The sequence below is a fragment of the Pristiophorus japonicus genome, chromosome 4 (genome assembly GCF_044704955.1).
Source record: "Pristiophorus japonicus isolate sPriJap1 chromosome 4, sPriJap1.hap1, whole genome shotgun sequence".
Lineage (NCBI taxonomy): Eukaryota > Metazoa > Chordata > Chondrichthyes > Pristiophoridae > Pristiophorus > Pristiophorus japonicus.
In genome coordinates this window covers 294,719,676-294,863,854 of record NC_091980.1, presented here as the reverse complement: position 1 = coordinate 294,863,854, position 144,179 = coordinate 294,719,676, and positions in this window count along the sequence as shown.

Sequence of the window (144,179 nt, the reverse complement as noted above, 5' to 3'; positions counted from 1 at the left end):
TCTGCAACTAAGTGGCTCATCTCGTGACCTTTCAATACCTACTCTCTATAAAGCTCAAGTTAGAAGTTTGATGGCTACAGTCTCAACAACATTCAAGAAGCTTGACACCCTGCAGGATATCATTAGTGCTTCATTAGTGCTCAGTATTCACACTCTCAATCACCAGCATACTGTGGCTTCAGTATGTATGATCAACCAGATCCACTGCAGCAAGTCACCAAGTTATAGCACCTCCCTCCCTTGTGACCTCCATAACAGAGAAGAACAAGAGCAGCATTGCCGTGGGAACATCATGACTTCCAAGTTTCTCTCCAAGTCATACACCATCCTCACTTGGACAGCAGTGGGCGTTCCTTTATCTTTGCTGGGTCAATATTCTGGAATTCTCTACCGAACACCATTGTCGGAGCACCATTACCACGGGAACTGCAGTGGTTCAAGAAGGCCCAGCGCCATATCCCGAGAACAAATTTAAAAATATGTTGCCAATGGAGATTAGCCTAATGGCCATAATTCACAGGATTGGGATATTTGGTACTGAAAAGGAAAACATTTGCTTGGTGCCTTGGCTCCTACATTTTGTTCTTGTATTAAGCCACTTTGGGCTGTTCCACTGGGTCATGGCACCAAACGTCTATGCAACTCTACTTATAACAGTGAGCAATATTTGGGCAAGGTGAGTTTCCTGTGGATTTATCTGCTCACCTGTTGCTTTATAATGGCAGCATTATCTAACAATTGCAATGTAATTGCTGACTTGCCCCAGGAAGTAGGGAGACTAAATGTTTGATCACGTTCCTAACCCACCAAGCTGTCTTCCTTGAGGACTGATATGGGCACCTTACATGAGAATGCCTGGTATATATAAGATTAACCACTTTATGAATGCTTTTTACATGTACCTGGGGCAGAACATATATTTATTTAGTTACATATTCTTCAAGGACACTTTTGTTTTAAGAAGCTGTGCTTATTGAGAAATAACCCCCTGCTTTTCGACCCTGATGTCTGGGTTCCTAACTGATGCCACGGGAAGAGAGGGTAACTGAACACCATTCATCTCACACTATGTCTTGACAAGCTGTTGAGGATTGTAAGTGAATGATTCCTTGCTGTCTTGGTTCAATTCTCAGTGGAGCTCGCTGTGCAAAATTGGTGCAATTGGACAATTATTCATCAGTCACCCTCCACAATGTTCCATTATTGAGACTCAGGGGAAGAGAAGTGTCGCATAAATGGAACATGTGCCTTCTTGAAACTGCAGGCACAGGTGCATCATTGGGGTAAGAGAAGCTTAATGCGTGCAAGTGACCTGCGCCAAGGCTGCTTCGTACTGACACTGATTGTGAAGTCAAAAATCTCTGTTCGATAGTTCTACTATCCCTCACCTTGATGACCACAGAAAAGTATATATTGGGACACAAACAGAATGATCCTGCAGCATTTGAAACACTTCTGTAAAGAATTCATTAGCCAGTACAGAACTCAATTCTTTTTGGATGAGATCGCTTCCAGTAATAGAATAGACGTGACATTCTTCATATTGATTATAGAAGAAAAAGTCTTTGAGGCCTGTCGAGGAAATAATTTCAGAGGCACTTTCAATTCTACGCCAACTCAGCAATGTAATGGAATACCTGACATGGTTGAAGGCAGCCATTAATCAGAGTGGCCTTTGGGCAACCTTTTGAAGATGAATCCAATTGTGAGCGCACAAATTGGCTCCAGTTTTCAAGGAATCTTGTTATTTTGAGCTTTATGATAAAGGTCAAAGTTTATTTTGTATTTCAGCATAAGGCAATATCTGAATATTATAATAAGGATTTGTTCTAATCTGTTATCACATCATGAGGGGAGGAGTTGCAAGAGAGAGAATTGTCCCTTATCTATTTTAGAAAATCAAAGTTACTTTGACTGAAAATAGATGGGACAGATGGAACCTTAATACGTGACAAATGATGAAACAGATATTTAGCAATATGAATATTTCAGCCAGTAACATGGAATTTCTGTATTTATATTTATAAAAAGTGTAAATATATCTGGGTTCCAACATATACAATTTTCTCTTTGTAACGTTTTCTTTTGAAGATCTTGAACTATAGCTATTGAAACATGCATTGATTATTTGGTAATGCACAACTGACAAATACCAACACTGTCACAGGCAGCTAAAAGTAATAGAGATTCCAAAGGTTCATTGTAGATATTTATACAAGTTGATGATGCTTACTTCTGTGAGGAAGAAAAGCTGCAAATATTGACCAGGGCACCAGGGGGAAGTCCCCTTCTCCTCCGCAAAATAATGCCATGGGAGCTTTTATATCTGACTGAGAGAGCAGACAGTGCTTCAGTTTAACGTCTCATCCAAATAAAGGAACCTCCAATAGTGCAACACTCCCTCAATACAGGTACTGCAGTGAAGTATCAGCGTGGAATACATGCTCAAATCCCTGGAGTAAGTCGCAGAGTTCAGAAGAATGAGAGGTGATCTTATTGAAACTTATAAGATAATGAGGGGGCTTGACAAGGTGGATGCAGAGAGGATATTTCTACTCATGGGGGAAACTAAAACTAGGGAACATAGCCTCGACTTTCCACTTTTTTTGCATCGATACCGCCCACTTAACATCTATTTTAATGCTGAGATGAGGTAGAATGGCCAGATATCGCCCGTTTAGCAACAAAATGGAAACTAATGCCCATGTATCGCTCACTTATCGCCCAGCGTTACTTTCGGCATGTACTTAGCACCGAGAATGAATTATACCGCACGCCCACTTTTATTTGCCGTAAAGATCAGGTTGAGCGAAACTAATGGCCATAATATCGCCGAGCGTTACTTTCGGCACTCGCCCACATCTCGCCAAAAATATCGCTCGCCAAAAAACCCGCTGAGAAAAAGTTGCTCTCACCTGAACTAAATCCAGCGGTTTGAACGTCAGGTTGTAAATCGGAGGTCGGTTCATATAAAAGGCTGCTTCAAGTTCTGGGGAGTTTTGATGTACTGTGCAGTTCTTTTAAGGTGATTTGAACATCTGAACAAACATCTTATCATACTGTGGACGATTTGGATTTATTTGAGGTCTTTTAGTAGGTAAATTTATTGGTTGTGAACAACAGGTATAATACTGATTGTGATTGTAATGGGGCCTGTAATTTCTCAGCCTGTCTTGATGACTACGCACATGCTGCAGACTAGAGATGGCAGAAAGTATATTCAAGAGCATTATGTGCCCAGTCAAAGAGCTGGCAGACTGAGCAGGAGGACGAGAACTTACATCCCACGCACTTACAGGGAGAAGCCGTCTTATCTGAGACAATGCACAACAAGGTTATGTGAAATAAAAAACATTTAATGAGATCATTTGTATAAAATCATAATTATAACTGTAAAAAATAACCCTCCCCACCCCACCCCACAACAAATTGATGACATTTATATCATTCATAAAAGTGTTCACATTTCTACCAAAACTTCCTAATAAAAGAACACAAATGCAAAAAAACAAGGTACTCCCCCGCCTCCCCCTACCTCCCAACAAAACAGCAACCACACCATAACATAAAGATACCGTGAGCAATACAGCTTCTGCGGCCATGCACCTCACTTTCCTTCCCCCGCCCCACGCTTCTCCTCCCCACCTCTACCTCTTCCCCGTCCCCTCCTTACTCCAAGCTGCCTTGCTGAGGAGCTCATTGGGGGGGGATGGTGGCAGAACCATGGTTGGCCGGACATGGAAGAGAACGGTCCCGAGGTGGGAACATGTTCCGAGCCAGAAGCAAGATCTTCCTCCTGGCTCTCATGTATCATTGGCAATGGGGGTGCGGCAGCTTGGGGTGGCCTCTGCCACCAGTGTTCCTGGCTATCACCTCCAGGGCCTCCGCCATCCGCGGCATGTACTCGGTTATGGTGGGCATGCTGGCCAGCTGTTTGGATATGCCCCTATTGTCTGGAGGATCTGCTGACCTATTTCAACACTCCTCCGGGACAAGTTTACCATGTCCCCGCTCAGATCTGCCGCTCATGGAGCAGACCCGCTGCGTCGAACCAACCTCCGCGTGGTCGGCGCCATCATGGAGACACCTCGGGTGCCCGCTACCTCCACGGTGGAGGAGGGCATAGCTGCAGGAGCACGAGCTGTAATCTGTGTCGAATGCATTATGGAGCTTGGCGATGCAGGCTCCTCAAAGTCCGCACTGTCATCCATGGAGAAGGCACCCTGTAGCTCCACGGGCGATAATCGGGCTCCTCAGCACCAAATGGGCGATCGTCGGGCGAGTCCGGTCCCGCACCCCCAACTTCTTAGCTCGGTGGTGTTGCATGGAGCCATGCTGCTGTCTGAGCTACAAAACATAAATGTTTATTAGAGGAGAAGGGGGTGCTAGGGTCACAAGGTGATTCCAACGCTACGCACAGCATATGCACAACAAAAGCACTACCACTATCAAAATCATCACAGACATCACATTTCATAACCATGATCAAATTCTGCATTGCAATGATTCTCATGAGGCCATCATTATCTAGCAAACACTTTTATCAATCATCTATCAGATATTATTGGTCGGATATGAGTGGGTGTGACATCTATTGACTTTACCTCACGCAATGGTGTATACTTTACTCACGGGGCATCACATCAGGTTCTGCTGCTGCTTGCGTGGCCAATCGGGGGTGGCTCCCCACAAGGGCCAGCACCCGCTCCTCAATGTCGGTGAGCTCGATGATGACTGGTGGCCCGCCATCCGTTCTCCTCTGCTCGCCCCCATTCTTCGAAAGGTTCTTCTGCAAAAGAATACACCAGCCTGACATGGTGTGAGATCATTGCATGAGATCATTGCTAGGTACTGCCACAGAGACTGATACAACCCATAACCGAGAGATTTAATCATGATTATTACGAAAATTATCATTATTTACCTAAAGACGTACACCGTCAATGCAGGCTTTGAGTAAAACATTACTGGTATAAGTGCAAGATATCACATCTGATTTTAATCACTCATTACACTTACAATTCCAATTATATAAAAATATAATTGAATATAAATAAATGTAGTACTTACTCTGGCGGATCTGACAAGGTCGTTCCAGCACTTCCGACGAGACCACCTCGGCTATGTCGGCCCATATCTTCTGGTAGACCTTTGGGGTAGGCTTCCCACGCACACCCCGGGTCAATTGACCCCAACGTGACTCCACATCCTGCAGGAGGGAGGCATTTGCCTCGTCGGAGAATCTCCAAGCTTGCAGTTCCTCTCCCACCTCACTGCTTTTGCCAGCGTCCTCCGCATGCTGTGTCACCTCCTCCATCTCTTCCATTTTAACTATATTTTTTTCCCCCAAATCTCCGTGCTCACAAGCCTTTTTGCTGCTGGTAAATCTCCCTCCTAGCTCCCACAGCAGCCAAACAAGCACACAACACACCTACACACGCTTTCAGTTCCTCTGTTCCCTCTCTCTCTCTCCTCTTCTGTGCATGTGTTGATGACCCCTGACCTCCTGAAACGCGGGAAAGGACTGTTGCCATGGCGTTGCTATGGATGCCGACAGTTTATAGCAGAAGGTCAAAAAATTTAACGCAACCATCCATTTAAGATCGCTCGCGGTAACGCCCATTTTATAAAATGGAAAGTTGGGGTTTTAAAAATGGGCGATAAACCAGCGATCTCAAAACCCTTATTTACCGCCAACGCTGGAAATAACACGCATTTTTGGCTGATCTGCACAATAGTGGAAAGTCTGGCCCATAGTCTTAGAATAAGTGGCAGGCCATTTAAAATTGAGATGAGGAGGAATTTATTTTCTCAGAGGGTCGTAAATCTGTGGAATTCTCTGCCCCAGAGAGCTGTGGAGGCTGGGTCATTGAATATATTTAAGGCAGAGATGGACAGATTTTTGATCGACAAGGGAGTAAAGGGTTATGGGGAGCGGGCAGGGAAGTGGAGCTGAGTCCATGATCAGATCAGCCATGATCTTATTGAATGACGGAGCAGGCTCGAGGGGCCAAATGGCCTAATCATGCTCCTATTTCTTATGTTCTTATGAATCCACAACCTCTTGATTCAGAGGCGAGAGTGTTACCGGGGAACCAAGGTTGACACGTAGCATTGGACATACAAAAAACCTTTAGATGGGTGTAACTATTTAGCAGCTTGATTTGGTGAATGTTAAACATAGTAATAGTTTCCACGTATGTCAGACACCTGACTAACCAAAGAAAAAGCCTATCTACAAATAATAGGTACCCTGTATTTCATTTCAGCTCAATTTACGGTGGATATGGTCCGAACAAAAACAGATTTTTCTTGTTGTTGGGAGTTGCTAACCCTTCGTCTTCATCAGCTCCTCAGCACATTCAAAGGGAAGGCACAGGACAAACCGAATCAAACAGGCTCGAGGCACCAGATGGCCTTTACTTGTCCGTCATTGTGCGTAAAATCAAAGGCTTTGTTTTGAATGCACCAGGCAAGGCAATCCGCTCTTTAAGGAGCTTTTGGAGAGCTCTAGAACGAAACTGAGCTCAGCATTTGAGAAATAAGAGAAGGGCTGAGCCGACGGCTGCATCAATATATCTACTTCAGTTTGTGCTCTGTGGCTAGGTTGTCAATCAAACTCTACCAGGGTAGCCCATTACATGTGTTTATTAGCTCAAATGTAGCCTATTCTGTTTGAAGTCATCCTGGAGCTATTCATAATAGCTGTTTAACTAGCTTCTCAGTCCCACTGTTCACCACAGGACACCAAACATTTAATAACCTATTCCAGAGGTTAGGGCTGAAATAGCTCTCAGCTACTTTGAAATATTTTTTGTTTCTCATAATTTCAACTTTTTCATTCCATAATGTTTAGCAATATTTCTTCCCTTATACCATTGTACCATTTTCAATATGTCTAGGCCACTGTCCTCACCAGGCACTCATAGTCAAATGCTCTTCCAGCATTTTCTGGTGACTAGGGACTATATTTTCTTTTATTTTTGAAAGAAGGGTTAATTACTCTATTTTTCAATGATTTGAATGACAATCATTCAGAAGGTGCTTGACGAAGGGTGCTTGACGAATCTAATTCAGTAGATGTGCTGCATATGGGCTTTTAGAAAGGTACTACCCAGGGCATTACTGGAGAGGATTATGGAAATAGGGGAAGGGCAGCACATTGAATTAAAAATTGGTTCGAGGATAGGAAACAGATTAGGAGCTGAGGGGCAATGCCTCAGATTGGTTGGCAGTGTGTAATGGTATCCCACAGGGTTCTGCTCTGGTACTGCTTCTGGTCACTGTGTGCACCATGAATTGTATATAGGACCAGAGGGAATAGTGAGCAAATCTGAAGTCAATACGAAAGTGCGAGGCATAATAAATAATTCTGAGGGCCAAAGGAACCTGCAAGGGAATATTGATAAGATGATAGAATGGACAAAAGAGTAGTGGATGCAATTCAATAGCAATAAATGTGAGGTGGTACATCTTAGTATAAAAATAATAGTAATAATAACAACAATAACTTCAGTTATGTGGATAGGCTGGAGAAGCTGGGGTTGCTCTCCTTAGAGCAGAGGATGTTGAGAGGAGATTTGATAGAGGTGTTCAAAATCATGAGGGGTCTGGACAGAGTAGGGAGAGAGAAGCTGTTCCTATTGGCAGAAGGGTCGAGAACCAGAGGACACAGATTTAAGGCGATTGGCAGAAGAACCAAAAGCGACATGAGGAAACACTTTTTTACACAGCGAGTGGTGAGGATCTGGAATGCACGGCCTGAAAGGGTGGTGGAGGCAGACTCAATCGTGGCTTTCAAAAGGGAATTGGATAAGTATCTGAAAGAAAGACATTTTCAGGGTTAAGGGGAAAGGGCAGGAGGGGTGGGACTAGCCTAAGTGCTCTTACAGAGAGCTGGCACAAGCTCGACGGGCTGAATGGTTGCAGCACAGAAGGGGGCAGTGAGCTGTAAGCTGACTTAGAGTAAACATTCTGTTCAATTTACATTTACTGTGCTACTTTCAAATAAGCTACACCCAAATAAGTGACTTAAATTGTCTTTCAGTTTATCGCAGAAATTCTTTAATATGATCCAGATCAAGCTGGCTTTGTCTTTATTGTTGCTTAATTTAATTTATTCTTTTGATCTTTTCATCAAATTCGAGTTTACATCGACAAAATTCTGATGAACCTACACAACCAAGAAATATTAAGATTTATAGAGGGGTCTTTTGCTCTTATTGAAAATTTTAACTTCTGAACTCGCCCCATATCTCATAAAGACAGGAAATAGCAACTTGTATTGTCTGGGGAATTGGGCGGCGGTGGGCCGGGGAGGGGGAGGCGGGGAGATGGGGCAGGTAACTATTAATAAGGTGACTGCCTGAGAACGCCGCACTGATCCTTTAGACCCGACCTTCGGCCTCCTGCTGATGTTACCGGCGGAAGGAGCGCGTTAGACGGGAGCTTCTGCACTGCACCCATTTAAAGCAGCACCTAAATACCGGTGCTCCCTGCGCTCTTGTTGCGGGCGACCCGTTAACGTTGGCCCGCGCTGGCACCCACCCGTTTTCAGGCTGAATCGAATCTCTCGGCCAATGCTTCCAGGAGTTGAATGGTCTGGAACGACAGGGCAGAGGTAGAAGATTAAATGTAAGAAATTGAGGACAGAGAGCAGGAGAATCATTTTTTCCAGTCGTGAGGCGTAACTGAAGCAGAGACCATGGGCAGCAATTTCCTGAAAGCTGCTCCCGCTCTGCGGCAGTGATTTCACCAGGAGTGCGGTGGAAACCCCATTTGCGCCCGACTACCTTTGATGAAATTCCGAGAACTTCTCAATGCTCCTTTCAGTGGCCCACTCGACCTGCTTTTCATGCTCCACATACAAGCCCACTCTTGAAAACCAGCAAATGCTGACTGAGAGCTTCAAAGAAAGTTGGCAGCTCAAGCACAGCCTTGATATGTGAAAACCGATAGTTACACAGGCTTTATTGGTGGGCATACACCACATTGCTCCACTTGGACTTGAGGAAATAAGATAAATACATGAAAACCGGAAGGGGAAATCCAAATAAAGATGGAAAATTGATGATGCATTCTTTGAAAAATATTGCATTTTTACATTGAAAAGCATGCATTCATCTTTCAGATGAGACATCAAACCAAGGCCAAGTCTACTCTCTCAAGTGGACATAAAAGATCCCATTTCGAAGAGCAGGGGAGTAATGCTCGGTGTCCTGGCCAATATCTATCCCTCAATCAACATCACAAAAATATAGATTATCTGGTCATTATCACATTGCTGTTTGTGGGAGCTGGCTGTGCGCAAGTTGGCTGCCGCGTTTCCTACATTACAACAGTCACTACACTCCAAAAGTACTTCATTGGCTGTAAAGTGCTTTGAGCATCCGGTGGTCGTGAAAGGCGCTATATAAATCCAAGTCTTCACAAATGATAGACTTCCAATCAAAAAAAAGACTAAAGGCCCGATTTTAACTCAGGGCGCAAGTGTATCATGTGAGGGAGGACAAGCTCACATGGCCAGGCCGGCATGAGGGCAAGCCATTTTAACCCCTGGGTCTCATTACAATAACCCAGGACTGACTCCTGCCCCAAGCCCAGCGGGAATGATGAGGAGGCGGGCACGAGAGGGAAATCACGTAGCAGCAGCCCACCAATGGGAATCAAGGAACTGGTCTCCGGCAGTCGGCTATGTGCGTCTGGCGGGGTCGGCAGATGATCATATTTGGGGTGAGGGGGGGCCCCGGGCGGAGGAGGCCCAAGGTTTCCTTGCATTGCCGAGAGCAATTAAAAAAAAAATAATTGACTTACCTTCTGGGCCTGCTCCTGCGTAAGGTCTGCGAATTCCCGGTGATGTCGGCACCTGGTGCCAAACAAACAATGAAAATACTGTCGGGACCTGAATGACCCTGAGTCTTGCACTTCAATAAGGCCATTGCCTGTCTTGGCAAAGGCCTTGCACGCTGTAAAAATGGTGCATGGTGTGAAGTGGACATGAGTCCGGTGAGTGGGACACTGCCCTGATTGTAAGCTCGCCAAATGCCCAGTTCTCGTTGGGCCTGGTCAACATTGTAACGCTCGGACCAATTCGACCATCAATCACCCAACAGTTATTTCAATAATCCCTCTCCCACAACACCATCCCAGTTCAGAAAGGCAATTTTACACCCCCTCTGGATAGTTGACAGAGACACTGTACCCCAATCCCTTTCACATAGATATTTTCTCCTTTTCTATCTACCCTCAATTCAACTTCTTGCTCTTCTTCATCTTCAACTCAGTTAAGCTGGCAATGTTCTTCTGCTACCCCAGTTGAAACAGGCACTCTCCCCAGACTGCACCACCCCCGCACACTTCTGTTCATGCTAGATCTCTCTCTCCCCAATCCCTCTCAATGAATACTGGCGCTTTCCTTCGTCACCCACCCCGAGCTTCTGCCCCGTTCCCTTGCAGTTTCATAACCATCCATTCCCTCTTCCTTCTCCGACTCATTGCCATCCATTTCCCTCTTTCATTGAGGGTCGCTCCGGCAACCGAAGGGAAGAACTAGCTGCTAATTAAACAGGGGAAATGGATGGCAATGAAGGGGATGCAAATGGCATGCTCACCAGCTCTGAGTGCTTGCGGGTCTGTCTGCGTGCTAGTTCGGCCCCGCGTGCTTACGAATCTATCCACCCAGGTGTCTCGGGGCCTGCCTGCACTCGGTGCTTTCCGGCCCGTTGTTCAGCCTCACTGTTTCCTTGTCCAATGTGGTGTAAGTGTTTGTCAGCTCATCTGGTCAAGTATTCATCCTGAGTATTTCCTACCCAACCCAAGTGCTTACCATCCTGTCCACCCACAGATCTGCACACCCTGAGCGCCTCCTGTCCACCTGTCCTGAGTGTGTCGCGACTGGTTCATGTGTTTCAGTCGATGTAACAAAGGCCAAGTAAATGTAGATTTTATAGCTCAGGAATTTGGAAGTATAGCGGGACCGATCAGGGATGCATCTGGCAGGATTATTGGGCTCGCCTGGGGATGTCTCCAAACACCGTCCTCCCACTCCTCAAGCTGCTACTGGGCTATAAGTGGGGCAGATAAAGGAAGTGCTGGCCCCTCTATTTCTCCTCCCCAGTTGGGATTTCCCCCCTTCTTTGTCAATGAATCCAATGTTCGGATGCTCCACTAAAATTCTGCACTTTCCAGAGGTGGAATCACGAAGTTTATATTATAATATCTGTGACATTTTGTTTCCTATGAAAACACTTAGTTTCTCAACAATCAGCCATTTGCTATACTAGCTGGCAGGGCTGGACTGGCCTTGATGAAACCACTTTTGAACAAAAAAAAATCAAAGCACAATGCTGCAGATGCTGAAAATCTCAAACAAAGGCAGATAATGCTGGAAACGCTTTGCAGCAAAGAGGCAACTGTGAGGGTTTGGACCCTTTGTCAAAGCTGGAATATATTTCTTATGAATAGCATTTAAAAAGGAACACAGCAAAGGGAAGGGGAGGGAATACATACACACACACAGAAATAGAATGGCCTTTGAAGTGCAATGTTTTTTCTGTATGCCAGCTACTTTTAAAATAGCTATGGAAGCAACAGTACATAAACAGTACATAAATCTTAGCGGGATCATAATTGAGAGCAGAATAATCTGCATTAGTGCTGGAAGAGCCAGTATTCATTGGCCTCGCATCTCAAAGCTACTGTAATATATGGGTATAATTTTATGCTGAATTATGTTTGTCAGGCCACTGCTATTAAGATTTCCAGCCACAGGCATAAGAACACTTAAGCAGGTTTGGTATATGTATCACTTACTCATTATATTCTCTCACACTGTGGACAATACAAATGTGTGCAATTTAGGAAATCTCGACTGGCCAATTAGTACATCACACGCTGGGTCCTTCCTATTCGGTTAGGAGGGAGAAGGAGCTGCCCGCTGCTCTCATTGGAATGTGAACTGTCAGGAACCAATCATTTTGTGCATTATAATGCGGTGGGCTCTGGGTCTGAAGTCCCATAATGTAAACTGCAACACGGAAAAGTTGACTGTTTTGTGACGAGAGATAGGATTGTAACTGAGGAGCCTTCTGATGAAGATGGATGTGCTCCAGAATCTCCAGACGATTGCCCAGGGTGCCAAATAAGCAGGCTGGTTGGCAATTTGTAGGAAGCAATTCTCTGACGATGGAGAGCTCTGGGACATCCTGCGAACGTGAGAAAGCACCATTAAGATGCAAGTTCTTTCTTTAAGTTCCGCAATCCAAATCCAAATTGATGCAATATGGAAATATTTAAGAGGATTCACCAAACACTAGAGATTTGTAGATTTTTTTCCCACAGAGTTTGATGTGTGGAATATGCTTCCATCAAAGTTAGTTTGTGTTAAATCAATCAACTCCTTTGAAAAGGTGTGTGATCAACTGGCTAGAAATGAGATTCAACATTATAAGGATACATTTAGGCATTGAGGCTTAAATTGTTTATGGAGCACTGGAAGACACTGAGACATAGGAGCACAGTCTTTTGGGGGACAGAATTACAGATTTCTATTACCCTTTGTGTGAAAAAGTGCTTCTTGATTTCCCTCCTAAACGGCCTGGCTCTAATTTTAAGATTATGCCCCTCATTCTTGATTCCCCCACCAGAGAAAATAGTTTCTCTGTATCTACTATTTTAACATTTTAACATTTCAAACACCATGGTTAGATCACCCCTCAATCTTTTAAACTCGAGGGAATATAAGCCAAGTTTATAAAAGCTGGCCTTATCATTTAACCCTCTAAGCCTGAAAAATTGCTCTCCGACCCATCTAGCCGATCGGAATTAGTCCAGATCATCACTCTGGCCCTGAATTCCCTGCAGTATCTACCTTCTGTAAGAGGTGATCTCCGGCCCAGCCAGAAACAGATTGGAACTCAATGAATCATCATCTTCCACACGAGACTGATCCCAATATTGGGGCAGTCCAGAACCAGGGGTCACAGTCTAAGGATAAGGGGTAAGCCATATAGGACCGAGATGAGGAGAAACTTTTTCACCCAGAGAGTTGTGAACCTATAGAATTCTCTACCACAGAAAGTTATTGAGTCCAGTTCATTGGATATATTCAAAAGGGAGTTAGATATGGCTCTTATGGCTAAAGGGATCAGGGGATATGGAGAGAAGGCATGAGTGGGCTGCTGAAGTTGCATGATCAACCATGATCATATTGAATGGTGGTGCAGGCTCGAAGGGCCGAATGGTCTGCTCCTGCACCTATTTTCTATATTTCTATGTTTCTAAGCCCTGGTATCATTCTGGTGAATCTGCAATGCACTCACTTCAAAACTAATATATCCATATTAAGAGCCTAGTGATATTATCTGGAGGACATTGCACGTGTCTCACCTGGTAGTCTCCTGTTCCTCATGATGTAGTTTTTGAGTCCTTGGGAGTTTTACCTGTGTGTAATCACCTCCCTTGGTATGCCGGTGGTGGAGCGGGTGTCTGTTTAGTCTAGTGCAGTGGTGGGCAAAATATGACCTGCCAAGTCATTCTATCCGGCCCACTGGACGGGACAGAAATAGAATGCGAGCTGGAGCTCAAGCCGCGCATTAGTCTATCCACTTAGACTTCTCATGGGTCAGAGAAGGACCTGAACTGCTGCCAGGGAACACACAGTGATACTTAACTCAATTTATCAATTTGCAAAAGCGATTCTCCCCGGTCCGATCTTAAAAAGATCCATTCCGCGATTCTGGGCCCCAATGGCGGATGTCTAAACCCAGAATGCACTGCATACTCGAATATGCCCTATCCATTGAAGAGTCGAGTCATGGCTGCTCAAATCAATTACTCTTTTACCGAAGAAAGAAACCGGCGCTGCGTCTTTCCTCTCCCCGTACCCAAAGTACTATTACAAAAACAAAATACTGCAGATGCTGGAATCTGGAATAAAAACAGAAAATGCTAGAAATCTCAGTGGGTCAGGCAGCATCTGTGGAGAGGAAGCAGAGTTAACGTTTCGGGTCGATGGCCCTTCGTCGGAATTGGAGAGTGTTCGGAAAGATTCTTTAATTCTCCACTGCATTCCCACTCTGACCTCTCCGTCCTCGGTCTCCTACACTGTTCCAACGAAGCTCAATGCAAGCTCGAGGAACAACACCTCATCTTTCGTTTAGGCACTTTACAGCCTTCTGGACTCATCATTGAGTTCAACAATTTCAGACCGTAACCGCTGTCAATCTTTGGCTCCCTTTCTTGTCCCCCCCACCCCCCCCCCCCCCCCCCCAGAGACTGTTTCTTTCTTTTTTTCTCCTTGTCATTCACACCCTATCTTGACTAATGTTTTTCTAACTCCTGACGTTACCATTTGAATTTGGCCCATCATCCCTTTTGTCTCTCTAATCTCTCCTGCCTTCCACCCTGTCACAGACCTTCCCTTTTGTTCTTTGTGCCCCTCCCCCTTTCAGTGACAGGCGACCGGAAGCTCAGGGTCACACTTGCGGACTGAACGGAGATGCTCCAAGAAGCAGTCACCCAATCTACATTTGGTTTCCCCAATGTAGGGACCACATCATGAGCAGCGAATACAGTAAACTAAATTGAAAAAAGTACAAGTATATCCTGGAAGGAGTATTTGGAGCCCTGGATAGTGGGAAGGAAGGAGGTAAAAAGGCAGGTGTTGCATCTCCTGCATTTGCACAGGAAGGTGCCGTGGGAAGGGGAGGGGTGCTGCGGGTGACTGGTGAATGGAGCGCCTCCATTCAGTCCGCAAATGTAACTCTGAGCTTCCGGTCACCTGTCACTTTAATTCTCCACTGCATTCCCACTCTGACCTCTCTGTCCTCGGTCTCCTACACTGATCCAACGAAGTTCAATGCAAGCTCGAGGAGGGAGCGGTCCCTTCGGAATGCTGAGAGGGGAGGGGAGGGAAAAATGTGATTGGTGGTGGGATCACGCTGGAGGTGGCGGAAATGGCGGAGGATGATCCGTTGAACGTGGAGGCTGGTGGGGTGAAAGGTGAGGACAAGGGGAACTCTGTCGTGGTTGAGAGGGAGGGGAAGGGGTGAGAGCAGAGGTGTGGGAAATGGAACAGACACGGTCGAGGGCCATGTTAACCACGGCGGAGGGGAATCTCTGTTGAGGACAAAGGAAGACATGTCAGAGGCACAAGTGTGAAAGGCGGCATCATCATAGCAGATGCGATGGAGATGGAGAAACTGGGAGAATGGAATGGAGTCCTTACAGGATGTGGGGTGGGAGGAAGTGTAGTCCAGGTAGCTGTGGGTATCAGTGGGCTTATAGTGGATACTGGTCGAAAGCCTATCCCCAGAGATGGGGACGGAGAAGTCGAGGAAGGGAACGGAAGAGTCAGAGATGGAGCATGTGAAGGTGAAGGAAGGGTGGAAATTGGATGCAAAGTGAATTAAATTTTCAAGTTCAGGGCGAGAGCAGGAAATGGCACAGATACAGTCATCAATGTACTGGAAAAAGAGGTGAGGGAGGGGACCCGAGTAGGACTGGAACAAAGAATGTTCCACATATCCCACAAAAAAGCAGGCATAGCTAGGACACATGTGGGTTCCCAAAGCAACATCTTTAATTTGGAGGAAGTGAGTGGAGTTAAAGGAGAAGTTGTTCAATGTGAGAACAAGTTCAGCCAGGCAGAGGAGGGTGGTGGTGGATGGGGTCTGGTTGGGCCTCTGCTCGAGGAAGAAGCGGAGCGCCCTCAGGCCATCCTGGTGGAGGACTGAAGTGTAGAGGGGTTAGATGTTCATGGTGAAAAGGAGACGGTTGGGGCTGGGAAGCTGGAAACTGTTAAAGTGACGGAGGGCGTTGGAGGAGTTGCGGATGTGGGTGGGAAGAGAGTGGACAAGGAGAAAAAAAATAGAGTGGAGATAGGAAGAAATCAGTTCTGTGGGGCAAGAACAGGCTGAAATGATGGGTCTATCGGGGCAGTCCTGTTTGTGGATCCTGGGAAGGAGGTAGAAGCGGGCTGTGCGGGGTTGGGGAACTATGAGGTTGGGAAGGGAAGATCTCCAGAGGAGACAGGGTTAGTGACAGTCTGGGAAATGATGGTTTGATGTTCAGTAGTCGGGTCATGGTCCAGGGGGAGGTAGGAGGAGGTGTCAGAGAGTTGGCAATCAGCCTCTAAAAGGTAGAGGTTGGTTCGCCAAACAACAACAGCGACACCCTTGTCAGCAAGTTTGATGACAAGGTTAGGGTTAGTTCTGAGCGAGCGGAGTGCTACAAGTTCAGAGGGAGGTAGGTTGGAGCGAGTGAGGGGAGCAGAGCAATTGAGATGGCCAATGTCCATCGGCAGTTTGCAATGAAGTGATCTAGAGAGGGTAAGAGGCCAGAGGGAGGGGTCCAGGTAGAGCGAGAATTCTGAAAACGAGAGAAATGGTTCGCTCTGCAGGGAGAAGGCTCCTGGCCGAAGAAGTGGGCACGGAGGCGAAGGCGGCAGAAAAAGAGCTCAGCATCGTGCCGAGCTCGAAATTCATTGAGGTGGGGACGTAAGGGGTTGAATCTCAGGCCTTTGCTGAGGACTGGTCGTTCGGGGTCAGAGAGGGGCAGGGCAGAGGGGATAGTGAAAACACGGCATAGGGTGAAATTGGAAGAAGGGATGGGATCAGAGGGAAGTGTCCGGGAAGAAGGTGTTGGTGTCCAAGAGTTGTTGAAGTTTGCGATCCTTGATATCTGAAAGGAAGGGAAGAAGTTTTTGGTTAAAGCGCCGGATAAGGCAAAGGATGAAATGGACCTGTGGATCAGGACAGCTTAGAGATAGAGTGAGTCGGTGCTGCTGAAGAGAGAGGTCGAGAGTATGCATGTGGTGGTGTATAGCGTTGAGTGTGGATCCCAGGATGCGGCGAGAGCAATGATTGGAGAACCGCTGAATATCTCAGCGAGATCTGTAATCCTGGGTGGATCCAAAACATGAGGGGTGGAATTTCAGTTGGAATCCACACGGATTAAGACTGTCACTGAGGAAAGAGATGTAGCTTTGAAAGCGAGTCTTGGCAGATATTTGATCAAACACGAGAAGGAAAGCAGAAAGCAAAGAAGGTAAAAGAGACAAACGGAAATCCCATCTGAGGGAAGAGCAGAACTTCTTCAAGGTGGGCATTCCTAGAAGAGAAGCGGCAGTGAACTAAACACTAATACAAAAGCGAAATACTGCGGATGCTGGAATCTGGAATAAAAACAGAAAATGCTGGAAATCTCAACGGGTCAGGCAGCTTCTGTGGAGAGGAAGCAGAGTTAACGTTTCGGGTCGATGACCCTTCGTCAGAACTGGAGAGTGTTCGAAAAGAACAGATTCTTAACAGGCACTGAAAGGGGGAGGGGAAGAAAGAACACAAGGGAAGGTCTGTGATAGGTTAAAAGACAGGAGAGATTAGAGAGACAAAAGAGATAATGGGCCAAATTCAAATGTTAATGTCAGGAGTTAGAAAAACATAAGTCAAGATAAGGTGTGAAAGATGGGATAATGACCAACGGCCATTAGAGACAATGAAAAAAACTTCAACAACCCTTGGGGCTAGAGTTTACACTTTTGTGCAGATCGCCCAAAAATGGGCGTTATTTCCGGCATGGGCGGTAAAAATGGGTTTTCAGATCACCGGCTTCTCGCCCATTCTCAAAGCACCTAGTCTCCATTTTTGAAATTGGGCGTTACCGCGAGCGATAGGAAATGGGCGGCAGCGTTAAATCTCTCTGACCTTCTGCCGTAAAGTGTCACCGTCCTTAGCAACCGCATGGCAACGCTCGATTCCCGCGATTCAGGAAATAAAGGGTTATCATGACATGCGCAGAAGAGGAGACAGAAAGAGAGGGAGCTGAGAGGGACTGAAGGCATGTGTGGGTGTGGTGTGGCTGCTTTGGGAAGAGGAAGGGAAAGTTTAGAGCTTTAGAGTAAATAGGGAAACAAAAATTAGCTGTTACCAGCCACATATTTGCTTGCATTTGGCCCATAATGGAGGGAAAGGAGGAGGCGACACAGCACGCTGTGGAGACTGATGCTGGCGAGAGCAGTGAGCTGGGAGAGGAGCACATTGGAGGGCGCAAAAGAGTCAGGAGGTTCTCAGATGAAGCAAATGCCTCCCTCCTGCTGGAGGTCGAGTTACGCTGGGGTGATTTGACACAGGGAGGGCGTGGGAAGCCCACCCCAAAGGCCTATCAGAAGAGATGGACCGAGATAGCAGAGGTGGTCTCGTTGGTGACCAATGAGGTGCGTGAGGGCAACCAATGCCGCAAACGATGGAACGACCTTGTGGGATCCGCAAGAGTAAGTGTTACATTGATTTACATGTACTTATGTATTTATATCATTTGATTTGTAACAGTCATGAGTGACTATCATCAGATGTAAGGGAATGTTGTACCGGGAATGTTTTACTCAAAGCCTGCGGTCACGGTGCATGTCTTTAGGTAAAGAATGATAATTATCATAATAATCATGATGACATCTGTCGGTTATATATTGTATCAGTCTCTGTGACAGTACCGAACAATGATATCATGCAATGATCTCATACCATGTCGTCCTGTCACTTTTTACAGTAGAAGCTATCGACGATGAGGCCCGTGCAGAGGCGAACGGGTGGGGGGCCACCAGTCCTCAGCGACATCACTGACATGGAGGAGCGTGTGCTCACACTCATGGGGAAGCACCCCCTGGACAGCCATGGAAGCATCTGCAGACCCTGAAGTGAAGCGACGTGAGTAAAGTTGACACCATTGCGTGATGTAAAGTCAATAGATGTCACACCCACTCATATCCAAACAATCATATATGATAGATGATTTCTAAAATTGTCCTATAAATAGTGCTGGCATAATGAAAATTATTGCAATGCAGAATGTGTTGATGGTTATGAAATGTGATGTCTGTGATGATTTTGATAATGGTGGTGCTTTTGTCGTGCATACGCATAGCGCCGGACTCACCTTGTCACCCTAGCACCCACTTCTCCTCTAATAACCTCAGTTGTGTTTTGCAGCTCAGCCAGCAGTGCGGCCCCAGGCAAGACACAGAGGCCAGATGGCGGGGGCGCGAGGCAGGACTCGCCGGACGATTCTACATCTACTGCTGAAGAGTCACCCTTCAATCCGCTGGGTCTGTTCTCTACGGATGAGAGCGCGGACTTAGAGGAACCTGCATCGCCATGCTGCAGAAGCCATTCCACCCCAAGGCTATCTAGTGCTCCTCCGGTCATTTCCGCCTCCACTCTGGAGGTACTGGGCCCAAGCACCTCGCCACAGGGCACCCCATTTGTCCCCAGGATGGCGCCGACCCTGCGGAGGTTTTGTGGACACGGCAGGTCTGGTCCACGTGCGTCACATGAGAGCAGAGACATGGTACAGTTGTCCAGGAGGACTGTAGACATTGGTGATCAGCTCATCGAAGCATTGGGGGGCATATCCCGACAGCTGGCCAACATGACTGAGTACGTTCCGCGGATGGCGGAGGCCCTGGAGGCGATAGCCAGAAACACTGCTGGCACAGGCCTCCCAGTGGCCCCAGAGCCCGGCACTCCACCCCTAGGTTCCACACCACCACTGCGAGGCAGGACCAAGATCCTGCTTCTGCATCAGAGAATGTTGCCCCCTTGGCAACCACCGCTTCCGTACCCGTGCAACCACCGCATCTGCCTTCATCCCCCCCAATGAGGCACCGCCTGAGGAGCTCTTCGGCCAGGCGCCATGGAGGGAGGAGGGGAAGGGGTACAGGGGGGGAGAAGAAGAGGAGGGGGCAAGGAAAGTGAGGTGGATGTCCGCAGGTGATGGCTGTGTTATATCTCCATCTGGGTGCATGCAATTTGTTGCAATGTATGGGGGCTGGGGACCACGCTCCTGCTTTGCCTTTGTATTCTGTGTTGCTGGACATGTTGAATATGTGATTTATGTCAATGGTGGAAAAAGTGGGGTGTGGGCGGGGTTGGGTGTTTTTGCCCGTGATACTTATGATTTCAGACCAATGTTGGTATAAAAAAATTTTTATTGAACATAACCTTGTTGTCTCAGATAGCTGCACCGTTAAGCACTGGTGATTCCTTAACATGAAAGGGTTAAATAAAACTTAACTTCAATCAACGTAAACTTTAACTGGCACCAAGTTGATGGGCACCATTGATATCTGAGCTGCACACAAACAGCAGTGTGTCAGCATTGTCACTCGCATCAACGCTCTTTCAGGCAAATCGTTCAGATATCAGCTCCTCACGTAAGAGTCTTGCAACTATGTAGCCACCACATACACTTTCCTGCGGTCTGGAGGGGGTCATGGGCATGGTTGCATAGCCAGCCTGATTGTCTGGCCCTAGGTCAGCCTCCAGCCCCTCGTCCTCTCTCTTCTGAGGTGGACCATCAGTCCGTTCTGGCAATTCTTGGCCCCTCCTGATAGTCAGGTTGTGCAGCATGGAGCACACGGCCACAAATTTACCTACTTGCTCAGGGTTGTATTGTAGCTCCCCTCCTGAGTGGTCCAGACATCTAAAGTGCTGCTTAAGCACAGTTATTGTTTTCTGAACCACATTGCATGTGTCTCTGTGGCTCTGGTTGTATTGATTCTCGGCCTCGGTGTGGGTGTCACGTAGGGAGGTCATCAGCCAGGTGACTAGGCCATATCGGTTGTCACCAAGCATCCAGCATTGTCCTTGTTGCTGATTCTTAAAGGTGTCAGAGACAGCACTCTCACATAGGATGTGAGCCTCATCGAAGCTGGCTAGAAATTTAGCATTCAGTGCCATTATGATGTGGTTATGATCGACAGCAAGTTGGACCTTCAGGGAGTGAAATCCTTTTCTGTTACGAAAAAGTTCCGTGTCCTGAGAAGGTGGACGCATGGCGATGTGTGTGCACTGTATAGCTCCCTCCACCCTGGGGAAATTAGCAATGCGGTAGAATGCTCCAGCCCTGTCATTCTGAGCCTCCGTGGTCATGGGGAAGCTGATAAAGTCCATCCTTCGTGAGTACAGGGCCTCCGTGACCTGTCTAATGAAACGATGGGTGGCATGGTAAGACAGAGGGCAAATCTCGACTGCGGAGTCCAAAAAGGAACCGGACACATAGAAAGACAGAGCTATGGTGACCTTGACCTCGACCGACACTGATGTCCTGAAGGCAGACTGCATATGTGGCCTGATGAGCTCACATATTTCATTGATCACCACCTTGTGGAAGTGCAGTCTCCAAAGGTAGGTGTGCTCGGACACGTCGAGGTAAGATCTCTTTTCCCTGTACGTGCGGGTTGTATATGGTCTGGCCCTCCTCCTCATTCTTGCACATCTTAAATTGGGCACATAATGATGTGCATCACACATTGAGCCATCTGAACTCTGCAGCATCTGCATATTAATCGATGCAGGCTGAGAAATGGCTGTCCCCATTGCAATCAAAGTATAATAGCGATTGATCAGAAGGAATAATTTCCTCACTAAAATACACCGAGAGTGAACCCCCAATAGTTCAGAGTCTGAAAATATGTCTGTTGAGATGGTCACTTCACCAGAGTCAATCCAAACTCCCCCGAAGTTGAAGCAACCTTTTGAATGAAGCGACCTGCGATTTTAAAAATGGCAGCCACACCGCTGGCTTTAGTTCAGAACAGTTCCACTTTTTCCGGGTGGTTTTTTGGGCGAGCAATATTGTGGGCGATATGTGTGCGAGGTGGTGAAAGTGACGCTGGGCGATCTTCTGGGCGTTAGTTTCGGCAAATGTGATCTTTACGACAAAAAACAATGGGCGGGTGGTATTATTGAATCTCGGCGTTAATTCCGCGCGGAAGTAACGCTGGGCGATATTATGGGTGTTGATTTCGCCCATTCTGATGATTACACCCAAAATAAGTGGGCGGGCGGTATTATTTTTTCCCGGCGTTACACACACTGGGCGATAAGTTTCCGAAAAATGCCCGCCAGTTTCCATTTTGTGGCTAAATGGGCAATATATGGGCGTTATACGTCATTTCAGCAGTAAAATGGACATTAAGTGAGCGTTAAGCATGCAAGAAACGTGGAAAATCTAGCCCTTGGACACCAAAGCCCCTCCGGAACCTTCTTCCCCCATACTTCCCTCTGATCCCATCCCTTCTTCCAATCTAACCCCCTCCGTGTTTTCACATTCCCCTTTGACCTTTCCCTCTCTGACCCCGAACGATCAGTCCTCAGCAAAGGCCTGAGCTTCATCCCCTTATGCCCCCACCTCAATGAATTTCGAGCTCGGCGTGATATTGAGCTCTTTTTCCGCCGCCTTCGCCTCCGTGCCCATTTCTTCGACCAGGAGTCTTCCCCCTGCACAGCTGACCCTTTCTCCCGTTTACAGAATTCTCGCTCTACCCGCACTCCTCCCTCTGGCCTCTTACCCTCTCCAGACCTCTTCCTTGCAAACTGCCGACGGGACATCGGCCGTCTCAATTTTCTGCTCCCCTCACTCACTCCAACCCCCTCCCCTTCCCACAGCACCTTCCCATGCAAGTGCAGGAGATGCAACACCTGCCCTTTTACCTCCTTCCTTCCCACTATCCAGGGCCCCAAATACTCCTTCCAGGTGAAACTGCGATTTTATTGTACTTCTTTCAATTCAGTACTCTGTATTCGCTGCTCACGATGTGGTCCCCTCTACATTGGGGAGACCAAACGTAGATTGGGTGACCGGTTTGCGGAGCACCTCCGTTCAGTCCGTAAGCATGACCCTGAGCTTCCGGTCGCCTGTCACTTTAATTCTCCACTCCATTCCCACTCTGACCTCTCCGTCCTCGGTCTCCTACACTGTTCCAACGAAGCTCAATGCAAACTCGAGGAACAGCACCTTATCTTTCGTTTCGGCACTTTATAGCCTTCTGGACTCAACATTGAGTTCAACAATTTCAGAGCGTAACTGCTGCCAATCTTTGCCTCCCTTTTCCCACCCCACCCCCCCCCCCCCGCCACACCGCACACCCCTCCCCTCAGAGCCCATTTCTTTCTTTATTTTTTTCTCCTTATCTCTTATGGCAGATGGTCATTATCCTGCCATTCACACCCTATCTTGACTAATGTTTTTCTAATTCCTGGCATTACCATTTGAATTTGGGCCACCATCCCTTTTGTCTCTCCTATCTCTCTTGTCTTCCAACCTATCACAGACCTTCCCTTGTGTTCTTTCGAAACAGGATCGGTTACTGAAGGCTGATGACTTGCTTGTTAAGAATCTGTTTTTGTTGAACAATCTCCAGTTCTGACGAAGGGTCATCGACCCGAAACGTTAACTCTGCTTCCTCTCCACAGATGCTGCCTGACCTGCTGAGATTTCCAGCATTTTCAGTTTTTGACCCAAAGTAACATGGCAGGGGTGTTCTCATCACCGTCTTAGACACGGGAATGGATCTTGGAGCACAAGGCCTCTAGGTAATTGCATACGATTATAGTTGGCCTTGCGAAGCCTTGGGCTCCCGTACTCAGCACATTAACACCGCTCGTGTCAGAGGCCCCACACACTCAAGCCGCTCAGCGAAACAGCCACATAGGTCATAGTACAACATATAATCAATCCATCAATCATTTCATTCATTTTATGTATTTAAAATAGTATCTGACTGCTATCTGAATTTGTTTATAAATTATTGGGAGTGTAGAAGTGGGAGTGATGACCAACACAATGGGCCCAAGTTTGCACAAGAAAAAAAACGGGCGCCCCTCCGAGCTGGGCGCCCGTTTTTCGCGCCTAAAACGGTGCCTAAAAAAAATCCTCGGTATTCTCCACCTACCTGTAGGTCCTCTGGCCCTCGGCGCAGCCAGCACGAGCTGTGGGGGGGCGGAGCCAGGTCCCTGCGCTGAAAACAGTGCCGGGACCTCTGCACATGCGCGCTACAGTCGGCACGCAAGTGCAGTAGCTCCAGGCGCCGAACTGTGTGGGAGGGGCCCGAAGCACGCAGCCCCTAGCCCTGGCCCAATGGCCTCACTGGGGCTGCGTGAATGAGGCTCCTCCCACGGCCAGCTCCTGCTATCCCCCCACCCCCCCGCCGACCAGACCCGACACCCGCTCCCCCCTGCCTCCGGACCAGACCCAACACCCGCTCCCCCCCCCCGCCCTGACCCGAGACCCGACACCCGCTCCCCCCCCCCCGGCCCCGACCCGAGACCCGACACCCGCCCCCCCCCCACCCCCCGCCGACCGGACCCGACACCCGCTCCCCCCCCCCGCCCTGACCCGAGACCCGACACCCGCTCCCCCCCCCGGCCCCGACCCGAGACCCGACACCCGCTCCCCCCCCCCCCACCCCCCGCCGACCGGACCCGACACCCGCTCCCCCCCCCGGCCCCGACCCGAGACCCGACACCCGCTCCCCCCCCCGGCCCCGACCCGAGACCCGACACCCGCTCCCCCCCCCGCCCCCAACTGACCCGACCCGACCCGCGCTCCTGTTCCCGCTCCCCGCCCCCCCCCCGACTGGACCCAACCCGACCCGCGCTCCCGCCCCCCCCCCCCCCCCACTGGACCCGACTCCCGCTCCCAGACTGGATCCGATCCGACCGGACCTCCCCCTCCCTCCCTCCCCGCCCCCTCCCTCCCTCCCCGCCCCCTCTCCCTCCCTGCCCCCCTCTCTCTCTCTCCCTCCCTCCCCCTCTCTCTCTCTCTCTCCCTCCCTCCCCCTCTCTCTCTCTCTCTCCCCCTCCCGCTCAGCGGCACGAACGGCTGCAGAATTCTCCCTGGCTGAAGCACTTTCACACAGGTAGGAAGATGGTTTATTTAATCTTTTCTTGGCTTATAAATGTTTATTCAGGTTGGATTTTATTTGTATAATATTTGTAGAAGTATAAATAAGGATTTATTGTAGAATTTAATGAGTTCCCTTCCCCCCACCCCCCCCACCTCGTTCTGGAACGCCTAATTTGTAACCTACGCCTGATTTTTTAATGTGTAGAACAGGTTTTTTCAGTTCTACAAAAATCTTCACTTGCTCCATTCTAAGTTAGTTTGGAGTACATTTTCACTGTGGAAACTTTGAAATCAGGCGTCAGTGGCCGGACACGCCCCCTTTTGAAGAAAAAATTCTGTTCCAAAGTAGAACTGTTCTACCTGACTAGAACTGCAGAAAAAAAAATGTGGAGAATTGCGATTTCTAAGATAGTCCGTTCTCCACCAGTTGCTCCTAAAAATCAGGTGCAAATCATGTGGAAACTTAGGCCCAATGAGTTGGCCTGTCTCAAATTTACCAATTTAACACTTTGCTGTCACCAATGACTTTTGGTGGGGTAATTAATTCATGCACAATTATTCACTCATTTTAATATTATAATATTTTTATATTATTGCACTGAATTAGCAGAGTGAAGACATAATTAAATGGACCTGAGTATTTTGGACATGGCATTCACTGTTTTTAAGTTAAGCCTATTTTCCCCATACCACAAATAATTTAAGTGTGTTGCAATGACTGGAAGTAAGTTGTCGAGATTCATGTCGTTGGCCAGTCCCAGTAATAAATAGCACGCGGGAAGAAATGTGCTTTATAATGGTGCGTTACTAGTGCCCATTCTCAAGTGAAAGTCCGTAAACTCTCTCGGCATCTCATTTCTCAGGGGTGATAGCACATTGACAATGAACAAGCCCAATTTGATATCTGATCTGGGACGCAATTTGTGGTCTGAATCATTTCAGAGTCACTTAATTATTTCTGAGCGAGGTTTCAAAGGCATCAAAGTAACACTTTCATGTGCAATTTTTAAAGCTTGTATAAATGCTTTTATCCTTGATTGTGCCTTATACGGTGTTTATAATTGCTAGTGGAAGCAGAATCGATCTCTCATTTTCCACTATAAGAATGAATTGAGAGCATTTGGAATAAACAGACTGAGCACTTTTTGCCATGACTCGTAAACCTGTATCATGGTCGTTAGCATGTTAATAAGTGTTTTTTTTAATTAAGTGTAGAAACAATATGAAGGGTTCTTTATACAATAAATGCCATAACAAACTTTAATGGTAGCTGTTAACACTATTTATTTTATATGTGCGGCAATATTTCTTCTAATTTTATTTCCGTGCATGGTCCCTGTAAATTTGCTGTCTGTCTTCCAGCAGCAGGAGCTGGTGAGTGGCCTGCACGTGACCTTGCGATTGGTCACGCACCTTAGGGGGAATATTAGTGTGCAGTCCTCAACAGCTCACTAAAACTTGTTGAGTGGTCCTCCAGCCAAAACAATCGCCCAGCCCTGGTCTAGTGGATGAGGTGCTGATTAAGTGGACTGCTTTGTCCTGGATGGTGCTGAGCTTCTTGAGTGTTGTTACAGCTGCCCCCATCCAGGCAAGTGAAGAGTATTCCATCAACCCCAAGATGTTGATGGTGGGGGACTTGGTGACGCCATTGAATGTCAAGACGATGTGGTTAGGCTTGCTCTTGTTGGAGATGGATCATTGCCTGGCACTTGTGTGGCGTGAATGTTAATTGCCACTTATCAAGCCACGGCTGAATGCTGTCCAGGTCTTGTTGAAAGCAGGCATGGACTGCTTCATTATCTGTGCAATTGTAAATGGAGCTGGTCACTGTGCGATCATCAGCGAACGGCCCCATCTCTGACCTTATCATGGAGGGAAAATCAGAAAATGAACTGATGAAGCAGCTGAAGATAATTGGGCGTAGGACATTTCCCTGAGGAGCTCCTGCAGCGATGTCCTGGTGCTGAGATGATTGGGTGTGCAACAAACAGAACCATCTTCCTTTCTGCCAAGTATGGCTCCAGCCACTGAAGAGTTTTCCCCCCAATCCCCATTGACTTCAGTTTTACTAGGGCTCCCTCGGTGCAACACTTGGTCGAATTCTGCCTTGACATCAAGGGCAGTCACTATCGTGTCACCTCTGGAATTCAGTCTTGCGTCCTTGTTTGTACCAAGGCTGTAATGAGGCTGGAGCCAACTGGTCCTGGCAGAAATCAAACCGAGCATTGGTGAGCAGGTTGTTGGTGAGTAAGTGCTGCTTGTTAGTATTATTAACAACTCCTTCCGTCAGTTTGCTGATGATTGGGACTTGGCTGATGCCAGGTTGGATTTGTTCTGTGTTGTGTTGCCAGGACATTCCTGGCACTTTTTCACATTGCAGGCTTGATGCCAGCATTGTAGCTGTATTAGAACAGCTTAGCCACCAGCGCGGCTAGGTCTGAAGCACAGGTCTTAAGTACCACAGCTGTGATGGATTCGGGTCCGTAGCCTTTGCTGTGTCCAGTACGTTTGGATATAAAATTACATAGCTCCTGAAATTCTATAGAATTTCTCCTTTACCTTTGCCATGAGACCAGCAAAACCCTCAGGGAAATGGCATAGTTACAACAGGCCTCTGCCAATTCCCTGAGGGTCTGGTTGGTTTCCTACCAGAGTTACAACAGGAGATCAGGAGAACCCCCAGAGGGCCATAGCTTTAGCTCTGGTTTACATGATCTTCAATTTTCACAGAAGTAGTACTCGGTAAAATAATGGGATTAAAGGCAGACATGTGCCCTGGACCTGATGGTTTAGATTCTAGCGTCTTAAAAGAAGTGGCTGCAGAGATAGTGGATGCATTGGTTGTAACCTATCAAAATTTCCTGGATTCTGGGATGGTCTCAGCGGATTGGAAAACCATAAATGTAAGTCCCTTATTTAAAAAAGGAGGCAGACAAAAAGCAGGAAACTATAGACCAGTCAGCCTAACATCTGTTATTGGGAAAATGCTGGAGTCCATTATTAAGGAAGCAGTAGCAGGACATTTGGAAAAGCATAATTCAATGAAGCAGAGTCAGCATGGTTTTATGAAAGGGAAATCATGTTTGACAAATTTGTTGGAGTTCTTTGAGGATGTAACGAGCAGGGTGGATAAGGAGGAACCAGTGGATGTGGTGTATTTGGATTTACAGAAGGCATTTGATAAGGTGCCACATAGTTATTGCACAAGATAAAAGCTCACGGGATTGGGGGTAACATAGTGGCAAAGATAGAGGATTGGTTAACTAACAGAAAGCAGAGAGTCAGGATAAATGGGTAATTTTCTGGTTGGCAAGCAGTAACTAGTGGAGTGTCGCAGGGATCGGTGCTGGGTCCTCAACTATTTACAATCTATATTAATGATTTGGATGAAGGGACTGAGTGTAATGTAGCCAAGTTTGCTGATGATGCAAAGATGGGTGGGAAAGCAAATTGTGAGGACACAAAAAAATCTGCAAAAGAATATAGCCAGGCTAAGTGAGTAGGCAAAGATGTGTCAGATGGAGTATAATGTGGGAATATGTGAGGTTATCCACTTTGGCAGAAAAAATAGAAAAGCAAATTATAATTTAAATGGAGAAAAATTGCAAAGTGCTGCAGTACAGAGAGACTTGGGGTCCTTGTGCATGAAACACAAAAAGTTAGTATGCAGGTACAGCAAGTAATCATGAAGGCAAATGGAATGTGGCCTTTATTGCAAGGGGGATAGAGTATAAAAACAGAGAAGTCCTGCGACAACTAGTATTGGTGAGGCCACACCTAGACTATTGCATACAGTTTTGGTCTCCGTATTTAAAGAAGGATATATTTGCATTGGAGGCTGTTCAGAGGAGGTTCATTTAGTTAATTCCGGACATAAGAGGGTTGACTTATGAAGATCGGTTGAGTAGGTTGGGTCTACACATTGGAGTTCAGAAAAATCAGAGGTAATCTTATTGAAACAGGTAAGATAATGAGGGGGCTCGACAAGGTGGATGCAGAGAGGATATTTCCACTCATAGGGGAAACTAAAACTAGGGGGCATAGTCTCAGAATAAGGGACTGCACATTTAAAACTGAGATGAGGAGGAATTTCTTCTCTCAGAGGGTTGTAAATTTATGGAATTCTCTGCTCCAGAGAGCTGTGGAGGCTGGGTCATAGAATATAGTTAAGGCAGAGATAAACAGATTTTTGCGTGATAAGGGAGTAAAGGGTTATGGGGAGTGGGTGGGGAAGTGGAGCTGATCTTATTAAATGCTGGAGCAGGCTCGAGGGACAGGTGGCCTACTCCTGTTCCTATTTCTTATGTTCTTGTGAATGGAAATGAAGATTTCAATCTCCAGAAACACTGGTAAAAATGATGGAGTCCCATGTCCTTAGAACAGTTTGTGCTTTGTTAGGTGAGCATAAGGCAGTGACCCCAATTATGTACAATAGCCCTGTGACCAAAAAGAATTAAACAGTTTTGTCCATGATGTGTCATGGTTTTGGCGTCTTTCTTGCTTTAACTTTACATTGCACAGTTAAAAACCAAGTATGCGCAAAGCTATTTTGATACAAAGGCACTGATTTTGCTCAAGTTTGACTAATGAATGCCTATTTCCCAGGCATAAAACAGAGTCAAACAGGGCAGAAATGATAGTGTATCAGATTTCTGCTCCTTTCGTGCTTTATGATCACTTCTGGCGGTTTTCCCAAGGTGAGTGTGTAAAGTTTCCACCGAGTGCACGTAAAAACATGTAAATATATGCTAATGAGTCAGGAGTGACATAAACACATCTCCTACCAAATTTATGTTCCCGTCTTCCGAGCTAGATTGGAGGATCTGAGATGGGAGTGCCAACAACGTCCTTAAACTTCTGATCAGGTAAGTACACAAAGGTGATCAGGGCTCGGGGCCTCCAGGTGTTTTATTTGGACAGCAGTCAAAGGGCCTCAAGCTGGCGGCCATTAGCACTGCTGCAGTTTTCTCAAGCCGTGAAGTTCAGGGTCACGATAATGATCTGACCTTGTAAAGACGGTTTCAGGTCCCATGGGTGGACGCACTTCAACTACACCTGACTTGCGTCCAATTAAGGCGAAGAAAAACCAGCCCGAATTGCGGCCTGATACGATAGAGGCCTAAATTTACCCCCATGCAAGTGTTTCTGGCAGAAGTGAATCAGAGCTGGAATTCTGCCCACTGGGACCCTCCCTTATCTTCCTTCCTCAGTCTCATTATCTTATTCAGGGTGAGTTCCCAGCTCTATTAATGTTCTCTATTGGTAGGTCACACCTTGCGGGGGGGGCATTGGAAACATGCTGCTGCAGCACATAACTGGCCGCGGACGTTTAATGGGGCAGGTCACCACAGGGAGCAGGGAGTTTGAAGATGGGCCCAGGGATGCTAAGTTTTCAGACCCCTCTGTAGAGATTTTATTGGCCTAAAGTAGTCAAAGGCAGAAGCAGTTATTTGAAATCGAGTGAAGGAACAGAGGCTCAGCTAGTCAGTGCAGCCTCTACCACCCCCTGTAAAGCAACTCCATGCCCGAAGAAGTTCAATGACCTCAGCAGGCTAGCCAAGGTAAGAGGACTTTCTTCAAAACTCCAGAGAGTACAACGCAGGACAAAGCTTGATTGACACCCCATCCACCACCTTAAACATTCACTCCCTCCACCACCGGCGCACCGTGAATGCAGTATGTATCATCTACAAGATGCTCTGCAGCAACTCGCCAAGGCTTCTTCGGCAGCACTTCCCAAACCCGTGACCTGTACTAGAAGGACAAGTGCAGCAGGAGCATGGGAACACCGTCACCTTCAAGTTCCCCTCCAAGTCACAAACCAGCCTGACTTGGAAATATATTGCCGTTCCTTCCTCGTCGCTGGGTCGATGTCCTGGAACTCGCTCCCTAACAACACTGTGGGAGTACCTTCACCACATGGGCTGCAGTTGTTCAAGATGCCAGCTCACCACCACCTTCTCAAGGGCAATTAGGGATGGGCAATAAATGGCCTTGCCAGCGATGCCCCTATCCCATGAACGAATAAAACAAATTTAAAGAGGACACAGTCACACCTTGAAAGAATGCAATATAATAAGCATGTTTCATATTTGTAGTAACCTTACCTTCACTATATTGAACACCACCTATAACTTACCAGAAATGAGTATAAGGTACCATAAAAGCTTTCATAGCCTCTTCCTTTCCCTACAAGTGTTCCTTCATTCATAGCCGAAGTTATGCAGTGAAAACCTGAAAACCTCAAATAACATATAGTGGCATGCTTTCCTCTACCTCTTATCATCCTCATTAAGGAAACATAGAAACATAGACATAGAAAATAGGTGCAGGAGTAGGCCATTTGGCCCTTCGAGCCTGCACCGCCATTCAATGAGTTCATGGCTGAACATGCAACTTCAGTTCCCCATTCCTGCTTTCTCGCCATACCCCTTGATCCCCCTAGTAGTAAGGACTACATCTAACTCCTTTTTGAATATATTTAGTGAATTGGCCTCAACACTTTCTGTGGTAGAGAATTCCACAGGTTCACCACTCTCTGGGGGAAGAAGTTTCTCCTCATCTCGGTCTAAATGGCTTACCCCTTATACTTAGACTGTGACCCCTGGTTCTCGTCTAAATCATTAATGTACAATGTAAACAGCATGGGGACTCAGCACAGAACCTTGTGGTACCCCACTAGTCACTGCCTGCCATTCTGAAAAGTACCCATTTACTCCGACTCTTTGCTTCCTGTCTGCCAACCAGTTCTCAATCCACGTCAGCACACTACCCCCAATCCCATGTGCTTTAACTTTGCACATTAATCTCTTGTGTGGGACCTTGTCGAAAGCCTTCTGAAAGTCCAAATACACAACATCAACTGGTTCTCCCTTGTCCACTCTACTGGAAATAGCCTCAAAAAATTCCAGAAGATCTGTCAAGCATGAATTCCATTTCACAAATCCATACTGACTGGGACCTATCATGTCACCTCTTTCCAAATGCGCTGCTTTGACATCCTTAATAATTGATTCCATCATTTTACCCACTACCGATGTCAGGCTGACCGGTCTATAATTCCCTGTTTTCTCTCTCTCTCCTTTTTTAAAAAGTGGGGTTACATTGGCTACCCTCCACTCCATAGGAACTGATCCAGAGTCTATGGAATGTTGGAAAATGACTGTCAATGCATCCGCTATTTCCAAGGCCACCTCCTTAAGTACTCTGGGATGCAGTCCATCAGGCCCTGGGGATTTATCGGTCTTCAATCCCATCAATTTCCCCAACACAATTTCCCGACTAATAAGGATTTCACTCAGTTCCTCCGTCTTACTAGACCCTCTGACCCCTTTTATATCCGGAAGGTTGTTTGTGTCCTCCTTAGTGAATACCGAACCAAAGTACTTGTTCAATTGGTCTGCCATTTCTTTGTTCCCCGTTATGACTTCCCCTGATTCTGACTGCAGGGGACCTACGTTTGTCTTTACCAACCTTTTTCTCTTTACATATCTATAGAAGCTTTTGCGGTCCGTTTTAATGTTCCCTGCAAGCTTCCTCTCGTACTCTATTTTCCCTGCCCTAATCAAACCCTAGGAAAAGGGGAGGTGCAACGAGAGCTGGGTGTCATGGTACATCAGTCATTGAAGGTTGGCATGCAGGTACAGCAGGCGGTTAAGAAAGCAAATGGCATGTTGGCCCTCATAGCAAGGGGATTTGAGTACAGGGGCAGGGAGGTGTTACTACAGTTGTACAGGACCTTGGTGAGGCCACACCTGGAGTATTGTGTACAGTTTTGGTCTCCTAACTTGAGGAAGGACATTCTTGCTATTGAGGGAGTGCAGCGAAGGTTCACCAGACTGATTCCCGGGATGGCGGGACTGACATATCAAGAAAGACTGGATCAACTGGCCTTGTATTCACTGGAGTTCAGAAGAATCAGAGGGGATCTCATAGAAACGTTTAAAATTCTGATGGGTTTAGACAGGTTAGATGCAGGAAGAATGTTCCCAATGTTGGGGAAGTCCAGAACCAGGGGTCACAGTCTAAGGATAAGGGGAAAGCCTTTTAGGATCGAGATGAGGAGAAACTTCTTCACCCAGAGAGTGGTGAACCTGTGGAATTCTCTGCCACAGAAAGTTGTGAGGCCAATTCACTAAATATATTCAAAAAGGAGTTAGATGTAGTCCTTACTACTAGGGGGATCAAGGGGTATGGCGAGAAAGCAGGAATGGGGTACTGAAGTTGCATGTTCAGCCATGAACTCATTGAATGGCGGTGCAGGCTCGAAGGGCCGAATGGCCTACTCCTGCATCTATTTTCTATGTTTCTATGTTTCTATGTCCTCCTCTGCTGTGTTCTAAATTTCTCCCAGTCCCCAGATTCGCTGCTATTTCTGGCCAATTTGTATGCCATTTCCTTGGCTTTAATACTATCCCTGATTTCCCTTGATAGCCACGGTTGAGCCACCTTCCCTTTTTTATTTTTACGCCAGACAGGGATGTACAATTGTTGTAGTTCATCCATGCGGTCTCTAAATGTCTGCCATTGCCCATCCACTGTCAACCCCTTAAGTATCATTCGCCAATCTATCCTAGCCAATTCACACCTCATACCTTCAAAGTTACCCTTCTTTAAGTTCTGGACCATGGTCTCTGAATTAACTGTTTCAGTCTCCATCCTAATGTAGAATTCCACCATATTATGGTCACTCTTCCCCAAGGGGCCTTGCACAACGAGATTGCTAATTAATCCTCTCTCATTACACAACACCCAGTCTAAGATGACCTCCCCCTAGTTGCTTCCTCGACATATTGGTCTAGAAAACCATCCCTTATGCACTCCAGGAAATTCTCCTCCACCGTATTGTTTCCAGTTTGGTTAGCCCAATCTATATGCATATTAAAGTCACCCATGATAACTGCTGCACCTTTATTGCATGCACCCCTAATTTCCTGTTTGATGCCCTACTCAACATCACTACTACTGTTTGGAGGTCTGTGCACAACTCCCACTAGCGTTTTCTGCCCTTTGGTATTCCGCAGCTCCACTCATACCGATTCCACATCATCCAAGCTAATGTCTTTCCTTACAATTGCAACAATTTCCTCTTTAATCAGCAATGCCACCCCGCCTCCTTTTCCTTTCTGTCTATCCTTCCTAAATGTTGAATACCCTTGGATGTTGAGTTCCCAGCCTTGGTCACCCTGGAGCCATGTCTCCGTGATGCCAACCACATCGTATCCATTAACTGCTGTCTGCACAGTTCATTCGTCCACCTTATTCCGAATACTCCTCGTATTGAGGCACAGAGCCTTCAGGTTGGCTTTTTTAACACACTTTGAACCTTTAGAATTTTGCTGTAAAGTGGCCCTTTTTGTTTTTTGCCTTAGGTTTCTCTGCCGTTCACTTTTACTCTTCTCCTTTCTGTCTTTTGCTTTTGTCTCCATTTTGTTTCCCTCTGTCTCCCTGCATTGGTTCCCATCCCCCTACCATATTAGTTTAACTCCTCCCCAACAGCACTAGCAAACACTCCCCCTAGGACATTGGTTCCGGTCCTGCCCAGGTGCAGACCGTCCGGTTTGTACTGGTCCCACCTCCCCCAGAACCGGTTCCAATGCCCCAGGAATTTGAATCCCTCCCTGCCGCACCACTGCTCAAGCCACGTATTCACCTGAGCTATCCTGTGATTCCTACTCTGACTAGCACATGGCACTGGTAGCAATCCCGAGATTACTACTTTTGAGGTCCTACTTTTTAATTTAACTCCTAGCTCCCTAAATTCGTCTCGTAGGACCTCATCCCGTTTTTTACCTATGTCGTTGGTATCTATGTGCACCACGACAACTGGCTGTTCACCCTCCCTTTTCAGAATGTCCTGCACCCGCTCCGAGACATCCTTGACCCTTGCACCAGGGAGGCAACATACCATCCTGGAGTCTCGGTTGCAGCCGCAGAAATGCCTATCTATTCCCCTTACAATCGAATCCCCTATCACTATTGCTCTCCCACTCTTTTTCCTGCCCTCCTGTGCAGCAGAGCCACCCATGTTGCCATGAACTTGGCTGCTGCTGCCCTCCCCTGATGAGTCATCCCCCTCAACAGTACCCAAAGCGGTGTATCTGTTTTGCAGGGGGATGACGGCAGGGGGTCCCTGCACTACCTTCCTTGCACTGCTCTCCCTGTTGGTCTTCCATTCCCTATCTGGCTGTGTACCCTTTACCTGCGGTAAGACCAACTCATTAAATGTGCTATTCACATCATTCTCAGCATCGTGTATGCTCCAGAGTGAATCCACCCTCAGCTTCAGTTCCGCAACACGGTTCGTCAGGAGCTGGAGGTGGATACACTTCCCGCATACGTAGTCATCAGGGACACCGGAGGCGTCCCTGATTTCCCACATAGTACAGGATGAGCATAACCTGTGTCCGAGCTCTCCTACCACGACTTAACTCCTAGAGCAACTTAATTTGGCAACCACAATGCTAAAGGTTACTTACTGAAATAGAAAAGAAAAAGAAAAGCTACTTACCAATCACCAGCCAATCTCTTACCCCTTTCGCTGTGACATCACCTTTCGATTTCTTTCTACTTCTTTTTTGCCTTCTGTCCCCACTGCAGCTGCACAAGCTCACCTTTATAGGCCTCACCACGCACCCCGGACTCGCGCTGCTCGAACTGCCGCTCCTCCTCCAACGTTGGGCCTTTTATAGGCCTCTCCACACACCCCGGACTCGCGCTGCTCAAACTGCTGCTCCTCCTCCAACGTTGGGCCTTTTATAGGCCTCACCACGCACCCAGGACTCGCGCTGCTTAGACTGCCGCTCCTCCTCCAACGTTGGGCCTTTATAGGCCTCACCACGCACCCCGGACTCGCGCTGCTTGGACTGCCGCTCCTCCTCCAACGTTGGGCCTTTTATAGGCCTCTCCATGCACCCCGGACTCGCGCTGCTCGAACACTTACTGACTGACACCTGTGTTGCATTCCCCATTGTACAAGTAATGGGCCTTCACCACCCTCTTACTTCTTAAAGGACAAAATGATCCATACACAATCCCAGAAACAGCTACAGTTCATGGTATCCCCAGCTTCCAGCCTGATATCCCATTCAAGGACGGAGACCTGGAAGTCATACACAGGCATACAGATAAAGCAGCGGGTGCCGGAGAATTAGGAGTGAAAGTGCAAGGTGCAGTTTGGTCCTAACAGCCATCTTCTAATGTCTCTGCAGCTCCTGTCACAGACAAATATTGGTCCTCACTGATTGACCTATGAGGGGAGGTTGAGTAGATTGGGCCTGTACTCACTGGAGTTTAGAAAAAGAGCAGTGATCTAATTAAAACATAAGATTTTGAGGGGGATTGACAGGGTAAATGCTGAGAGGATGATTCCTCTGGAAGGAGAGACTAGAACTAGGGGGCATAGTCTCAGGATAAGGAGTCGGCCATTTAAGACTGAGATGAGGAGGAATTTCTTCACTCAGAGGGTTATGAATCTTCAGAATTCTGTACCCCAAAGGGCAGTGGATGTTGAGTCGTTGAGTATATTCAAGACTGAGATAGATAGATTTTTGGACTCTAGGAGAATCAATGGATCTGGAGATTGGGCGGGAAAGTAGAATTGAGGTCGAAGATCAGCCATGATCTTATTGAATGGTGAAGCAGGTTGGTGAGGTCGAATGACCTACTGCTGCTTCTAATTCTTATGTTATTATGGTCTCACAATACAGTAAGGTTATACCTTGTACTGAAAGTACTATAGCCATGTTGCTGCTCATTACTTATTCTTACCTATCATCTTTTTGTGCCTTTCTAAGTGGGTAGGCAGGTAAGTGTCAACTTTAGCTCAGGCGTAGAGCGCTCATCAGAGTCAGAAGCTCATGGTTTCAAGTCCCACTCCAGAAATGAACACATAATTTAAGCCCTCACTGAGGGAATGCTGCACTGTCAGAGGTGTCCTCATCTCAGATAAAACATTAAATCAAGGCTCCCTCAAGTGAACGTAAAACATCCTGTGGCACTATTCAAAGAACAGCAGAGATGTTCTCCTGGCATACTGGCTAACATTAATCACTTGAGCAAAAGCCCCCTTAAAAATAATTGTTAATAGTGGGACCTTGCTGTGAGGATGATGCATGGAGCATGAGTGGTCAGGAGGAACTGGGGATGGAAGTTGAGGCACCCAGTGTTGGTCAGTGTCATGGGATGTATGTCCTCAGCTGAGGAGCCCCAGGACTGAGGGGCATTACTTTTAAAAGAAAAACTTTTTGTTCTTCAAATATTTTGTTCATGCACGGGAGATGGAGCCCCAGGGGGTGCTGGAAATGATGGTTGAGGTGGTGGTTGTAAGATCCTGTCCCTGCAGTACAGATTCGCACAAGGCACATACTGAAGTCAAGGTCACTCAGGACCTGCACCTTTATTACACAGCTCTCAAATGCCTCACTTGCCTGAGACCTGTCCTTATATACCTGTGTCTCCTGCAAGTGCACCCCTGGTGGTAAGGTAAGCTTGTGGTTACAGGTCATCTTTTGTTATAGTCATGTATAACATGGTAAGATACAGTTATGTACAGTAGTGTGAGATACATGACAGTGGTGACCATCCTCTTTCACACTATGGTGAATGTGTGTTCAGTACTGCTGTCAACTCTGACCTCCAAAATGATCTGCACCCCACCCCCCCACCGCCCCCCCACCAATGCTAGGCACACTGGACATCTTCTGCTGTCGACACCTTGGGCAAAGGCTGGTTCCTCTGGCCCCTAAGGTGACTGAGGCTGGAATACAGTATGTATCTCTCAGGGCTTCGATGGTCTGACTGGTACCATTTGGCAGATTGCCTGATGCTCAGTTGCCATTTTGAGCCAAGCCCAGTATTGCGATGGCCTGACAGGCATCCGCTCCAAAGGTTCGGCAACTTTGGTTGGACATTTATCTGGAGGTTTCATCACACGACCTCCTTTCTCCAAATACTCCATACACCTGCCATTGGTTGCCCGACACCCCAACCTCACATCGTCCCGCCTTCCCGCGCCAACTTGAAAGCAAACAGGCTCTTAATTATCCGATCCAGATCGGATGATGCTTGACAGTCTCCAATATTTTTATAACTAATAAATGTTGGTAGCAGTTTCCCAGGGATCAATCTTTAATTCCTGGAGACTCCGGGGCAATCCTGGAGGGTTGATAAACCTATCGCTCCAAGATTGTGCAATGTCGACATCCTCTGATCAGCCCCTTCAGATACCTGCACATGGGACAGGATGTAGCCAGGGTCAGGAAATTCTTGCAGCAGCAGACAAATTTAATGGGGTGCCTGTATTGATGGAACTGGACACGGGGGCGAGTCGGGGGCGATAATGAGCCAGAGGGCATTCGACAAGCTGGGGATACTAAGGCTGTTAAGCCCAGGCTGAGTCCAGTCAATGCCAAGTTGCACACATACACCAAAGAACTCATAACGGTGATTGGCAGTGCCACAATTAAAGTATCGTATGACGGTGGGGTTCACGAGTTACCACTATGGATTGTCCCAGGCAATGACCCAACGCTGTTCGGCAGGAACTGGCTTGAAAAAATCAGATGCGATTGGAATGACATCAAGGCGTTGTCATCGGAGAAAGATACATGTGCCCAAATACTGAGCAAGTTCCCCTCGCTGTTCACGGGAGCCAAGGTGCAGATCCACGTGGACTCGGATGCAAGACCCGTCCATCATAAAGCTCGGGCAGTTCTGTATATGATGAGAGAGATGGTCAAAATCGAACTGGACAGACTCCAGCTTGAAGGGATCATTTGACCGGTTGAATTTAATGAATGGGCCAGCCTCTGTTCCTGTGCTGGCAGATTAGGAAAAGGGGCAGTGCATTGTGACCTAGGTGTCATGGTACATCAGTCATTGAAAGTTGGCATGCAGGTACAGCAGGCGGTGAAGAAGGCAAATGGTATGTTGGCCTTCATAGCTAGGGGTTTTGAGTATAGGAGCAGGGAGTCTTACTGCAGTTGGACAGGGCCTTGGTAATGCAGGGAGACAGAGGGAAACAAAATGGAGACAGAAGCAAAAGACAGAAAGGAGATGAGTAAAAGTGGAGGGCAGAGAAACCCAAGGCAAAAAACAAAAAGGGCCACTGTTCAGCAAAATTCTAAAGGGTCAAAGTGTAATAAAAAGGCAAGCATGAAAGCTCGGTGCCTCACTGCGAGGAGTATTCGGAACCCAGGAGAGGGCTCTGAGCTAGTTAGAGTGGGTGAGAGCTCAGATGAACAGGACCCCAAGAAAGAATGCAAAAGGCAGGAGGCAACAGAGCAGAGTAGCACTGGGGTAAGTGTAAACCACAAGGTGATAGGAAGGGACAATATGTATGTAGATAAAGGGGCTGCAGGAGGGGTCAAAACTAAAAATCATGGTTTAAAAACTAGTATTAAAACACTCTACCTAAACTCACGCAGCATTTGAAATAAAGTAAATGAGTTGTCGGCACAAATCATTACAAATGGGTATGATTTGGTGGCCATTACAGAAACGTGGTTGCAGGGTGGCCAAGTCTGGGAATTAAATATACAGGGGTATCTGACAATTCGGAAGGATAGACAACAAGGAAAAGGAGGTGGGGTAGCTCTGTTAATAAAGGATGATATCAGGGCAGTTGTGAGAGATGATATTGGCTCTAATGAACAAAATGTTGAATCATTGTAGGTGGAGATTAGAGATAGTAAGGGGAAAAAGTTACTGGTGGGCATAGTTTATAGGCCACCAAATAATAACTTCACGCTGGGGCGGACAATAATCAAGGGAATAATGGAGGCATGTGAAAAAGGAACGGCAGTAATCATGGGGGATTTTAACCTACATATCGATTGGTCAAATCAAATCGCACGGGGTAGCCTGGAGGAGGAATTCATAGAATGCATACGGGATTGTTTCTTAGAACAGTATGTTACAGAACCTACAAGGGAGCAAGCTATCATAGTTCTGGTCCTGTGTAATGAGTCAGGAATAATAAACGATCTCTTAGTAAAAGATCCTCTCGGAATGAGTGATCTCAGTATGGTTGAATTTGTAATACAGATTGAGGGTGAGGAAGTAGTGTCTCAAGCGAGCGTACTATGCTTAAACAAAGGGGACTACAGTGGGATGAGGGCAGAGTTGGCTAAAGTAGACTGGGAACACAGACTAAACGGTGGCACAATTGAGGAACAGTGGAGGACTTTTAAGGAGCTCTTTCATAGTGCTCAACAAAAATATATTCCAGTGAAAAAGAAGGGCGGTAAGAGAAGGGATAACCAGCCGTGGATAACCAAGGAAATAAAGCAGAGTATCAAATTAAAAACCAATGCGTATAAGGTGGCCAAGGTTAGTGGGAAACTAGAAGATTGGGAAAATTTTAAACGACAGCAAAGAATGACTAAGAAAACAATAAAGAAAGGAAAGATAGATTACGAAGTAAACTTGCGCAAAACATAAAAACAGATAGTAAAAGCTTTTACCGATATATAAAACGGAAGAGAGCGACTAAAGTAAATGTTGGTCCCTTCAAAGATGAGAAGGGGGATTTAATAATGGGAAATGTGGAAATGGCTGAGACCTTAAACAATTATTTTGCTTCGGTCTTCACAGTGGAAGGCACAAAAACCATGCCAAAAATTGCTGGTCACAGGAATGTGGGAAGGGAGGACCTTGAGATAATCACTATCACTAGGGGGGCAGTGCTGGACAAGCTAATGGAACTCAAGGTAGACAAGTCCCCTGGTCCTGATGAAATGCATCCCAGGGTATTAAAAGAGATGGCGGAAGTTATAGCAGATGCATTCGTTATAATCTACCAAAATTCTCTGGACTCTGGGGAGATACCAGCGGATTGGAAAGCAGCTAATGTAACGCCTCTGTTTAAAAAAGGGGGCAGACAAAAGGCAGGTAACTATAGGCCGGTTAGTTTAACATCTGTCGTGGGGAAAATGCTTGAAGCTATCATTAAGGAAGAAATAGCAGGACATCTAGATAGGAATAGTGCAATCAAGCAGACGCAACATGGATTCATGAAGGGAAAATCATGCTTAACTAATTTACTGGAAATCTTTGAGGATATAACGAGCATGGTGGATAGAGGTGTACCGATGGATGTGGTGTATTTAGATTTCCAAAAGGCATTCGATAAGGTGCCACACAAAAGATTACTGCAGAAGATAAAGGTACGCAGAGTCAGAGGAAATGTATTAGCATGGATCGAGAATTGGCTGGCTAACAGAAAGCAGAGAGTCGGGCTAAATGGGTCCTTTTCGGGTTGGAAATCGGTGGTTAGTGGTGTGCCACAGGGAGCGGTGCTGGGACCACAACTGTTTACAATATACATAGATGACCTGGAAGAGGGGACAGAGTGTAGTGTTACAAAATTTGCAGATGACACAAAGATTAGTGGGAAAGCGGGTTGTGTAGAGGACACAGAGAGGCTGCAAAGAGATTTAGATAGGTTAAGCGAATGGGCTAAGGTTTGGCAGATGGAATACAATGTCGGAAAATGTGAGGTCATCCACCTGGGAATAAAAAACAGTAAAAGGGAATATTATTTGAATGGGGAGAAATTACAACATGCTGAGGTGCAGAGGGACCTGGGGGTCCTTGTGCATGAAACTCTTTTAAAAGTTAGTTTGCAGGTGCAGCAGGTAATCAGGAAGGCGAATGGAACGTTAGCCTTCATTGCGAGAGGGATGGAGTACAAAAGCAGGGAGATCCTGCTGCAACTATACAGGGTATTGGTGAGGCCGCACCTGGAGTACTGCATGCAGTTTTGGTCACCTTACTTAAGGAAGGATATACTAGCCTTGGAGGGGGTACAGAGACGATTCACTAGGCTGATTCCGGAGATGAGGGGGTTACCTTATGATGATAGATTGAGTAGACTGGGTCTTTACTCGTTGGAGTTCACAAGGATGCGGGGTGAGCTTATAGAAACATTTAAAATCATGAAAGGTATCGACAAGATAGAGGCAGAGAGGTTGTTTCCACTGGTCGGGGAGACTAGAACTAGGGGGCACAGCCTCAAAATATGGGCGAGCCAATTTAAAACCGAGTTGAAAAGGAATTTCTTCTCCCAGAGAGTTGTGAATCTGTGGAATTCTCTGCCCAAGGAAGCAGTTGAGGCTAGCTCATTGAATGTATTCAAGTCACAGATAGATAGATTTTTAACCAATAAGGGAATTAAGGGTGATGGAGAGCGGGCGGGTAAGTGGAGCTGAGTCCACGGCCAGATCAGCCATGATCTTTTTGAATGGCGGAGCAGGCTTGAGGGGCTAGATGGCCTGCTCCTGTTCCAAATTCTTATGTTCTTATGTTCTTATGTTCTCACTTGGAATATTGTGTTCAGTTTTGCTCTCCTAATCTGAGAAAGGTCATACTTGCTATTGAAGGAGTGCAGCGAAGGTTCACCAGACTGATTCCCGGGATGGCTGGTCTGACATATGAGGAGAGACTGGATCGACTGGGCCTTTATTCACTGGAGTTTTGAAGGATGAGAGGGGATCTCATCGAAACATATAAAATTCTGACGGGACTGGACAGTTTAGATGCAGGAAGAATATTCCCGATGTTGGGGAAGTCCAGAACCAGGGGTCACAGTCTAAGGATAAGAGGTAAGCCATTTAGGACTGAGATGAGGAGAAACTTCTTCACTCAGAGAGTGGTTAACCTGTGGAATTCCCTACCGCAGAGAGTTGTTGATGCAAGTTCGTTGGATATATTCAAGAGGGAGTTAGATGTGGCCCTTATGGCTAAAGGGATCAAGGGTTATGGAGAAGAAAGCAGGAAAGGGGTACTGAGGTGAAAGATCAGCCATGATCATATTAAATGGTGGTGCAGGCTCAAAGGGCTGAATTGCCTACTCCGCACCTATGTTCTATGTTTCTATGTGCTGAAAAGTGATGGCACAGTTAGAATCTGTGGAGACTACAAGGCTACGATCAACAGGGTTTCGAAACAGGATCAGTACCCATTACTGAAGGCTGATGACTTGTTTGCAACGCTAGCCGAGGGGAAGTCATTCACCAAACTGGACTTGATGTTGCCTACATGACACAGGAGCTGGTCGAGACTTCGAAGAGACTTACTTGCAGTAACATGCTTAAAGGACTGTTTATTTATCACAGGTGTCCTTTTGGAATTCGCTCAGCTGCTGCAATATTTCAGAGGAACATGGAGAGTCTACTGAAGTCCGTTCTCAGAACCACCGTGTTCCAAGATGACATTCTGATCACAGGTCGTGACTCTGAGGAACATCTGAACAACCTGAAAGAGATTCTATATCATCTGGACAAAGTGGAACACAGACTGAAACGCTCGAAGTGCGTCTTCATGGCATCAGAAGTCGAATTCCTGGGGAGGAAAATTGCTGCTGACGGCATCAGGCCCTCGGATGCGAAAACCAAGGCCTTCAAGAATGCACCCAAGCCGCAGAATGTGACGGAGCTGCGTTCGTTCCTGGGTCTACTCAACTACTTCGGTAACTTCCAACCTAAATTGAGCACCTTATTAGAACCACGGCGCATGCTGCTAAGAAAAGGTGACAACTGGGTGTGGGGTACATCTCAAGACAGAGCGTTTGAGAAAGCCACTAATCTGCTTTGTTCTAACAAGCTGCTGATACATTATGACCCATGTAAATGTTTAGTATTGGCCTGTGATGCTTCGTCATATGGAATTGGTTGCGTGCTCCAACAAGCTAATGAGTCGGGTAAACTTCAACCAGTCGCTTATGCTTCAAAAGGTTTGTCTAAAGCGGAAAGAGCCTACAGCATGGTAGAGAAAGAAGCACTAGCCTGTGTGTATGGGGTTAAAAACATGCATCAGTACCTGTTTGGCCTTTGGTTTGAACTGGAGACAGATCACAAGCCGCTCATTTCACTGTTCCCTGAAAACAAAGGTATCAATACCAATGCTTCATCCTGCATCGAGGATGACATTATCCGCTTATGATTATGTTATTTACCATAGACCTGGCACCGAGAATTGTGCCGATGCTTTGAGCTGTCTGCCATTGCCCACACTAGAGGTGGAAATGCCACAACCTGCGGACCTATTGTTAGTTATGGATGCTTTTGAGAGTGAAGGAACCCCTGTCACGGCTCAACAAGTTAAGACTTGGACCAGCCAGGACCCGATTTTATCGGTGGTGAAGAGTTGCATCCTCAAAGGTCATTGGTCTGACATACCCAAGCGAACGTGCGAGGAGACCAAACCTTACATTTGTCGCAAAGGCGAACTGACTATTCAGTTGGATTGTATACTGTGGGGCAATCGTGTTGTTATGCCCAAGAAAGGGAGAGAGAAATTTGTACGTGAGCTACATAGCACACATCTCGGCATTGTAATGATGGAAGCCATCGGCAGGTCTCATGTATGGTGACAGGGAATTGACTCTGAGCTGGAATCATGTGTGCATCAGTGCAACACTTGCAAGCAGCTCAGCAAAGCACCAGCGGAATCGCCACTGAGTCTGTGGTCATGGCCGTCCAAACCATGGTCCAGGATCCACATCGACTTTGCAGGTCGCTTCCTGGGGAAGATGTTTTTATTTGTGGTGGATGCATATTCGAAGTGGATAGAGTGTATAATCATGTTATCCAGTACATCCACAGCTACCATTAAGAATCTCAGTGTCATGTTCGCGACACATGGTCTGCCTGACATTGTTGTTAGCGACAACGGATCGTGCTTCACCAGTCAGGAGTTTCAAGAGTTCATGAAACTCAATGGTATCAAACATGTAAGGTCAGCACCATTCAAACCTGCATCCAATGGGCAAGCAGAACATGTTGTCCAAATCATAAAGCAGAGTATGAAGCGAGTAACCCAAGGGTCACTACAGACCCGACTGTCATGCATACTGCTGAGTTACAGGACAAGACCATACATGCTTACCGGGGTCTCGCCTGCTGAACTAATGATGAAGAGAGGTCTTAAGACCAAGCTATCTCTTGTACACCCTGACTTGAATAATCATGTTGAATATAAAAGACAAAGTCAGCAATGGTATCACGATCGCGCAGCTGTGTCATGCGATATTTCTGTAAATGATCCTGTATATGTTCTGAATTATGGTCAGGGTCCCAAGTGGATCACTGGTACTGTCATGGCCAAGGAGGGCAAGAGAGTATTTATTGTCAAGCTCAAAAATGGGCAAACATGCAGGAAACATATGGATCAGACAAAGTTGCGGCACACAGATGAACCGGAACACTTGGAGGAAGAGACAATCGACGACCAACCAACCTACCCCCAGTCATCAGAGGACTCAGTGGTCATCAGTGAATCGGGACTTTCAATCACTGACATGTTCAATGAAAATGGACTTTCAATCCCTGACATGGCCATTGCCACTCCCACCAGGTCATTCACCCAGCCATCAGTCACAACAGACCCTGAACACTCGCCCAAGGCTGGAGTTGAACTGAGATGGTCAACCCGGGAGCGTAAAACACCGGACCGTCTCAATTTGTAAAAGACTGTGTTACTATCTCAGAGGGGGGTATTGTCATTTTTGTACTTTGGAATCACTAGCCACTAGATGGCGTCACTGTTGGAGGCCATTGGGCTGCATGCAAGTGTGTGCAGCCCAAGTATAAAAGGTCAGCCATTTTTATATTAGTCACTTTGGGCCTTAGTAAAGCAGAGCCAAGATCATACCTTGGAGTTGAACAGTACTCAGTCTAACAGTTATTGCATACACAACACTGGGCTTTTGTGCTCAAGTCTGGGGCTCAGAGGCGAGAGTGCTGCTCACTGAGCCACGGCTGACACTGGATGTACCCAGCAGGTACATCTGGGTTGCCATGAGATGAGAACCACCTCATCTGGAAAATATTTCCGATCTTTCTCTGCTTCTGAATGAAGAAAGAGTTGTCGAACACTTTCTCATGAAGACACTTCTCCTTTAACAATCCAGGACTTTGTGGCGGACTCTGTGGTTTTCACTTTTTACTTTTAAACTCGTTTACTGTTTGTTCATTGCATTGTTCCTCTGAGAGAAAGAAAGAGCTGAATTCAATCTACCAGGCTCACTCATTATTCATCAGCGGTGAGAGAATATTAGCTTCCTATTTACTTTCATTCCTTTGTCCCTTATCTTTCTGTTTGTGTTCAGCGCAAAGTTTCCAGGCTGCAATTGATTAATCAGGCCTGTACAGATGCAGGCAGAGATAATCACTGAAGAGAATGAAGGAGGACAGAGTGATCAATTGGAGTGGTGCTGAAGGAAGGAAGCAACGTACATCTTAATATTGTAGACAACTGGAAGGTTCCCCAACTGCAGTCCAGCACATTGTATTCCACTTTGTTTTTAAACCTTGCATTCTTACAAGGTGTGACTGTCTCCTTTTAAAAAATCGTTCCTGGGATGTGGGCATCGCTGGCAAGACCACCATTTATTGCCCATCCCTAATTGCCCTTGAGAAGGTCATGGTGAGCTGCCTTCTTGAACCACCCGTGTGGTGAAGGTGCCGTTAGGGAGGGAGTTCCAGGGGTTTTGGCCCAGCGACGATGAAGGAACTGCGATATATTTCCAACTCAGGTTGGTGTGTGACTTGGAGGGGAGCTTGGAGGTGATGGTGTTCCCATGTGTCTGCTGTCCTTGTCTTTCTAGGTGGTAGAGGTCGCGGGTTTGGGAAGTGCTGCCGAAGAAGCCTTGGCGAGTTGCTGCAGTGCTTCTTGTAGATGGTACACACTGCAGCCACGGTACGCCGGTGATGGAGGGAAGAAACGTTTAAGGTGGTGGATGGGGTGCCAATCAAGAGGCTGCTTTATCCTGGATGGTGTTGAGCTGAAGTTGAAGCATGGAGCTTTATTTTAAAGCCCTTGTTAGTTTTGTGCCAGTCCAATCATGAGGGTTGTGGGAAAACTACACACAACTGTCTCATCATCACCATAGTTCTCAGGTGACTGGTGAGTCCAATGCGGGACCTACAGTCTCTGTCACAGGTGGGGCAGACGGTTGTTGAAGGAACGGGTGGTAGGGGTACCTGGGTTGCCGCGCGCTCCTTCGCTGTCTACGCTTGGCTTCAGCTTGCTCTCGGCAAAGAGACTCGAGATGTTCAGCGCCTGCCCGGATGCTTTTCCTCCACTTTGAGTGGTCTTGGGCTAGGGATTCCGAGGTGTCGGTGGGGATGTTACATTTTTTCAAGGAGGCTTTGAGGATGTCCTTGAAACGTTTCCCCTGGGTCTCACTTGCTGTGTTGGAGCTCCGAGTAGAGTGCTTGTTTTGGGAGTCTCGTGGCAGGCATGCGGGCAATGTGGCCCATCCAGCAGAGCTGATCGAGCATGGTCAGTGCTTTGATGCTGGGGATATTGGCCTGAGCGAGGACACTGATGTTGGTATGCCTATCCTGCCAATATATTTGCAAGATCTTGATGAGGCACCATTGGTGGTACTTCTCCAGTGTATTGAGGTGCCTGCTATGCATAGTCCATGTCTCTGAGCCATATAGGAGGATGGGTATCACCTCTACTCTGTAGACCATGAGCTTGGTTCCGGGTTTGAGGTCCTGGTCTTCAAACACTCTCTTCCTCAGGTGAATGAAGGCTGCACTGGCACACTGAAGGCAGTGTTGGACCTCGTCGTCGATGTCTGCCCTTGTTGACAGTTGGCTCCCGAGGTATGGAAAATGGTCCACGTTGTCCAAGGCCTCCTCGTGGATTTTGATAACCAGGGGGCAGTGCTGTGTGGTGGGGGCAGGTTGGTAGAGGACCTTTGACTTACGGATGTTTAGTGTACGACCCATGCTCTCATACGCCTCGGTGAAGGTGGTGATGATGGCTTGGAGGTGGGCCTCCGAGTGTGCGCAGACGCAGGCGTCATCTGCATACTGTAGTTCGATGACGGAGGATGGGACAACCTTGGATCTGGCCGGAGGCGGCCAAATTGGCATCAGACTTTTGGCACTCACTATGGGATGTTGGGATCAGTGCCAACGCAGTACCTGAGGGATTTTACCTCCCTCCTGTGGGAAAATTCCTTAGAACTTGGAACTTACCAGCTGCATCTCAGTTAGTGAGATCTATAACAGCCCATGGAGGATCGCAGGCATGAATCCTCACACCCACAGAACTTGATGCACTGGACAAGTATGTTATTCAGGTAAAGGAGTGGCAGATTTTGACACCTGATACAATTGTTTAAATATGATGATTGTGAACTTGGAACACTGGGTTTCCGGAAAGAAACCCATTATTTCACAATACACTCAATGAACTACAAACCTGGCACTGTTTCTCCATATGCCACCAATACTGATTTATGTATTTGAGTTCCACCACACATTGCGCACCTGCTGTGGGTGATCACTCAGTTCCCAGGCACAATTAAAGAGCGATGGGAGAAGAAACTCATTGTGACAAATCTTCAACACATTGGTCCAGGTTCTGGCAGCCAAGAACGTAGCTGCAGCCTGTAAGAACGCTGGAGTGAGAAGCTCGACAAAGGAACTCGATAAATCCTAACCCCTTGACTTTAACTCCTCGCGATGCAACCACCTGGGGTTTTCCGCCCAGCTTAAGTCTAAGAGTGAATGATGCCAATCTTTGGCTCAGCGAACCGTCCAATTGAATTCTAGTTTACCTTAACCAGCTTCCACTTCGGAATCCCACAGGCTACTGAGCGAATGAATTCATCCTGTCTTGCCAAATCATAAAAGGAGTCAAACAACGAGTCATGCATTAACAATTGTTCATTTACTCTTACACTTAAAGACAGAGGGGGTGAAATTGCTCTTATTTATAGCTCCATTAGTACCTCCGGGGGTGGGGGGGGGAACACACTAATGGGGCGCAACGAGGTTATCGTCAGAGGGGAGGGGTCGATAGCGCCTCCGGGGAAATTTTCCAGAGGTTTGAGGGGGCATTGAGTCGTTAACGTTGCGCCCCGCAATTTGAGCCCCGGGTTGGCGCGCGCACGGCGATAAAGTCATCACCATGCGCGGCGACCCCTCACCAGCCCATGCCGATCTCTTTGCACTCCGCGGGGGAAGTTAAGTCACAGACGGCAAGAATAGCGCCGGCCGATGTCACTGCTAGCTTCGCAGGTCATCCTTAACAGGGAGGCCATTTGTGCCGTGGGCCTAGCCTTATTTTTCTGTTGGCCGCCTCTTCTGTCGGCCCGACAATGGCAGCCTGCACCTCTACCAGGCCGCCATCCTGTAGCCCGGCACTCCATTATGAGTGGCCTGGTCAAGGGCATCCCTGGAGGCCCAGTGGCAGCTGCCAAAGGCACTGCAGAGCGCACAGCAGCCCTCCCCTTTAATTGAAGGGGAGGGGGTTCTGCCGCGCCAGCGCTACGCGGAGCACGTTGCCGGCGGGGCACTGGGCTCCAGAGCACGGCCCTGGGAGCACCCATCCATGGACACGGAGCATCCCCGATCGCGCTCCACCTCCGTTGAGAAACGGAAGGGCTGAATTCCCGGCCAGGCGATAAATGTCCTGGCTCCGGAAGGTTACTGCCTCCAAACGGGGCGCGGGGCAATTTCGTCTCCTCAAGAATGCAAATAATTAATTGGCAAAATAAATAAAAGATTGTGAAAGCAGTACAGTGTATCACAGTAATTCAGCAATAACTGGATCGATAATTATCAAATTATAGTTGAGGTCAGTGTCTGAGATTGATATGAATTGGTGAGATTATTGAGGATTAATCTCCTTAGATAGTTGACAGGTAAATAGCATAGCTAGCCAGTCTATCTCTCAATCAACATCTCCAAAAACAGATTACTTGAGCATTATCATATTGCTGTTTGTGGGAGCTTGCTGTGCACAAAATTGGCTGCTGCATTTCCTACATTGTGACAGTGACTGCACTTCAAAATGTACTTCATTGGCTGTGAAAAGCTTTGGGTCATCCTGAGGTTGTGAAAGGCGCTATAGAATTGCAAATCTTTTTTTTTGACAGCTGGATCCAGCATTCCTTCCTTGCCAACAGCTCGGAATCGGACATCCCCTGACCCTTCCGATCTCCGCATGACCTCACCCCGAACTCCGATTCCCCCTCTGGTCTTCTGACCTTGCCCTGCCCCCAACCCCACCTCCGGCCTTCCAATCCTTGACCTCTGATCTCCTCTCCGGCCTTCGATCTCCAAGCCCCCAGCCCTCTCACTGGCCTCTGACACCCAGGCTCTGCCCCTTCTCTGGTCTTCGATCCCCAGGCCCCGTCCCCTCTCCAGCCTCTGATCCCCAGCCCCCGGCCCTCTTTCTGGCCTCTGACCCCCCAGGCCCCGTCCCCTCTCCAGCCTCTGATCCCCAACCCCCGGCCCCCTCTCCGGTCTCTGACCCCCAGGCCCCACCCCCTCTCTGGCCTCTGATCCCAGGCCCCGCCCCCTCTCCGGCCTCTGACCCCCAGGCCCCGCCCCTCTCCTGCCTCTGACCCCGAGTCCCGCTCCCTCTCTGGCCTTCGATCCCCAGCCCCGCCCTCCGGCCTCTGACCCCCAGGCCCCGCCCCTCTCCGACCTCTGACCCAAGCACCCACCCCCTCTCCGGTCTCTGATTCCCAGACCCCTCCCCCTGTCTGGCCTTCAATCCCCAGCCCCACCCCCTCTCTGGCTTCTGACCCCCCCCCCAGCCCTGCTCCCTCTCCAGTCTCTGATCCCCAGCCCCGCCCCTCTCCAGCCTTCCAGCCACGGCCCCCTGTGCAGTCTCTGACCCCCTGCCCCCGGCTCCGCTCTGGTCTCTGATCCCCAGCCCCCTCTCCCTGGCCTCTGATCCCCAGCCCCCGGCCCCCTCTCTGGCCTCTGATCTCCGGTTCCCTCTAATCCCATCCTTCCTACCCATCCACCCTCCGGCCTCTGATCCCTCCCTCCCTTCTCCCTGCTACCCGCCCGACAGCCAGCCACACTCCCAATCTGGCTGCAGGCGGGAAACAGAGAAACAAAATATTAATCAGGCCCTGCAGTTAAATGTGGCAGGGCCTGAGGGAAACCTATTCTCTTGGTATCCCGAACACATTCCAGCTCCCAACTCCCTACCTGCCTCCAAATTAAAATTCCCACTCTATCCTTGTGGTTATCAATGGTTTCAGAACTTGTCCGACCTTGACCTTGTGCTAACTTAAGCCGATTGCTCAGCTTCTGTCATGGTGGAGTTGGCCCCTGGGACATCGAGATGATGAGCCTCCTGCTGTAGAGGTGCTCTCTATTCCTCCAAGATTTTGGCTCTCTGGTAGCAGTATCTGGGCTAGCTGGCTGAAGGCTCACCTTCCTTGATCTCAGGAAAACTTGCACGATTAAGTGACACCCCTGGACCTGTCTATCACTAGCTGGTTTAGCTGTATAACTTGACTCTCACTCTCTCTTTCAGTTTTCAATTATTAAAGCAACAATAACATCAAAGAAAAACCTAAACTAAACTCGAAAGCCCGAAACCTCAGAAAGGTGTATCAAAGCAACCTTTTGATTTCCCCTTCAATTCTATTTGCCACTCTGAATGACATGTGACAGAACAGTTCACCTTGCCCGGTATCAATCATCTCAAATAGTCAAACAGCCTCAGGACCAGACATGTCAGGTGGTAATTCACTCCCTTAACTTCTCCGTCTCCAGCAGAGCAAAAGATTGGTGTTCATTTGTCAGTTGAGGAGTTGCACATTTATCTCCTTATTCTGAGCTATCGCTGTTATGTGGCCCTGATGTTATGCTTCTCAATGTTCTACGAAAATGCTTTGGTCTCACAGGCACTCGCATAGTTCTGCCTGACTGCAGACTCCATTTTGAGATCATTGTCAGGGCATTGTGCCAACAAGGTCTCTCCTGTTTTAGCCTCTGTTATCCCAATGTAATACCCTGCCAGAGGCTGGGCCAACTCCAGGATTTGGCGGGAGATCGAGGAGCAACGTCGGAGAGGCGGGAGATTGAGGAGCAACATCGGGAGGCCTATAAAGGCCAGCGGGGAGTTGGTGAGGCAGTCGGTGTCATGTAACCCATGTATAAACTGACCTAAGTTGTACACCGTGAGAACACTGACCACTAGGTGGTGAACTTGTGGGAGACACTCCTAACCTGGACTTTCAGGTATAAAAAGGGAAGCTCCATCCATCTTCTCCACTTCAGTGCTGGCTAATAAAGGTTACTGGTCACAGAGTGACCTTCTCTCAAGTATGGGCCTCGTGTGTATTTATACTGTAAAGTAAGGACATATTATTGGCGACAAGAAACTGAGATTTATACCACGCGAGCATGGCCACTAGCAGCACAGACGAGAGGTACTGTGTTGATGATGATTGGGATGATTTTATCGAGAGACTACAGCAAAGTTTCGTCACTAAGGAATGGCCGACAAACGCAAGGCTCATCTCCTGACGGATTGTGGATCCAGGACATACTCCCTGATGAAGGACCTTCTATTGCCAGAGAAGCCGGCGGACAAGACGTTTGAAGAGCTCAGTAAGTTGATCGGCGAACACTTTAAACCGGCGAGCAGCATGCACATGGCGAGACACCGGTTTTACACGCACCGGCGGCGAGAAGGGCAAAGCGTTCCAGACTTCGTGGCAGACCTCCGGCGACTGGCGAGCCTATGTAAGTTCCCAGATGCATGCAGAGCGGAGATGCTGCGAGACTTTTTTATTGAGGGCATCGGGCACGCTGGGGTTTTCAGGAAACTGATTGAGACCAAAGACTTGACCCTGGAAACGGTGGCTCTGATAGCCCAGACATTTATCTCAGGGGAGGAAGAGACCAGAATGATGTTTGACAAAAACTTTGGTTTAAATGCAGCAAATGGACAGGGAGTCAACATTGTTAACGCAGGACACAGTTCTCCAGGCAGGCAGGGGCAATCGGACATGCCCCAGCATGCAGTCGAACCCAAAGGGGGAATTCAACAGAGATAATGGCTAGCTGAGCAGCGATTCATGCCATCGCAAGGGACAATGCGGCCAGTAATGGGGCCATCAATACCTGTCAATGGTGCGTTTAAGGACAGTTACAGAGACAGTCAGAGATGATCGACTGGTAATGGACCTTTTGTTTTCAACAACGGCTCATGTTGGAGGTGTGGAGGCAAACACACAGCCAGAGCTTGCAGGTATCAGCAATATACCTGCAGAAACTACAATGTCAGCGATCACTTGGCGCTTATGTGCAGGAAGCCTGCAGCCAGGTTGATGTACGAGGAGGACAGGCCCGATGTAAGCCCTACGAGGACAAATGGACACTGGGGGAAATCGCTGGAAGCTGAAGTTCAGTGAGTTCATGTGGAGCACATATACAGTTCATATACCAGGAAGCCACCGATAATGATGAAAGTGCTCCTCAATGGCATCCCAGTATCAATGGAGCTAGACACGGGTGTCAGCCAGTCCCTGATGAGTATCAAATAGTTCGACAAGTTGTGGGCATCCAAGGCCTGGAGGCCAAAATTATTGCCGATTGACGCACAGCTATGGCCATACACAAATGAGATCATTCTGGTGCGAGGCAGCGCCACGGTAGTCGTGACCCACAAAGATTCGGAGAACAGGTTGCCACTCTGGATTGTCCCGGGGGCGGTCCCGCACTACTGGGGAGGAGTTGGCTTGCTGTCATGAACTGGAAATGGGGCGATGTCAATGCAATTTCTTCTGTGGAGCGAGTATCGTGCTCACAGGTCCTGGACAAATTTGACTCACTATTTCAACCCGGCATCGGCACTTTCATGGTGGCCAAGGTAGTGATTCACATAAACCCGGAAGCCAGGCCAGTACACCACAAGGCCAGAGCGGTGCCGTACATGATGCGGGAAAAGATAGAAGGCGAATTGGACCGCTTGCTGAGGGAAGGCATCATCTCGACCATCGAATTCAGTGATTGGGCGAGCCCGATTGTGCCGGTGCTCAAGGCGGATGGGTCGGTCAGGGTATGTGATGATTACAAGACCACCATCAATCGGGTGTCACTCCAAGACCAGTACCCGCTACTGAGAGTGGAGGACCTCTTTGCAACACTATCCGGTGGCAAACTTTTTTCAAAATTGAACCGGACCTCAGCTTACATGACCCAGGAGCTGGCGAGTGAGTCGAAGAAGCTGACCACCATCACGACACACAAGGGGTTGTTTGAGTACAACAGATGTCCGCTCGGGATTCGCTCGTCCGCCGCGATCTTTCAACGAAACATGGAAAGTCTCCTCAAGTCGATTCCAAGGATGGTGGTTTTTCAAGACGACATCCTCATCACGGGTTGCGATACTGAAGAACACCTCCACAACCTGGAGGAGGTGCTACGCAGACTGGACCGGGTAGGTCTGCGACTGAAAAAGGCGAAGTGCGTCTTCCTAGCTCCAGAGGTAGAATTCCTCGGGGGGAGGGTAGCAGCAGACGGGATCAGACCTACTGCGTCCAAAACAGAAGCGATCCAGAGAGCATCCAGACCCCGCAACACGACGGAGCTGAGTTCGTTCCTGGGGCTCCTGAACTATTTTGGTAACTTTCTTCCAAAATTGTTAGAACCGCTACACGTGCTCCTTTGTAAAGGCCGCGAATGGGTCTGGGGGTTCAACCAGGAAAGGGCTTTTGATAGAACACGCAATTTGTTATGCTCCAACAATCTGTTAACTTTATATGATCCAGATAAGAAACTTGTTTTAACGTGCGATGCGTTGTCCTATGGGATCGGGTTTGAGTTGCAGCATGTTAATGCCAAGGGTCAGTTACAACCGGTAGCCTCTGCCTCCAGAAGTCTGTACCAGGCAGAAAGGGGCTACGGGATGGTAGAAAAGGAAGCGCTTGCATGTGTCTATGCAGTAAAAAAAAATGCACCAGTACCTGTTTGGCAGGAAATTTGAGCTGGAGACAGATCACAAACCCCTAACGTCCCTTTTGGCCGACAACAAGGCCATAAATGCAAATGCGTCGGCCCGCATATAGAGGTGGGCACTCACGTTAGCCGCCTATGACTATACAATTCGGCACAGAACGGGCACTGAAATCTGCGCCGATGCACTCAGCAGGCTCCCACTAGCCACCACCGAGGGGGCAACCGAGCATGCTGCTGAGATGGTCATAGCTGTTGAAGCGTTCGAAAGCAAAGGCTCACCTGTGACAGCCCGTCAGATCAAAGACTGGACTAATAGAGAGCCACTACTGTCTTTAGTCAAGAAATGTGTCCTGAATGGGGACTGGGCAGCCACGTAAGGGGCATACCCTGAGGAATTTAAACCATTTCACAGGCGCAAGGATGAACTCTCGATTCAGGCCAATTGCCTACTATGGGGGAACCGAGTAGTCATGCCCCAGATGGGCAGAGAGGCGTTCATCCAAGTACTCCACAATGAGCACCCGGGCATTGTCACGATGAAGGTAAATGCCAGGTCACATGTTTGGTGGCCAGGGATAGATGCAGATCTGGAACTTTGTGTTTGTAGGTGCAACACGTGCGCCCAGTTGGGCAATGCGCCCAAGGAAGCCCCCCTTAGCCCCTGGTTCTGGCCCGCCATGCCATGGTCACGCATCCATGTGGACGATGCAGGTCCTTTCATGGGAAAAATGTTTTTGATTGTAGTAGACGCCTACTCCAAATGGATCGAGTGTGACATTCTCAATTCAAGCACATCCTCTGCCACGATAGAAAGTCTACGGGCAATGTTCGCCGTCCATGGTCTACCGGATGTGTTGGTCAGCAACAATGGCCCATGCTTTACAAGCATTGAGTTCCAGGACTTCATGGCAGGAAATGGTATCAACCATGTCAGAACGGCACCGTTCAAGCCGGCCTCAAACGGCCAGGCGGAACGAGCAATGCAGATAATCAAAGAGGGGATGCTCAGAATCCAAGGGGGTTCCCTACAAAGCCGCTTATCACGCCTCCTGTTGGCCTACAGATCCCGACCACACTCGCTTACAGGTTCCACCCACTCAGCTGCTAATGAAAAGGATGCTCAAAACCAGGTTATCCCTCATACACCCCACCATGAAAGAAATTGTTGAGAGCAGGCGCCGGTCACAATATGACAACCATGACGGGAATGCGAGGGCGCGATGTATTGATATCAATGACCCTGTCTTTGTCCTCAACTATGCTGCAGGGCCCAAATGGCTCGCAGGCACTGTGATTGCCAAAGAGGGGAATAGGATTCTGGTAGTCAAACTTACCAATGAACAAATCTGCCGGAAACACGTGGATCAAACTAAAAGGAGGTTCAGCAACCCCATAGAAGAAGCAGAGGAAGAACACGATGTAGCGATTACTCCACCACAGGTGACTGAACACCGGAACCAAAGGGAGGAAAGCCCAGTCACTGTGGGTAGTCCGGACAGGCCTGAGGCACCGCAAACAGCAGACACTCAGGCCAGCGCCCAACAACCGGAGCCCCACTCAGGCGCTCTACAAGGGAGCGTAAACCACCAGAGAGACTTAACTGTGATCCCAATAAGACTTTGGGGGGGAGGTGATGTCATGTATTCAACTGCCATTGTAATCCATGTAAAAACTGACCTAAGTTGTACACAGTGAGAACACTGACCACTAGGTGGTGAACTTGTGGGAGACACTCCTAACCTGGACTTTCAGGTATAAAAGGGGAAGCTCCACCCACCTTCATCACTTCAGTGCTGGCTAATAAAGGTTACTGGTCACAGAGTGACCTTCTCTCAAGTATGGGCCTCGTGTGCATTTATACTGTATATAAGGATATATTAGTCGGAGAAGCAGGAGATCGAGGAGCAACGTCGGGAGGCCTATAAAGGCTAGCGGGGAGTTCGTGAGGCAGTCAGAGAGGCCAGCCGGTGCAGCTGCAGCAGGGTGAGAAGGCAAAAAAGAAGTAGAAAGAAATCGAAAGGTGACGTCACAGCCAAGGGGGTAAGTGATTGGCTGGTGATTGGCAAGTAGTTTTTCTTTTTCTTTTCTTTATCAGTAAGTAACCTTTAGCATTGTTGTTGCCAAATTAAGTTTATCTAAGTGTTAAGTCATGGCAGGAGAGCTCGGACACGTGTTATGCTCCTCCTGTACTATGTGGGAAGTCAGGGACGCCTCCGGTGTCCCTGACAACTACGTGTGCGGGAAGTGCATCCGCCTGCAGCTCCTGACAGACCGCATTGTGGCACTGCAGCTGAGGGTGGATTCACTCTGGAGCATCCACGATGCTGAGAATGACGTTAATCGAACGTTTAGTGAGTTGGTCTTACCGCAGGTAAAGAGTACACAGCCAGATAGGGAAGGGGTGACCAACAGGAAGAGCAGTGCAAGGAAGGTAGTGCAGGGGTCCCCTGCAGTCATCCCCCTGCAAAACAGATACACTGCTTTGGGTATTGTTGAGGGGGATGACTCATCAGGGAGGGCAGCAGCAACCAAGTACATGGCACCGTGGGTGGCTCTGCTGCACAGGAGGGCAGGAAAAAGAGTGGGAGAGCTACAGTGATAGGGGATTCAATTGTAAGGGGAATACATAGATGTTTCTGCAGCCACAACCAAGACTCCAGGATGGTATGTTGCCTCCCTGGTGCAAGGGTCAAGGATGTCTCGGAGGGGTGCAGGGCATTCTGAAAAGGGAGGGTGAACAGCCAGTTGTCGTGGTGCATATAGATACCAAAGATATAGGTAAAAAACTGGATGAGGTCCTACAAGATGAATTTAGGGAGCTAGGAGCTAAATTAAAAAGTAGGACCTCAAAAGTAGTAATCTCAGGATTGCGACCAGTGCACGTGCGAGTCAGAGCAGGAATCGCAGGATAGCTCAGATGAATACGTGGCTTGAGGAGTGGTGCAGAAGGGAGGGATTCAAATTACTGGGACATTGGAACTGGTTCTGGGGGAGGTGGGACCAGTACAAACTGGACAGTCTGCACCTGGGCAGGACCGGAATCAATGTCCTAGGAGGAGTGTTTGCTAGTGCTGTTGGGGAGGAGTTAAACTAATATGGCAGGGGGATGGGAACCTATACAGGGAAACAGAGGGAAGTAGAATGGGGGCAGAAGCAAAAGATAGAAAGAAGAAAAGTAAAAGTGGAGGGCAGAGAAACCTAAGGCGAAAAGCAAAAAGGGCCACATTACAGCAAAATTCTAAAGGGGCAAAGTGTGTTAGAAAGACAAGCCTGTGCCTCAATGTGAGGAGTATTCGGAATAAGGTGGACAAATTAACTGCGCAGATAGCAGTTAATGGGTATGATGTAATTGGCATCACAGAGGCATGGTTCCAGGGTGACCAAGGCTGGGAACTCAACATCCAGGGGTATTCAACATTTCGGAAGGATAGACAGAAAGGAAAAGGAGGCGGGGTGGCATTGCCAGTTAATGAGGAAATTATCGCAATAGTAAGGAAGGACATTAGCTTGGATGATGTGGAATCGGTATGGGTAGAGCTGCGGAATATCAAAGAGCAGAAAACACTAGTGAGAGTTGTTTACAGACCACCAAACAGTAGTAGTGAGGTTGGGAACAGCATCAAACAAGAAATTAGGGATGCATGCAACAAAGGTACAGCAGTTATCATGGGTGACTTTAATCTACATATTGATTGGGCTAACCAAACTGGTAGCAATGCGGTGGACGAGGATTTCCTGGAGTGTATTAGGGATGATTTTCTTGACCAATATGTGGAAGAACCAACGAGGGAGCTGGCCATCCCAGACGGGGTGATGTGTAATGAGAAAGGACTAATTAGCAATCTTGTTGTGCGAGGCCCCTTGGGGAAGAGTGACCATAACATGGTAGAATTCTTTATTAAGATGGAGAGTGATACAGTTAATTCAGAGACTAAGGTCCTGAACTTAAGGAAAGGTAACTTCGATAGTTTGAGGTGTGAATTAGCTAGAATAGACAGGCAAATGATACTTAAAGGGTTGATGGTGGATAGGCAATGGCAAACATTTAAAGATCACATGGATGAACTTCAGCAATTGTACATCCCTGTCTGGAGTAAAAATAAAACGGGGAAGGTGGCTCAACCGTGGCTAACAAAGGAAATTAAGGATAGTGTTAAATCCAAGGAAGAGGCATATAAATTGGCCAGAAAAAGCAGCAAACCTGAGGACTGGGAGAAGTTTAGAATTTAGCAGAGGAGAACAAAGGTTTTAATTAAGAGGGGGAAAATAGAGTACGAGAAGAAGCTTGCCGGGAACATAAAAACTGACTGCAAAAGCTTCTATAGATATGTGAAGAGAAAAAGATTAGTGAAGACAAATGTAGATACCTTGCAGTCGGCTTCAGGTGAATTTATAATGAGGAACAAAGAAATGGCAGACCAATTGAACAAATACTTTGGTTCTGTCTTCACGAAGGTAGACACAAATAACCTTCCGAAAGTAATAGGCGACCGAGGGTCTAGTGAAAAGGAGGAACTGAGAGATATTCTTATCAGGCAGGAAATTGTGTTGGGGAAATTGATGAGATTGAAGGCCAATAAATCCCCGGGGCCTGATAGTCCGCATCCCAGAGTACCCTAGAAATAGTGGATGCATTGGTGATCATTTTCCAACAGTCTATCAACTCTGGGTCAGTTCCTATCGACTTGAGGGTAGCTAATGTAATACCACTTTTTAAAAAGGCAGGGAGAAAGAAAGCGTGTAATTATAGACCGGTTAGCCTGACATCAGTAGTGGGGAAAATGTTGGAATCAGTTATTAAGGATGAAATAGCAGCACATTTGGAAAGCAGTGACAGGATCGGTCCAAGTCAGCATGGATTTATGAAAGGGAAATCATGCTTGACAATTCTTCTGGAAGTTTTTGAGGATGTAACTAGTAGAGTGGACAAAGGAGAACCAGTGGATGTGGTGTATTTGGACTTTCAAAAGGCTTTTGACAAGGTCCCACACAAGAGATTGGTGTGCAAAATCAAAGCACATGGTATTGGGGGTAATATACTGACGTGGATAGAGAACTGGTTGGCAGACAGGAAGTAGAGAGTCGGGATAAACGGGTCCTTTTCAGAATGGCAGACAGTGACTAGTGAAGTGCTGCAGGGCTCAGTGCTGGGACCCTAGCTCTTTACAATATACATCAATGATTAAATAAAAGAATTGAGTGTAATATCTCCAAGTTTGCAGATGGCACTAAACTGGGTGGCGGTGTGAGCTGTGAGGAGGATGCTAAGAGGCTGCAGGGTGACTTGGACAGGTTTGGTGAGTGGGCAAATGCATGGCAGATGCAGTATAATGTGGATAAATGTGAGGTTATCCACTTTGGGGGCAAAAACGCGAAGACAGAATATTATCTGAATGGCGGAAGATTAGGAAAAGGGGAGGTGCAACGAGACCTGGGTGTCATGGTTCATCAGTCATTGAAAGTTGGCATACAGGTACAGCAGGCGGTGAAGAAGGCAAATGGCATTTTGGCCTTCATAGCTAGGGGATTTGAGTATAGGAGCAGGGAGGTCTTACTGCAATTGTACAGGGCCTTAGTGAGGCCTCACTTGGAATATTGTGTTCAGTTTTGGTCTCCTAATCTGAGGAAGGACGTTCTTGCTATTGAGGGAGTGCAGCGAAGGTTCACCAGACTGATTCCCAGGATGGCGGGACTGACATATGAGGAGAGACTGGATCAACTGGGCCTTTATACATTGGAGTTTTGAAGGATGAGAGGGGATCTCGTAAAAACATATAAGATTCTGACAGGATGGGACAGGTTAGATGCGGGTAGAATGTTCCCAATGTTAGGGAAGTCCAGAAGCAGGGGACACAGTCTTAGGATAAGGGATAGGCCATTTAGGACTGAGATGAGGAGAAACTTCTTCACTCAGAGAGTTGTTAACCTGTGGAATTCCCTGCCGCAGAGAGCTGTTGATGCCAGTTCATTGGATATATTCAAGAGGGAGTTAGATATGGCCCTTACATCTAAGGGGATCAAGGGAGAGAAAGCAGGAAAGGGGTACTGAGTGAATGATCAGCCATGATCTTATTGAATGATGGTGCAGGTTCGAAGGGCCAAATGCCCTACTCCTGCACCTATTTTCTATGTTTCCATGGAAGCAGGTCATTCAACTGACCCAAGCTAGTAAAAGTGTCAGCACCCATCCCCTTGTAGGATGCTGCACCTGTTGGGCATGCAACAAAGACGGGGAGAGCACAATTGGTCCTGTTAGATAGACAGCTATTAAATGAAGTTGTCTAGAAGCAAATGCTGCACTCTTGTTAAAAAAAAGGTGTAATGATAAACCCAGTAACTGCAAGCCAGTCAGTTTAACCTCGGTGGTGGAGAGGCTTTTAGAAACGATAATTAGGGACAAAGTTAACAGTCACTTGGATAAGTGTGAATTAATTAAGGAAAGCCAGCACGGATTTGTTAAAGGCAAATTGTGTTTAACTAACTTGATTGAGTTATTTGATGAGGTAACAGAGAGGGTTGATGTGGGTAATGCGGTTGATGTTGTGTACATGGATTTCCAAAAGGTGTTTGATAAAGTGCCACATAATAGGCTTGTCAGCAAAGTTGAAGCCCATGGAATAAAACAGACAGTGGCAGCTTGGATGCAAAATTGGCTAAGTGACAGAAAACAGAGAGTAGTGGTGAACGGTTGTTTATCAGATTGGAGGAAGGTATATAGTGGTGTTCCTCAGGGGTTGGTACAAGGACCACTATATTAATGACTTGGACTTGGGTGTACAGGGCACAATTTCAAAATTGCAAAAGCAAGGGAGTTATGAAGAACCTTTATAAAACACAGATTCGGCCTCAACTGGAGTACTGTGTCCAATTCTGGGTACCACACTTTCTTCTTCTTAGGCAATCCCTCGGAGTCGAAGATGACTTGCTTCCACACTAAAAATAAGTTCTCATGTGGCTGATGAGTGTCATGCGGGATCTGCAGTCGCTGTCACATGTGGGACAGACGGTCGTTGAAGGAATGGGTGGGTGGGGAGCCTGGGTTGCTGTCGACGCTTGGCTTCAGCTAGCTCCTGGCGAAGAGACTCAAGGTGTTTGGCGCCTTCCCGGATGCTTTTCCTCCACTCTGAGTGATCTTAGGCCAGGGATTCCCAGGTGTCAATCGGGATGTTGCACTTTTTCAAGTAAGCTTTGAGGGTGTCCTTTAAGCGTTTCCTCTGCCCAGCTGGGGCTCGCTTGCTGTGTTGGAGCTCAGAGTAGAGCGCTTGCTTTGGGAGTCTCGTATCGGGCATGCAGGTGATGTGGCCCGCTCAACGGATCTGATCGAGCGTGGTCAGTGCTTCGATGCTGGGGATGTTGGCCTGAGCGAGAACACTGATGTTGATGCGTCTATCCTGCCAATGGATTTGCAGGATCTTGCTGAGTCAGCGTTGGTGGCACTTCTCCAGGATTTTGAGGTGACTGCTGTACATAGTCCATGTCTGTGAGCCATATAGGAGGGTGGGTATCACTACTGCTCTGTAGACCATGAGCTTGGTGCTGGGTTTGAGGTCCTGGTCTTCAAACACTCTCTTCCTCAGGCAACTGAAAGCTGCACTGGCACACTGAAGGCAGTGTTGGACCTCGTCATCGATGTCTGCCCTTGTTGACAGTAGGCTCCTGAGGGATGGAAAATGATCCACGTTGTCCAAGGCCTCATCATTGATTTTGATAATCGGGGAGCAGTGCTGCATGGCGGGGGCAGGTTGGTAGAAGACCTTTGTCTTATAGACGTTTAGTGTAAGCCCTATGCTCTTATATGCTTTGATGAAGGTGTTGACGATGACTTGGAGTTTGGCATCCAAGTGTACGCAGATGCAAGCGTCATCTGCTTACTGTAATTCAATGACAGAGGATGGGACGACCTTGGATCTGGCCTGGAGGCGACGGAGGTTGAACAGTTTCCCGTTTGTTCTGTAGATTAGCTCCACTCCAGCGGGGAGCTTACTGAGGGTGAGATGGAGCATTGCAGCAAGGAAGATCGAGAAGAGCATTGGTGCAATGACACAGCCTTGCTTGACCCTGGTCCAGACGTGAATTGGGTCTGTGGTGAATCCGTTGGTCAAGATCATGGCTTGCATGTCATCGTGAAGCAGGCAAAGGATGGTGACAAACTTTTGGGGGCAACCGAATTTGAGGAGGACGCTCCATAATCCTTCACGGTTGACAGTGTCGAAGGCCTTTATGAGGTCAAAGAAGGCCATGTACAGGGGTTGGTGCTGTTCCCTGCATTTCTTTTGGATTTGCCGCGCGGTGAAGATCATGTCCATTGTGCCCCTTTAGGAAGGATGTGAAGGCTTTAGAGAGGGTGCAGAAAAGATTTACAAGAATGGTTCCAGGGATGAGGGACTTCAGTTACATGGATAGACTGGAGAAGCTGGGGTTGTTCTCCTTGGAGCAGAGCAGAGAGGTGATTTGGTAGAGGTGTTCAAAATCATGAGGTGTCTAGACAGAATAGATAGAGAGAAACTGTTCCCATTGGTGGAAGAGTCGAGAACCAGTGGACACAGATTTAAGGTGATTGCCAAAAGAATGAAAGGCGACATGAGGAAAAACTTTTATACACAGTGAATGGTTAGGATCTGGAATGTGCTGCCTGGAAGGGAGGAGGAGGTAGACTCAATCGCGGCTTTCAAAAGGGAATTGGATAAGTAACTGAAGGGAAAAAAATTGCTGGGCTACGGGGAAAGGTCGGGGGAGTGGGACTAGCTGAAGTGCTCTTGCAGAGAGCCGGCATGGGCTCAATGGGCCGAATGGCCTCCTTCTCTATTGTAACCATTCTATGGGCTCAATTTTCCCCAATGCCGCTTTTTGGCGTGTTTCAAGAGCTACACCTGTTTTTTTGGGGCCCGACTACTCCAAAAAAAAACGTGAAAGTTTCCCCGTTCTAATGTTTGAAATTGGCGCCGTGCAGTCTGTCCTTTAGCTTCGGGAGGGTGGAGCCTAATATCTGCACCGAGAAAAGATGCCCTCCCCTCCCTTCTGTGCATGCGCGGAAAAAAAAAACTGTTTTTTACCAGATTGCTATGGGCGCGCATGCCCAGTACACCTCCCAGTCTGCATTCAACCATTTTTAAAGAGTCAGTTGTGTGCAAGAACTTTAATTCTGAGTGGTGTGTGAGAAATTAAAATCAGTGCTGCAATATGCAGCGAGGCTCAAGGGCCAAGAATTTCTCACAGATTGAAGTGGAGGCCCTGGTTACTGTAATTGAGGCCAGATGGCATGAGCTGGACACCAGCAGAGGTCAAATAAAAGTTTCACCAAAAGAACTTTCACAAGATTACCGTGCAATGGTGACCACCCTGAGGTCTGGAGGCCAGTGCAAAAAGATGTGGTAGGACATTGGTCAAGCAGTTAGTGTAAGTAATATTTTAATTTATTTAATGGAATTGCAATTGTAAATGTGACCATCTATATATGTCCCATTCAGCAGAAAGACACCCTCTCTAAAAAGTTATATTTTCATCTTTGCAGAGGAAGATGGCACACAACAAAAGTGAGAGAACTCGAACAGGAGGAGGCCCGGCAAATCTGCACCCGCTGACACCTGTGCAAGAGAGAGTCACTGCTTTGATGGGTGCTACCTGGAGAAAAGCAACCACTACTGCACAAGCTGGGCCCACACTCGAGCGAGAGGGTAAGTCCTGCAAATTCCACAGTCTGGCTTTGCTAAATGTTAAGTACTGCGTGGGCTAGCCATGCTTCGGTTCATGGGGATGTTTCCGTCAGCTACACTTCGGTTGATGCAATGTGCTATCATTCATCGTGGTCCTTCAACTGAGCCTGCTGCCTGTACTATGTGAGCTTACTCATGCCACCCACCCTGTCCCCTCCTCTGCTGCTAACCATTTCTCTGTTCTGTTATATCTTGCAGAACTTGAGACCAATCCTGACGAGGCTGAAGCCAATGCAGAAGAAGATGCAGACACTGAAAGCCTGAGGAGGAGAACATCTTCCAATCCGACCTCCCAGACCAAGAGCATGGGGGTGAGGTTGAGGGGCGGGGGGGGGGGGAGGATGAAGCCCCCACTGTTGTACTCACTCTGGAGGAGGTGCAGGTGCCACGCATTGAGGTGCCAGGCCCTTTTCTGAGTGGTGCGAGTGTTGGGACATTTCATGGTTTCATACAGTCCGAGATTGTGGGTTCCAGTGGGGTGCAGCGAGCCACACCCAGAGTGAGGAGGGGAAGGAGAGCTCGACAGTGCTCTCCTGAGGTGCAGGATATAACAGATGTGGTTCAGATGATGGCAATGAGTAGGGAGAGCATTGACTTTACGCAATCACTCTTGGACACCATCGGTGGGGTGGGTGATGAGGTATCGGGACTGTCGGGAGAAATAACAACACTCTTGACAGAAATGGGAACACTGGCTGTGCACATTTGGGATGGAATGTCGCAGGTAGCTGATACACTGTCGGTGAACATGAGGGAGGGAATGTTGCAGGTAGCTGATACACTGTCGGTGAACATGAGGGAGGGAATGTTGCAGGTTGCTGATACACTGTCGGTGAACATGAGGGAGGGAATGTTGGAGCTAGCTGATACATTGTTGGGGCACATGAGGGAGGGAATGTTGGAGTTAGCTGCTGCAATAAGGGTACACGCCCAGGCCCTGCGGCCATTGATGGAATCAACTGCCTCTCCCACTCCAATCCCCAGACCAACCTCTGAAGAGGCCCAAGCTGGGCCTTCCACATTACCACCTGCCATGCTCCCCCATTAAGAAATGCGTATTACCCGAGATGTTCGAAAGAATTAGCTTGGTACCAACCTGAGAATCGCTGCACCATCGCCTGTGGGCAGGGGTGGAATCACCAAGTCCAAGCGCAGCAAGCAGTCTTAGAATAGTGGAGGAGAGATGGGTACAGCTTTTCTTTGCTGCTGTTGTTATTGTTATTATTGTTGTTACTGTTGTAACTGTTCTCAAATTAAAACATTTTTGGAAGTGATGTAACTTTACAAGTTTAAAAGTTTGTAAGTGATCTTAAAGTTTGTAAGTGATTTTAACTGAATACTTTAAAGTTTGATACAAGAATATTTTTATTAAAGTTAAGTTAAGCACAAATCTGTGGAATTCGCTGTCTCAGAGAGCTGTGGAAGCCGGGACATTGAATAAATTTGAGACAGAGATAGACAGCTTCTTAACCGATAAGGGATTAAGGGGTTATGGGGAGCGGGCAGGGAAGTGGAGCTGAGTCCATGATCGGATCAATCATGATCGTATTAAATGGCGGAGCAGGCTCAAGGGGCCATATGGCCTACTCCTGCTCCTATTTCTTATGTTCTTATAAAAAAAATTTTAACTTTTGAATAAAATATTTTTAAAATATAACTGAATCATTTACATTATTTGTTCCATTATTAACACAACCTTTTGAACTAAAGAAGAATAATTTACATTATTTATTCCATTAACACAACGCAACATTATGGAGCAGGTCCAAACGGGGTCCATTTGGAGTAGTTGTCGCTGAGCCTTCAGCCGCTAAAGTGTTCACGGATGAATCACTGGCACAAGGCTCGAGCAATCGATAAAGGGGCACGACGGCCCGCCCTCCTCCGCCGTCGTGCTCCGGGTTCAGGTAGTTGCATGGCTTCCTCATCCTCTTCCACCTCGTCATCTGCATCTTCCTCCTCATCATCAGTCATTCTCACCTCAGGTGGGTCTTCTACTATCAGCTGTTGCTGCCTCATGATGGCTAAGTTGTGCAGCATGCAGCAGATAACAGTGAACTGACCGACAATCTCAGGGGAGTATAGCAAGTAGCCTCCAGAATGGTCCAGGCATTGGAAATGCTGTTTCAAGATGCCAATGGTCCTCTCTATTATGCTGCGCATCGCAATGTGCAACATGTATTCTTGGTCAGCTTCCATCCGGGTTACGTGTAGGGGCATCATGAGCCAGGTGGCAAGGCATAACTGCTCACATAACTGCTGTTCTACCAAAGTAAAACTTGACTTATAAGTCTATGTTTGATTATGTAAGGCCCACAGCTGTCTAACTGCCCCCACTCTAGAGAAGCCCCAATGAAAATGATGATATCTACCCAGAGGTTCTGCTTTTGCCAGGACTATCTATTGCCCTAGAGTTGGCTACTTTGTCTCCCAGTAGCCAACTCTGCCCTTCTGGCTGCTGCTGAAACATGACAGATATAGCACCCACGCATAGAATGAATACATCATGGATTCTCCCAGGGTATCTTGCATCAACTGCCATGATGCAATGCATGTCGTCACAGACAAGCTGCACATTCACGGAGTGGAAACCTTTTCTGTTCCTGTACATCTCGAAATCCTCCAAAGGTGCTTGCAAGGAGATGTGGGTACAATCAATGCAGCCCTGTATCTTTGGGAAGCTAGCAATCCTGGAGAAGCCCACAGCACTGTCACGCATTGCCTGGGAGGTCATGGGGAACTTTATGTAGTCATTCCTCTGGGCATATAGTGCAGCAGTCACCTGCCGAATGTGTGTTGCATGTTGAGAAATGGTGCGCACATCCCCAATTGTGGCCTGAAATGATCCAGTTGCATAAAATGAAAGTGCAGATGTAACCAACTGATAAAGCAGACCTCCTGACACTTCTAGGGTGCAGGTCTGCTTTTATTAACTCAAGGATCTTTGCGAAAACGCAGCCTTCTCACACCGTCCGCTTCACTCAGGTGCAGGTATGAACGCCAGTCTCGACATACCCGATGTGGGTAAGACCTCTTGTGCATCATTCTACGTACTCTGAGGTTGTTCATGTGATGCTGTCTACTCAATCTATAATCAATCTTCTCCTCCACAACATAATCATGCAATGGCATTGTCAATATTTCCCCCATAATTTAATTGTAGATTTGCAACAACCTCAAAACAGCAGGACAAAGCACTCACACCATCTTTCCTCTCTCTCTCCAAGGTGCAGGCCCTAGTATGGACCACACTCTGGTCTGTGCAGCGCAATAGGCTTGCTTGGAACGGGAAGCTAGGCATTCAATGAGGACATTTGGGGCAACAAAGTCTAATGCAATTCTTTCATTTTGGATTTTTTCCAAAGTACCACCCCATCACCTCACCGGGCTTGAGGGTCGGAGTGTCAGCCGGCAGAATCGCTCCCTCGCCCGGACACAGGTGCTTGGCTTTCAGCCCCCACCCCACACCCTGGGCTTTTTTTGAAGCTGCTGTGTAGCCTTAGGGTTCTCATCCCTTATATAGGTGTCTGGCAGTTCAGTTTGGCTTCCACCCCTCCCCACCATCGCTCCCCCCTGGGCTTCTTTTGAAGCCGAGCCCCGAGCCCGGGCGAGTGAATGATTCTGCCGGCCTACACTCCGACCCTTGAGCACAGTGAGGAGATATTTGGTGGTGGAGTGGTACTTTGAGAAAAATCAAAAATTTAAGAATTGCGGTCGACTTCCATTTTCTCCCTTTTGCTTTTTTGAAACAATTAAGATTTAGGATGCATAATCTTTGCCTTCTTGACTCTCTCCAAAACTTTGCCTAAAAACAATGGCGTCTTTCTGCGCCGATTTTGTAATGTGCGCTGCTTTTTCTTAAGTGCCCAGTAGGTTATTTGGGAGTGGTCACATACACGTCCTAGGAAAAATGTAAGTTGGCCAAATTTGCTTAAATGTGAAAAACTGGCGCAGACATCGGGTATGATGCAAAAAAATCGTAACCTAAAAAAATCGTACCTAACTGAATTATGCTGGTGCAGAAACTTTGGGGAAACTGGGAGATTTTTATTTACTCCAAAAAAAACAATGTAAGCCAAAAAAAAGGGCGCAGATAATTGGGGAAAATTGTGCCCATAATATGATTCTATGATTCCAGTTGCATAGTTTCAGGCTAAAGGAGAAAGGAAGCAGAGTAACAGTGTAAGTTTACCCACATAAGTTGTAGTGTCTCTGCACCTTTTTACAAACTCACACGAGGCATGTATGTATCAGACACGGTCACTCTGTGACCTTCACTTTATTCCCAGGGCCAAGGAGTCTTGTCCCTGGGTGGGACCTCCCCTTTTATACCTGGAAACCCAGGTGAGGAGTGTCTCCCGCAAGCTCACCCCCTGTGGTCAGGGTGTGCATTTCTATGGTACAGGTACAGTGTGCATGAGTTACAGTTACATAACTATTGTCATTGCAAGATGGTGAAATACATGACATCACCTCCTCCCTTGAGTCTTTTAGTTTCAGAGGTTAAGTCTATCGGGTGGTCGACGCTCTCTCGTGGAGCGCCACAGTTGTGGCTCTGGTGGCTGAGCCTTGGCACGCGTCTCTGTCACTTGAGGTGATTCCGGCCTGTCCGGGCTGGCTGCCGGGACTGTGCATGCTGAGGGCTGTCTTTGTTGCTCGTCCACTGGCAGTGGTGTGGGTGCTATCTCATCATGCTGTTCTTCAGGTTCCTCCGTGTCTATGCTGAACCTTGTCTTTACTTGGTCCAAGTGTTTGCGGCATATCTGCCCATTGTTTAGTCTGACCACTATGACCCTGTTTCCTTCTTTTCCAATTACGATGCCCTCAAGCCATTTGGCTCCCAAAGCATGGTTAAGAACAAATACCGGGTCATCTATTTCTGTACACCTCCCCCTTGAGCCTCGATCATGGAGCTCGGTTTGGGACTGGCGCTTGCCCTCAACAATGTCTGCCAGGTCTGGGTGAATGAGGGACAGCCGCATCTTGAGTGTGCGTTTCATGAGGAGTTCCGCTGGCGGGACTCCCGTGAGCGAGTGCAGCCGGGACCTGTAGGCCAGCAGGAGGCACAATAGGCGGTACTGAAGGGAGGGTCCTTGGATGCGTAGCATGCCCTGCTTTATGGCTTGGACTGCCCGTTCCGCCTGGCCATTGGAAGCCGGCTTGAACAGCGCTGTTCGGACGTGCTTGATACCATTGCCCGACATAAACTCCTGGAATTCATGGCTGGTAAAACACGGGCCATTGTCGCTGACCAGGATGTGCGGCAAGCCGTAGGTCACGAAAAACGTACGCAGACTCTCCACAGTGATGGATGTCGTGCACGAGTTCAATATGATGCACTCGATCCACTTCGAGTATGCATCGACTACGATCAGGGATATTTTCTCCATGAACGGGCCTGCATAGTCTACGTGAATACGTGACCATGGCCTGGTGGGCCAGGGCCACGGGCTGAGTGGAGCCTCCCTGGGGGCATTGCCCAGCTGGGCATACGTCGTGCACCTGCGAACCCAGTGTTCCAGGTCTGAGTCAATCCCTGGCCACCACACATGTGACCGGGCAATGGCCTTCATTAACACGATGCCAGGGTGCTCGCTGTGGAGTTCCCTGATGAATGCTTCCCTTCCTTTCTGGCTCATGACTACCCGGCTGCCCCATAACAGGCAGTCGGCTTGGATGGAGAGTTCATCCATCCGTCTCTGAAACGGCCTGACTTCCTCGGGGCACGCCCTGTGTACGGGCGCCCAATTCCCAGTCAGGACACATTTCTTTTTCATGGATAGGCGGGGGTCCCTTGACACTGCGGGCTCCCCCATCACAGCCTGAGTTTGATCTGTCAGGCTGTGATGGGGAAGCCCGCAGTGTCAAAAGCCTCAACGGCCATGACCATCTCGGCACTCTGCTCCGACGCCCCCTCGGTGGTGGCCAGTGGGAGCCTGCTGAGTGCGTTCGCGCAATTTTCGGTGCCTGGCCGGTGTAGTATGGTGTGGTCATACGCAGCCAGCGTGAGGGCCCATCACTGAATGCGAGCTGATGCGTTAGCGTTGACAGCCTTGCTGTTGGACAACAGGGATGTTAACGGCTTGTGGTCCGTCTCTAACTCGAACTGTCTACCGAAAAGGTACTGGTGCATCTTTTTCACACCGTACACACACGCGAGTGCCTCCTTCTCGACCATGCCGTATCTATGCTCTGCCTGGGAGAGCGACCTGGAGACGTAAGCCACCGGTTGGAGTCAGCTGTCATCGTTACTCTGCTGTAATACACACCCAACCCCGTAGGATGACGCATCGCATGTTAAAACCAGGGCTGCGTGCGTAAATTAGCTTGGTCTCCTCTTCCCCTGCCATAAAGGTCTGAGCTATCAACGCTGCCCCTTCTAAAGTCAGCTCCTTGGTCTTTATGAGCTTCCTGAAAATGCCGGCATGATTAATGCCCTCGATGAAAAAGTCCCTGAACATCTCCCCCCTGCAGGCATCAGAGAACTCACAGAGACTGGCCAAACGGCGTAGTTCCGCCATGAAGTCCGAGACGTTTTGACTCTCCTGACACCGGTGAGAGTAGAATCAGTGCCGGGCCATGTGTACGATACTTGCCGGCTTGAGGTGCTCACTGATCAGCTGGCTGAGCTCTTCGAAGGATTTGTCCGCTGCCTTTTGGGGTGTGAGCAGGTCTTTCATCAGCGCATACGTCTGTGGACCACAACTGGTCAGTAGATGCGCCCTCCGCTTGTCAGCCGCTGTCTCTTCCAGCCAGTCCTTTGTGACAAAGCTCTGCTGGAGTCTTTCCACAAAGTCGTCCCAGTCTTCACCCACACAGTAACGTTTCTCTGTGCAACCAGTGGCCATCCTCGTGGTTCGGTGATTCCCGTTTCTCATTGTCAGATGTAGTGTCTCTGCACCTTGTTACAAACTCACACGAGGCATGTATGTATCAGACACGGTCACTCTGTGACCTTCACTTTATTCCCAGGACCAAGGAGTCTTGTCCCTGGTTGGGACCTCCCATTTTATACCTGGAAACCCAGGTGAGAAGTGTCTCCCGCAAGCTCACCCCCTGTGGTCAGGGTGTGCATTTCAAGGGTACAGGTACAGTGTGCATGAGTTACAGTTACATAACTATTGTCATTGCAAGATGGTGAAATACATGACATAAGTGATTGAACTTGGAAAACTAATTCCACTAGATGCGAAGGGCTTTGAGGAGCACTGAACATGTGATGAAGTACTACATCAATGCATTTTCTTTCTGTGACGTTGATGCAATGCTATAATCGATACAGAGGCAGGCAACAGCCTTGTCTTAGTCGCTGAGGCGAGCAGTCAGACAGGATAATTGAGAACTCATCATGATGGAGAGTAAAATATCAGCAGGGCCTAGCAGCTGGACAATGGCTACCTCAAAGTTATTTCACGTAGCATTCTTGGAGCCAGTAGAAAGAGAAACCTTTCATCTCACCGGTCAAGATAGTGGGAGCTGGACGCACAGGGTTGGAGGCAGAGCTGTGCGATAAAGAGAGGGCACTGAGCTGAAGAGTGACTGACCGTAAGAGAGCAGCGAGATGAAGAAAACATATCACACAAATAGAGGCTGGGAGTGAGGAAGAGTGGTGAGAGTCAGGCTGTGAGGGAGCACATTTAAATCATAGAAACATAGGATGGTTACAGCACAGGAGCAGGCCATTCAGTACCTCGAGCCCTCTCTACAAAAGCATGTCAGCCAGTCTCACTGCGTAAAATTGTTTTTCCTCATGTGTCCTTTGGTTCTTTTGCCAATCACCTTAAATCTGAGCTCTCTGGTTCTCAGCCCTTCCACAGTTTTTCTCTTTATCTACTCTGTCTGGACCCCTCATGATTTTGAACACCTCTATCAAATCTCCTCTCAACCTTCTCTGCTCCAAGGAGAACAATCCCAGCTTCTCTAGTGTATCCAGCTAGTCCCCCGCCCTTTCCCCATAGCCCTGCAATGTTTTTTCCTTCAGGTACTTATCCAGTTCTCTTTTGAAAGCCACGATTGAGTCTGCCTCCACCACCCTTTCAGGCCGTGCATTCCAGATCCTAACCACTCGCTGCATAAAATAGTTTTTCCTCATGTCGCCTTTAGTTCTTCTGCCAATCACCTTAAATCTGCATCCTCTGGTTCTCGACCCTTCTGCCAATGGGAACATTTCCCCTCTATCTATTCTGTCTATCAAATCTCCTCTCAACCTGTGCTCTAAGGAGAACAGCTTCTCCAGTCTATCCGTGTAACTGAAGTCTCTCATCCCAGGAACCATTCTTGTAAATATTTTCTGCATCCTTTCTAAGGTCTTCACATCCTTCCAAAAGTGTGGTGCCCAGAATTGGACACAATACTCCAGTTGAGGCTGAACCAGTGTTTTCTAAAAGTTCATAATAACTTGCTTTTGTATTCTATGTCTCTATTTATGAAGCCCAGGATTCCGCATGCTTTTTAACCGCTTCCTTAACCTACCCTGCCACCCTCAATGATTTTATACCCCCAGGTCTCTCTGTTCCTGCACACACTTTAGAATTGTATCCTTTAGTTTATATTGCCTCTCCTTATTCTTCCCACCAAAATGTATCACTTTGCACTTTTCTGTGTTAAATTTCATCTGCCACGTGTCCGCCCGTTCCAGCAGTCTGTCTATATCCTCTTGAAGTCTATCACTATTCTCCTCACTGTTCACTATACACTCCAAGTTTTGTGTCATCTGCAAATTTTGAAATTGTGCCCTGTACACCCACATCCATCATCATCATCATCATAGGCAGTCCCTCGGAATCGAGGAAGACTTGCTTCCACTCTTAAAATGAGTCCTTAGGTGGCTGAACAGTCCAATACGAGAACCACAGTTCCTGTCACAGATGGGACAGATAGTCGTTGAGGGAAAGGGAGGGTGGGGCAGGTTTGCCGCACGCTCTTTTTGCTGTCTGCGCTTGATTTCTGCATGCTCTCGGGCGATGAGAGGCGAAGCCCCCCCGGATGCACTTCCTCCACTTAGGGCGGTCTTTGGCCAGGGACTCACAGGTGTCAGTGGGGATGTTGCACTTTTTCAGGGAGGCTTTGAGGGTGTCCTTGTAACGTTTCCTCTGCCCACCTTTGGCTCGTTTACCGTGAAGGAGTTCCGAGTAGAGCGCTTGCTTTGGGAGTCTCGTGCCTGGAATACGAACGATTTGGCCTGCTCAGTGGGGCTGATCAAGTGTGGTCAGTGCTTCAATGCTGGGGGTGTTAGCCTGGTCGAGGACGCTAATGTTGGTGCGTCAGTCCTCCCAGGAGATTTGTAGGATCTTGCGGACCTCTTGCCTGATTCCTCCCTGTGGCTAAGGAGCTCCTCCCGCAGTCACAGTGCGGATTTCACCCAAGTCCAAGTCATTAATATATGTCAAGAAAAGCAGTGTTCCTTGCACCAACCCTGGGAACACCATTGTGTCCCTCCCTCCAGTCCGAAAAACAACCGTTCACCACTACTCTCTGTTTCCTGTCACTTAGCCAATTTCGCATCCATGCTGCCACCGTCCCTTTTATTCCACGGGCTTCAACTTTGCTGGCAAGTCTATTATCTGGCACTTTATCAAACGCCTTTTGGGAAGTCCATGTACACCACATCAATCGCATTGCCCTCATCAACCCTCTCTGTTATCTCCATCAAAAAACTCAATCAAATTAGTTAAACATGATTTGCCTTCAACAAATCTGTGCTAATTAAATAAAGTGAGATGAAGAAGCACAGGCAATAAGGACAACAACTACATAGACACACAGGATGGAGAATTCCTGTGAAAAAAAGGAGCATTTTGTCCTCTCCAATGTAAGGGAGGGAATTGCTGGGGAACAGAACAGTTTTGGCATCAAGTATCAGTGACAAACACCGTCAGATTCATCACACATGTGGAACACACAGGGAAACTCCCTTTACCTTGCCCAAACAGTGCATCCTTGCTTCAACCTTGAGAAGCATCCCGACAGCACTAATGTGACATTCCCACTTCCATACCTTGTGGTCTCTCTGGGATGAGACTGCCAAATTTGTGTTGTAGCCTTAGGGCCACAGGCCCCAGGATTGAGACTGCTCCAACCTCAAACAGCAGGAGGAAGGTTTTGTTTTCATAGCGTCAATTGAAGCAAGATTCAGACTTGAGCCTCAGTGATTACAAATAAATACAATGTTCTTACTCTCCGCACCACCTCGTGACCATAAATGGCATTTTATTTCTCCCATCTGTGTTCTAGTTCAGGTACCAACATTGTTGACAGAAGCAGAAATTGATCGGTTATGTCCAATTACCTCTGTGAAATGGGGAAGGTTTTATCTGCTCTGAGTGGTACTGGGTTTCCTAGTGAACACACTATCTGTGCATTGATTTGTTGAAGAATAATCAATTGAACTATATTTACGGAACACAGTGTTAGGATTCTGAAAGTGCACTTTCACCGCTGGGAGCACACTTGAAATTCAGCCTAGCTGGAAACAGTTGAATGCCTTCTGTCTGAGAGAGCTCTTGAGGATAACAAACTAAATGAATCTGGTCAGTTTTAAGATCAAAACTTCATTGCAGATGTAAAACTAGGGAAGCTATCTTAACATTTTCATGGTATTCTATGCACTAAAGGCATTAAATATCCATTGAATCAAGTGTGGAGTTGATGGATTCACCATTTTCACAAATAACTGGCATTCCATTATTTCTCAAAGGAAGGTCTAAGGCCAATTCTCATTCCTCTTGAAAACCAATAGTTGTTTTGAGTTGCTGTCCTCCACTTTGTCTGATCTATGTGTCTTTGTTTCACAATACTAATAATGATCTGTTAATCTTGTTTTTGTTTTATTATCTCTATAACATTCACTAAGCCAACCTCATAACTTTGACCTGCCTTTTCTTATTTAAGACTTGTTAAGAGTTTTTTTTCTTTGCACGGATCCTATTTCTTCAATGCCTGACGTAGTTACCATTTCAAATTAGGATAATAATACAGCAATCAAATGACAGAGTCTGTGCTGTTATCATAGAATCATAGAAAACTACAGCAAAGAGGGAGGCCATTCGGCCCATCGTGTCCGTGCCAACAAAGAGCTATCCAGCCTAATCCCACTTTCCAGCTCTTGGTCCATAGCCCTGTAGGTTACGGCACTTCAAGTGGATATTCAAGTACTTTTTAAATGCTATGAGGGTTTCTGCCTCTACCACCCTTTCAGGCAGTGAGTTCCAGACCCCCATCACCCTCTGGGTGAAAAAAGTTCTCCTCAACTCACCTCTAATCCTTCTACCAATTACTTTAAATCTATTCCCCCTGGTTATTGACCTCTGTGCCAAGAGAAATAGATCTTCCTATCCACTCTAACTAGGCACTCACAATGTTATACACCTCAATTAAATCTCCCCTCAGCCTCCTCTATACCAAAGAAAACAACCCCAGCCTATCCAATCTTTCCTCATGGCTAAAATTCTCCAGTCCTGGCAACATCTTCGTAAATCTCCTCTGTACCCTCTTCTCAAATCCCCTTTTAATTGGCCCTGTTTCCTGCATTCTTTTCCTGTAGTGCTTCTGGTATATGTACTGCAGCTTTACAACATTTGTACATGTCAATTAATTTATTGGTAACATTTTGAAGCATATTTTTTGTGTCAGAATAACCTTGTTCCATAACTTCACAACATCTATATGCACAGCCAAAAGTCCCAGTGCCCCAGTAGTGCAGTTGGTAAATGTTCTGCCAGTTGTGCCCGTGATCCCTGCACACCAGGAAGGTTCAAATTTCAAGCCCCGGTCTACGCTGAGTTTGGTGGCGAGCTGGGCTGGGAAGGGGAAAGTTAAGTTGGAAGGTGATCAGCAGCAAAATCCCAACCCCTCACCACCAGAGAAAATAGTTTCTCTCTATCCAGCCTATCAACTCCTTTAATCATCTTCAACACCTCAATGATATGATGACTCAGATATTTTAATGCCTTCATGCAGAGCACACTGGAATGTGGTTGGCTCAAAGGGCCATCTGCATAAAGAATCACCCCTCTCCCCACCTGGGAATGGACATATGTTAAAGGATCGATGGCCATTCTGAAAGGAACAAGTGGCTAGTCCAAGGGGAGGATCCAAACAGCCCAAACAGGATAACTGACATTTTAAAAACCTGAATTGGGTCCGATTTGCTTTCGACACAGCTCTACTCATGAACAGGAAAATGACAAGTGGTACCTTGAATACGTAGAAGGCGGTTAGGCCAATTTTTGCCTCTGTGTATGATGTCACGTTCATAGACTCATAGAAATTTACAGTAAGGAAGGAGGCCATTTCGGCCCTTCGTGTCCGCACCGGTCGACCAAGAGCTGTCCAGCCTAATCCCACTTTCCAGCTCTTGGTCCGTAGCCCTGTAGGTTACGGCACTTTAAGTGCATATCCAAGTATCTTTTAAATGTGGTGAGGGTTTCTGCCTCTACCACCCTTTCAGGCAGTGATTTCCAGACCCCCACCACCCTCTGGGTTAAGACATTTCTCCTCATATCCCTTCGAAATCTCCCCCCAATTACTTTAAATCTATGCCCCCTGGTTGTTGACCCCTCTACCAAGGGAAACAGGTCCATCCTATCTACTCTATCCAGGCCCCTCATCATTTTATACACCTCAATCAGGTCTCCCCTCAGCCTCCTCTGTTCCAAAGAAAACAGACCCAGCATCTCCAATCTTTCCTCGTAGCTAAAATTCTCCAGTCCATGCAACATCCTCGTAAATCTCCTCTTCACCTTTTCCAGTGCAATCATATCTTTCCTGTAATATGGTTACCTGAACTGCACACAGTACTCCAGTTGCGGCCCAACCTAACAAAACATGATTTCAAGGGTTTGAGTGGAAAAAATCCTCTAAAGACTAGTTTTTGCATACACGATCAGTGATGGCTTGACTTTACATGTTTAAGCAATAACCTCTGTGGACGATAGTCATCAGGCAGCCTGGTACATAAACATAAGAAATAGGAGCAGGACAGCCCCTACATCCCAGGAATCAATCTAGTGAACCTTCGTTGCAACCCCTCTCAGGCAAGTATGTCCTTCCTTAGGTATGGAGACCAAAACTGTGCTCCAGGTGTGGTTTCACCAAAACTCTGCCAATTGCAGCAGACGTCCTTACTCTTGTACTCCAACCCCCTTGCAATAAAGACCAGCATACCATTTGCCCTCGTAAATACTTGCTGTACCTGCATATTAATTTTTTGTGTTTTGTGTACAAGGACACCCAGATCCCTCAGAACATCAACATTTAACAGTTGCTCACCGTTTAAAAAATGTCAGTCTGCCGATGACACATGTTGCGTTCTTGGCAAACTCATGGTGGGTATGAATTGGGTACTTGGCAGTCTAATGGTGCACATGGATTGGCTCCTTGGTAGATGAGCGGGGGGATGCACAATGAATTCCTGGCAGTTCAATAGCAGAATGTAGTAAGACAGGTGTAATGTATGCAGCTGCGAGTATGCTCACAGGTCTGTAGAACTGTTGCATCCGGGCCAGGGTGTCCCTCGAGATGGAGCACCGGTACGATCGCGGCCCTCCGCGAGGGGGGGTGCCCCGGAAGGACTGGGGTGCATTGTCACCCCTAGCAACCAAATTTTAATTTGATTTTATATGTTTTAAAGTTTAATTTGTTTTAATTGCCGGTTTTAGTGTCCCCCTCCCCTTTTATAGGGGGCACTTGTAAATTATGGTTTTACTGCCCAAAAAAAAATCACCAAAAAAACCAAAAAAAGGGCACGTGAAAAGTGTTTGGAGTGTCCCCCAGATCGGGGGGCACTTGATTTAATTTATTATTGTTTTCCCCTAAAAGAGTTGTAGGACTGTTGTATTGTGAGTGGCTTAGCCAGTCACGTAATGTGCACAAGATTCAATAAAACCCCAGTCGGTTGGATCTAGGTCATCAACGAAGAGGTATGCAGTTGTGAGCTCATGGATGAATTGGTAATATGGAATTTGATTGTTAAACCTTTGTTAATCAATCGACTAGTTCTTAGTAGCAATGTGTTGCTATGAATTCTTAAGTAAAGAACCCATGAAGCAAATCCATTACAGCGGGGACGAACGTCTTGGCTAGCCAATAAAGGGTCTCTCCTCTTGTGCAGAGAATATAAAGTTCAAACATTCCATATCCAAAATTATATGACATGTTTATGTCCCTTGGCAGCGGTTCTACAATCTGTAAAGTTTCTGGTGCTCTGGAGCTCTTTTCATTCATATTTTGGCATAGATTTCAGAGCACTGGTGATAACAATGTAATTATTACCCATGAATTCCTGAGCACACATGGACACGCGTTCAAGAGTTGTAATCTCAACTTTCATTCTTATGTGGGTGAGTGGTTCTTACTATGTTTTTGGGTTTTACTGCTCAGGTTCAGCATCGGCAACTTTTCCCGTAACTGGAATTTGTATCCCTTATGATCTGGAGTGTGCCTTTAACCAGCTTAATATCGAGGCAAATTAAAGAACCCTTGCCATTGTATACTGACCTATTAGAATTGACTTTGTGCAGCCATGGATTCTCCTAGTCTTCAGTACACAGACAGAATGTAGACTCTGTCAGATTCAGGCTATAAATCAACAGATAGTTTATTTCACACATTATTTCAGACCAGATAAATGAACAGAATTCAGTACAAACCACATATTTACTATAATTTTCATGCTTCACTATCCTTCACAATATATAAAAAATAATGACATTTCTCCTGAGCTAATTCTTAACATGTAACAGAGCCTTGAAAATGGTTGTTTGTTTCTTAAATGATGAAAACCCTGGCACAGAGTTCCTGTGCTCACTACAGGCTGGCTGAGGATCTGGGCATTAGCAGTCAACACTCGAAACTTCCAGTCACACAGTTGCCCAAAGGATCATAGCCAATTACTGACCCTATTCATCTTCATAAATCTTAGACACAGCTTCCAAACAAAAGCTCAGCTCCGGTTGCTTGATTCTTTGATCTACATCACAGAACTTGACTGATCTGTTTCATCACCGTGTGAAGATAAAAACAAAGGGGCTGAAATTGGCTGCTTGTGTGCCTGCGGTTATCGCCTCTGGAGGGGGGCGCTCACGGGGCACAAATAGTTTTTCGCCTGGGCACGGCGAAAACAGCGCAGAATGAATTCCTGGCAGTTCAATAGCAGACTGTAGTAAGACAGGTGTAATGCTGGCACTGCTCCGCTTGGCTGCGTCCGCCGATGATGACATCATTGTCATGTGCAGTGCCCCGGTACCGCCCCACAAGACAAGTTCAGCCTCACTTACTGTCTGGCGCTGCAGTTGGGAGTCGGCTGGAGGAGCACTATTTAAAAGCACCACCTTTACTTACAATTTTTGTCGGCCATTACTCTGCAGCTTGCGAACACATAGGCAGACTGGCTGGGTGGGCAGATGACTTCAAGGACGGATCTGCCTCCTAACTATTCCCTTGTATCATTGAGGGCAGATTTGAAACTATGACATTTATTTTGTTTCATGGGGACTGTGTTGGCACTCGACCTCCTGCTCCAACGTCACCGCTGGAGACTTCTTAGGCAGAGACAAAGGCGGAGACAAATGCAGAGAGAAAGATGGGAGAAGGACAGGGAACAAGGCAGCAAAATGTGGCCAGAGGGAGAAGGCCCAACAGGGATGGCAACAGGAAATCTTACCCTCCCATGGTATTCCGGCAACAGTTCTCCAACATCAATTTAACTGAGGAACTGTGTGTTTGAAGGCTACGCTTCAGCAAGGACATGGGGCTAGAACCTCCACTTTATTTGCATGCTTAATGCCCACTTAATGCCCATTTTGCTGCTGAAATGACGTATAACACCCAGATATTGCCCATTTTGGCACAAAATGGAAACTGACGGGCATTTTTAGGAAACTCATCGCCACATACTTTCCCCATGTGCTTAACGCTGGGAAAAAATAATACCGCCCGCCCACTTTTTTGGGGCGGAATCATCAGAATGGGCGAAATCAACGCCCATAATATCGCCCGGCGTTAATTTCCGCACTGATTTAAAGCCGAGATTCAATAATACCACCTGCCCACTTTTTTTTGTCGTAAAGAGCATATTTACCAAAACTAGCGGTCATGAGATCGCCCAGCGTCACTTTCACCACCTCGCACACATATCGCCCACAATATCGCTCGCCTGCAAAACCGCCCAGAAAAAGTGTAACTAACCGGAACTAATCACAGCGTTATGGACGCCATGTTCTACATCACATGTCGCATCCTTTCAAAGGCTGCTGTGCTTCAACCTCGGGGGAGTTCGGATGTACTCTCGAGGTCGATGGAGTTGACGTGAATATCTCTACAAACAGCTTGACCACACTGTGACCAATTGGAATTGAATAGGTGTCTTCGTCAGGACATTCATTCTTTGTGAGCAATCGGTGGAAAACAGAGAGCTACTGCAATGGGGCCTGTCCTTTCTCAACCTCTCTTGATGACAAATTACACTCCACAGCATTATGTGCCCAATGTAAAACATGCCAGACTGATGAGGAGGACCAGACGTTACACCCCCCGCAAGTTCGAGGAGCAGCAGTCTTACGTCAACTTGCCCGACACCACCTGCCTTCAAAGACTGCGCATCCACAAAGAGGTCATCACTGAGGTATGCCAGATAATAAGGGGAGACCTGCAGCCAGCCAGCACCATCAGTACTGCACTGTCCCTCGAGGTCAAAGTCACGGTGGCACTGTTGTTCTATGCCTCGGGTTCTTTTCAGACCACAGCTGGAGACATTTATGGAATTTCTCAGCATGCCGCACATCGCTACATTAGACAGGTCACTGAAGCCCTGTACGCATGCAGGAGGGACTTGATCAGCTTCCCTATGACCAGGGAGGCACAGAGTGAGAGGGCTCTAGGATTCTCCAGAACTGCAAACTTCCCCAAGGTGCAGGGAGCAATAGACTGTACGCACATCACGATGCGGGAACCTTTTCAGAATGCAGAGGTTTTCAGGAACCGCAAGGCATTCCACTCCTTGAATGTTCAACTGGTTCTCGACCACCAGCAAATTATACTGGCAGTGAATGCTCAATTTCCGGGCAGCATCCATGACACTCACATCCTGCGTGAGAGCACTGTATCTGAATTGTTTAACAATCAGCCACAAGGTCAATGCTGGATGCTTGGTGACAAAGGATATGGCCTCGCCACCTGGCTGATGACCCCCCCTGCGTGATACCCACATTGAAGCCGAGAGGCGATACAACGAGAGCCACAGAGCCGCTCGCGATATCGTGGAGAAAACAATTGGAGTGCTGAAGCAGCGCTTTAGATGCCTGGACCACTCAGGAGGCGAGCTCCAATACCACCCTGAGCAGGTAGCTCAATTCATGGTATGTGCTGAATGCTGCACAACTTGGCTATCAGGAGGGGACAAAAATTGTCAGAAGGGTCTGACGGTCCACCTCAGGAGAGAGAGGAAGAGGAGGATGAGGAGGTGGACGCTGACCTCAGGCCAGTCAATCAGTTGGAGCAAAACTTCTCTGCTTTTATACTCCATCCCCCTTGCAATAAAGGTCAACATTCCATTTGCCTTCCTGATTACTTGCTGTACCTGCATACTAACTTTTTGTGTTTCATGCACAAGGACCCCCAGGTCCCTCTGTACTGCAGCACTTTGCAATTTTTCTCCATTTAAATTATAATTTGCTTTTCTATTATTTCTGCCAAAGTGGATAACCTCACATTTTCCAACATTATACTCCATCTGCCAAATTTTTGCCCACTCACTTAGCCTGTCCATACCCATTTGCAGATTTGTTGTGTCCTCCTCACAATTTGCTTTCCTACCCATCTTTGTATCATCAGCAAACTTGACTACATTACACTTGGTCCCTTCATCCAAGTTATTAATATAGATTGTAAATAGTTGAGGCCCCAGCACCGATGCCTGCGGCACCCCACTAGTCACTGTTTGCCAACCGGAAAATGACCCATTTATCCCGACTCTCTATTTTCTGTTAATTAGCCAATCCTCTATCCATGCTAATATATTACCCCCAAGCCCGTGAGCTTTTATCTTGGGCAGTAACCTTTTATGTGACACCTTATCGAATGCCTTCTGGAAATCCAAATATACCATATCCACTGGTTCCCCCTTATCCACTCTGCTCGTTACATCCTCAAAGAACTCCCAGCAAGTTTGTCAAACATGATTTCCCTTTCATAAATCCATGCTGACTCTGCTTGATTGAATCATGCTTTTCCAAATGTTCTGCTACTGCTTCTGTAATACTGGACTCCAGCTTTTTCCCAACGACAGATGTTAGGCTAACTGGTCTATAGTTTCCTGCATTCTGTCTGCCTCCTTTTTTAAATAGGGGTGTTACATTTGCGGTTTTCCATTACAGTGTAGTGTAAAAGCAGGATCCGCACAGGGTGTGGCACTGGGCACAAGTGGGCGGCAGCAAGACCAGGGGTAAAGGGCAGCTTAGGAGGCCAGTATCCCGGAGGGCGAGTTTGCGTACGATTTAGAAACATAGAAACGTAGAAAATAAGTGCAGGAGTAGGCCATTCGGCTCTTCGAGCCTGCAACACCATTCAATAAGATCATGGCTGATCATTCCCTCAGTACCCCTTTCCTGCTTTCTGCTGCACAGGATTCAGATGAGGACCTCGATGAGATGGCCTTCAGAAGAAGGGTGATGGGCATTGCTAGGCACAATGGCAAGCCTGCCAAAGAGCCTTTTGGCAATGTCAAGGAGCATGGAGGAGTGCGGGTCCAACATTGCACGGGGCTTTGCGCAGAGCTTGGAACCCAGGATTTCCAGGCTGGGAATCATGGAAGACTCCCGAAGAGACCGTGTCGACCCAGACATGATGGTGCGTGTGATGGGTGATGTCGCGGCTGCCGTCGCAGCACAGACGGAAGTGACCCAACGTTTTAGTGCTGCAGCAGAATTGCAGACCGCTCTCATGCACTCTCAGCTTGATGGCAACAAAGCTCAGACCTCTGTCACCGTGGTTGGGTTTACCACCACCGACCAGGACTTGCAGAGTGTCGCAGCAATCTGTGCTCCAACAGATACGGAGATGCTGCCCCTGGGGGCGTGGCGGTGGGTCAGTGTAGCAGGACCCTACTGTGCTCTCTCAGGATGACAGCATTCCTGTTCCCACCACTGCCTCTACGCCAATGCCCTTGTCGCTGCCTGTCAGCCAGCCAGCCCAGACTGCTGCTGCCCATGTTGAGGTGGTCCAGTCTACAGCTGGGCTTCTAGGTCCAGAGCTGCTTGAGGTTCTTCTGCAAGGTCACCAACCACGCTGCAGCCAATGGGGGAGCACTTTGTAGCAGCACTAGGACAGGAAAGGCCAATCGAATGACAGGCACTAAGGGATTGCACAAGGCTGAATTGTTCCTCTCATAAGTTTAAATATGTGTGAAGTGATTTTGGATAAATTTATTATCTTTTGTGGTGACTCTCATCTCAGCTTTGTGCGCCTGAGGATGCTGTGTTATTCTGTGACAGAGGCATGGTATGTTGGGGATGTGGTGAGCAGTCGGGATCTGGGGCTTCAACAGTCAATTCAACAGTTTTCATTTCAACAGTCAATGAAAAATGACTGTTTTCATTGGAAACAGTCTCCAGGGGCATTTGCGGACAGGCTGTCTGGAAGGGGGATTGGCTGCCTGCTCCTCCCTTCCTCCTCGACCTCTTCCTCTACCTCCTCTTCCTCCTCCTCTCTCTCGTCCTCCTCCTGAGGTGGTCACGCAATCCCTGGTCCCGCAATTCCCAAATCTAGTCTGATGTTCCATTCTTAGAAACATAGAAACATAGAAAGTAGGTGCAGGAGTCGGTCATTCGGTCCTTCGAGCCTGCACCATCATTCAATATGATCATGGCTGATCATTCACCTCAGTACCCCTTTCCTGCTTTCTCTCCATACCCCTTGATCCCTTTAGCCATAAGGGCCACATCTAACTCCCTCTTGAATATATCTAACGAACTGGCATCGACAACTCTCTGCGGTAGAGAATTCCACGGGTTCACCACTCTCTGAGTGAAGAAGTTTCTCCTCATCTCGGTCCTAACTGGCTTACCCCTTATCCTTAGACTGTGACCCCTGGTTCTGGACTTCCCCAACATCAGGAAAATTCTTCTTGCATCTAACCTGTCCAATCCCGTCAGAATTTTAAACGTTTCTATGAGATCCTCTCTCATTCTTCTAAATTCCAGTGAATATAAGTCTAGTCGATCCAATCTTTCTTCATATGTCAGTCCTGCCATCCCAGGAATCAGTCTGGTGAACCTTCACTGCACTCCCTCAATAGCAAGAATGTCCTTCCTCAGGTTAGGAGACCAAAACTGTACACAATACTCAGGTTGTGGTCTCACCAAGGCCCTGTACAACTGCAGTAAGACCTCCCTGCCCCTGTACTCAAATCCCCTCGCTATGAAGGCCAACATGCCATTCGCTTTCTTCACCGCCTGCTGTACCTGCATGCCAACCTTCAATGACTGATGTACCACGACACCCAGGTCTCATTGCACCTCCCCTTTTACCAATCTGTCACCATTCAGATAATAATCTGCCTTCCTGTTTTTGCCACCAAAGTGGATAACCTCACATTTATCCACATTATACTGCATCAGCCATGCATTTGCCCACTCACCTAACCTGTCCAAGTCACCCTGCAGCCTCCTAGCATCCTCCTCGCAGTTCACACTGCCACCCAGCTTAGTGTCATCTGCAAACTTGGAGATATTACATTCAATTCCTTCATTTAAATCATTAATGTATTATTTTGGCAAATATTTTTAAATCAATGCTATCCTTCAGAATTATTTAATCAATTTTTGCAAAAGTTAGGGAATAGAAAGAGGTTGGATTATGCTAGGGCTGTCCAATACATCTGAAATCTGGCATTCATTCATCACGTTTCATACTGCAGCAAGACATTATATTATAATCATCACAGCAAATGTTCATTTCATCTTACAGTTTAAGCTATCTATTTTGGGCTGGACTTTCGGTTCTGATCATTTCGGGCGGTAATGGCGGCTGGGAACAGCTTGTGCCTCAGTCAGCAAAGTTCATCAGCAGGTCTCGGAGTTTGGAGTGGAGCGCTAAGGGAGGCGTTACACATCTCTTTTCGGGCGCTAGGCCAGCTGAGCAGGTGAAAATCCCCAGCTAAACAGCCGGCCACGGAGCGCTGTAAGAGAGGTCTGGTGCGAAAAAAACCTGACAAAAAACCCACCAAAAACATTCCCAATAAATAACTAACGCCACCACGACATAAATCGCAAAAAAAACACTCACCTTTGCCTGAGGTTGACATGACTTACCTCACTACGGCCACTATAGATCGGACCAGCATCTTTCACAGGGCGCTCTATGGAGAGCTACAGGTCAGGCGGGAGCCATAAATTGAGCCGATGTCGCAACCAGGGATGTTGCACACCGGCTCGCCTCTTCCGGGCAGTAATGCTCCGCGCCCCGTGGAAACCGCCACCGAATATCCCGGCGGGGTGCTGGAAGCCGGCCGCCCGCCCGGAAGTGCTGACCGCCGCATTTGCTGACCCTCCGGGGCTGCCGACATGGTCAGCAGAAGACCGAAAATCAAGCCCCCAAGGGCTGGATTGTCGGCTTTTGAGATTTCGAGACGGTAATGACAGCGGGGCGGTCCTGATACCGCCTGAAAAAGTTTGCGCCCTCGTCAGCAAAATTCAGCAAAAGGTGAGGTCCGTGATCGGGGGCACAAAATCAGGCATTACACAAGGGAGCTTTTCCAACCCAGCCGAAAATCATGGCGTTAAAAAAGATCTCTATTTCGTGCATGCGCAGACGCGTTCCAATCTTCCCAGGCGCAGATAAAACTTAAGGTTGCTGCGATTTCCTTTGCACGTGCACAGATGAACTGGCCCACTACAGACACAGTGGGAGAGATGGTGCAGCAGGAGGGGAGACAGTGTGCAAGCCGCTTCTATCCAGCAGCTGCTGAGGCGTTAGTGCAGGCCATAGAGAGGAGATGGCCTGCACTGCATCTAGTGGGTGGAAGGAGGCCTGTGCCCAGTGTCTTCAGGAAGATATGGAGGGAGATAGCCCAGGAGGTGTTAGCGGCAGACACGGTGGCCAGAAATGGCACCCAATGCCGCAAGACGTTTAACAACCTCACAAGGGTCATCAGGGTGGGTACCCTTCACATTTATGTTGGCCTGCCATGGTTGCAAGATCACTGTCTCACAAAATGTTAAGTCTTTGATGGAGCTGCCCCTTCTCGATGTGTTCCAGGCCAAGGTGTGGGTTGTTGAAGCCACCTGAAAGCTGGACGCTCATTTCTCTAGCCATGCCCTGCGCATTCAGGATGCATGTCCCTTCTTGTCCCCTAATCTTTGTCAACCCTCCTCGCACACCCCTTCCACTGAGGATACGCGCTGTCCAAATGTCACCCTGAGCCGCCATGTTACCTGGCTCTCACTTCCTCCCAGTCTTTCCACATCCTCAGTCACCAGCCGCACAGATTGAACTGAACACATCTGCACTTCCGCACAGTGGCAGCTATGGAAGGCACATGTGGCACAACAGGAGGCGAGCACTTACTCAACCCTTCTTGTTCTTATTGCAGGCCAAGCTAACGCATAATAGGATGGAGCAGCATGGCACCGGAGGCGGATAGCCTGAACTGCAGGAGCTGACAGTGGTGGATCAGAGAGTGTCGGCCTTCATGGGCACCCCAGTTCACACGGTGGGCGGCTGCGAAACCGAGCCCACTTCGGGTAGTGGCAGTATGTGAATGGCATTTGCGATTGATGTGGCTTCCTTGACCCCTAATATCAAGTGGCCTAGCCCCAGAGGGTGAGTTGGCACAGTAGTCCTGCTCGGAGACAGACTGACGTGGACCTGGACTTGGTGGCTTTGTCCAGGGAGAAAAGAGAAATGCACCGCGAGCTCATGGGTGCACTGGGTAGAGTCCCGCAGAGCATAGCAGCACTTGCTATGAGTTTGCCAGAGGGCGCCTCTTGCATTGCATATGTATCTGAGGTCTCCAGCGAGCCCATCCTTGGCCGCTCACAGAGGCAGATGGCCTCCCGCAGCAGCAATGGCATGCCAGATTGTGTGGAGTGTGCCATGGGTAACGTTGCAGCAGTGATCACATCGCAGGCACAAGCTACACTCCAGCTTGGTGATGTCATGCAATCACTGACTGCTGCCAAGCTCTCTGTGTTCCGCACTGTCCAACAGGGAAGTGATGGTGCTAAAACAGGCCATCCAGTTGTGGTCACACATCGTGCTCCGGATGCTGAGGCCCAGCTCCGTGTCAGTGTCAGTGGTCCCCAGGAAATGGAAGGTGCTGTCCTTCATAGAATCATAGAAATTTACAACACGGAAGGAGGCCATTTCAGCCCATCTTGTCTGCCTCGGCCGACCAAAACCTATCCAGCCTAATCCCACTTTCCAGTTCTTGGTCCGTAGCCCTGTAGGTTATGGCACGTTAAGTGCACATCCAAATATCTTTTATATGTGGTTAAGGTTTCTGTCTCTACCACCCTTGTCATCTTGGCCTTCCTCAAGTTGACAGCATTCTGGCTCCCACCATTGACTCTCCAACCATGCACCTAACGCAATCCACTGCTGATTCATCAGAGACTGATGCCACCGATGCTGAGGCACAGCAGTCCGCAGCTGGTCCAGGGTGTTGTCCTCGGCCATCAGCACTGTCTGCCTCCCAAACACAGCAGCCCTCAAGCAGCTTGCTGTAGGCACTGAGGCCCCATTGAGGAGTAGCAGCAGGCGTGAGAGGGGGGTAAAGGTTAGGGAGGGCAAAGCGCAGGGCAAGTCCGAATGATGTGTAGGCCAAGGTTGTGGAGATGCCCTGATTTTTGTTTATTATGCCTGTAAATAGTTAAGTTGATTAATGCACTTCATTGTTGGTCAGTGCCCTGCAACAGAACATTGTATATTGTATGGTTTTCTTTTGGTGGGGGGAGAGTTTGTTACTTTGTTGCAGTAAGATGTCACTTTGATCCTTTGCCATTGGTGTCTTGTGCATCATTCCAACGTTCACGGAGATGTGCCTTTATGGGGGCACATAATGTGGCCAGTATGAGCTGGTGAAGTGCAGCTCTTGGTCCAGCAGTATTTCCACGTTGCCTCCCCCGTGGATGGGGTGGCTATCCAATCGGAGCCTCGCCAGGCTCCTCTTTGTCATCCTCCTCCTCCTGTGGTGGGCATGCAATCCCCACTGGCAATGCCTGGCCCCTCATGATGACCAAATTGTGCAGCATACATCACGCCACAGTGAATTCGGATACCTGTTGAAGGAGTATTGAAGACTGCCTCCAGAGCGGTGCAGGCATCAGTCTGCCTGTAAGGAGATGGCATATCTCTGTCAGCACTTCCTTTCGGAAGCACAGCTTTCTCACACACTACTCCTCAGAGAGCTGGAGGTATGCGCGTTAATGCCTGTAAACCCGCTGGGGGTAAGCCCTCCTCCCCAGATGTCTTTGGCCTCTCCTCATCTGTGGGCCCTCATGGCCAAGAGCCCTTGTTCTATCCTGACGCGCCTAGCAATAGCATCGAGGATGATACGCTGGCGAACTAGTAATGCACCCATTAAATTCTTTCGTTGACGATGTGAGGACACTGTAATGGAAGATTAAAATACCACTTTCAATCAGAGCTTTACACAGCGTGTTGTGCGCAGACATTGCAGTCATAGAATCATAGAAATTTACAGCACGGAAGGAGGCCATTTCGGCCCATTGTGTCCGCGCCGGCCGACCAAGAGCTATCCAGCCTAATCCCACTTTCCAGCTCTTGGTCCGTAGCCTTGTAGGTTACAGCACTTTAAGTGCACATCCAAGTATTTTTAAATGTGGTGAGGGTTTCTGTCTCTACCACCCTTTCAGGCAGTGAGTTCCAGACCCCCACCACCCTCTGGGTGAAGAAATTTCCCCACATATCTCCTCTAAACCTCTCCCCAATTACTTTAAATCTATGGCCTCTGGTTGTTGACCGCTCTGCCAAGGGAAACAGGTCCTTCCTATCCACTCTATCCAGGCCGTTCATAATTTTATACACCTCAATCAGGTCTCCCCTCAGCATACTCAGTTCCAAAGAAAATAGGCTCAGCATCTCCAATCTTTCTTCATAGCCAAAATTCTCCACTCCAGGAAACATTCTTGTAAATCTCCTTTGTACCCTCTCCAGTACAATCACATCTTTCCTGCAATGTGGTGACCAGAACTGCACACAGTACTCCAGCTGCGACCTAACCAGTGTTTTATACAGTTCAAGCATAACCTCCTTGCTCTTGTATTCCATGCCTTGACTAATAAAAGCAAGTATTCCATATGCCATCTTAACCACCTGGCCTACCTGGCAGGGATCTGTGGACCTGCACGCCAAGGTCTATTTGTTCCTCTACACTTTTCAGTGTCGTACCACTTAATGTGTATTCCCTTGCCTTGTTAGACCTCCCCAAATGCATTACCTCACACTTATCTGGATTAAATTCCATTTGCCACTGTTCTGCCCACCTGACTAGTACAGTAATATCTTCCTGCAGTCCGCAGCTTTCTTCTTCATTATCAACCACACAGCCTATTTTTGTGACTTGCGATGTAGAATCCTCCTCCCTCAAATTAAATACGCTGCAAATACTGCCTACCGGACTGTGGGACCACCTGCTTTTTCAGGCATTTCTTGGGGCGGGAGTATAATGTGGCGTCAGGGCCTAATTTTGCATCCGGGGCACGAGTGGAGCGATGCACGACGATGGACATCATGATTGCATTGAAACTAGAGGTAAGTTTTTGCACCACCGCAAACCTGGAGCAGATTTTGCCGACTGGGTGTTAAAAGCTGGCCGCCCGCCATTACGCCTAAAACACCCTTTACCGCCCCTCCAAGGCACTACCAAAGGAGCTAAAAATCCAGCCCTCAATGCGACATTTCACAATCAGTTTTAAAAAGTTATTGTACATAAAATTAGAATGTATAAGAACATAAGAAATAGGAACAGGAGTAGGCCATACGGCCTCTCGAGCCTGCTCCACCATTCAATAAGATCATGGCTGATCTGATCATGGACTCAGCTCCATTTCCCCGCCCGCTCCCCATAACCCCTTATCCCCTTATCGTTTAAGAAACTGTCTATTTCTGTCTTAAATTTATTCAATGTCCCAGCTTCCACAGCTCTCTGAGACAGCGAATTCCACAGATTTACAACCCTCTGAGAGAAGAAATTTCTTCTCATCTCTGTTTTAAATGGGCAGACCCTTATTCCAAGATCATGCCCTCTAGATCTAGTCTCCCCCACCAGTGGAAACATCCTCTCTGCATCCACCTTGTCAAGCTCCCTCATAATCTTATACGTTTCGATAAGATCACCTCTCATTCTTCTGAATTCCAATGAGTAGAGGCCCAACCTACTCAACCTTTCCTCATAAGTCAACCCCCTCATCCCCGGAATCAACCTAGTGAACCTTCTCTGAACTGCCTCCAAAGCAAGTATATCCTTTCATAAATATGGAAAGCAAAACTGCACGCAGTATTCCAGGTGTGGCCTCACCAATACCCTGTATAGCTGCAGCAAGACTTCCCTGCTTTTATACTCCATCCCCTTTGCAATAAAGACCAAGATACCATTGGCCTTCCTGATCACTTGCTGTACCTGCATACTATCCTTTTGTGCTTCATGCACAAGTATCCCCAGGTCCCACTGTACTGCGGCACTTTGCAATCTTTCTCCATTTAAGTAATAACTTGCTCTTTGTTTTTTCTGCCAAAGTTCATGACCTCACACTTTCCAACATTACACTTCATCTGACAAACGTTTGCCCACTCACTTAGCCTGTCTATGTCCTTTTGCAGATTTGTTGTGTCCTCATCACACATTGCTTTTCCTCCCATCTTTGTATCGTCAGTAAACTTGGCTACGTTACACTCAGTCCCTTCTTCCAAGTTGTTAATATAGATTGTAAATAGTTGGGGTCCCATCACTGATCCCTGCGGCACCCCACTAGTTACTGGTTGCCAACCAGAGAATGACTCATTTATCCCGACTCTCTGTTCTCTGTTAGTTAGCCAATCCTCTATCGATGCAAATATATTACCCCCAACCCCGTGAACTTTTATCTTGTGCAGTAACCTTTTATGTGGCAGCTACCTTCCCTGCATGGTGACCAGCGACTGTGCACTCTCCATGTAATTTATACAATATCCTTCACACTCTAATCCAACTGTTAATCCGTGTTCTATGGATAGTTTGAGCCCTTCTTTGTACTGCAATTTTTGCACCACTAACACACACCTCAGTGCAAAAAATATTGGCCAGGAGTCTTCAAATCAATTATTAATCCCCAGAGGTAGGCGAATAATGTTTGACTAATTGGACTGAAATAAGCTCTGGCAGCCTCAGCCAAGTCTGTAATACCTGACATGAGCCTGTAATCACATTTACAAGAAAATCTAAATTCACTCAGAATATTAACTAAAGCTGCAGTTCCACATCATGGCACCCGCAAAAAGAGAATAATTGATAGCTGGAAGTGTATTACAGCTTCTAACATAATTGAGGAGTTCATGTGGTTTATATATAATGAATGTTTTCAAATGAGTTACAGGCTGGAATCTAATTGACGGGTTCAGATGGTTTATATAGACAATATTGGACACCCGGGAGTAAGTTACGGATTGAAATACCTGGGAGTAAGTCATACTTGCCAACTTAGAAAACTAGCAAAAGCGAATAAACTGCTTCAAAATTGCTGACAGAGCTCAAAAACAGCCCTAAATATATAAGACACATGGGGGCTGAAATTGCCCCCCGGCCGAAATCGAGCGCATGCACCCCGTTTCTATGCTTTTACTGCCGCGATGGTTGAGGTGGCCTCTTGAGCTAAATTTCGCTCTTTATTTATTTTCAGGCGGACTGGAAGTCGCTCATAATGGGGGCGGAAGTTGGTGGGGGTCGGGGGGGGGGCGGAGTGCAGTGACTGCTGCGCTGATGTCATCACGGCGTCGCATCACCATGGCTCTCCCTTTCACTTAAAGGAGAGAACCCTCTGTGATGTTTTAACTTCGGCTCACTGGGCCACCAGGGAGGATATCGGCCGGGCCAACCGCCTGGCACCAAGAGGAGGTGCCAGGCTGCCTGTCGGCGGCGCGGCCGAACCCAGAGCGTTAACTGTCGGCCCGACATGGCAGTCGGCCGACAGAAAAAAAATGCCGGCAGCGGCAGTGCACCTTCCCCTTTAAGGGGAGCTGCACTGCAATTACAGAAGGCCACAGCCTCACTGCACTACCGCAAAAAAGAAGTTTTGGCATCGCCTGGCGGGTTGAAGATTTTCACGGCAGAATTTCGCCATTGGGGGCCGTACATTGGCAGTGTACACTGTGATGATACACTTAGGACGGATTGGCAGCAGTGGAGTGGTGGGGGGGTGGGTGCGGGGGGAGTGAGCGGGTCTGTGCCGGGATACCACAGGAGCGGAATTTTAATAATGGCGGCCATTACATGAAAAGTCGGTGGCCATCGCACTCTGCAGCGTGGCCGCTGCTTTCCGGTGTTAACAGGCTTTAAGGAAAGGGGCAATTTTGGACCTAGGAAGACAAGCAGCTGGACTGAAAGTGCAGTGGAACATGGACATGATAATAGTTTAAGATGCAGACATAAACAACAGTTGAGCGTCTGTCTTGAATAATAAACACTGTAGAGTACATAGGAGTGCCTTTGCAACAATGGTAGATTTAGAAATAACTAAAGGGGATCCATGCATGGAAGGCATCATAGAATCATAGACATTTACAGCGCAGAAGGAGGCCATTTCGGCTCATCGTGTCTGCGCCGGCCGACAAAGAGCTATCCAACTTAATCCCACTTTCCAGCTCTTGGTCCGTAGCCCTATATGTAACGGCACTTTAAGTGCACATCCAAGTACTTTTTAAATGTGGTGAGGCTTTCTGCCTCTACCACCCTTTCAGTCAGTGAGTTCCAGACCCCCACCATCCTCTGGGTGAAGAAATTTCCCATCATCTCTCCTCTAAACCTCCCACCAATTACTTTAAAACTATGGTCCCTGGTTGTTGACCCCTCTGCCAAGGGAAACAGGTCCCTCCTATCCAGGCCCCTCATAATTTATACTCTTTAATCAGGTATCCCCTCAACCTCTGTTCCAAAGAAAACAGCCTATCCAATCTTTCCTCATAGCTAAAATTCTCCAGTCCAGACAACATTCTCGTAAATCTCCTCTGTACCCTCTCTAGTTCAATTACATCTTTCCTGTAATGTGGTGACCAGAACTGCACACAGTACTCTAGCTGTGGCCTAACCAGTGTTTTGTACAGTTCAAGCATAACCTCCCTGCTCAGCTAATAAAGGCAAGTATTCCATATGGCTTCTTAACCACCTTATCTACCTGGCTTGCTACCTTCAGGGATCGGTGAAGGTCCCTTTGTTTCTCCATATTTCTCAGTGTTGTACCATTTAATGTGTATTCCCTTGCCTTGTTAGCCCTCGCCAAATGCATTGCCTCAGACTTCTCTGGATTGAATTCCATTTGCCACTGATCTGCCCACCTGACCAGTTCATTGATATCTTCCTGCAGTCTACAGCTTTCTTCTTCATTATCAACCACACAGTCAATTTTTGTATCATCTACAAACTTCTTAATAATACCCCCTACATTCAAGTCTAAATCATTGATATATACCACAAAAATCAAGAGACCTAGTACTGAGCCCTGCAGAACCCCACTGGATACAGCCTTCCAGTCACAAAACCACCCATCAACCATTACCCTTTGCTTCCTGCCTCTGAGCCAATTTTGGATCCAACTTGCCACTTTGCCCTGGATCCCATGGTCTTTAACTTTCGTGACCAGTCTGCCATGTGGGACCTTATCAAAAGCCTTGCTAAGATCCATATACACTACATCAAATGCACTACCCTCATCGACCCTCCTTGTTACCGCCTCAAAAAATTCAATCAAATTAGTCAGGCACGACCTTCCGTTAACAAATCCATGCTGACTGCCCTTGATTAATCCGTAGCTTTCTGAATGAAGATTGATCCTGTCCCGCAGAATTTTTTCCAATAATTTTCCCACCACCGGTGCTCAGCTGACTGGCCTGTATTTACTCAGTCTATCCCTTCCTCCCTTTTTAAATAAAGGTACAATGTTAGCAGTCCTCCAGTCCTCCAGTACCACACCTATAGCCAGAGAGAATCGGAAAATGATGGTCAGAGCCTCTGCTATTTCCTCTTTTGCTTCTCTTCACAGCCTGGGATATATTTAATTTGGGCCTGGGGATTTATCCACTTTCAAAGCTGCTAAACACCCTAATACTTCCTCTCTCACTATGTTTATTTCATCTATATGTGATCCCTTTTACAGTAGCATCTGGGGAATAACTCCCCCCTTAGAATTTTAATCTTTGGTATTAAATTTAGTGTATTTGCTGGCATTTGAGAGCCTATTTCACATTGACTCAGGTACACAAGCATGAATGCACAGAAAGTTCTGCTGAACCTTTCTAAAGCACTCATTTGGCCTCAAGTGGAGTATTGTGTCCACTGGGCACTGCACAATAGGAAAGATGTGAAGGCCTGAGAGAGGGTGCAAAAAAGAATGACAAGAATGGTTCCAGAGATGATGGACTTCAAGGGTTAAATTATGAGCAGAGATTACACAAATGAGGGTTGTATTCCTTAGAATTTAGAAAGTTAAAGGTGATCTGATCGCATTTTTCAGGATATTAAGGGGAACAGATAGCGTAGGTAGAGAGAGACTGTTTCCACTGGTTGGGCATTCTAAGACTAGGGAAAATTAGAACCAAACTTTTCAGGAGTGAAATTAGGAAACACTTCTGCACACAAAGGCTGGTAGAAGTTTGGAACTCTCTTCCACAAATGACAATTGATGCTAGATCAATTGTTAATTTTAAATCAGAGGTTAATAGCTTTATGTTAACCGAAGGTATTAAGGGTTATGGGCCAAAGGCGGGTATATGGAGTTAGGTCGCAGATCAGCCATGATCTCATTGAATGGCGGAACAGGCTCGAGGAGCTCAATGCCTACTCCTGTTCTTATGTTCCTCAGTTACGTGGATAGACTGGAGAAGCTGGGGTTGTTTTCCTTAGAGCAGAGAAGGTTGAGAGTAGATTTGATAGAGGTGTTCAAAATCACAAGGAGCCTGGACAGAGTAGATAGCGAGAAACTGTTCCCATTGGTGGAAGGGTCAAGAAACAAAGGACACAGATTTAAGATGATTGGCAGAAGAACCAAGGCGACTTGAGGAAAAACATTTTTACACAAAGAGTGGTTATGATCTGGAATGCATTGCCTGAAAGGGTGGTGGAGGCAGATTCAATCATGGCTTTTAAAAGGGAATTGGATATGTATCTGAAGGAAACACATTTGTAGGGCTACGGGGAAAGGCAGGGGAGTGGGACTAGCTGAAGTGCTCTTGCAGAGAGTCCGCACGGGTTCGACGGGCCGAATGGCCTCCTTCTGTGCTGTAACCATTCAATGATTCTATGATTCTAACAGTAGAATTATAGAATGGTACAGCACAGAAGAAGACTATTCGGCTCATCATGCCTGTGATGCCTCTTTGAAAGACCTATCCAATCAGTTGCCCGCCCCTGCACTTTTCCCCATAGCCCTGCAAAACTTTCTCCTGCAACTAGTGTGTGACTATCACAGAAAGTTTAAATGATGCAGTGACATTTATCAGCAAACACTGACCGGTGGCGACTGGGTGACTGTACAGCAAGAAGCTGCATGTATGATGAGTTACAGGGTCACGGGGTTCAGAGCTGCACCACAGTGCGTGACCACAGATCGCAATGTTCACTGAGTGGCTCGTGAACAGAGTGGGAAGTTTAGAAATTGGTGCGAGTCGGAAATCACTGCAGTGGGAAAAGGAGGTTTTTCTTTCAGCCTTTAACACTTGTAGTGGTTTGTGTAAGCTCAAGGCAGTAAGTATATAAAATGTTATTCCATATCTTAGCGCTTAGTGCAAGTTAGTGTGTGAAAAAAAGGGCAAAAAATCCATAAAGTAGACTAAGAGGAAATTACTTATAAATAAATAGAGTAAGATAAGGTAAGGATTAAAGATAAAGAACTAAGATGCAAAACCGGGTTTCAAAAAGTGCGAGATTTCCCAGTAACATCCATTCGGATGAAGTAAACAAGTCCCAGTTCCGGGATGTCACAGGACAGCAGGTTGGTGATTGGCTGGAGAATAATACATTTTCTTTTGCTTTTGGGTGAGTAAACAATAATTAGCAGTACAGCTAATTTTAACTCAGGTTATCAATAAACAAAAACAACAAGAACAACAACAACTTGTATTTATATAGTGCCTTTAACATAGTAAAATGTCACAAGGCACTTCACAGAAGTGTTATTGTAAAACCCTGTCCCCTCAGGACAGATTCACACGAGGCATACAGTGAAGTCAAGGTCACTCTGGACCTGTACCTTTATTTCACAGCTCTGGAATGCTGCACTTGCCTGAGACCTGTCCTTATATACCTGTCTCTTGCAAGTGCATCCCTGGTGGTAAGGTATGCTGATGGTTACAGGTCATATCTTATTGCAGTCATGTATAGCATGTTAGGATACAGTTATATATAATAATGTAAGATACATGACATCACCCTCCCCCAAGGTCTTATTGTCTTTATAGGTTCAGTCTCTCAGGTGGTCTACGCTCTTGCGTGGAGCATCTGAGTTGTGGTTCAGTTGTTTGCCTTGGTGTCTGTTTTTCTTTGGGTGTGGTTGCTGGTATCTCACCTGGGCTGTCTGTTTCGATTGGTGTGATTGTTGTTGACTCACGTGGGCTGTCTGTTGGGATTGCCCTTTCCTCAGGTTGTTCCCTCTGTCTGTCCACCAGGTGTGGTGCGAGTTCCACATTGTAGTCTGCCTCTGGTTCCGCAGTGTTGTTGGTGAATCTGCTTTTGACTTGGTCTACATGCCTCCGGCAGGTTTTGCCATTGTCCATTTGTACTACCAGTAGCCTGTTTCCTTCCTTGCCCGTTACTGTCCCTGCAAGCCATTTGGGACCCCTGCCACAGTTTAGTACAAACACTTTGTCCCCTATCTCATTCCATCCCCCCCTCGAATTTCTGTCATGGTACTCAGTCAGCTTACGCTGCTTTGCCTCAACGATTTCGTGCATGTCTGGGAGGATTAATGAGAACCTTGTTTTTAAAGTCCTTTTCATCAACAGTTGCGCGGGGGGGGATCCCAGTCAGTGAGTGTGGACGAGATCTGTATGCCAGCAGCAGTCGCGACAGGCGACCCTGCAGCGTGGGACCTTGGATTTTAAGCATGCCTTGTTTAATAATTTGCACTGCTCTCTCCGCCTGGCCGTTGGAGGCCGGCTTGAATGGTACCATCTTGACGTGATTTATGCCGTGGTCAATTATAAAGTCTTGGAATTCTGCACTGGTGAAGCACGGACCATTGTCACTGACCAATATGTCAGGGATTCCGTGCGTTGCAAACATGGTTGCGAGGCTCTCCACAGTGGTGGAGGTTGTGCTCGAGTTTAAAATGGTGCATTCGATCCACTTTGAAAATGCATCTACAACTACGAGGAACATTATGCCCAAGAATGGGCCCGCATAGTCTACGTGCACCCGCGACCACGGTTTGGTAGGCCAGGGCCAGGGGCTCTGTGGAGCCTCCCTGGGGCATTGCTGAGTTGGGCACCAATGGTGCACCTTCGGACGCAGAGCTCCAAGTCCGCGTCAATACCAGGCTACCAGACGCGGGATCTGGCTATGGCCTTCATGAGAACGATTCCTGGGTGCTTGCGGTGGAGCTCCCGACAAATGCCTCTCTGCCTCGCAGAGGCATGACTACTCGGCTGCCCCACATCAGGCAGTATGCCTGTAGTGATACCTCATGCATGTGCCTGTGAAAGGGTTTTAATTCCTCAGGGCAGGCATCGCGAGCCTCTGCCCAGTCACCGGTTAGGACGCACCTTTTTACTGAGGATAACGTGGGGTCGCTGGCCGTCCAGGCTCTGATTTGGCGAGCCGTCATGGGCGAACCTGTGGACTCAAAGGCATTGATTGCCATGACTGTCTCACAGTCCTGTTCATCAGACCCTTCCGTGGTCGCCAGGGGTAGCCTGCTGAGCGCGTCGGCACAGTTGTCTGTGCCTGGTCTGTGCCTTATGGTATAGTCGTAGGACGCCAGCATGAGTGCCCACTGTTGAATTCGCGCCGAGGCGTTGGCGTTTATTGCCTTGCTCTCAGATAGGAGGGACGTGAGGGGCTTGTGGTCGGTTTCTAATGCGAACTTGGCCCCGAAAAGGTATTGGTGCATCTTTTTGACACCATACACGCACGCGAGGGCCTCCTTCTCTACCATTCTGTACCCGCACTCCGCCCGCGAAAGTGACCTGGAGACATAAGCTATGGGTTGTAATTTGCCTGCACTATTGACATGTTGCAAAACGCACCCAACCCCATACGCTGATGCATCGCATGTGAGAACTAGCTTTTTACCTGGGTCAAAGAAAGTCAAAACACTGTTGGAACACAGAAGGTTGAGTGCCTTATTGAAAGCGCGTTCCTGGGCGTCCCCCCAAAACCAATCGCACCCCTTCCTGAGTAGCACGTGGAGAGGCTCCAGCAGCGTGCTTAAGTTCTGCATAAAGTTCCCAAAGTAATTGAGTAGCCCGAGAAAGGCGCGCAGTTCTGAGACATTCCGGGCCTGGGTGCCAGGCGAATTGCTTCTGTTTTGGACTCTGTTGGGCGGATTCCATCAGCGGCAATCCTTCTGCCCAAAAATTCAACCTCGGGTGCGAGAAACAGGCACTTGGATTTCTTGACTCGTAGGCCTACCCGATCCAACCGCTTTAGTACTTTCTCCAAATTACGGAGATGGGAGACGGTGTCCCTGCCCGTTATAAGTATGTCGTCTTGAAATACAACCATCCCCGGGATGGACTTGAGCAGACTCTCCATGTTGCGCTGGAATATGGCAGCTGCTGACCTGATGCCGAATGGGCATCTATTGTACATGAAAAGGCCTCGATGTGTGTTGATGGTGGTGAGTAGCTTGGATTCCTCGGTCAATTCTTGCGTCATATACACAGATGTGAGGTCTAATTTTGAGAAAAGTTTACCTCCAGCCAATGTGGCAAATAAGTCCTTCGCTCTGGGCAACGGGTACTGGTCCTGTAGGGAGACTCTGTTTATGGTAGATTTGTAGTCCCCACAGACTCGTACAGATCCATCAGGCTTCATGACTGGGACGATGGGACTTGCCCAGTCGCTAAATTCCACATGTGATATAATGCCTTCCCGCAGAAGCCTGTCTAGTTCATGTTCAATCTTTTCCCTCATCACATAGGGTACAGCTCTAGCCTTGTGATGGACAGGTCTAGCATCCTGTGTGATGTAGATTTTGACTTTGGCCCCTTTGAAAGTGCCCACACCTGGCTGAAAGAGATGTTCAAATCGCTTTATAACTGTTGAGCAGGAGGTCCGTTCCTCTAATGACATGGCATGGACATCATCCCATTTCCAGTTTAGTTTTGCCAGCCAGCTTCTCCCCAGCAGTGCTGGGGGGTCTCCGGGGACAATCCACAGGGGAAGTCGGTTCACTGTCCCTTTGTGTGTGACAGAGAGCATGGCGCTGCCGAGGACTGGTACGATTTCTTTGGTATAGTTCCTTAGTGTGGTGTCGACCCTTGTGAGTTTTGGTCTGTCTCTTTTATGCGGCCACAGTTGTTTAAATTGTTGAGCGCCCCTGAGAGATTGACTCGCTCCCGTATCCAGCTCCATGTTGACAGATATCCCGTTGAGTAGGACCCTCATCATTATAGGAGGCGTCATGTTGTAGGAGCAGCGGCCATTGATCCTGTTGACCCGCTGTACATCGGTGTCCCGGGTACTGTCCCCACCATCTTCTGGTCTTCTTTCCGACCCATCCGATTCGTATACCAGCCGAGCTGCCGTTGTTTTGCACATGCGGGCCAAATGCCCTGTATATTCTCAATTTCTGCAAACAGCCTGCTGAAATCGACATCCCCTTGGCGAGTGCCCACCCCCACACCTCCAGCACAGACCTGTTCCATTGTTCAAAGAGTTCCCAAAGAATGAGCTGCGTCTGGCCAATCTCTCTTGAGCTTCTCTCAGTTTGTAGTTGATTGCTCGCATTGTGGGTTGATGAGGTGTGAACGGCCGTTCCTGTGGCCCTTGATGGCTTCTGCCTGCTGTCGAGAGCCTGTTCTCCCGGTTTTGTCTGTGTGTGGGGGTAGCAGCTTGTTTAGTGCTGTGAACTTCTTGTTCCGATATTTCGTTAGTTGTCGTACCTGCATTGTAAATCAACCTTGTTTCTTCTTCCCCTACCAACAATGTCTGTGCAACCAGTGCTGCTGCCTCTAAGGTCAGGTTCTTGGTCTCTATGAGCTTTCGGAATATGCCTGCGTGGACTATTCCTTCAATGAAAAAGTCTCTCAGCATTTCTCTCCTCAGTTCATCGGAGAACTCACATAAACTAGCCAACCTCCGAAGTTCCGCCACAAAGTCGGGTATGCTCTGGCCCACACAGCGTCTGTAGTTGTAGCGCCTGTGTCTGGCCATGTATAGGCTGCTCGCTGGCTTCAGGTGGTCTCTTACCAGTGTGCTCAATTCTTCAAACAACTTGCTTGCTGGTTTCTCGGGTGCCAACAGATCCTTCATTAAAGTGTATGTTTTCGAGCCACAGCTGGTCAAGAGATGGGCTCTTCTCTTGTCTGCCTTATCGTCGCTTAACCAGTCTTTGGTTACAAAGCTTTGCTGGAGCCTTTCTATAAAGTCCTCCCAATTGTCTCACGCATTGTACTTTTCATCTGATCCGTTGTTCACCATTCTGTGGATTCTGTAATCCCGTAACCCGTCACCACTGTAAAGTCATGTCCCCTCAGTACAGATTCACACGAGGCATGTAGTGAAGTCAAGGTCACTCTGGACCTGCACCTTTATTTCACAGCTCTGGAATGCTGCACTTGCCTGAGACCTGTCCTTATATACCTGTCTCTTGCAAGTGCACCCCTGGTAGTAAGGTATGCTGGTGGTTACAGGTCATATCTTATTACAGTCATGTATAGCATGTTAGGATACAGTTATATATAATAATGTAAGATACATGACAGTTATAAGACAAAAAAATTGGCAAATAAATAAAAGAGACTAGCGATGGCAAGGCAGCCTATACGTCAGGACTGTAGTATGTGGGAGTTTGTGAACAGTGAGACTATCCTGGAGTCTCACATCTGCAGGTAATGTCTCCACCTTGAGTCACTCCGGCTCAGAGTCACTGTGTTGCAGTGCGAGTTGGAGACACTCCGAAACATAAGGGAGGGGGCGGAATTTCTGGATCAATTTTATCTTGTTTTTTTAGCGGAATATATGTTTCTCGGACTCTCTTGAACACCGTTTTCAATGTTTCCCATTGCTGCTCTACATTGTTTGCCAATATTGTTGTTTATGTTATTTCCCCACATTTTATTCTCAACCCCTTAAAAAACAGCTTTTCTCCAATCTATTATGCTGGCTTGTTATGTGTATGTGCTTCTCAATTATTAACTTAAAGCATATTATATTATGGCGATGATTTTTGTTTTGCGCTGACCCTGTAGCGTCCTGTAGCGTGCTGCAGTGAGACCGCCTGGGAAAGCGGGCGGAACGAGCAGGGGGGAAAGGAATGACAGCATTAGGTAAGTGTGATTGTTTAGGGTATTGGGAATAATTTTGTGCTTTTTTTTGGCAATTTTCTTTTTCCAGGGAAGCCCCTGTGAGGGCACTCCAAGGTCGGCTCTTTAGCAACGGATTTTCAGTTGCTCCGCTGGCCTAGCACCCTAAGAGAGATGTGGAACGCCTCGCTCAGTGCTCCCCTCCACACTCAGTGCCCTGCTGCTGAATTTTCTGGCTGCCGACAAAAACCATTGCCCGGCGCAAAATTTACCGCCCCATCACCATTAACGCCTGAAAAAGCTTCCATCTAAAAATCCAGCCCATTCTCTTTTACTATTCTTCCTACCAATGTGAATAACCTCACATTACCCCAGATTATATCCACCTGTCAACCTATTGCCCACTCACTTAACCTGTCTATATCCCTTTGCAAGCTCTGTGGGGCCGAAGTTGCCCCGTGGCCTGCCCGGGACCGGTAAACTTCCGGGTCCCAGGTCCAGTAAAGCCCAGTCCGGAAGTCCCGCCCCTGGCGTGGAATTGCTCTTTGCACCCCTCAAATGAGGCGGAGCACTGACTCGGGTAATCCATCTCGATGGAGGGGTGCTCCCGAGGAGTCAGCGTGATGCTGAGGTCAGTGCTACGCGGTTGCTCAATGCCACAACGACCCGCCCCTTCATTTAGAGGGAAGGGCCGCTGCGGATTCTGCACGGGCCCTTCGAAGACCAGCACTGGGCCACCAGGGACAATCTCGACCGGACCAGTGGCCTGGCACACCGAGAAATTTCCCCCGCGGGACACACAGGGGTCGGCGCGGGGAGGTGAGGGGTTGGCGTGCACGGTGATGACGTCATCACCGGGTGTGTGCGTCGGCCCGGGGCGCAAACTCCAAAGCGCCCCCAATTCCGCCACAGGTGTCACCGCCGCCCGCCCCCTGGCGAAAAGTCAAATGCGCCGCTAACGGGGCGCAAAAAAAGGGCAATTTTGGCCCCTTTGTGTCCTCCTCACAGCTTACTTTCCCATCTAGCTTTGTACCATCAGCAAACATTACAGTTGGCCCCTTCATCTACGTGATTAATATAGCTTGTGAATAGCTGAGGCCCAAGCACTGATCCTTGTGGAATCGCACCAGTTATATTCTGCCAACCTGAAAATGACCCATTCATCCCTACTCTCTGTTTTCTGTCCATTAACCAATCCACTATCCATGCTAATATATTCCCCAAAACCTCTTCAAAGTACTTCCGTATTTATCAGGGAGACAGATCAGGTGGACATGACATTGGAAGATGAAGTTAGAAATTATATAACCACATTTAAAATAAAAAGAGTAGTGTTATGTATTGTCCAGGTACATTAAATGTATAGTTACAATGGTGCACCACAGAGGGCGCTGTGGTGGGAGACCTGAAAGACAGAGTATAAAAGGCTGCCCACCACACCTGAGAGGCACTCTGGAGTTACACAATAAAGGACTAAAGTCACAGCAGTTACTACAACACCAGACTGTGTGGAGTCAGTGATTTGTGTGCTACATACATCACATTGGCGACAAGGACACGGACGAACTTCACGCATCACGCAACCATGGCTACTCTGGGCTCGTTAAAGGATTGTACCGTGGGCAATGATTGGGAGGCCTTTACGGAAAGGCTCGAGTACTACTTCACAGCAAACGACCTGACGGGGGGCACGGACACACTGAGAGAGAAGCGTAAGGTGATATTACTTTCCAGTTGTGGTGATGAGGTTTACTGTCTCGTCAGGGATTTGCTGGCACCCGGGAGCGCCAGGGACAAGTCATATGAGGGGCTGGTCGTAATCATTCGTGACCAACTTAAACCGAAGGAGAGCATCCTCACGGCCAAGTACAAATTCTACCACTGCAGACCTGAGGGCCAGGATGTCACCAAATATGCTACGGATCTCAGGAGACTCGCAGCGTCGTGTGATTTTAGCACACACCTTGAAGATGCGTTGCGAGACGTTTTTGTTATGGGGGTTGGCCATGAGGGTCTCCTTCACAAGCTGTTATCCACGGAACCTACAGTCACCCTGAAGCAAGCCATCACCACCAGCAGGGCGTTTATGACCTCGACTTGCAGCACCAAGCAGATGATCCACACGGTCTCGAACCCGGCAGGCACTGTCCACAGGATAGCACCCACCATGGACAAAACTGCAGAACGTGGCTTTGCCCAGGGCAGAGAGCACGGACCTCAGGGTCCTGGAACTCAGAGTCTGCCGAGGGGGTCTAATCGAGTAGCACCATGCTGGCGCTGCGAAGGAAGCCATGGGGCTCACCGGTGCAGGTTTGCGGAGTATACGTGCAATACCTGTCACACGAAAGGCCACCTTCAGCGTATGTGTAAAAGACACCTGACTCACTGTGTGGCTGAGGAGATGGCAGAGGGTCCAGAGGGTCCATTTTCCAGCGAGGAGCAGGCAGAAGACGAGGCGTTGTTTGGACTGTATACGTGTACCAACAGTTCGGCCCTGGTGATTATGGAGGTCAAGATTAACGGAGTCCCCGTGAGTATGGAAGTAGATACTGGATCGGGTCCCTCGTTGATGAGACAGGAAACTTTTGAAAAACTGTGGGTTAACCCAGCTGCAGGACCCAAGCTGGTCCCGGTCACGGTGAAGCTGCGTACCTACACCAGGGAACTGATACCTGTTCTTGGCAGAGCGGATGTGCCGGTATCTCACGGTGGCGAGACGCACGGTTTACCTTTGTGGGTCATTGCAGGCAATGGGCCGACGCTTCTCGGCAGAAGATGGATGGGAAAGGTCCATGGGAGCTGGGAAGACTTCACTCCTCCACAGACTGCTGTCCCCCAGGTCCCCAAAGAACAGCGCCGACCGAGCTGGAGAAGAAATAAGCCGTTCATCAGCAGTCTCAATTCCACAGGCCACAGCAACCCTGGAGCCCCAACCCTAGAAGAGCAGCTTTTCAACCCGGCTGCAGGAGCGGCGGCAGGTGCTGGAGCAGGAGCGGAGGCTGGAGCAGGAGCGGAGGCTGGAGCAGGAGCGGAGGCTACAGGAGCGGCGGCAGGTGCTGGAGCAGGAGCGGAGGCTGGAGCAGGAGCGGAGGCTGCAGGAGAGGTGGCAGGTGCTGGAGCAGGAGCGGAGGCTACAGGAGAGGTGGCAGGTGCTGGAGCAGGAGCGGAGGCTGGAGCAGGAGCGGTGGCAGGTGCTGGAGCAGGAGCGGAGGCTACAGGAGCGGCGGCAGGTGCTGGAGCAGGAGCGGAGGCTGGAGCAGGAGTGGAGGCTACAGGAGAGGTGGCAGGTGCTGGAGCAGGAGTGGAGGCTACAGGAGAGGTGGCAGGTGCTGGAGCAGGAGCGGAGGCTACAGGAGCGGCGGCAGGTGCTGGAGCAGGAGCGGAGGCTGGAGCAGGAGCGGAGGCTACAGGAGAGGTGGCAGGTGCTGGAGCAGGAACGGAGGCCACAGGAGAGGTGGCAGGTGCTGGAGCAGGAGCGGAGGCTACAGGAGAGGTGGCAGGTGCTGGAGCAGGAGCGGAGGCCACAGGAGAGGTGGCAGGTGCTGGAGCAGGAGCGGAGGCTACAGGAGAGGCGGCACCAGCGGCAGGAACGGAGGCTGCAGCGGCGGCGGAGGCTACGGAGGCGGCAGGTACGACTCGGGAGAACGCGATTTCTCGGACAGATGCAGGAGCCAGAACAGAGGATACGGCCAGATTCAAGATCATGTTTTGGCTGTTTTCTTTCCTTCTTTCTTCGTTATTTCTTCTTTTCCAGAGAGTAAAACGGCAGGCCAGCGAGCTCAAGATGGCGGCAGCAGAGCTCTGCAAAGAACAAAGGCAAGCAGTACAACTAAAATGGCGGCGCCCAAGCCTCGTGGGACCCACAAGATGGCGTCTTAAAAGGGAAATGCACCCGGGAGTCTTAAAAGGGCCTTACACCGTTGGCGGTCCCCACAAAGAGACTTTTGTAAGGCAAGAGCGAGTCTAAATGAGCAATGTGAATGTAGGATGATGGATTTATGATAAGAGTTAATACTTTAATGCTGAATGGTTACTGTGTTTAAAATTATGGATATGAATTACGAAACGAGTTAATACCACGAGGTTCAAGTAAAAGGGATATGGACCCGTGACTAACATGACCAATGGGCTAATGCGATTTTCGATTTAGGTGATTCATGCAATGGTTCAGCGGCTGCTAAGGCGACTACTTCATGAGAACAGAGGCAATGCACCAGTTGCGATACCCTGTCTCAGCGCAACCCATTACCTCGAGCAAAAAGGAGCTGTGTACCGCCACCATACCTCACCCAGAGGAGCTGGGATTAAATAACTGTTCGTTGTACATGCAACCTTTTGACATAACATCTGTACCATATATTATATGTACCATACAAATGTACCGTCTATGTATACCTACTTTCTGTTGGAGGTTATGCTCGTGTGCTTTATCCACCATGTAAGGACTGCAAATACCACATGTGTGCACCGGGTCCTCCACATGGAGGAGAAGAGGGAAGTGGCTGGTCATGGACTCACACTCACAAATCAACCAGGACGAACACGGCCGAGGTCACCGGCAATGGCTTTTGGAAATGTGGGGGGAGTGAGATGTTATGTATTGTCCAGGTACATTAAATGTCTAAGTACAATGGTGCACCACAGAGGGCGCTGTAGTGGGAGACCTGAAAGTACCTGCAACACAGAATAGAAAAGGCTGCCCACCACACCTGAGAGGCACTCTGGAGTCAGACAATAAAGGACTAAGGTCACAGCAGTTACTACAACACCAGACCGTGTGGAGTCAGTGATTTGAGTGCTACATACATCACAAGTAGAAATATTAACTAATCAAACTCAGAGAATACAACCACTGATCCAGACGGATTGCATCTGCGCATTTTAATAGGATCTACGACGGAGATAGCAGAGGCACTATTACACATATTTAATAATTCGTTGGAAAAATGTGTCGTGCCAGGTAACTGGCAGACAGCCAGAACATGTTCAGGGAATTATTGACCAGTCGGCTTAATATCGGTGACAGGAAAAATAATGGAATCCCTACTAAATGAGAAAATAGAAAAACATCTAGACGCCAAAAATATAATAATAAATAGTTAGCATGGATTTCAAAAGAGAAAGTCTTGCTTGTCCAACCTCATTGAATTATTTGAAAAGGTAACAGAGAGAGTAGACAAGGGTAATGCAGTAGATGTAATTTATCTAGATTTCCAACAGGCCTTTGATAAGGTACCACGTGTTCAATCCCCACTCCAGAGACTTGAGCACAAAATCGAGGCTGACACTTCAGTGCAGTACTGAGGGAGTGCTGCTGCACTGTTGGAGTCTTTTGGATGAGGCGTTAAATCAAGGCCCCATCTGCCCTCTCAGGTGGACATAAATGGTCCCACGGAACCATTTCGAAGAAGATCAGGGGAGTTATCCCCGGTGTCCTAGCCAATATTTATCCCTCAATCAACATGCCAAAACAGATTATCTGGTCATTATCACGTTCTTGTTTGTGGGAGCTTGCTGTGCACTAATTTGCTGCAGCATTTTCCATATTACAACAGTGACTACACTCCAAAGTGCTTCATTGGCTGTAAAGCACTTTGAGATATCCGCTGGTCGTTTTAAGGCACTATATAAATGCAAGTCTTTCTTTTCATTTTCTTTTACATAATAAACTAATGTCAGACCATACGGAGTCAGTGGACAAGTAGCAGAATGGATCGCTAACTGGCTGCAAGACAGAAAGCAGAGAGTAGGGGTAAAGGGTAGCTATTCAAAGTGGCAGAAGGTGGAAAGTGGGTTTCACAAGGATCAGTGCTGGGAGCATAGTTCACAATTTATATTAACGATTTAAACTTTGGAATCAAAAATGCGATTTCTAAATTTGCGGATGACAGCAAATTGAAGGGAAAGTTAATACTGAGGAGAGCTGCAAGAAGACATTGATAAACTTGCAGAATGAAATTGGCAAATGAATTTCAACACAGATAAGTGTGAGGTATTACATTTTGGTAAGAAAAATAACGAGGTCACATATGGCTTGGAAAATAAGGGGGTGAAATTCTGTTGCGCCCCATTTGGGGGCGCTAACATTCAGGAGGCGGGACACTTTGCATCAAGCACATAAGCCCCGCCCTACGAGCTAAATTTAGGTTGCCGCCCCCGAAAGGAAATGGAGTGCACAATAATGCGATTCACTTCCCTTTTGGGGTGGTAGTGGGGCGGACGGATTGGGAGCGGGACGCACTGCTACGCACTGATCCGCGAAACGCTGCCGCGTGGGAGGGGTAGTTCCCGTCATTAAAGGGAAGGGCTCAAGCTGCAAACTCTGCAGGAATGAAACGGATCTCCATGGACCAGCGGGGAGTGGCGGTGCCTGCCAACAGCTGACCGAACGCAGCACGGACCGCGCACTTGAAGCGACAAGGGGGTGCAGAAGAAAGTCGGCAAATTTTGTTTTCAATGGCCGACACCTCCCCTTTAAATCTCGCCCCGTGAGCAACCTGCCACCCGGTTCGCGTCCCCATGATGTTGTCGCTGGCATTTCTAGGCCCAAGAATCTAAATGGGGTAGAGGAGCAAAGGGATCTGGGAATACAAATAAACAAACCACTAAAAGTAGCAACGCAGGTTAATAAGGCCATAAAAAAGCAAACCAAACACTACAACAACAACGTATTTATGTAGCACCTTTGACATAATAAAACACCCCAAGGCGCTTCACAGGAGTGTTATGAAACAAAACAAATTAATTTGACACCAAGCCAGATAAGAAGTTAGGGCAGGTGACCAAAAGTTTGGTCAAAGAGGTAGGTTTTAAGGAACAACTTAAAGGAGGAAAGAGAGGTAGAGAGGCAGAGAGGTTTAGGGATGGAGTTCCAGAGCTTTGGGTCCAAGCAGCTGGAGGCACTAGGGAGATAGAATTGAAAAGTAGAGAAGTTATGCTAAACACTTGTTAGCCCACATTTGGAGTACTGTGTAAAGGATGCAAAGTGATATAGACAGGAACAGGAAGCAATTAGGAAAGCAACTGGTATATTAACCTTTATTATAAAGAGATTGGAGTATAAGAGTAAAGGAGGGAAAATTCACATCATTTGCACCTGCCACAAATGATCTTTTGCCCGGGGTGCATGGCCACAACTGCTTCCCACAGAATTCTGCAGGGACGTAACGGAGGCGCAAACCAGTAGCGTCCCGGGCCACAGCACTGGCGATGGCATCGGCGTGCGCAGCGACCCGTTTTTGCCACGGAGCGGATTTTCGGTAACGCTCCGTAAGGCTGCCACGGCCAATGCCCGCACCAGCGTCGTGGGTCACGCAGACTGAGCCGCATTTTTTTTCAATGGCCGACTTACTGGTCGGGGTCTTGCCTTGATGAATTCACGGGGTCCGTACCGCGATGTTGCAGCGCGCTTCGCTTCTGTGCCGGCTGCTGCCACAGTACCATGCTCCCCGCGGTGAAGTGATGAACCCTCGCTCCATTGCAGAGCTCACAGCGTGCCCTCCCCGTTAATGGAATGGGTGGGTCCTGTCCTCCCACCAGAGCTATGAGGTGTTCCATATAGCATTGGAAAATCCACGCGCTTAGCGCCCCAGTCCTCCCCCAAGAGGAAGTGGAGTGCGCGTCATTGTGCTCCGCCTTCCTCTCGGGGCAGTAACCCCAATTTCGCTGCCTGGCACAGGAAGTCCCACCTCACCTCGGTTACCGCCCCCCCAAACCAGGCGCTGCCGAACTTTGGCCACAAGAATTCTTATAGGGCCTTGGTGAGATCACACCTGGAGTACTGTGTACAGTTTTGGTCTCCTTAACCAAGGAAGGATACACTTTTCTTACAGGGAGTGCAACGAAGGTTCACTAGGCTAATTCCTGGAATGGAGGATTGGCATATGACGAGAGATTGATTCGAGTAGGCCTATATTCTCTAGAGTTTAGAAGAATGAAAGGTGATCGCATTGAAACATGTAAAATTCTTAAGGGGCTTGACAGGGTAGATGCATGGAGGCTGCTTCCCTGGCTCGGAAATCTCGAAAATGGGGTCAGGATAAGGGGTCGGCCATTTAGGACTGCGATGAGGAGATATTTCTTCACTCAGAGGGTTGTGAATCTTTGGAATTCTCTACCCCAGAGAGCTGTGGATGCTCAGTTTGTGAGTATCTTCAAGACAGAGGTCGATTTTTGAATACTAAAGGAATCAAGGGATTGTGGGGTAAGAACAGAAAATGCTGGAAATCTCAGCAGGTCAGGCAGCATCTGTGGAGAGAAAGCAGAGTTAACGTTTCGGGTCAACGACCCTTTGTCAGAACTGGAGAGTGTTCGAAAAGAACAGATTCTTAACAAGCACTGAGAGGGGGAGGGGAAGAAAGAACACAAGGGAAGGTCTGTGATAGTTTGGAAGACAAGAGATAGGAGAGACAAAAGGGATGATGGCCCAAATTCTAATAGTAATGCCAGAAGTTAGAAAAACATTAGTCAAGATAGGGTGTGAATGGGGGGATAATGACCAACTGCAAGGAGAAAAAAAAGAAACAGGCTCTGAGTGGGGTGGGGGTGGGGCGGTTGGGGAGTGGCGGGAGGGGGGGCAGCGGGAGGGGGTGGGGCGGTTAGGGGGTGGCGGGACGGGGAGGCGGCGGGGAAAGGAAGCCAAAGATTGACAGCGGGTTACACTCTGAAATTTTTGAACTCAATGTTGAGTTCAGAAGGCTGTAAAGTGCCTAAATGACCGATGAGGTACTTTCCTCGAGCCTATTCACACCCTATCTAGACTAACCTTTTTCTAACTCCTGCCATCACCATTCCAATTCGGCCCATCATCCCCTTTGTCGCTCTCATCTCTCCTGCCTTCCACCCTATCACAGACCTTCCCTTTTGTTCTTTCTTCCCCTTCCCCTTCCAGTGCTCCTTAAGAATCTGTTCTTTTCGAACACTCCAGTTCTGACGAAGGGTGATCGACCTGAAACATTAACTCTGTTTTTCACTCCACAGATGTTGCCTGACCCGCTGAGATTTCCAGCATTTTCTGTTTTTATTTCAGATTCCAGCATCCGCAGTATTTTGCTTTTGTGCTAATTATCATGGTTGTGGCGCACAGCCTAGCTCTGAACGCACTGCTGACAGTCTGTGCGCTCAGTAGGGGGGGGGGTTCAAAGTTCACATTGCTCAAGTGAGGCTAGCTTTAGCTTGCTCCTCTTAAAGGCAGTTTGCAGCTCTTAAATCTGAGCTGCCTTCTGCAGATATAAAAAATTACAGCGCTTCAACGCTCGGCAGTCTGCACCTCTTAAAGGTGAACTGCCTTCTACTGATCAAAGATGGTAAAAGTGCTTTAGCACTAACACAAATGGCTCAACAGGCCAGGGAAAGGGCTCTCAGGGTCTCAGACACAGCACTCGATCTTTGTGCGGGGGGTCAAAACTGTAAGAGAGGTCCTCCACCCACCGGAGACTCAGAGAAAAAAGCTGGTACGAGCCCCAACCCCTGTATCAGACCGTCCTTGCTCAGCTTGTCTCGCCACCAAGATCAACGTGGAACTTATGGTTGCCCTTTAAGGTGTTGATAAGCCTGAGAGTCTTGTGGCAATGGATGATTATTGGAAGCTTCAGTAGCAGAACCTCACGCCAGACAGTGTCATATGGCGATGAAAAGTCTATGCAGTCAGCTCCCGTCTTCAGCTGTTTCTGGAACCCTGGCTCCATGCAGTGAGTGCCAAGAACTGCTCAGAGCAGCTCCTTCCCTAATGCTATTACGTGACAGACTATTGCATTATCCAACAATATTAAGCATTAAATAGTTGCCCTTCCATTTAAGTTTAGCTCTGCCTTCTTCATTGCTGTGCTTTGAGCAGTCCCATCTAAGCTCCAAGGAAACGTAAGTCAATAGGGCAAAACTAACTGGCCACAAATGAGCACAAAGTCACAGACTACTTCAGCATTTCAGCAGTGAGAACTCCGCAAGGTCGCTTCATATATATATAAAACCATGGATACCTTGGAGTGAGTTACAGGCTGGAATCTAATTGAGAGGTTTAGATAATGTCAGTCAATTCAAGTAGTTTGTTTGGCATCAGAATTCAGAGAATAGACTAACCAGACAGTAGCGATTTTTTAAAATAAAAGCTATCAATACTCTTTTTCCAGCTAATAACTGGGGAATGGAAATGCCCAGTGGCAAAGTATAGGCCTAATAGTAAAAAGACCAAGGCCGAAATATTCAGGTCATCTGCACCTCCCATTAGCGCCCAGGGGGCAAACGACTTTGCGACTGGGCGCGGTGCCGCCAACGACCGCTAAATTCGGCAGGAGTATAGCAGCGGCGGTAACACATAGCGCCCCGCTCCGCTGGCGATGCTGGTGTCATCACCGCGCGCAGCACCCCATTAGCGCCCCAGACCCTAAATTGGGTATCGCCCCCCTGAAGCTGCGTCGGCCGACGATAGGGGACGCGTACCGGGCGGACTGCCGTTTGCGTGCCGAATTTAAAGGGGAGGTTTGCTGCTGTTAAAAAAAAATTACCCAATTTTTTTTGTGCGCCTCTTTGGCGCTTTGAACATGGATCCATGCCACGAGTGGTCAGCCCGGCTCTCTGCTCGAGTGCCGGGCTGTTGGCACGGCACATCCGTTCCCCGGTGGTCCAGGAAGGCCCACTTTCTTTTTGCTGCAGGGTATGCAGCTTGCACTATTCTCTTTAATTCAGGGAGGAGCGTCTCCTGTGCAGCAGCACTACGTATCCCGAGGCGTCCGCCCCACTACCGGCCCAGAAATAAATGGAGCGCTTCATTTAGTGCTCCACTTCCTTTCGGGGGGCGGCAACCCCAATTTATCGTGAGAGGCGAGACTTCTGCGCCTGCCACAATGTCTCACACCTCAGGAGCGTTACCGCCCCAGGGTACCGGATATTTCCCCGATAACTTCCATTAAACTGTATGGCTGAATTGCAGGTTCTCACAGGACATAACATAAACCATTGTCACAGGACAAAGTTTTCACAACATTGAGTTGGGTGAAAAGTGCTACATTGATTATTCCACCAAACAGAACTTGCCCAGGTGGTAACGAATTACCACCAGTGTGGGTGCCAATTTGTAAACGGCCCTTGTTATCGGCACAATACAGCTGGACGCAAAAGCTACTTTTCCATATCTCTCATCAGCACTGAGTTCTTGACTTAGGTTAACAGAAGAATGCAACACTTAGCTTATTTCATCCTCCATGTCCTCTATCCCAGCCTGACCTCATCATTTTTCATCCTCTACCTGCCCAACATCCATATCCTTCCACTGCCTGGTCAATCCAATTATTTTTCAAATCCAACAATATTAAGTGTGAATTAGTTACTCCTTCCACTTTTTAAGCTTGTGGCTTCTTCCCTGTTGGACCATTTTCACTTCGGCTCCAACGAAATGTGAATCAGTGGGACCAAACTAACGGCCCACAAGTGAGCAGGAAGTCACAGGCTGCTTCTGCATCGCAGCAGTGAGAACCCTGCAAGGTCTGCTTTGAGACAAACTTGCCAATATTTTTTTTTAATAATCTGCCCTTTTGGCAAATTAATGATTTTGAAAGCTCATCGGGCTCCTGCTTTCCATGTCTAACGTGCACAAATATGACTCTTTAAAGAATGGTTGTTGTGAGTCATCTAACTGTCAGAGTCCAATTAATGTAAAATTGCATGTTAAACTTGCAGATGAAGAAGGGTGAGACTGGGGTGGAAATTCGGTCTCGCTCCGTTGCTGCGTTAATCCAGGCGGAGCGGTAAATTTGGCGGCGGGAAATGGTTTGCGTTTCCAGCCGCAAAATTCACCAGCTGGGCCCTGAGTGTGGAGCAGAGCACTAAGGGGGGGCGTTCCACACCTCTTTCAGGGCACTAGGCCAGCTGAGCAACTGAAAATCCCGAGCTAATATATTATATTAATGACATGGATGAAGGGACCGAGTGTAATGTAGCCAAGTTTGCTGAAGCTACAAAGATGGGTGGGAAAGCAAATTGTGAGGAGGACATAAATATTCTGCAAAGGGATATAGACAGGCTAAGTGAGTGAGCAAAAATTTGGCAGATGGATTATAATGTGGGAAAATGTGAGGTTATCCACTTTGGCAGACATAATAGAAACGCACATTATACTTTAAATGGAGAAAAATTGCAAAGTGCTGCAGTACAGAGAGACCTTGCGATCCTTGTGCATGAAACACAATAAGTTAGTATGCAGGTACTGCAAGTAATCAGCAAGGAAGGCAAATGGAATGTTGGCAAAGGGGATGGAGTATAAAAGCAGAGAAGTCTTGCTATAGCTATACAGTGTATTGGTGAGGCCACACCTGGAGTACTGCATGCAGTTTTGGTCTCCGTATTTAGGGAAGGATATACTTGCATTGGAGGCTGTTCAAAGAAGGTTCACTAGTTTATTCCGGAGATGAGGGGGTTGACTTATGAAGATAGGTTGAATAGGTTGGGCCTATACACATTGGAGTTCAGAAGAATGAGAGATGATCTTATTTAAGCTTATAAGATAATGAGGGGGCTCGACTTGGCGGATGCAGAGAGGATATTTCCACTCAGAGAGGAAACTAAAACTAGGGGACATAGTCTTAGAATAAGGGGCTGCCCATTTAAATCTGAGATGAGGAGGAATTTATTCTCTCAGAGGGTTGTAAATCTGTGGCATTCTCTGCCCCAGATCTTTGAATATATTTAAGGCGGAGATAGACAGATTTTTGAGCGATAAGGGAGTAAGGGGTTATGGGGTGTGGCCAGGGAAGTGGAGCTGAGTCCATGATCAGATCAGCCATGATCTTATTGAATGGCGGAGTAGGCTCGAGGGGCCGTATGGCCTACTCCTGCTCCTATTTATTATGTTCTTATGTTCTAAACAGCTGGCCTCGGAGCATCCTAAGAGAGGGGAAAAAAAATCTGTAACAAAAAACATCAAAAACATTCCCAATACATTACCTACGCCACATCAACATAAAGCGCACAAATTAAAAAATAAAAAAACAATCACACATTTCCTCCCTCACTGCGGTCGGTACAGCTCAGACCACCAGCTTTTCAAGGCGGTCCTGCTAGGGTGCGCTACGGGGCACCACGGTTCGGGCGTGAATCAAATTTCGAGCCGGTGTTGTAACCAGGGTGCGTTGCACACCGACTCGCCTCACCCGGGCGGTACTGCTCCACGCCCCCGAAAACACAGCACCAAATCTCGCAGTGGGGTGCTGGAAGCCCGGAAATGCTTTCCATCGCCATTACCACCCCTCCGGGGCGAAAACAGAAGCGGCAACAAACCGAAAATCCATGAATTTTGTTACTAGAAAAAAATCTTTTTGTTTCACAAATTGTTTCTTCTACTGACAGTTTGCAGTCTTTAATGAAATGGCCCTTCAGTGGAAAGAGGGCCTTGCAGTTGCATTTAGCCACAAGGAAAGCACTATTGCTTTAAAAAATCATTTTCACCGCTTCCAAAGATAGATGGGCATGGACAATTTCAGTATTAATTTAAAAATTCTCTTGAACTCTTTGGTTCTCTCTACTTTAAAACCTACCTTTTGAGTGATGCCTTCAGATTGGCCTTTTCACTTCTATAGCAATTAGTACCTGGTGCCTTTCAGTTCTTATTATGTATCATTTTTGTCTCCTTCATTTGGGCTTCTGCACTTCATCCATCATCCTTAGTGGAGTGTCAAGCTTTATCTTTGGCAAAAAAAAGATTTTTTCCTTCTCTCTTTGATATTTTCTCTTTCTCTCTCTTTCTGAGTCAAATAGTCTCAATGGATCAGTTGATCACACTCGGGCCTTGGAGTCAGGGGCTTCTAGTCCACTCCTTGGACTTGAGCACGTAATCTCAGCTGACACCCCAATGAAGTAAGAAGGGAGTTCACAGTTCAAGATGCTGTTTTTTTCCTGGAAAGATGTCTTCTTTTTCAGATGAATGTAGAAGATCGCACGGCATTATTTGAAGAGCAGGCCGCTCTCCCAGTAGCCTGACTAACATTCCTCCCTCAAATAATACTGGCAAATAAAAGATTGATTGTTCATTCATCTAATTTGCTGTTTGTGGAATTTTGCTGTGTATACATTGGCTGTCATGTTTGCTTCATAACAGTGAATACACTTCAATTGTAATTCATTGGCTGTGAAGCTCCATGAGCTGTTCTAAGGATGAGAAGGGCAGTATATAAATGCACAATAGGAAGCATTGTAAGTAGTTCAGATGGAAGCATAAAATTACAAAGAGATATTAATAGATTAAGCGAATGGGCAAAATTATGGCAAATGGATTTCAATGTCGGCAAATGTGAGATCATCCACTTTGCACCTAAAAAGGATAGAGCGGGGCACTTTCTAAATGGTGAAAAGCTAGAAACTTTAGCTTAAAAGCTAGTGGGTGTCCAAAGAGACTCCAGATGCATTAAAATGTCATGAACAGGTACAGAAAATAATCAAAAAGTCAAATAGGATGCTGGCCTTTATATCTAGAGGATTAGAATACAAGGGGGTAGAAGTTATCTGCAGCTATACAGAACCCTGGTTAGACCACACCTGGACTACTGTGAGCAGTTCTGGGCACCACGACTTAGGAAGGATATATTGGCCTTGGTGGGAGTGCAACGTAGGTTTACTAGAATGATACCCGGACATCAAGGATTAACCTACGAGTAGAAATTACACAAATTAGGGTTGTAGTCCCTAGAATTTAAAAGGTTAAGGGGTGAGAAGGTAGATGGAGAGAAAATATTTCTGTTGGCTGGGAAGTCCAGGACTAGGGGGCATAGTCTAAAAATTAGAGCCAAGCATTTCAGTAGCAAAGACAGGAAACACTTCTACACTAAAGAATGGTAGAAGTTTGAAGTTTTCTTCTGCAAATGGCAATTAATGCCAGGTCAATTGTTAATTTTAAATCAGAGATTGATAGATTAATGTTAACCAAAGGTATTAAGGGATATGGGAGAAAGATGGGTCTATGGAGTTTGAACATAAGAACATAAGAACTTAAGAAATAGGAGCAGGAGTAGGCCATTTGGACCCTCGAGCCTGCTCCGCCATTCAATAAGATCATGGCTGATCTGATCATGGACTCAGCTCCACTTCCCTACCCGCTCCCCATAACCCTTTATTCTCTTATCGCTCAAAAATCTGTCTATCTCTACCTTAAATATATTCAATAACCCAGCCTCCACAGCTCTCTGGGACAGAGAATTCCACAGATTTACAACCATCTGAGAAAAAAAATTTCTCCTCATCTCAGTTTTAAATGGACGGCCCCTTATTCTAAGACTATGTCCCCTAGTTTTAGTTTCCCCTATGAGTGGAAATATCCTCTCTGCATCCACCTTGTCAAGCCGCTTCATTATCTTATAATTTTCAATAAGATCACCTTTCATTCTTCTGAGTTCCAATATGTATAAGCCCAACCTATCCTCATAAGTCAACCCCTTCATCTCCAGCATCAACCTAGTGAACCTTCTCTGAACAGTCTCCAAAGAAAGTATATCCTTCCTTAAATATGGAGACCAAAACTATACGCAGTACTCCAGATGTGGCCTTACCAATACCCTGTATAGTTGTAGCAGGTCTTCTCTAATTTTATACTCTATCCCCCTTACAATAAAGGCCAACATTCCATTTGCCATCCTGATTACTTGCTGTATCTACATATTAACTGTTATGTCTCAAATAAAGCAATGTAGCTGAGTACTGTAGACTTGAGTAAGTGTGACCTTAGACTCTTTATTCTGACTCCCGAGTGCTGGGACTCCAACAGATGCTCCCTCTGGTGGTGGTAGAATGCTGTTTACAGGGTGTTGCATACATAACATCACTCCCCCCCCCCCCCCAAAGTCAGTAGTACACTTATTTACAGGGTGAGACGATCTGGGGCTTTCCGCTCCCTAGTTGATTGTCTCGGTACAAACACAGGTGCAGGTGAGTTGGTTGGGCCTTCGCTGGGCTGCTGCGCAGCTGGCCTTGCTGGGCTGCTGGGGATGATGAGTTCAGCTTTGTGGTCAGCCGTGATGTCGGTTGCCACTTGTGTTTGTATCGGAGGGTCGAAGTTGGTGGTGTCCTCTTCAGGTTGCTCGCGGGTCTCTGTGAATTGCAGTTTGGTTTGGATCAAATGTTTTCTGCAAGTTAGTCCATTTGCAAGTTTGACCTCAAACACCTTGCTCCCTTTTTTGGCTACGACAGTGCCAGCAAGCCATTTGGGACCATGTCCATAGTTGAGTACAAATACAGGGTCATTGACTTCACTATCGCGTGACAAATTTGCACGATCATGGTACATGCTTTGTTGATGCCGCCTGCCCTCGACATGATCATGGAGATCAGGTTGGACTAGAGCGAGCCTTGTTTTGAGTGCCCTTTTCATGAGCAGTTCGCAGGGGGAACCCCGGTGAGCGAGTGAGATCTTGTGTGGTAGTTGAGCAGGACCCTCGGGACAGGGGGGTCTGCCGGGAGCCTTCCGACACATGTTTCAAGCTTTGCTTGATGGTTTGGACTGTCTTTTCTGCCTGGCCGTTAGATGCGGGCTTGAACGGGGCAGATGTGACGAGCTTGATCCCATTGCAGGTCATGAATTCCTTGAATTCAGCGCTGGTGAAGCACGACCCATTGTCGCTGACAAGGACATCAGGCAGGCTGTGCGAGACAAACATGGCTCGTAGGCTTTCGATGGTGGCAGTGGACGTGCATACAGACATTATTACACACTCAATCCATTTTGAATCAGCATCCACAACAACCAAAAACATTTTGCCTAGAAACGGGCCAGCGAAGTCAACGAGGATCCTAGACCATGGTTTTGAGGGCCATGACCACAAACTTAGCGGTGTCTCCCTGGGCGCATTGCTCAGTTGAGAGCAAGTGTTGCATTGGCGTACTCAAGACTCCAAATCTGAGTCGATGCCGGGCCACCACACATGGGATCTGGCTATAGCTTTCATCATTACAATGCCTGGGTGGGTACTGTGTAGGTCGTGTACGAACGTTTCCCTGCCTTTCTTAGGCAAAACCACGCGATTACCCCACAAAAGACAGTCCACCTGTATGGACATATCGTCTTTGCGGCGCTGGAACGGCTTGATTTCTTCATGCATCTCTGCTGGGACGCTGGACCAGCTCCCATGGAGGACACAGTTTTTTACAAGGGACAATAAAGGATCCTTGCTGGTGACTTTTCGTTTTCAAATGCATCCATCACCAAGAGCAAGTCTGTCGGCTGTGCCATTTCCACCCCGGTGGTGGGCAATGGTAGCCGATTAAGAGCATCAGCGCAGTTCTCTGTGCCTCTGCATTTTATATAGTTATATGCAGACAGCTTGAGCGTCCATCTTTGGATGCGAGCAGAGGCATTGGTATTAATACCTTTGCTCTCTGAGAATAGCATTATGAGCAGCTTATGGTCAGTTTCTAACTCGAACTTAAGCCCAAACAGATACTGGTGCATTTTTTTCACCCCGTAAATGCATGCCAGAGCTTCTTTTTCAATCATGCTGTAGGCCCTTTCGGCCTTGGACAAACTCCTGGAAGCATAAGCGACCGGTTGCAATGTTCCCGATTCGTTTGCTTGTTGTAACACGCACCCGACCCCGTACGAAGATGCATCGCAAGCTGGCACTAAATGTTTACATGGGTCATACAGAACAAGCAATTTATTGGAACCTAACAGATTTCTGGCTTTCTCAAAAGCAGTCTCTGTGATTTCCCCCATACCCAGTCATCTCCCTTGCGTAGCAACACATGTAGAGGTTCTAGCAAGATGCTTAACCCGGGTAGGAAATTACCAAAATAATTGAGGAGTCCCAGGAACGACCGCAACTCCGTCACGTTCTGTGGTCTCGGCGTGTTCTTGATGGCCTCCGTCTTGGCGTCGGTGGGCCTGATGCCGTCTGCCACGATTCTTCTCCGCGATTCTTCTCTACCTCTGGCGCCAGGAAAACACAATTCGAGCGTTTCAACCTGAGTCCCACACGGTCTAGCCGACTTAGAACCTCTTCCAGGTTCTGCAAGTGTTCGATGGTGTCCCGACCTGTGATCAATATGCCGTCCTGGAAAACAACAGTGCGCGGAACCGACTTTAGCAGACTTTCTATGTTTCTTTGAAAAATAGCTGCAGCCGATCGAATCCCAAACGGGCATCTATTGTAGATGAACTGACCTTTGTGTGTGTTGATGCAGGTGAGGCCTTTCGAAGATTCCGCCAGCTCCTGCATCATGTAGGCCGAGGTCAGGTCCGACTTGGTGAACGTCTTCCCTCCTGCCAGCGTCGCAAATAGGTCATCTGCCTTGGGTAGCGGGTACTGGTCCTGCAACGAAAATGGTTAATCATTACTTTATAGTCCCCAGAAATTCTGACCGTGCCATCGCCCTTGAGAACCAGAACAATCGGACTGGCCCACTCGTTGAACTCAACAGTTGCGATGATACCCTCTCGTTGCAGCCTGTCCAGCTCGATCTCCACTTTCTCGCGCATCTTGTATGGCACCGCCCGTGCTTCGTGATCGATGGGTCGTGTACCGGGAACCAAGTGGATCTGCAACTTCGCTCCAGAGAAATTTCCGATGCCTGGCTCAAACAACGACGAGAACTTGCTCAAAACCTGGGTACATGAGGCATCATTGATGGACGAAAGCACTTGGATGTCGTCCCAGTTCCAGCGGATTTTTCCCAGCCAGCTTCTGCCGAACAGTGTGGGGCCATCTTCTGATACAATCCATAGTGGTAGTTCGTGCACCGCTCTATCATAGGAGACTTTTACTGCTGCACTGCCAATTACAGGGATCAACTCTTTAGTGTAAGTTCTCAGCTTGGTATGAATAGGGCTCAGCTTGGGCCTTTGTGCCTTGTTGCACCACAGCCTCTCGAAGGCCTTTTTGCTCATGATAGACTGACTCGTACCCGTGTCCAATTCCATGGATACTGGAATTCCGTTCAGTTCGACTTTTAACATGATCGGTGGACATTTCGTGGTGAAGGTGTGTACCCCATACACTTCTGCCTCCTCGGTTCGAATCTCTAATTCAGTTTGATCTGCCATGGATCGGACTTCCTCTGCAACGTGGTGGTTTGCAGGGTTTGCAGCTTGTCTGCACATTCGCTGGAGGTGTCCCATTGTTCCATAGCCTTTGCACGCATGGTGTTTGAAGCGGCATTGATGGGCTCGACGATCACCTTCGCAGTGCCAACAAGGTGTTACTTGCCTCACATTCACACTTGATGGCGGACTCTGAGTCATCTGAGCTCGTGCAGCTGCAGGCGTGTACATTCTTCCATATGCATTCCTGCCTGAAAACGACGTTACTTTGTGTACAGTACTTGCCGATGCATCTTTATGTGTGAAATTTGTTTGGTGTTATCGCTGGTGGACAGAAATGCCTGGGCTATTGTTATGGCTTTGCTCAGGTTCGGTGTTTCAACAGTCAATAGTTTGCGAAGGATAACCTCACGGCCAATGCCAAGCACAAAGAAGTCTCTTAGCATTTGCTTAAGGAATCCATCGAATTCGCAATGTCCTGCAAGGTGCCTTAGTTCGGCGATGTAGCTCGCCACTTCCTGGCCTTCAGACCGTTGACATGTGTAAAATCGATACCTTGCCATCAGAATGCTTTCCTTCGGATTTAAGTGCTCCCAGACCAGCGTACACAGCTCTTCATACGATTTGGTTGTTGGTTTCACCGGAGCAAGAAGATTCTTCATAGGCCATAGGCTGTTGCACTGCAGACGGTGAAGAGGATCGCCCTTCGTTTGGCAGCATTTTCATTCCCTTCCAGCTCATTGGCCACGAAGTATTGGTCGAGTCGCTCCACGAAGGCTTCCCAATTGTCATCTTCTGAGAATTTCTCCAGGATACCAACAGTTCTTTGCATTTTTGCATGATGGTTCATTATCTATTACTCATCGCCAGTTGTTATTTCTCAAATGAAGCAAAGTGACTTGAGTAAGTGTGACCTTAGTCTTGTTATTCTGAATCCAGAGTGCTGGCACAGCATGGGAGGCCTGCTTATATACAGTGCTCCCAAGGGATGCTACCGCTACCAGAGGGGACCTTGGGACTCCAACAGATGCGCCCTCTGGTGGTGGTAGAATGCTGGTTACAAGGTGTTACATACTAACGTTTTGTGTTTCATGCACAAGGACCCTCAGGTCTCTCTGTACTGCAGCACTTTGCAATTTTTCTCCTCTTAAATTATAATTTGCTTTTCTATTATTTCTGCCAAAGTGGATAACCACACATTTTCCCACATTATACTCCATCTACCAATTTTTTGCCCACTCACTTAGCCTGTCTATATCCCTTTGCAGATTTTTTTGTGTCCTCCTCACAATTTGCTTTCCCACCGATCTTTGTATCATCAGCAAACTTGGCGACATTACACTCAGTCCCTTCATCCAAGTCATTAATATAAATCGTAAATAGTTGAAGACCCAGTACTGATCCCTGCGGCACCCCACTAGTCACTGTTTGCAAACCAGAAAATGACCCATTTATCCCGACTCTCTGTTTTCTGTTCGTTCGGCAATCCTCTATCCAAGCTAATATATTATCTCCAACCTCGTGAGCACCTTATCGAATGCCGTCTGGAAATCCAAATACACCACATCCACTGGTTCCCCCTTATCCACCCTGCTCGTTACATTCTCAAAGAACTCCAGCAAATTTGTCAAACATGATTTCTCTTTCATAAAACCATGCTGACTCTGCTTGATTGAATCATGCCTTTCCAAATGTCCCGCTACTGCTTCCTTAATAATGAACTCCAGTATTTTCCTAACGATAGATGGTAGGCTAACTGGTCTATAGTTTCCTGTTTTTTGTCTGCCTCCTTTTTTAAGTAGGGGTGTTACATTTGCGGTTTTCCAATCCACTGGGACCGCCCCAGAATCCAGGGAATTTTGGTAGATTACAACCAATGCATCCACTATCTGTGCAGCCACTTCTCTTAAGACCCTAGGATGTAAGCCATCAGGTCCGGGGAACTTTAGTCCCATTATTTTACCGAGTATTACTTCATTAGTGATAGTATTAAGTTCCTCCCTCCCTTTCGCCCCCTGATTATCCACTATTGGGATGTTTTTAGTATCTTCTACCGTGGAGACCGATACAAAATATTTGTTGAATGTCTCTGCCATTTCCCTCTTCTCCATTATTAATTCCCCAGTCTCATCCTCCAGGGGACCAACATTTACTTTAGCCACTCTTTTCCTTTTTATGTATCTGTAGAAACTCTTACTATCTGTTTTTATATTTCATGCTAGTTTACTTTCATAATCCATTTTCCTTCTTTTAATCATATTTTTAGTCATTCTGTGCTGGCTTTTAAAAGTTTCCCAATCCTCTGGCCTCCCACTAGTCTTGGCCACATTGTATGCATGTGTTTTCAATAAGATACCCTCCCTTATGTCTTTAGTTAGCCACGGATGGTTATCCCATCTCTTACAGTCTTTTCTTCTCATTGGGATATATTTTTGTTGTGAGTTATGAAATATTTCCTTAACTGTCTGCCACTGCTCATCAACCATCCCATACGATATTCTATTTTCCCAGTCCACTTTAGCCAACTCTGCCTTCATACCTTTGTATTCTCCTTTATTTAAGCTTAGGTCGCTGATTTGAGATCCAACTTTCTCTCCCTCCAACTGAATTTAAAATTCAACCATGTTATGGTCACACATTCATCCGAGAGGATTTTTACGACAAGATCATCTATTAATCCTGCCTCATTGCACTGTACCAGATCTAAGATAGCCTGCTCCCTGGTTGGTTACACAATGTACTGTTCAAGGAAACTATCCCAGATACACTCTATGAACTCTTCCTCAAGGCGACCCTGGCCAATTTGCTTTGTACACTCTTAGGTCACAAAACAGCCATAATCTTATAAATGGCAGAACAGGCTCGCGAGGCTAAATGGCCTACTGCTGTTCCTATGTTGTAAGTTTTTTTCTTTCTTTCTGTCTTTCCTATTAGAGTTTCAACATTCCACGCACCATCCAAGAGTGAATGAGTGGCTTACAAGCCTTTCTCTATTTCACTTCCTATCCAACTACTAAGATGTGGCAGAGAATGGACTGGGAATGAATTGGGAAATCAATAACTTCCAGTCTTTTAAAAAATGACAATGCACAACTGAGATAGGGAACTCAGTAGTGTAGCAGGACAAACCTTCTTCCACCATCTCGTGGTGCTCTTTCATAAGAGTTCTCAATAATTTGACACAGCTAATTAGAAATTTATGTTTTTGCATGCTCCCAGGTCTCTGCCAATAGTGTTCTAGAATTGTTGTATATATATAAATCCATGTGGTACAGGATAGCAGACTCTGTTCCTCTGATTTTGCCCTCCTCCCACCGAGAAACACCCAGGGGGCTAAATTGGACAGCCATGAAAATGGGCACAGGATTGTGATGTACAATTATCCGGAGACTGTTCGATATAATTCAGGCAGCATGGCATCTTCGTGCTGCCTGCTCGTGAACATGATTTCTGCGGGCACCCAGCACGAATTGCGCTGTTGATTGGCTGCATGCATCAGTAGGGGGCCCAAAAATTGATACTCACGAGCCCTACTTAAAGCTAGCCTGCACCTCTTAAAGGGGAGACACATTGTGGCTGGAGCAGGCGCTGGGAGTCCTTTGTGAGCTGAATCTGACCTGGGAAAGACAAAAGAATGGCTGAACATGGGAGAGAGCGAGCACCCAGGTTTTCCGACACTACACTGGAGGTCTTGGCGGAGGAGGTGGACAGGAGGAGAGGTGTCCTGTATTTGAAGGGCTGCCAGATAGTGATGGTGAAAATACATTGTGAGCAGATAGCTGCGGAGGTCAATGCAAGCAGTGTAGCCCCGAGGATCTAGATGCAGTGCCACAAGATGTTTAATGACCTCACACGAGTAGTCAGGGTCAGTGAATGCATCTTCAAATGCCATATCCCACCAACTGCACCATTAGCCCATGCCACTGCTCAAATCACCATGCCCCATCAATCACCTACCAGCATTCTCCATCAATCAGGACTCATACCTAACATACATATGCTTCACTTCACTTTCACACACTTAGCACTGTTGCAAGCCTCACACCCACATCTCACAACTTGCATACTCTGCCAGCTATTCAACCATGGCAGCCACATCACCCAAAGATATCGCACAACGCTCACTGACACACTCCGAAGGCAGCAGGAACTAACCGAGGGGGGAGAGGCGCGCCTGCATGCTCTAACCCCCCCATGGAGTGACGGTGCTGACCATTATTAAAAGGGCCATTGCTAAGGCGGTGGCCAGCAGCAGGGCTGCAACAATTCAGGATGATGATATCCTCCTTCGCCTCACATCCCACTTGCTCCTCATCCCACAATCTCTTCTGATTTACAAGTTGTAGGTGGTGTGAGCACGCATCGCTTACTTTCCCTTTTTCCTTTCAGATACCCAAGAATTACAATCTGGCCAGGCAGTGGAGGAAGACCAAGAAGAGAGTAATCATGAAGACACAGTACCATCACTTGATTCCACACTCGCAGCCACCAGCAATGGCCCTTCTGATAATGGTCAGCACTGTCTCCTCCATCGGGGTTAGAGCATGCAGACGCGTCTCATACAGGGTAGATTAGAGGCGGAACCTGCACGTGGTGAGACACTGGGCACCAAGTGCATTGCAGCCAGGGCAGGGGGCAAGGTTAGCACAGGTGCCAGCTCACTGGAGGGTGAGGTCATACATGAGTTCTGTTACAGAGGACACAGATGAGCATTTCGAAGGATCGGGCTACAGGAGAAGGCTGATGGGTGTACGTAACGGCGTGCTTAGTGCATTGGTAAGCTAACATTCAATATTAAGGAGTGTGGAGGAGCCCGGGCACCAGCTTCACACAGTGCTTTGTGCAGCGCTTGGAGCCCATTCTTTCCAGCATGGAACTGGTGGCCAACTCCATCAATACACTTGTGGACACAACCAAGATGCAGCGTCCGATGGCTGATGTCTCAGCTTCCTTTCCACCAAAAGTCAGTGGAAGCTCAGCGTGAAGCCGTGTAAGTTCAGACTGCTGCCTCCATGGCTGTGCATACCAGTGTACAAAGGGGCTTGCAGGGTGTCACAGCAATCTGTCCACCAACAGACTGCTAGGGTTGCTGAGGCGCCACCCCTGGGGACTGACAGTGGCTCCGTGGAGCACGCTCCAGGAGTGATGGCCTCCACGCTCCCAGCCCTTCCACTCCACCAGTGCTTTGTTGCTGCCGGTCAGTCAGCTCAGACTGCTGCCGTCCACCTTGAGATGCTGCAGTCTGAAGCCGGTCCTTCTAGGCCCAGAGCTGCACCAGGTCGTCCTCTAAGACCATGTGCAGTTTCCCCGATTGAAAGGCAGCAGCCTTCCACCAGCTACTGCAGCCACTGGGGTAGCACTGCATAGCAGCACTAGGACAGACAAAGGCACACGGAAGGCAGACGCTAAGGAAATGCACAAGGGTGATTAGTATAAGTTTGTATGCAATATGGTATGATTTAATTTATAAATATAGATTGGAATGTTTATTTTGTGTTGGCTTTTATTTTTGCATTATAGTCAAGAGGACGATGTGATGGCCAGTGACAGAGGGACGGTAAGAAATGTGGGAGTGCTGGTTGAGGTTACTGGTATCACACTTGAATTCATTCTTATATACAGCCCAGCCAGAAAGGGGCTCTTTACGTTGATACCTGCCGTCCTGTGCCAGCTGTGGGTAGCACACTTGCTCTAAGCCAGAAGGTTGCAGGTTCAAATCCTGCTCCAGGAACTTGAACACATAAATTTAAGCTGACACTCCAGTGCAGGACTGAGGGAGTGCTGTCTTTCAGATGGGATGTTAAACCAAGACCCTGTCTGCTCTCTCAGGTGGACACAAACGATTGCACAACACTATTTTGAAGAAGAGCAGGAGAGTTATCCCTGTTGTCCTGGTCAATATTTCATCATCATCATAGGCAGTCCCTCGGAATCGAGGAAGACTTGCTTCCACTCCTGAAGTGAGTTCTTTGGTAGCTGAACAGTCGAATACGAGAGCCACAGACTCTGTCACAGGCGGGACAGATAGTTATTGAGGGAAGGGGTGGGCGGGACTGGTTTGCCACACGCTCTTTCCGCTGCCTGCGCTTGACTTCTGCATGCTCTCAATCAACATAACAAAAACAGATTATCTGGTGATCATCACGTTGCTGTTTGTGGGAGCTTGCTGTGTGCAAGTTGACGGCCGTGTTTCCTACATTACAACAGTGACTACACTCGAAAAGTACTTCATTGGTCGTTAAGGACTTTGGCACGTCTGGTGGTCATGAAAGGCGCTATAGAAATTCAAGTCTATCTTGCATTTTTCCTCCTACTTCCATGTCTTCCTCCTCCTCTCAGTGCTCATGCTCCTTAGCTTCTCGCCTGATAGGTGGTGACAGGACTGTCCCCTCATAATGGCAAAGTTATGCGGCATACCATCACGAATTTTGCAACTTGCTCAGCCAACTGCTGCAGGGCTCCTCCAGACCGGTCCAGGCAGTGGAAGCATTGTTTCAGCATGCCAATGGTCTCCTCGATCACATTCCTTGTGGCAGTGTGGTTCTCATTGTATGTATGCTGCGCACATGTTCGTGGCTTGCGGCCCGGAGTCATGAGCCATGTCATCAGCGGATAGCTCTTGTCGCCCAATAGCCACCCTTTGGTTTGCCGCGGTGGCTGAAATGTAGCTTCCACAGCAGATTGCCGCAGATTGAAGGCATCATGACTGCTGCCAGGATACCAGGCATTGACCTGCACGATGAGCTGCCTATGGTCACACGCCGGCTGGACATTGAAGGAGTGGAATCCCTTTCAGTTCCGGTACATGGCAGAGCTGATATGCCGTGCCCGCAAAGCAATGTGCGTGCAGTCAATGCCACCCTGCACCATGGGAAGCTGGCAAAGCCTTGTGTTCGCTCCGCCTGCTTGTCTTTGGCACGAGGGGATGAAATGAAGTTATCTCTCTTTGAACAGGGAGCCTCAGTGACCTCCCTTATGCGATGGTAAACTGCGAGATGTTACTAACATCTCCAGCACCAGCTTGGAAGGAGCCAGACGCATAAAGGTTCATGGCTACGGTCACCTTCACAGCCAGTGCCAATGCAGTGCCTGTCCTGCTCTGAGGTTGGAGTTGTGGCTGCAGCAGGTGAAGATTTCAGTGAGCATCTCCTTAGTGAGGCCCGGATGTCTCACACATTGTTCCTCGCTGAGGTTCAGGTAGGAGAATTGCTCCCTGAACATCCTGAGCGGATATGGCCTCCCGCTGAAAGCCCTTCTCCTCCTCCTCCTCCCTCTTCTAGTAGCCTGTCCTGCTCTGCATGACCACTGCTCACTCTCCCAGTCGTGCTCCATTCCAAGACGAATGGCTTACTAGTGCAGCCATGTCTGGCAGCAACTGGTTTGTGCAGAAACCTTGAAGTCACCAAAAGTTCCTTCAGCACCTACCATACCACTCCCTATCGACTTCTGAAACTTGAAACAACTATGGAAAGCACCAAAAACGTGTAGAATTGTGGCAACAACCAGAGGATATCATAAGAATATAAGAAATATGAGCAGGAGTAGGCCATTTGGCGCCTCAAGCCAGCTCCGCCATTCAATAAGAGTATAGCTGATCTGATCTTGGTCTCAACTACACTTCCCTGCCCACTGCCCATAACACTTGACTCACTTATCGTTCAAAAATCTGTCTATTTCCACCGTGAATATATTCAATGACCCAGCCTCCACAGCAATCTAGAGTAGAGAATTTCAAAGATTCAAGGTCCCTGTGGCACCCGGCAAGTTTGCCAACCTGAAAATGAGGGAAAAGAGAAGAAATTGCGTTTTATTTCCATTTTAAATGGGCGACCCCTAGTTCTAGATTCCCCCACAAGGGGAAACATTCTCTCTGCCTCTGTCAAGCCCTCTCAGAATCTTATACATTTCAATAAGATTACCTCTCAGTCTTCTAAACTCCAATGAGTATAAGCCCAACCAGCTCAATCTTTCTTCATAAGAAAACCTCTTCATCTCAGGAATCAACTTCATGAACCTTCTCTCAACTGTCACCAATGCAAGTATATCCCTCCTAAAATAAGGAGACCAAAACTGCACGCAGTACTCCAGGTGTAGCCTCACCAATACCTTGTACAGTTATAGCAGGACTTCTCTGCTTTTATATTCTATCCCCCTTGCAATAAAGGCCAACATTCCATTTCCCTTCCTAATTACTTGCTGAACCTGCATACTAACTTTTTGTGCTCATGTACAAGGACCCCCAGATTCCTCTGTATGGCAGCATTAAATAATAATTTGCTTTTTTATATTTCCTACCACAGTGGATAACCTCACATTTTCCCACATTATACTCCATCTGTCAAAGTTTTGCCCATTCTCTTTGCAGAGTCTTTGCAGCCTCCTCACAACTTGCTATCATCAGAAAATTTGGCTACATCACACTCGGTCCTTTCATCCAAGTCATTAATATAGATTGTAAATAGTTGAGGCCCCAGCACCGATCCCTGCAGCACCCCACCAGTTACAGTTTGCCAACCTGAAAATGGTTCATTTATCCCGACCCTTTGTTTTCTGTTAGTTAGCCAATCCTTTACCCATGCTCATATATTGCTCTCAACCCCGTGAGCTCTTATCTTGTGCAGTAACCTTTTATGTGGCACCTTATCGAATGCCTTCTGGAAATCAAAATGCACCACATCCACTAGTTCCCCCTTATCCACCCTGCTCGTTACATCCTCAAAGAACTCCAGCAAATTTGTCAAACATGATTTCCCTTTCATAAAACCATGCTGCCTCTGCTTGATTGTATTATGCTTTTCTAAATGTCCTGCTACTGCTTCCTTAATAATGGACTCCAGCATTTTCCCAACCAAAGATGTTAGGCTAACTGGTCGATAGTTTCCTGCTTTCTGTCTCCCTCCTTTCTTAAATAGGGGTGTTACATTTGCGGTTTTCCACTCTGCTGGGTCCTCTCCAGAATCCAGGGAATTTGGGTAGATTACAACCAATGCATCCACTGTCTCTGCAGCCACTTCTTTTACGACCCTTGGATGCAAACCATCAGGTCCAGGGAACGTGTCCAACTTTAATCCCATTAGTTTGCCTAGTACTTTTTCTCTAGTGATAGTGATTGTTTTAATTCCCCCCTCTCAATAGCCCCTTGATGATCAATTATTGGGATGTTTTTAGTGTCTTCTATCGTGAAGACTGATACAAAATATTTGTTCAAAGTCTCTGCCGTTTCCCTGTTTCCCATTATTAATTCCCCAGTCTCATCCTCCAGGGGACCAATGTTTACTTTAGCTACTCTCTTCATTTTTATGTACCTGTCGAAGCTCTTACTGTCTATTTTTATATTTCTTGCTAGTTTACTTTCATAAACTATATTCTCTCTCTATTATTAATTGAGTCGTCCTTTGTTGGTTTCTAACAATGTCCCAATCCGCTGGCCTTGCACTATTCTGTGCAACATTTTATACCTGTGTTTTCCATTTGATACCATCCTTTACTTCCTAAGTGAGCCACGGACAGTTCATCAATCTCGAAGAGTCTTTGGGCTGAATTTTCTGGTCCTTTGCGCTCCAGGTTTCGTCCTGAAGGTCTCCTGTGTCCGCTTGTTATCCTCGGGTCAGGTTTTGCGGCGGTGTTTAGCAGCAGTGCCGATAAGAGCTACACTCGGTGTGCAACGCCTCTTGTTGTGACAGCGTCTGAGTTTTGACTCAAACCCGATCCGTTCGCCTGGAATCGCGCCTCGCAATGACCCTCCTGCGAAACCAGAGCGGTCCAGCCATGCCGGCAGCAGTGAGGAAGGCAAATTGCTATAAAGGTAAGTGCAAGTGTTTGTTCTCTTAATGTTTTGAGCGATTTGTGTTGTGGTGGCGTGGGCAATGTTTTGGGAACGTTTTTTGTAAGGTTCCGCCTCCCGCCGCCCCCCCCTCCCGCCACACCCAAAGCCTTTCTCAGAGCGCACACAGCCCGGCACTTTCGTTCACAAGTTTCCCATTTTTGTGCCTCGAAAGTTGTACAACATCTCTGTTCGCACTGCGCACCCTGGCGCAGGGCCCAGATGTCCAAACTTCCTTACTAAAGTGGAACCTATTCCCGGCCTGTAACGTTCCCAACTGCCTCCGTTTTCGCCCCGAAAACAGAAAAGCCTAAAATCCAGCCTATTCTTTCTCACTGGAATATATCTTTGCTGAGAGTTATGAAATATCACCTGAAATGTTTGCCACTGCTTATCGACCGTCTTACCCTTTAATCTATTTTCCCAGCCCGCTTTAGCCAACTCTGCCTTCATACCTTTGCAATTGCCTTTATTTTAGTTCGTGACCCTAGTTTGAGACCAAGCTTTCTCACTCTTAAACTGAATTTGAAATTCGACCATGATATGATCACTCTTCCCAAGAGGATCCTTATGAGATCATTAATTAATCCAGTCTCATTACACATTACCAGATCTAAAATTGTCTGCTCCCTGGTTGGTTCCACAACGTATTGTTCTAAAAAGCCATCCCGAATATACTCTATAAACTCTTCCTCAGGTCTACCTTGAAGAATCAACCAACAACTCATCATCGGCAGGCCCTCGGAATCAAGGAAGACTTGCTTCCACTCTTAACATGAGTTCTTAGGTGGCTGTACAGTACCAACAACTAACCTGTAAGTAGTTGATGATCCTTTTAAAGAGCGCTGTTGCAGGTTCTTACCTGCTGCTTCATGCATGTTCAGCTGTTCCCGCTGTAAGAAATCTTTAAACACAAAGAAATTGTAAATTATAAAAGAAATAATAATTTTATAAAAGAAATACTTGTGCCGGCTCAGCAGACACAGAGAGCTAAGGACACAGCAAGACGAGACAGAAAAACAGGCCTTCAAGGTCTAGCTATGGTGTTAATGGATTTAGCAAGGAGCCTTAAAGATAATAAGCTGTCTCTTGAAAGGGCAACAAGACATTCAGACAGAGATAAGAAAGAAGATGACCTCATCAGTACACTTTCCCCTGTAATTGCTCGATACGATGGGTAAAAAATGGTCCTTGATCGTCGCTATTACTGGTAGGTGTTGTTTATCTGTAAAGCATGCACTCCCATGTTCCGCCACCAGGGAGCGCATCCCCTGAAGTCCCAATGGATCCCAGCATCGCTTGGGAACACTGTATATAAGCCGACCCCTAAGGCCTGTTCCTCACTCTGGAGTGTCTTATTAAAGACTGAGGTCACTGTTACTTTAACCTCCCTGTGTGCAGTCTCATCTGTGTTAGGAACACAATAACTGGCGACGAGTATATGAATCCAACGCAAAGATGCAGCAAACTGTGGGCATTCTGGAGAAGTTCTCGGAGGGTGAGGACTGGGAAGCCTATGTCGAACGGTTAGACCAGTATTTTATAGCCAACGAGCTGGATGGAGAAGGAAGCGCTGCAAAAAGGAGAGCGGTCCTCCTCACAGTCTGCAGGGCACCGACCTACAAACTCATGAAGAATCTTCTGGCTCCGGTGAAACCCACAGATAAGTCATATGAGGAGCTGTGTACACTGGTTCGGGAGCATCTTAACCCGAGGGAGAGCGTGCTGATGGCGAGGTATCAGTTCTACACGTGCCAGCGATCTGAAGGTCAGGAAGTGGCGAGCTACATCACCGAGCTAAGGCGACTTTCAGGACAATGTGAGTTTGATGGCTACCTGGAGCAAATGCTCAGAGACTTTTTTGTACTGGGCATTGGCCACGAGACCATCCTACGAAAACTTTTGACTATAGAGACACCGACCCTCATTAAGGCCATTGCGATAGCACAGGCGTTTATGTCCACCAGTGATAACACCAAATAAATCTCTCAGCACACAAGTGCTAGCAATGTTCATAAATTAACTGGAACTGTGTTTGCGAGCAGAAATGTACAGGGCAGAAACCACGAGTCTGCAACTGCCAGCAGGCCTCAGGTGACCCAGATGACTCAGAGTCCGCAACACAAAGGATGAATGCAAGGCAATTCACACCTTGTTGGCATTGTGGAGGCTTCCATTCAGCTTATTCAAAGGGTATGTTTGCAAGAGCTGTGGAACAATGTGGCACCTCCAACGAGCTTGCACCACGTGGCAGAGGAAGATCAGTCCATGGTGGATCAAAGCAATTTCGAGCCTCAGAGAGAGGAGGCAGATACTGAAGTACACGGGGTGCACAAATTTTCGACAAAATGTCCACCTATAATGCTAAATGTAAAATTGAATGGCTTACCCGTCGCAATGGAACTGGACACTGGCGCTAACTAATCCATCATGAGTAAAAAGATGTTTCAGAGACTGTGGTGCAACAAGGTATTCAGACCAACCCTGAGCCCCATCCACACAAAACTGAGAACGTACCCCAAAGAGCTTATCACTGTCCTGGGCAGCGCCATGATCAAGGTCACCAACGAGGGCATGGTGCACGAACTTCCACTCTGGATTGTCCTGGGCGATGGCCCCACACTGCTTGGAAGGAGCTGGCTGGGCGAAATCCGTTGAAACTGGGATGACATCCGAGTGCTATCACATGTCGATGAGGCCTCATGTACCCAGATTCTTAACAAATTTCCTTCCCTTTTTGAGCCAGGCATTGGAAAATTTTCCGGGGCGAAAGTGCGGATCCACTTGGTCCCAGAGGCATGACCCGTTCACCACAAGGCGCGAGCGGTACCTCACATGATGAGGGAGAGAGCGGAACTCGAGCTGGACAGGCTGCAACACGAGGGCATCATCTCCCCAGTGGAATTCAGCGAGTGGGCCAGCCCGATTGTTCCAGTACTCAAAAGTGATGGCACGGTCAGGGTTTGCGGCGATTATGAAGTAACTATTAATCGTTTCTTGCTGCAGGACCAATACCAATGAGGTTCACCAAGCTCGACCTGACTTCGGCCTACATGACACAGGAGCTGGAGGAGTCTTCGAAGGGCCTCACCTGCATCAACACGCACAAGGGACTGTTCATCTACAACAGATGACCGTTTGGAATTCGGTCGGCTGCAACGATCTTCCAGAGAAACATGCAGAGCCTACTCAAGTCGGTACCACGCATGGTGGTTTTTCAGGACAATATTTTGGTCACGGGTCGGGACACCGTCAAGCACCTACAAAACCTGGAGGAGGTCCTCCAGCGACTGGATCGCGTCGGGCTGCAGCTGAAGAGGTCGAAATGTGTCTTCATGGCAACAGAAGTGGAGTTTTTGGAGCGAAAGATCGCGGCGGACGGCATTCTGCCCACAGACACTAAGACAGAGGCTATCAGGAACGCGCCCAGGCCACAGAATGTCATGGAGCTGCAGTCGTTCCTGGGGCTCCTCAACTATTTTGTTAACTTCCTACTGGGGTTAAGCACCCTCTTAGAGCCTCTACATGTGTTATTGCGTAAAGGTGAGAACTGGGTATGGAAAAAAAACAAGTAATTGCTTTTGAGAAAGCCAGAAACATTTTATGCTCCAACAAGCTGTTTGTATTGTATAACTCGTGTAAAAGACTTGTGCTAGCATGTGCTGCGTCGTCATACGGAGTCGGGTGTGTATTACAACAAGCTAACGTTGCTGGGAAGTTGCAACCTGTTGCCTATGCCTCCAGGAGCTTGTCTAAGGCCGAGAGGGCCTACAGCATGATTGAGAAAGAGGCATTAGCGTGTGTGTTCGGGGTAAAGAAAATGCATCAGTACCTGTTCGGCCTCAAATTTGAGCTGGAAACCGATCACAAGCCCCTCATATTCCTGTTTGCTGAAAACAAGGGGATAAATACTAATGCCTCAGCCCGCATTCAAAGGTGGGCACTCGCGCTATCAGTGTATAACTATACCATCCGCCACAGGCCAGGCATCGAGATGCTCTCAGTCGGCTACCATTGCCCACCACGGGGGTGGAAATGGCGCAGCCTGCAAACTTGTTGATGGTGGCGCAGCCCACAGACTTGAAGGTGATGGAAGCGTTTGAAAATGATAAATCACCTGTCACGGCCTGCCAGATTAAGACTTGGACCAGCCAAGATCCTCTGCTGTCCCTAGTAAAAAACTGAGTACTGCATGGGAGCTGGGCCAGCATCCCCGTTGAAATGCAAGAGCTAATTAAGCCATTCCAACGGCGAAAGGACGAGTTGTCCATTCAGGAAGACTGCCTGTTGTGGGGTAACCGCGTAGTGCTACCCAAAAAAGGCAGGGAGACGTTCATCTCGGATCTCCACAGCACACACCCGGGTATAGTAATGATGAAAGCGATAGCCAGATCTCACGTGTGGTGGCCCGGTATCGACTCTGACTTAGAGTCCTGTGTACGGCAATGCAGCGTGTGTGCTCAGTTGAGCAACGCGCCCAGAGAGGCACCACTAAGTTTGTGGTCCTGGCCCTCCAGACCATGGTCAAGGATCCATGTCAACTATGCGGGCCCGTTTCTAGGTAAAATGTTCCTGGTGGTGGAAGATGATTTTTCAAAAGGGATTGAATGTGAAATAATGTCGGGAAGCACCACCACTGCCACCATTGACAGCCTGAGGGTTATGTTTGCCACCCACGGCCTGCCTGAGACACTGGTCAGTGACAACGGGCCACTTTTTACCAGTGCTGAATTTAAAGAATTCTTGATCTGCAATGGGATCAAACATGTCACCTCGGCCCCGTTTAAACCAGCCTCCAATGGGCAGGCAGAGCGGGCAGTACAAACAATCAAACAGAGCCTTAAACGAGTCACAGAAGGCTCACTCCAAACCCGCCTGTCCCGAGTACTGCTCAGCTACCGCACAAGACCCCACTTGCTCACAGGGGTGCACCTGGCTGAGCTACTCATGAAAAGGACACTTAAAACCAGACTCTCACTGGTTCACCCCAACCTGCATGATCAGGTAGAGAGCAGGCGGCAGCAACAAAATGTAAACGATGGTCACGCCACTGTGTCACGGGAAATTGATCTGAATGACCCTGTGTATGTGCTAAACTATGGACATTGTCCCAAGTGGATCGCGGGCACGATGATAGCTAAAGAAGGGAGCAGGGTGTTTGTAGTCAAACTAGACAATGGACAAATTTGCAGAAAGCACCTGGACCAAACGAGGCTGCGGTTCACAGACTGCTCTGAACAACCCACAGCAGACACCACTTTTTTCGAGCCCACAACACACACCCAAAGGATCAACGACACCACCCCAGACCAGGAAATCGAATCCATCACGTCCAACAGCCCAGCAAGGCCAGGCTCACCCAGCAGCCCTGCAGGGCCAACAACACACCAGTCCAGCGAGGGCACAGCCAACACACCAGAACAGACATTTGTACCGAGGCGGTCCACCAGGGAAAGAAAGGCTCCCGACCGCCTCACCCTGTCAATAGTTTTCACTTTGACTTTGCGGGGGAGTGATGTTGTGTATCTGTAAAGAATGCACTCCCATGTACCACTACCAGGGAGCTCATCCCTGAAGTCCCACATTCCTTGGGAGCACTGTATATAAGCCGACCCCTAAGGCCTGCTCCTCACTCTGGAGTGTCTTAATAAAGACTGAGGTCACTGTTACTTCAACCTCTCTGTGTGCAGTCTCATCTGTGTTAGGAACACAATAGTAGGTTTCCTGCAGACTTGAATTTTCAGCCCATAATGTTCGGTGTATTGTGTGACAACACTGCATATCAAAGATTGACCTGGTTAAGTCCATGCACAACCAGGTCAATATTTACATTGTTGGCTTTCAATTGGCTGAAGAAATGGGCTTTGAAACTGAAGCCAACTGATTATGGAGGAAGAAGAAAACAGTCAAAAGTGTTTTTATTTCAGTACTTTAGTGAAGAAAGATAAAAAAAAAGACTTGCATAAATATAATGCCTTTCACGACTACCAGATGTCCCTGTTAAGTCCTGACTCTAATGTACTGACTTGCACGAGACACATGCTGAAGTCAAGGTCGCTCAGGATCTGCTCCTTTAATTCCAGCTCTCCAGTGCTGCACTTGCCTGAGACCTCCCTTTATATACCTCAGTGGGACAGGTATGGAGTATCTCCTGCAAGTGCACCTCTGGTGGTAAGGTATGCTTATTGTTACAGGTCATATCCAGTTGCAGTCATGTATAGCATGGTAAGATACAGTTATATACAGTAATGTAAGATACATGACATCACCCTCCCCCAAGGTTTTATTGCCTTTATAGATTCAGTCTCTCAGGTGGTCTGCGCTCTTGCGTGGAGTGTCTTAGTTCTGGTTCAGTTGTTTGCCTTGGTGCCTGTTTTTTGTTCGGTGTGATTGCTGGTATCTCGCCTGGGCTGTGTGTTTCATTCAGTATGATTGTTGATATCTCGCCTGGGCTGTCTGTTGAGACTGCCCTTTCCTCAGGTTGTTCCACCTGTCTGTCCACCAGGTGTGGTGTGAGTTCCACATTGTAGTCTGCCTCTGGTTCTCTGGTGTTATCAGTGAATCTACTTTTGACTTGGTCTACATGCCTCCGGCAGGTTTGGCCATTGTCCATTTGTACAACCAGTAGCCTGTTTCCCTCTTTGTCTGTTACTGTCCCTGCAAGCCATTTGAGACCCCGGCCATAGTTTAGCACAAACACTTTGTCCCCTATCTCATTCCACCTCCCCCCTCGAATTTCGGTCATGGTACTCAGTTAGCTTTTGACACTAAGCCTCAACAATTTCATACATGTCTGGAAGGATTAACGAGAGCCTGGTCTTTAAGGTTCGTATCATCAATAGTTGCGCAGAGTGACCCCAGTCAACGAATGCGGACGAGATCTGTATGCCAGCAGCAGTCGTGACAGGCGGCTCTGCAGCGTGGGACCTTGAATTCTGAGCATGCCTTGTTTAATGATCTGCACTGCTCGCTCTGCCTGGCCATTGGAGGCCGGCTTGAAAGGTGCCGTCTTAACGTGATTTATACCGTGGTCAACTATAAAATCGTGAAATTTTGCGCTGGTGAAGCACGGACCATTATCACTGACCTATATGTCAGGAATTCCGTGCGTTGCAAACATGGTTCTAAGGCTCTCCACAGTGGTGGAGGTGGTGCTTGAGTTTAAAATGGTGCACTCGATCCATTTTGAAAATGCATCAACGACTACAAGGAACATTTTGCCCATGAATGGGCCCGCATAGTCTACATGCACCCGCGACCACGGTTTGGTGGGCCAGGGCCAGGGGCTTAGGGGGCCTCCATGGGGGCATTACTGAGTTGGGCACAAATGGTGCACCGACGGACGCAGAGCTCCAAGTCCGCGTCAATGCCAGGCCACCAGACATGAGATCTGGCTATGGCCTTCATTAGGACGATCCCCGGGTGCTTGCGATGGAGCTCCCGGACAAACGCCTCCCTGCCTCGTAAAAGCATAACTACTCGGCTGCCCCACATCAGGCAGTCTGCCTGTAGTGAGAGTTCATGCATGCGCCTATGGAAGGGTTTGACCTCCTTGGGGCAGGCATCGCGAGCCTCTGCCCAGTCACTGGTTAAAACGCATCTTTTAACTAGAGATAACGTGGGGTTGCTGGTCGTCTAGGCTCTGATTTGGCGAGCCCCCGTCATGGGCGAACCTGTGGATTCAAAGACATTGATTGCCATGACCATCTCACAGTCCTGTTCATCGGACCCTTCTGTGGTCGCCAGGGGTAGCCTGCTAAGCGCGTAGGCACAGTTGTCTGTCCCTAGTCTGTGCCTTATTGTGTAGTCATAAGCCGCCAGCATGAGTGCCCACCGCTGAATGCACACCGAGGCGTTGGCGTTGATTGCCTTGCACTCGGATAGTAGGGACGTGAGGAGTTTTTGGTTGGCTTCTAACGCAAACTTGGTCCCGAAAAGGTATTGGTGCATCTTTTTGACACCGTACACGCACGCAAGCGCCTCCTTCTCAACCATACCGTACCCGCACTCCGCCCTCGAAAGTGACCTGGAGGCATAAGCAACGGGCTGCAATTTACCCGCATCATTGAAGTGCTGTAAAATGCACCCGACCCCATACACTGACATATCACACGTAAGGACTAACTTTTTACCTGGGTCGAAAAAGGCTAAAACACTCTTGCAACATAGAAGGTTGCGTGCCTTATTGAAGGCGCGTTCTTGGGCGCCCCCCCCAAAATCGCATCCCTTTCTGAGTAGCACGTGTAGAGGCTCCAGCAGTGTGCTCAAGTTCTGCATAAAGTTACCAAAGTTATTGAGCAGCCCGAGAAAGGCGCACAGTTCCGAGACATTCCGGGCCCTGGGTGCCAGGCGAATCGCTTCGGTTTTGGATTCGGTTGGGCGGATTCCATCAGCGGCAATCCTTCTGCCCAAAAATTCAACCTCAGGCGCGAGAAACAGACACTTGGATTTCTTAACTCTTAGGCCTACCCGATCCAATCGACTTAGTACTTCCTCAAGATTACGGAGATGAGAGTCGGTGTCCCTGCCCGTGATGAGTATGTCATCTTGAAACACAACCGTCCCGGGATGGACTTGAGCAGACTCTCCATATTGTGCTGGAATATAGCAGCTGCCGACCTGATGCCGAATGGGCATCGATTGTACACAAAAAGGCCTCGATGTGTGTTGATGGTGGTGAGTAGCTTAGACTCTTCGGTCAGTTCCTGCGTCATATACGCAGATGTGAGGTCAAGTTTCGAGAAAAGTTTTCCTCCAGCCAATGTGGCAAATAGGTCCTCCGCTCTGGGCAACGAGTATTGGTCCTGTAGGGAGACTCTGTTTAAGGTAGACTTGTAATCCCCACAGATTCGTACGGATCCATCAGGCTTCATGACAGGGACGATGGGGCTTGCCCAGTCGCTAAATTCCACGGGAGAAATTATGCCTTCCCGCAGAAGCCGGTCCAGTTCATTTTCAATCTTTTCCCTCATCACATAAGGCACAGCTCTAGCCTTGTGATGGACCGGTCTGACATTCTGTGTGATGTAGATTCTAACTTTAGCCCCTTTGAAGGTGCCCACACCTGGCTGAAAGAGATGTTCAAAACGGCTTAGGACTGTTGAGCAGGAGGTCCGTTCCTCTGACGACATGGCGTGAACATCATCCCATTTCCAATTATGTTTTGCTAGCCAGCTTTTCCCCAACAGGACTGGGGACAATCCACAGGGAAAGTCGGTGCACTGTCCCTTTGTGTGTGACTGAGAGCATGGCGCTGCCAAGGACTGGGGCGATTTGTTTAGTATAGGTCCTTAGTTTGGTGTTGATCTTTGTGAGTTTTGGTCTGTTGCTTTTGTGCGGCCACAGTTGTTCAAATTGTTGAACACTCATGAGGGATTGACTGGCCCCCGTGTCCAGTTCCATGTTGATGGGTATCCCGTTGAGTAGAACCCTCATCATAATTGGAGGCGTCTTGGTGTAAGAACAGTGGACATTGATCGTGTTAACCCGCTGTACCTCGGCGTCCTGTGCACTGTTCCAACCATCTTCTGGTCCGCTTTCCGACCCTTCCGATTCGTATACCAGCCGAGCTGCTGTTTTTCTGCACATGCGAGCTAGATGCCCTGTGTGGTTGCAGTTTCTGCAAACGGCATGCTGAAATCGACACACGCTGATTGAGTACCTTCCCCCACATCTCCAACACAGACCGTTTCCATTGTTTCCGAAGGATGAGCTGCGTCTGACTGATCTCCCTTGAGCTTCTCTCAATCTGTTGTTGATTGCTCGCATTGTGGGTTGATGAGGTGTGATCGGCCGTTCATGTGGCTCTTGATTTTGATGGCTTCTGGCGCCACTGTCTGCTGTTGAAGGCCTGCTCTCCTGCCTTTGTCTGTGTGTGGGGGTAGCGGTTTGTTTCACAATGTGAACCCCTTGTTCCGATGTTTCGTTAGTTGTCGTACCCGCAGTGTAGATTAATCTCGTTTCTTCTTCTCCTGCCAAGAACGTCTGTGCGACCAGTGCTGCTGCCTCTAGAGTCAAGTTCTTCGTCTCTGTAAGCTTTCGGAATATGCCTGCATGGTCTATTCCTTCAATTAAAAAGCCTCTCAGTACTTCTCTCCTTAGTTCATCAGGGAACTCACATGAACTAGCCAGCCTCCGAAGTTCCGCCACGAAGTCGGGTATGCTTTAGCCCACACAGCGTCTGTAGTTGTAGAACCTGTGTCTGGCCATGTGTAGGCTGCTCACTGGCTTCAGGTGGTCCCTCACCAGTGTGCTCAACTCCTCAAATGACTTGCTTGCTGGTTTCTCGGGTGCCAGCAGGTCTTTCATTAAAGCGTATGTTTTCGAGCCACAGCTGGTCAAGAGATGGGCTCTTCTCTTGTCTGCCTTATCGTCGCCCAGCCAGTCTTTGGTCACAAAGCTTTGCTGAAGCCTTTCTATAAAGTCCTCTCAATTGTCTCCAGCATTGTATTTCTCATCTGAGCTGTTGGTAGCCATTCTGTGGATTCTGTGATCCCGTAACTCGTCGCCATTGTACTGACTCCAATGTACTGACTTACACGAGACACATGCTGAAGTCAAGGTCACTCAGGACCTGCACCTTTAATTCCAGCTCTCCAGTGCTGCACTTGCCTGAGATCTCCCTTTATATACACAGTGGGACAGGTATGCAGTGTCTCCTGCAAGTGCACTCCTGGTGGAAAGGTATGATTATTGTTTCAGGTCATATCCAGTTACAGTCATGTATAGCATGGTAAGATACAGTTATATACAGTAATGTGAGATACATGACAGTCCCAAAGCCCTTTAAAGGCAATGAAGTACTTTTGAAGTGTAGTCACGGTTGTAATGTAGAAAACTCGGCAGCCAATTTGTGCACAGCAAACTCCTACAAACAGCAATGTGATAATGACCAGTTAATCTGTTTTTGTTATGTTGATTGAGTGATAACTATTGGCCAGGACACTGGGGATAACTCCCCTGCTCTTCTTCGAAATAGTGCCATGAGATCTTTTACGTCCACCTGAGAGAGCAGACGGGGTCTCGGTTTAACGGCTCATCCGAAAGACTATGAATTAAATGGTTTAGTTGATCGGGGAGAAATAAATTGGAGTTAGCATCGGAAAGAAAATGGCGAGGAGAATGTTGGAAAAGGGAAAGTTGGTTGGGCAGAAATTGTGTCTAAATTATTTTCATTTAAAATGATGTTTTAATTGTTAATTTTAGTAGTTTATGATTAACAATGGCAGTAGGAAAAAGAGATTGACATCAAAGGTTGGAGATGGGAGAACTAAATTATCTCAAATGTTTTTACAGTGGGAAATACACCCACGGCTCATGTAATAGAAGTGCTGCCTCCGCACACAATGTTTGCAAGCAATGTGATGACGGAGCTGTCACTGCTGTGCATTCTCACGCATTTGATGCATAGATTGTTTTTTTAAGTAGGCCTCATTATTTCCAAAGCTTTGAGTTACTGGTGAGAAATGACAACCTCAGCGCTGTCCCAGTACACCATTTATTGAATGCAAAGAAAATTGTATCTAAAATATGACAACTGGTCCACAAAACAAAACTCCGAACAAAATTGGACAGCACATTCTCATTCTCAGTACTTGGTGTGGAATGAAGGCTTGACCAGATAATGGTGTTTTTTCTGGCATTGGTTGGGGAATAAAGGTTGACCAGACCACCTGGAGAACTTCCCTCCTCTTCAAATAGTGCTGTGGAATCATTTCCATCCACCTGAGCAGGCAGATAAGACCTCATGTGAAAGGCAGCACCTCTGACAATGCAGCACTTCCTCGGCACTTAATGTCAACCTTGGCTCAGTGATAGCGTTCCCACTTGTGAATCAGAAGGTAAGTGTAATGTATGCATCTGTGTGGGTATGCTCATAGATTTTTTAGAATTGAGTGGCTTCGCCAGTCACGTGATGATCACAAGATTCAATAAAACCCCAGTCAATTGAATCTAGGTCATCCACGATGAGGTATGCAGTTGTGAGCCTAGTGGATGAACTGGTAATGTATAGTGTGATTGTTGAAACTTTGTTAACAAACCAACTAGTTCTTAATAGCAATGTGTTGCTATGAATTCTTAAGCAAAGAACCCATGAAGCAAATACATTGCATGGGTTCAAACGTCACTGTATAACTTGAATACATAATCCTAGCTGACACTCCAGTGCAGTACTGAGGGCATGCTGCATGGTCAAAGTGTTTCTCTTTTTCAATGATACAGTAAACCGCGGTCCTGTCTGTGCTCTTCGGTGTACATAAAAGATCGCACCACACTATTTTGAAGAAAAGCAGAGAGGTATCCTGGCCAGCATTTATCCCTCAAAAAGCATGACTAAAACAGATTATCTCTTAATTTATCTCATTGCTGTTTGTGGGACCCCCTTGTGTGCAAATTGGCTGATGTGTTTTCCTACATTACAACACTGTCTACACTTTCAAAAGTAGTTAAATGGTTGTGAAGCATCTTGTGACATCCTAATGCCATGACAGGCGCTATATAAATGCAAGTCTTTCTTACTGCACTGAAGTATCAGCCTGAATTATAGGCTGAAGTCTATAAGTGGGCTTTGAACATTTGCCTTCCGACCTAGAGGCGAGCTTGCAACCACAGAACCAAAGCTTTATTCCATAACAAAGTGATGGTTTATACCTGACCTCAGTGTGCTCAGTGCTAACTGACATGAGGTGGCACAAGTAAAAAGTTCAATTCTCCCACATTTACATTTACCTGGATTCTTACAAGCAACAGAGAGTTGAGACTTTAATCCATCGTCAACGCCTTCACCGAGGCATACGAGAGCATGGGCCTTGTGCTAAACATCCGTAAGTCAAAGGTCCTCTACCAACCTGAACCCCCCACACAGCACTGCCCCCTGATTATCAAAATCCACGACGAGGCCTTGGACAACGTGGACCATTTTCCAAACCTCGGGAGCCTACTATCAGGAAGAGCAGACATTGACGATGAGGTCCAACACAACCTTCAGTGCATCAGTGCAGCCTTCGGTTGTCTGAGGAAGACAATGTTTGAACACCAGGACCTCAAATCCGGCACCTTATGGTCTACAGGGCAGTAGTAATACCCGCCCTCCTATATGGCTCAGAGACATGGACTATATGCAGCAGACACCTCAAAACGCTGGAGAAATACACCAGCACTCCCTCCGCAAGATCCCGCAAATCCATTGGTAGGACAGACGCACCAACGTCAGTGTTCTCGCTCAGGCCAACATCCCCAATATCGAAGCATTGACCACGCTCGATCAGCTTCATAGGATGGGCCACATCGTCCACATGCCCGACACGAGACTCCCAGAGCAAGCGCTCTACGCGGAGTTTCGACATGGCAAGCAAGCCCCAGTTGGGCACAGAAAACGTTTCAAGGACACACTCAAAGCCTCCTTGATAAAGTACAACATCCCCACTGACTCCTCGGAATCGCTGGTTTTGCTTTTGCTTCACACACTCTCAGTGCCAGTGAGAGTAATTATGCGCAAATTGAAAGGGAAGCTTTGGCATTAATTTTTGGGGTCAAGAAGTTTCACACAT